The sequence below is a fragment of the Lissotriton vulgaris genome, chromosome 1_1 (genome assembly GCF_964263255.1).
Source record: "Lissotriton vulgaris chromosome 1_1, aLisVul1.2, whole genome shotgun sequence".
Lineage (NCBI taxonomy): Eukaryota > Metazoa > Chordata > Amphibia > Caudata > Salamandridae > Lissotriton > Lissotriton vulgaris.
Window position 1 is genome coordinate 1,829,143,011 of NC_141685.1, and position 144,179 is coordinate 1,829,287,189.

The 144,179-nt window shown below is 46.8% G+C and overlaps 1 protein-coding gene across 1 annotated transcript; it reads right to left on the reverse strand.

Annotated features, from left to right (window-relative positions):
- Positions 1-14,789: 14,789 nt before the first annotated feature.
- On the reverse strand, positions 14,790-117,753 carry UBE2N (ubiquitin conjugating enzyme E2 N). Its single transcript, XM_086919284.1, has 4 exons — positions 117,692-117,753; positions 34,414-34,660; positions 34,100-34,240; positions 14,790-15,563 (listed from the first exon to the last, which is right to left on the reverse strand). Exons 1-4 carry the CDS (start codon positions 117,719-117,721, stop codon positions 15,523-15,525), a joined length of 459 nt encoding a protein of 152 aa, XP_086775410.1. The 5' UTR covers positions 117,722-117,753; the 3' UTR covers positions 14,790-15,522.
- Between the last annotated feature and the right edge of the window lie 26,426 nt (positions 117,754-144,179).

A 144,179-nucleotide genomic window follows, 5' to 3' on the forward strand; every position in this document is an offset into this window, starting at 1 on the left:
CTGCGCATCGGATAACCATGCTATTTTTACATCCGCCAGATATGCAAAAATTTCCTCTGTAGTTACGGAATGCTGTGTGATATATAAGTTGCCGTATGTAGTCATAAATTCCTGCAGTATTTCCTGCGTGTCATGTTTTAGGTTACCGTTCACGTCCCTAATCGCTTTCACTAGCTGAGGTGCATGTCCAGAACAGATTTTGTTAGCCAGTGCTTTACCTGGCCTCCCACCTTCCCCATAGGATTGTGCTATCTGTCTTTTCGTTATATATCCAAGCTAGTCATCAGCATATGTTTGGTATTCCGTCAGGAGAGCTCTTATATCTCCTAGTATCTTAGTAGAGCCTGTACGCCTATAGTCTAGTTCCAACACACGCAAGTTTTCTTCTCGTTGTGCTAGTTGTCTACAAATATATTAGTATACCTGCAGCCGTGCTTATACATGTACCTCTAATTATGGCCTTTAATGCTTCCCACAAAAGCCGAGGGTCCTCTGTGCTTGGCTGGTTGAACTCAAAGTAGTTTGTTATAGCCTGTTGTCTATGTTTTATATACTGGATCTAGCAGTGCCTTTGCGTTAAACCGCCAACTGTATGGTGGCAGCGTATAGTGTGATAATGTGATATTCAGCATGACCGGAGGTTTGCGAGGGATTCTGGGCAAGAAAACGCTGGGGATCCCATACAAGCCACACTGCCAGACAAGAGTCAGAACACTCACACCACCATCCACGCACACCGCCAGCCAAACAGGGCCAGACTAACAGCAACCAGCCCTGGCAGACTGCTGCTCAACCGGCCCCAGGGGTGAGGGGTGCTAGTAAAAAGCCCTGCTCACGCTTTTGTTACTGGGGCCAGATATTGCAGCACTGCTGCAAAACCGGACCCCAGTGACAAAACTGCCCCCATGGCCAAAAAACTGGCCCACCGGGGAAGTGCCCCATGCCTACTATGGCCGGTCCGGCCCTGCAGCCAAGCACCATCCATGCACACCACCAGGCAAGCTCCAATCTACACACACCATTATCAAGTGAGAGTCCACCCACACCATTAGCCAAGTGCGGGGCAACACACCACCAGCAAAATGACAGCCAAACGACAGTACATGCAGGCCGTCAGTGCAGATGAGAATAAAAATATCACTGAAACAGCCAAAATGTGCACAAAAAAAAAAAAAAAGCGACCCTTGCCTATAGGGCTTTTTACCCTCCCCAATACCCCACCCAACCCCACCGGAGCGGATTAGAGACTATTACCCCTGGTGAGGCAGGAAGGCTGTAGCAATTTGTGGGGTGGGATGGAGGCATTGGCATGCCTATAATGGGCAGCCCCCAATCAAATCCCTGGTCCCTAGTGGACTTCCTGCCCCCAAGGGCAGATCAGGGGCTATTGCCCACATTGGTCTCTTGAATGGGGGCAAAAAGTGTGGGAATTTCGGGAGGGTGCATTTGCATGCCTATTTTGGGCAGCCCCCACCCTCAAATATAAAAAACCCAAACAATCCCAGGTGCCTAGTGGGCTTTCTGCTCTTCCCCCCAGGAGCAGATCAGGGGCTATTGCCCCACCCGCCTCCAGGAGGTCAGAAAGACTGGATTTTTTTTGTGGTGCGGGCATTGGCATGTTCATTTTGGGCAGCCTCCACTGCTAAAAACTACAAAATCCCTGGCAGATAGTGGGCTTGCTGCCCCCCCCACTCCTCGTGGAGGGGGAGGGGGGGGGGATGATGAACAGGAGTTACTGCCCCTATGTGCCTCTGGCGGGGCAGAAAACTGAAATATTGGGGGTGGGGGCATTGGCATGCCCAGCTCAGACAGCCTCCACCCCTTAATCCAAATTAAAGATTCCTGGCATCTTGTGGGCTGCCTCCCCAGGGAGGCAGATTGGGAGCCAATGCCCCCATCTGCCCCCCAGGAGGGACAGAAAGCCTGATTTTCCACAAATAATTTTGGGGTGAGCCAAAGGAGCCTCTCCCCCCACCTCCTCCCTGGTGGCTAGTGAATGAATCCCTGCCACAGGAGGGCGATCCCCAAGAAAAGATCCACTTGAGATTCTCCCCTTTCCAATGATATCTCTCCTGACTTTCTACGTGCTCAGAGCTTAGACCCCTGAGCATGTAGAAAGTGAAACTGAAATGAGCCCATCAGCCCATTTCAGTTTCTGTGCAAGGACATCAGCGCGACATGCACGCTGATCGTCATTGCACAGAAACCAAACGCACAGCCTCCGTAGCTGGAGAAGCTCTTCCCAGCTCCCGAGCTATGGGGGGGGCGGGGGTGGAAATCCTTCTGTTGCCCGCACTAGAGTGATTCCCTGTGCCATATGATTAGACAGCCGGGGGTCATCTGACGCACTGGTGCGTCGGATGGTTCCTGGCCGTTCGAAGCACTGAAGGGGTTAAACACAGACTGTTGACATATTTAAAAAAGTGAAAAAGATAACTGACAAAAGTTACATGTGTATTTGTAGAGGAACAGGTTGACTTGTCTTTAAGGCAAGGTATATGTAAGTAGTGTTACAATAAATTAGAAGATGACAAAATGAAAAACACAGATATAAGATACCCATTTTGAAAGATAATAAAATACCTCGTCATGTAGAAAACTATGAAGGGCCAAAAATAAAAAAAATGAATCATACTATTCTTTGCAAAGTGCCGTTATGGACTGCTCTCCAACACTCACTACAACTTCACAATCAATGCAGTATGATGCTATTGGGGAAAACTGTAGAGTCAAATCTTGAAGACGAAATTGGTCTTTTGAATGGACTCTGCTTCGGTGGGGTTGTGCTGCTATTGAAGTCGAGGGCTCTCCAGCTTTTCTTTGCCTTCTTCCAGCTCCCTATGAACTTGTCTTATGAAATGTGCGAAAAAAAATAAAAGGGGAAAAGAATTACCATGTAACATTTGTCAGCATTGCGAATAGCTGTAACACCCTGCTCACCAGCTCTTCTAACAACACTACTGTCCATGCAATAAGTGGCCATTCTTGAAAACTCTGGAGCCATATCTGTTGTAGTAGTCTGTACCTCTGAAGGGACTTTCTGGTAAGGAATTGTTGCTGCTGCCACTGATTTAGATGGTCCTCCAGCTTCCTTCTGCTTAATCAGAGGGTGAGACGTTTTAAGATGATATAACATGAACGTCGTTCCACATGAGTCCAAAAAAAAGTCTCCATCCAAAATCTACCACCTACTCACAATAAACTTCTGGAAAAGAAGATTCAAGGAGGAGTGGGTGTATACTTCCGATTCATTTTATTGAAAAGTATATCATCCAATGATATTCCTTACTTTCCTGGTCATGGGATATTCGCAGATTGTGCACTGCAATAATTTTGTAGCAGTTTTTAATTCCCCATGAGTTGTGGTAAAAAATGGGTAGTTTGACGGGTTGGTAGTTATGTTCTATTTGTGAGTTCAGATGTGGAGCTCTTTTTTAAAACTGTTCTTTATTTTATAAATGTGTTAATATAAAGTTAAACCAATATGTTACTACAAAGATAGACTCAAACCTTGTGTAAAATAAGTCTATATCTGTTTTTCACGTTTCCATTTGTTGATGTGAAGGAAAATGTATTTATGATTTAGTTATTTGGACAAATGAATACAAAGGGGAAAAGTAAAATTAGTATCTTACTAAATAGCTACACTGAAACCTTATGTAAAATATGTCTATATATGCATTTTACACTTTGTTAAAAACAGGCATTCACAATGGCAATGGAACTCAGAATCATACATGCACTGCATATGCAACCGTCCACGATGTTCTTTCTCCATCTCTCTGCAAACGAGCCTCCTGGCATAGTACTAGTTGGGGGATGAAGTCACGTTGTCTATTGAGGCTATTTGGGGGCCAAGTATCCCTCTCGCTACCTGCAGCATATGCCAAAGTCAGTTTGCTACCAGGTCTTCGGAGGCCACACTCCCTTTCTGCACCTCTCTGCAAACATCTGGCACACTACTGGTTGGAGAATACAGTTGTTTTGGATGCTAAAGGATCTTGGGAAACTAGAAGTCCTCCTCAGCGGGATTTGAGAGCTGGTCAGAAGCCCCCCTCCTCTTTCCACCTCATTCTGTAAAGACCATTGCTACTTAAAAAAAAACATGTAAATTCAGTAAAAAAAAAAAACAAAACAAAGGAGCAGTTATAGTTAGCTGAGCTAACAATAACTCGCGCCCCCGCGATGCACTGCTTAAGACCTCACATATTACATCACTCATGACATGGTCAGTTACATTAATGAGAAAATCTCAAATGGCATCACTGAAAACATCATCCACAGAAGTGGACGTAACCACTCATACCCCAATATAACCTTTCATACACCCACTCCAGCTTCCACAATAGCATTCTCAAATCCAGACACAACCGTACCCGTACTTACACACCCACTCACTGATTCATAGGACTACACACACATCCACTAAGTCAGCAACACATACATCAACTCGCTCACTAATGCAACCACTGATATATCCACTCATACACCCAGTCTCTCAGATCTACTCACCAGTAAAATCAATCACAGCCACTTACTCACCTATACAGTTATTCACACACACCCTCACCCATACGGCTACTCTTGAAATCACTCAGTCACACATACAATCACTTATACACTCCAACCCTCACCAATACTGCCTTTCACATATGCAGTTATTCACCCATTTACCACAGACACATCCACTCACTCAGACATAGCTCACCCTTGGAGCCTCTCAGACACACTCATGAACCCATTCGGCTAATGATTCCACCACTCACTTATTCTTGCAGGAAAGCTCACAGCCCCCCTCACCCACTCATACAGACACTCATATACCCATACAGGTAATCAATAACCCACATACCCACTCATGTACCTACTCATCAACCCATGCAGCCACTAACAGAAATTCACACAAATTAATCACACAACCAAACATTGACCTAGACATATATAATCACTCAATTATCCTTCAGACACGCACCTACTAAATCATCCATACAGGCACTACTACACCCACTGATTAATCAATGCACCTTAGTCTATATATATTTAACACTCAGACTTTTTACAAACACTCAGTCACCGTACGATGTCATGAGTGATGTAATATGTGAGTTCATAAGCAATGCATTGCAGGCGCAAGCTATAGTACGCTCAGCTAACTAAACTACTGAATTTGCCTGGTTTTGTACAAGTGAAATATCTGCCTAACTAGAAGGTCCCTGTAACCTTTGGTTTATTCAGTGAATATCAAAGGTTATTTAAAAAAAATTCTAATTCCAAACTATAACAGCCTTGCAACCTTTGGTTTTTTCAGTGACTATATAGAACTTCTCTCTCTGTGTTGGTTCCTCTTAGTGGATGACGCGCTGATAATGGGCGGTGCATAACGCTTCTGGCTGAATCATGCCAGTTACCAATTTCCAATCTGTGCGAAAGTACCACAAAAACGAGCACACCCCCAGGAAGTTTGACTTTGCAAAATTTATTTTCCAGTGTTTGTGCTGGAAAATAAATTTTGCAAAGTCAAAATTCCAGGAAGTGCGCTCGGGTTTGTTGTGCTTGCACACAGATTGGGAATATATATATATATATATATATATATATATATATCCATGCTATATAAGCTCCATCCCTACACTTGGGTGTGCTTGCCAAATATCTTTTTCATGAAACGTAATGTGGATTAGAACCAGTCCCTCATGTTCAGTGATTTCATTGAATTTTTCTTTCCCAGTTTATGCCCCCCATTATCATCTTCCTTCAGGTTGCGGCGTGGGGAGGGCGGTTTATAGCACATGGTTCCAGTTTTAAGCTCTAGGCCTCCTGACATTTGGCAACTGACCAACATACCTTTTTGTTTAGGCCACAGCTAGTCAGTGCACAAATACGCATTCAAATCTGTGGTCAATGCAAGGTCACTCTAAAATCACCTAGCATGCATGCAGAACTAGGGGGGGCCAACCCATGAAAAGTGACTGTATTTAATTACTGGGAAGAAGAGTCCAGAGGTAAATTCCGGGTCTTGGATACAAGGTATTTTACTGTGTGGCTGTCTGCCAGTAAGGTAATGAGGCATTTGAATAACCTAAAGACCTTATACACCAAGGTCATCTTGAGCGGCCTTACAAGTAAAGTAGATTTACAAAAGGGGGTGGTGATGAACAGAGTGTCTGAATTGAGCAGACCACTCTTACCCAGTCCAAAGATCAGGGCTTGATCCATCACCGTTATTTATCTCACTGCCCCATCCCAGCTCAGAACCTGGCTATATGCAAATCAGTCTGTCCCTGGCCCAGTGCATCATGGGAACAGGGCAGACTAAACTACCAAGCCAATTCTTTACCAGAAAGGAGCCAAGCTACCGGGGACCGGTTTCTGGCATTTCAGCCTCTTCGGCCCGGCTTGCTTGAATCCTGATGGAGCAGTGAGAAAGGGACTCATGTCTGAGTATACCCTGCCACACCTATAGTGGCCAAAATCGATTTACAAAAGGGGGTGGTGATGAACAGAGTGTCTGAATTGAGCAGACCACTCTTACCCAGTCCAAAGATCAGGGCTTGATCCATCACCGTTATTTATCTCACTGCCCCATCCCAGCTCAGAACCTGGCTATATGCAAATCAGTCTGTCCCTGGCCCAGTGCATCATGGGAACAGGGCAGACTAAACTACCAAGCCAGGAACAGACTAATTTGCATACAGCCAGGTTCTGAAACTGGGATGGTGCAGTGAGCTAAAAAACGGTGTTGGATCTAGCCCTGATCTCTTGACTGGGTGAGAGTATTCTGTTTAATTCAGAGACTCTGTCCCTCACCACCCCTTGTTGTAAATATTTTTGTCCACCCTAAGCGTGGAAGGGTATACTCAGATGTGAGTCCCTTGCTCATTGCACCATCAGGATTCAAGCAAGCCGGGCCGAAGAGGCTGAAATGCCAGAAACCGGTCCCCGGTAGCTTGTTTCCTTCCCAGTGTAAGAATTGGCTTTTGTAGTTTGGTTTGCCCTGTTCCCATCATGCACTGGGACAGGAACAGACTAATTTGCATACAGCCAGGTTCTGAAACTGGGATGGTGCAGTGAGCTAAAAAACGGTGTTGGATCTAGCCCTGATCTCTTGACTGGGTGAGAGTATTCTGTTTAATTCAGAGACTCTGTCCCTCACCACCCCTTGTTGTAAATATTTTTGTCCACCCTAAGCGTGGAAGGGTATACTCAGATGTGAGTCCCTTGCTCATTGCACCATCAGGATTCAAGCAAGCCGGGCCGAAGAGGCTGAAATGCCAGAAACCGGTCCCCGGTAGCTTGTTTCCTTCCCAGTGTAAGAATTGGCTTTTGTAGTTTGGTTTGCCCTGTTCCCATCATGCACTGGGACAGGAACAGACTAATTTGCATACAGCCAGGTTCTGAAACTGGGATGGTGCAGTGAGCTAAAAAACGGTGTTGGATCTAGCCCTGATCTCTTGACTGGGTGAGAGTATTCTGTTTAATTCAGAGACTCTGTCCCTCACCACCCCTTGTTGTAAATATTTTTGTCCACCCTAAGCGTGGAAGGGTATACTCAGATGTGAGTCCCTTGCTCATTGCACCATCAGGATTCAAGCAAGCCGGGCCGAAGAGGCTGAAATGCCAGAAACCGGTCCCCGGTAGCTTGTTTCCTTCCCAGTGTAAGAATTGGCTTTTGTAGTTTGGTTTGCCCTGTTCCCATCATGCACTGGGACAGGAACAGACTAATTTGCATACAGCCAGGTTCTGAAACTGGGATGGTGCAGTGAGCTAAAAAACGGTGTTGGATCTAGCCCTGATCTCTTGACTGGGTGAGAGTATTCTGTTTAATTCAGAGACTCTGTCCCTCACCACCCCTTGTTGTAAATATTTTTGTCCACCCTAAGCGTGGAAGGGTATACTCAGATGTGAGTCCCTTGCTCATTGCACCATCAGGATTCAAGCAAGCCGGGCCGAAGAGGCTGAAATGCCAGAAACCGGTCCCCGGTAGCTTGTTTCCTTCCCAGTGTAAGAATTGGCTTTTGTAGTTTGGTTTGCCCTGTTCCCATCATGCACTGGGACAGGAACAGACTAATTTGCATACAGCCAGGTTCTGAAACTGGGATGGTGCAGTGAGCTAAAAAACGGTGTTGGATCTAGCCCTGATCTCTTGACTGGGTGAGAGTATTCTGTTTAATTCAGAGACTCTGTCCCTCACCACCCCTTGTTGTAAATATTACAAGTAAAGTAGGTAAACTCAAGGGTGGTGAAGTATCTGGTTCCAGGCCTTTTTCCAGCCTTAAAACCAGAAAACTGTACTTATGTACACCATCTCTAAACCTAGTCTGAAGTGCTTTGGAGGCAAGGGCCCTTCGGGGAAGAATATCCACACCCGCTTCATAAACTCTAGAGCCTAATTAATTACCTCTGTGGTCATGGAGGCCTCATGTCACAATTTCACTGAAGGTTCCAACAGTCTCCTTTTTATATGCAATTTGCAATAAGAAGTGAAATCATCCTTCCTTTAATGAAAGGTTAGGTGAGTAAGTCTCAGTTCACTTCTGTAACTCGAGTCTTGCACTAAGACGTTTAGCCCAGTTAGTTCGATGGGTGGCCTCTGTCTCAGTCCAGACTGGTCAGGTAGCTCAATCATCCAACTCTCATCTCAGAGCCCGGAACACCTAGAAAGCTTTCATTAGCTGAATCAAAGCTTGAGGTTTCAGCTCTGCTGCTTTGATAGCATTCAGTGATTTTGTCACAACCAGCTCTGTACTGTTGGACAACCTCAACACTCAAGTAAATTAACAAGTTAAATTATTCCTGGGTCACTGGCATCAGGACTTAAGCCACCACTGCCGGGGCATGGCCACACCAAAGATAAGGGTTCTAGTGGTTTTATTGAGGTCACTAGTTATTAACCGGCCATCTTGGGCATAATCTACTTGCACTGGATAAGAATGGGAGACACAGGATCAGTGAAGGGTTCAGTACCTTATGATAGAGCTACTCTTTGGGCAAAATGTCTAATTAACATGATATGGTGTCTGTGTGTTTATTAGCTGGAAAGTGGGGTGGAGGGGTACAGCTAGAGGAGATAGTCCACCTTGAGATGAGTCCTTAAAAGACCAACCGATGGCACTAGAACATGCTCCCAAAGCTCTTATAGCTGCACCAGGAAAGATAATGCCAATTCATGCTTCTTCAGGAAATGTACAGACAGAAAATATAGCAGCTACATACTCCTTGATGCAGTTTGTCTACAGCGCAAGGAGAACTCCCCAATGCCTCCCTGCTGTATTTAGGAAAGGAAAGATTTAGAGGTCTGCCTCACATGCACCAAGGCACTGTGTTCACCAACTGTGTAGCACTTCCCTCTCACGTGCAACATGCTGGAATCTACGCAGTTGTAAACTTACTATTAAATTATAGTTTGTGAACACTCAAAAAGAGTTAACTTACAGAAATGTGTGAGTTTAATTTGTGAATCAGGCCGTCAATGTGGTTTTGGAAATCATGGGGCGTTATACTGTTAAGCTGTTTTATTTTTGGACTTTGGAGAAACATTGGTATGATTTGTGGAACGTTTCAAGATGGCTGATGTGCTATTGCTACCAGTGTGTCGAGTGATGGGTGGATTCGCTTCTTTTTCATCAAAAATCAATATGGTCTAGATACAGTAGCGAGATGGTATGACAATTATATTACAGCTATATAATGCTGCAGTTATGTATTTATGGGGTTTCAGTAGGGCTTCAAGTTTCTGTTTTAGTTGGACTTTGACAAAGGACCAGCATAATCTGTAGACCATTCAAATATGACCAACATCCTATCGCTGCCAGCATGTGGATTGATGAATAGAACTCTTTGACCATATTAATCATTTTAGAGGCACGTTATGGAAATGGTTTGGTTGCCTTACATAAATGAGCAATCCAATATGGCACCTTACCAGCAAGTTATTATGCTGCAATGACATCCTGAGACAATTTGAAAGGCAGGTATGACCATTATTAAGTTCCCTTGGTTGTACTTCATTGTTTCTTCCCAATATTATTACATGGTCTATGCCAACCTTTCTTTAATCTTGGAATTGAGACCATTTGTCATATGCGGTTCTGAAGGACTCCAATACTTTTCCAAGATGGCCGGTGCCACATGAATGGTGCAAGGATAGTGTACTGTAATGAGAGGAAGGTGTCTAGTTGCAAATTGAAATGCAGTTAGATATGATCAGTTTGTTTCATCTTTCTTGGTGATACTTTATTTTTTACGGTCTATTACTCTGATGTTTTTGGTTGAACACTGTGTGCTAAGTTGGATTGTTTGTGTTCTGGAATTGGAGATCTTTGACTTACAAATTGACCACATGTTTTTCTAAAGAAAGCTTCTGCATGGCTAATCATCCGATTGCATATTTACAATATTCTGGTTGTTGTGATTACTTTTTCTGCTTAAAGTGCCACTTGCCTTAAGGACGACTTAAGTGGTATTTTAAAAAGTTTGATTGAGAAAAAGCAGATATCTGGATTTTGATTACACAACGTTTTTAAATGGGGCTGGAGTGTTGAAGCCATGCCAGTATAAGATGTCATTGAGTATTAATGTATTATGAAATACTTTTTTAACATTTTTTGGAGTCTCATTCATTTCAATGAGAGCATTAAACTTCATCTATGACTAAATTGTTTTAGTAGACTAGCCTGTATTTTTTTAAGTAGCAAAACTAAATATTCATGTACCAGGACTTAATGCAAGGCTATATCATCTATTTACAGGAGATTAATGCAATAGTCAAGGACTCTGCTTGTGCATAAAAACAAGTAATAAAGAAATTAATAAGTGACACGGTATACATAAAGTAAGCTTAGAATGGATGCTATCTTAGGAAAAGAATGTATTTAAGACTTAAGAAAAGATTGAGAATTAATTTTCAGATGTTACTCTTGAAAACTTGGGTAGGGATGTGTCACACTTTAGTAAAGATTAGGATTTAACTAGGAACTAATGGCGAGGGTTCTTGGTTTTTACAGAAGCATGGGAAGTGTTACATGGTCTTTATGAAAAGCGCTCCATACGTTTCAAGGAATCTTACTAGGTGTAAAATTGGAAAAAGAGTTTGATATGGTTGAACTAAATTGACTTTGCTCTTGAAATACAACTTTGTTTATTGTCTAGAAGGGATTTACTTTATCATCTTTTTATTTACAAGAAAATAATAAGGTCCATAGGTCTTGGAATGTCTATAAAATGTTTAGAAATTATACTATGCATGGTATATGCCAATTATTTGACGGTATTCAGGATAGGTAGATCTGGAGCCCATATTTTGTTTGAAATTATTTTTATTTATTTTAACTGTCTATTTAATCATTGATTGTTTAATGAACGTGTATTTTTCATTAATTATGGTCCGGAATCTGTGTTGTAGATGGGACGAAACTCATTGGCTCTATATTAACCCCTTCCATGCGCCCCTCAGCCAACGACCGCCGAAAGCACTACCTTCGTAATGCTGCGCACGTCGTCCACCTAATCAAACCGCCGCACTGCAGCGGAATTGCCACTGCGATTAAACTGATGTTCCGAAGATGAAATTATGATTATCTTTTACTAAGTAAGCAGCCTTTGAATGATACAAGTGTATAATTTTATGCATCTGGACCTGCTTTTGAATCTTGGATTGTAAAGTCTTTTGCTTTATAAATTAAGAAGAGATGAATACTTACATGGTCCGGTGTGCCTCTCCTAATTCATGTAATATTGTTTTAACATATATGGTGCTGGAATGGTTAACCCATTGAGGTGGGCCCCAAGGAATTGGAATAACATTGAGTGTGGCAATACATATAACTGTTCAAGCTTATGCTATTTGGAATTTTAGAATGTAGTTTATTGGCAAACAAGAACATTATCAAACGTACAAAAAGGAAACAATACAGATGCAGACTAGAATACATTTAAGAACAAGGAAAATGAAATTTAGAAACCAGAGGAGAATGGCATAGAAACATTTTAGCTACTGATTGTTTCAATGCAATATTAGCCCAAATACTGTAAGAACATAATTATAATTATGCATGCAAAGTTAACAAGGAGTAATTGCTAATTATTTAAGTGTCCCACATGTGTCAATATTCTGGCAGCACAATTTTTTAGTTTTTTGTATTAAATGAAGATCGCAATCAGAATGCAGGCACTGCTCCATTTCTGGCAGATAAATTAATTAGCTTAGGTGTACAGTGCCACACAAGAAGCCAGGGCATCAGAGTGGAAAAAAAGGCTGCATAAAAGAAACCAGAAGGCAAGCCTTCTCACTATATTTCCCCATTTGTATTGTACCTCAGCAACATCAGATCAGCCAAAACCCTCCTACAATTCAGAGTGGAACTGGGGAGCCACTTCTTATAGAGCACAACATATTCCCATAGGATATGATTCACAGCTACAAACATGATTCTTCAATGTAAGCAATCTCGAATTGTAATTTAGGGGTTGCTCCCTTTGTTCAGCGCACCAATGCTACCTAGCTGGGCTTGTGTTCTATAAATATCTATATATGTATACAAATAATCATTAAAAAAAAAAAAAGTAAACCGGTTTAGCAGCCGGATGCTTATATTGCAATGCAAAAAGTTTACCACCGAGTGTGAGCTAGTATGGAGAAAACATGCAGGGAAATTATTTACTGCACGGTCTAGTGGCAAATCCGATTTTTATGCTGTTACTGCGAATTGTCACATTCTCAATTCATGCATCAATAATTTGCTGGGTGAGTAGTCAGACAATAAGTATGGCGAGAGTGCTCAAGAGAGAACAACGTCACTTTCGCATTGAACACATGCGCAAGGGCTATGGATAACAAAGCGAGAGTGAGGAGTTGAAATAAACACTAAATACTAGCGTGCCAGAAACCATTGAATTTGCATATAATAAATACACAATACATTTACACCAGATTTATCGGCAAACAAATGACGCTATGATATTTGTGTTCATGTTATATAAGATGCTAAATTAGCCAAAACAAAATGTGGTTTGAAATGGAGGTATAGGCATCATGCTCTGTTTTACAGTAAGGTGTGTTACTCTTGAACGTTGGATGTCGCCCAAAATACACTAAGACTTTTACTAGATAGTCAGGTTTGTTTAGCAAATCAATGTACAGGTTTAGAGACAAACACAATACAGGTTTGATAATTCTACAAGATTAGAAACCATAAGTATACATGTTCACTAACTGAACTTTAATGAAAACCTAAATACCTATAAAGGTTGTTAGTTTGTTTTTTACAAGGAAATTACATGAAAAGTTCCAGACATCTTCTTAAAAATTATAGGAATACTAAGTACTTTATTTAAGCAGAGCAGGTAAATGGCTCAACTAACGGAACAATGTGTGTTCTACAGACCGTGTAACACCTTTTGCTGCAATTAATGAACACACTGCCAAATAAATGCAAGGTGAAAATTTACTAATCAACTCAAACTTTCCAACTGTTGCATTTACTTCAGTTTAATAATGTTCCAATTAACAAGAACAATTCCCTTAACTCTCGATCAGTTAAATAAATCTTACTACTCTGAAACGGTAAGCCACCACAAGGTTCACTTCATCACAACCAAAACAGACCATCAGTAGGTCTAGTGTTCTAAATCACAGCTCACAGTTTGAATGAGGAATGGTGAGACAATTGGAAATTTTATAAAAATACACTGCTAGTGTGAGGCAAAAATATGTATCCACCAGAGAAGTCAGCGTATTTAATGACGTTATCTAGTTCTCAAAAAGCACTAAGTGAAACAAGTAAAAAATATTTAAAATTAAGTGAAGCATTGTTCTACAGTGCAAACGTAGACACTTATCTAACCCCAAAATCAGCCTAGCTATAGAGTGATATATATATATATATATATTAATTAAAATAAAAAAAAGGTTCATTACCTGACTCACTCTGGCAAATTTCTAATGCAAGGTGGAACCCTGAAGATTACGTCCTCATTGTAGTATATGCAAATTGAACCTTACCTAAAGTAGGTTACGAATGTAATTCCTTGTTGGAGTCAGATTTAGTGCACTTCAATCAAAACTGAGCTTTAGGTATTTTCTGGGAATCCCGGTAAAGAACCATAACTTAAATACATTTGACAAATTCAGCCACAGCACTCATTTTTGAAACTATAAAGCAAAGAGACTGAACTTTAATATTCTGCTGATCAGACGTGGTCTAGCTAATGGTGGATAAAAGGGAGGTTCAAAACATGCAGCAGCAAATTTCACTTTCACTGGAGAAAATCAGGAAAACGCTGGGTTTGTCAAAGGGGTTAATGAGGTTGCGGTGATTTAATGGTAGAACAACATCATAGGAATTCTTTTTTTTTTTAAAGTTTTTTTACTGTGTATACATTTAATTCCAAACACTTGTGGGTGGGGACAAACTACTTTAGGCTCATTTGTTAAAAGTTTGTCTATGGTAAAACACAAAACACGAAAATATATTCTGCCAGGCCACAGCATTACTATTGGACATCTAGGCTATGTATGAGGCACCTCTAATTCAAATTGCGTATTCAGTACAAGAAAACAAGTTAATCTTTTTTTCTTCTTTCAATACCACATGTGGGTGCAGACCTAGAACACCCAAAGCATACATACATTTCCTGGCTAATTATGCCAGATCATGAACACTTACATGATAAAGGAAATGGGCACGCTAGTATCAACAAGACAATGATTAACTTGTGGGTGAAGTGCAGAAGGCGGTGAAGAGGAAAAACATTGACATCGTCGAATCTTATTTTAATGTTTAAATACTAAACATGTTTCAATCTTGCTTTAATGTTTAAATACAACTGTCACAAAGACATAATGAAATAAACACAGCAAAATAAACTGTACAAAGGCAAAGTAGAATAACAAAAAATATTTTACTAAAACATTGGATTTTCCAGACAAGCCATACAAAAAATGATCAAGCTTTTCTGAGGGAGAAATCTGCACTTGATAAAGAGTCAGTATTATTAGTGAATGTGATGTTTCTTTTAAAATGTTCCCACTTCTGTTCGAACAAGCAAGCTTGTTCATCTATAGCATCTAAGTTACAGACTTGCCAAAGGGCACACCCTAAGTGCTGGTTAGCTGCATGAAATAATGCAATTATCATCACCATAATGAGGGGGGGCTGTGAAAGAAGGAACCCACAAAACTAAAACAAAAGTATATTTCCTGCAGCTAACACAAGCTACATTCATTCACAGTGCTTATACTCAAACCATGATGGGAGAGACAAATGAAAGCAGAGACAGGATACGATCCTTAACACATTAATAAGCCAGATGATATACTCAGCCTCTGCTCATGCTTTACAACAGTGAATCAGGACAATACAGATTTGCTTATGTGCATTTAATCACAAAATGACTGATGATGTCTGGGCTTCTTTCTTATTCTGTAATGTTGTCTAAGACTGTGTCCATTAAATGCAAACGAAAAAAAGGAAGAGGTCTTGGCAGAACAGGAAAAGTGATGCACACTTGATGTTCATGTTGAAATTATAGGTTATTCGTGGCATATAGCCTAGTCCACGCTCTGGCTGTTAGAAAAAAAATAAAGCTAAAATCACACACTTGTACAGTCACAATTAAAGTACAAATCACATTTTTAATATAAGAATAGCCCTTTTCAAAGTAGCATTTTGGCATATGAATTACTGCTTAAGTGATTTAATTAGAATATACATCTGTAGAAATCCACACACTCCATTTCTGTTTGAAGCACACAAAAAGCAGACACGTATGGCCATGCACAGTACAATTTTGCTGAATATCTTTGAGACTTCTTGCTCGCTTAGCACACTACAAATAAAAAGATTATAAAACGCATAACAGTACCTCAAATTCCCAATTTCCTTTCTTTTTTAATCAAACTTAAAAACGTCATGGAAAAATGCAACCAGACTTCTGCTAAAATAGTAGAATCACAATGTTTATTTTGCATTAATATCAATATGGCTATAAAGATGTGAATTCTAATAATGAACCTAAGAAAACCAAAAGCTTGATGAATTAGGAATTCACAAACAGTTAGCCCTATAATAGCAAATTACTTAACCAAAGCCAGTTCATATGCCATTTAAAAGTTCCCTGGTGTCAAGGTAGAAATAATATTAAGATATGGTGCAACAGTCATTTTATAGCACGATAAAACGAAAGGCTTTTTTAAGTCTCAAGTCTAGTCTAACACAGCGCATACGCTGCCTGTTGTAAGATATAGTACTAGCTCAGTCGCTTAGAGCCAGTCCATTGCCTACCATTTGCTTGCTTCTTATTCGTCAGCTTCAGTTTGCTTTCCTACCTCTTAGGGTTTTTAACCCTCCCCTCAGGCATGGACCCATTACTTGTTTCCTTAGGGTGCTACTTTTTTCTTTTTAGGTAGAGCCTAGCGGCAGCCCACGTGCTCTGCGAGGCATGCTGTATTCAAGTATGCACTGGAAGCCTCACCCACTCTCCGTCCATATATGCCATTGGCTTGTGTCATAGTCCTTCGTAAATGCTGGCTTCTGATTCGTAAATAGGCTTGTTAGTCCTTCCTTGGTACCGCCTTGTCTGCATGTGTTACCTCCCATAACGACTGGACCTTTTACTTGGCTCGTTACAGTCTGCTTTATCTAGTGGGTGAGCACCATTTTGCTTATTGACACTTATTGGGACAATGGCGGCTGCTTTTTGTATTTGCTTTCATGTTCAGAGCGGCACCTGCTTCAGGGACACTGCGACCTGTTTTTTTCCTTTTGAAATGAATGAATGAAATGAAAATAAATTTATAACGCGCAGAACTCAGCCCAATGGGCATCAAGGCGCCTAACATAATATATTACCAGGTCCTAAGAGCTCTCTTAAAGAGGGGCAAGGATGAAAGAGCCTTGAGCTCGCAGGGGAGAGCATTCCATAGTCGAGGGGCCACTGATGCAAAAGCTCTACCTCCCCATCTTGTCTTTTTAGTGCGGGGGATAAGAAGGAGATTCAGTTGAGATGATCCGAGACATCTGCTGGGTACATAATTAGAAAGCAGAGATCCCAGTCCATCGGTCGGTCCTGCTGTAAGGGCCTTATGGACTAGGCAAGTAATTTTAAAAGAAATGCGTTGCTCAATGGGTAACCAATGAAGATTCTTCCTGGCTAACGTGGCGGAGGCGGAGCAAGGGAGGTCCAGAACAAATCTCGCTGCTGCATTCTGTGTTACTTGCAGGCGATGTACCAGTCCCTTGTTAATCTCAGTGTATAGCGCATTACAATAATCTAAGCGAGATCCAACCAATGCTACCACTGTTTGTTTTCTTGCCTGCGGGGATAAGTAGTGAGCTATTCTGCGAAGGATTTTTAGAACTCCCCAGCAGGTAGCTAAAGTTCTATTGATATGTATGTTCATGGCCCGCTCAATACCAAAGATGACCCCCTGGTTTCTTGCCGACTGTGAAGGGGTCGGGCAGGTTCCCAGTGATGACGGCCACCATTCACTCAACCAGGCGTCCCTGTCCTTTCCGAATATCAACACCTCGGTCTTGTCGCCATTCAGCTTCAAGGAATTGAGCGTCATCCAATCGGCAACTGATTGCATGCAACTCCTGAAGCTGAACGCTGTGGTGCTGACAGACCGTGACAGAGACACCATGATCTGAGTGTCGTCTGCATACGACTCTAGCTCCATCCCCTGAGATCTTACTAGTCTAGCAAGTGGGGCCACATAGATGTTGAATAGGGTCGGACTTAAAGCCGACCCTTGTGACACCCCACATTGCAAAGACTTTACAGGGGAGAGGTATTTACCCATGTGGACCCTCTGCTCCCTAAACTCCAGGAAGGAGGATAGAAGATTAAGGGCGGGCCCCTCCACCCCCAACTCCCTCAGTCGAGATGTTAAGACTGAGGGAGAAAGGGTGTCGAAAGCCGCGGTCAGATCCTATAAGACCAACATCGTGGTCTGTCCTTTGTCTACATTCATCCTGATGTTGTTGGTCACTACAGTGAGTGCAGACTCAGTGCTGTGTAGTTTTCTAAACCCATGTTGAGTCTGATCAAGGAATCCAGAGGAGTCCAGGAAGGTGGACAGATGATGGTTCAGGTGCATCTCGAGCATTTTGGCTGGGGCAGGTAGTAGAGAAATAGGTCTAAAGTTTTTTAGCACTGCAGGATCCAAAGAGGGTTTCTTAAGTAATGGCCTGACGATGGCCCTCTTCCAAGCCGAGGGGAATACCCAGTGCTCTAAAGCACTATTCATGACCTCCAAGATATGGGGAAGGAAGGTGTCCCTGCATTCCTTCAAAGTTTTAAGCGGACATGGATCCAAGGGAGAGGAGGACTTCGTCTTATTCAGCAGGAGGTTAAGATTTTCAAGAGTGACAGGAGGGAAATTGGTAAGGGTCTTATCAGGATCCTTTGACCATATTTCTAAAATTGACAAATCAGTGGCTATATGTGTTCCCAGATGCTTCCTCTGTACTTCCAATTGCATGGAAATGTCTACAATTTTCGTATGAAAGAAGCTTGAGATGTTGTCACAAAGCTCCTGAGAGCCTATTATAGGATCAGGTGCCTGTAATGAACAGAGGGAATCTACGATTTTGAAGAGTTCCCTAGATGATGTCAAGGATGTAGTAATGTTGGAGAAGTGGTCTTGTTTAGTTTTAATAACTGAGGCCTTATATATCTTTAGTGAATTTTTGTATAGCTCTCTATCCTTAGTGTCCCATGTCCTCCTCCACTTTCTTTCCTGTCTTCTACATCATTGTCTCATCAACCTAAGTTGCTCTCCAAACCACGGGGCAGAGGGTTTACGCCTCGCAGCATACCTAGGGATGGCAGAAGCTAAAATATCCACAGCCCCAGAGATGCAGTTCGCTAGTTCCGAAGCTGCCTTCTCTGGGTCTGGAGTCAGGGAGAGGGTTCCGAAAAACGGGGCAAGGGAGTCATTGGAGATATTTTTATAATTTCGCTTACATTCTCTTGTACAATACTCTTTCATAGAAAGCTCTGTACTGGCGGTGGTAAGTACAATAGGTACTGCTAGATGGTCAGTCCACACTAGCTGTTCCGGTGGCCCTGTCATGATCCGGGAGTCATTAGAGAAAATTGCTTCAAGCGTGAGGCATGCTCTATGTGTGGGTTCCCTGACCAGCTGTGTGAAACCGCAAGCATCTAGAGGATCAATCAAAGATATAGTATCTTTGGAAGTGTTGTCATCTAGATGAAAGTTAAGGTCCCCTAGTATGGTAAAATGCGATTTGCCTGCATAAGGTTCTAATAGTCTAAACAGGTCGCTGCTGAACTGTGATCTCAGCCCTGGGGGCCTATACATCAGAATCCCTGAGAATGACGAGGAAGGTGATGATGAAATACAGAAGTGAAGGGCTTCAAAGGGGTCTGATAGTTTTGACAAAGCATTAGTTCTGCAGGTGATATGAGACCGGTGAAGGATAGCTAGGCCCCCACCTCTACGCTTAACTCTGTCTAATCTCTGTAAGGCTTAGTTCTCTGGGATGGCTAGGAGGAGGTCATGTCCCGATGTGTCTGTGGCCCAAGTCTCCGTAATAAACACCCATGCTGGATTCCTAGCGGTCACGAAATCGTGAAAGCAGATGTTATTTTTGATGATGGAACGGGCGTTGATTAAATAGCCTTTCTCAGCAGTGGCCTCATTACGCAGTTGGCGAGGAGACTGAGCAAAGTTATTAAAATCGGGGGTAGTGGATAAGTTAAACCTACATGTACCACATGAATATCCTTCTCGTAGAGCTTAACTTTAATACTGAGCGCACCGCCCGCTTCACAGACACCATGCTCTAATGTCTCACATTGCTGACCGTATGCTTTCGGTTCTGTAGAGCATTTGCAATGCAATAGGTCTTGCATATACGAGAGTTTGAGCTATTGGCATTGTAAACTACAATGACTTAATTTTATTTTTTAAAACAAATAAAAGACATTGTTATTTACAATGCCAATAGTTTAAACTCGCATAAATACGAGACCTGTTGCATTGCAAATGCTTGTTGGTTAAGTGGTCTATGAATGTGCATTCATTTTCCAGCTTTCTTCCTTGTGTACTTCATATTCCTTCTTCGTGCTCATATTTGTAATCCCCTTGCCATCCCTCCATTCCCACTCCTAGTTCTTAGAAGGCAGCCCACCTTTCAATTGCCACATTTTCTTCCTCACCCCCTTCTGCTTATGTGCTTCTCCATTTCCCAAGAGACCTCATAGGAGAGACCTATTCGCTATGTCAACTCATGTTTCTAGTCGCCAGCAACTAGATAACAAAAGGAGGCTTCTCACACCTCAAAATTGGCGGAGGCCTTAGAATAGGGAAAGGTTTCACATTCAAACCTATAAAGGACACCCAATGCTGGAAAACCAGAGATGCAGGAAAGTAACATTACGCGTTACCTAATATGAATGAAACCGAGAACATGCTAGTAGGTTCTTAGGTCTGTAGATCAATGGATTTATTGGAAGATTCCATCTCTTTTACTACATTGTGACATTTAGTTTCAAGAGAATGCCATTAGTACTATCCTAAGTAGCTTTCATCTTTTTCCAGGGCAATGTACCATATCTTTAGATATGTACATCATTCTGCAAAATATTTGATAGTTTTATCAGATAAAAGGTATCACAAGAAACGTATGGAATAACTTTGCAAAAGGTACAAAAGCATGGTTTGATGTCTGAAGAAAATTGTAAGCTTTTTCCAACAATAAGATTAACATTTGGTCATAAAACTTCTGGAGGGGGCAAGAATTAACGGATGGAAGCCATCAGGAATATTTCGTTGTCTGGCTCCAAGGATAGCTTATTTTTTTTTGTGTATAATTATATTAATTTTCTTTAGGTAAAAGGTTGAGGAAAGATTCAAATTTTGAATGGGGACAGGGGCATCACATTAAGATATACCTCATTAATGTGTCTACATTTGTCAGATCTTTTAGTCAGGATATGAGTGAACTAGAGGTTCTTTACATTTGATAAATGTGTGTCGCCAAAGTGTTAACAGGTCCATTCTAGAATGTGTCAGTGAAAGACATTGTGGAATGACTTGCACATAAATATTAAAAAAATTTTGGTGTCAAGGTCTTGATGCAGGCGCCAATGATGCATAAGTAACCATACAGAGGGTAAGAGTGCAGTAATAAATTTCATTACAAGACAGGAGGCTACATTATGCATTAATCTTTTAATGCAGTCATAAGCAGCCGCACTTACATCATAAGCAAAACAGTTCTAGAATGTAGTGACAACAACTAATAAAAGGCATGAGCAACAATAGAGCTGCCTCTTTTAAATGCAGCTCGCAAGCAGATAAGTTACTTTACCTTGCTTTCTTCTTATACTCCTTTACCTTTATTTATTATGTTAAATGCTTTTACCCGACATGTTTATTATTGATTACTAATGAATACTGATTCTTACTTATACTTATTGTTATTTATTGTGCTTTACGATCCCTCTCTGTTTATACTGAATTTCCGGTTTTCCTGATAAACCCTTCCCTCCCCGGACTTCCAATTTACGGTCATCGAGTCCCGATACCACCTCCCCCCCTCTTTCTTCCTCACTGAAGTGCTTTTGGGAGGACCCGCACTCCTCACTCACTCTTGCCAGCAATCCCCCTTCAAGAGCGCCTCCTCCTCCTTTCCCGTTTCTCCCTTAGGGTATAATTTTTTCTTTATTTGACCCACTTTTTAGTTTTGGCTTTACCGCTCTTACGTTCGTAAGACGCGCTCACTCAGTGTTCGCGAGCGCGTCTTTCCCCTTCATAACAAGGAATGGCCCCGGGCAACGGTGTCATCGCATCCCCCGCTTGCCTACGACCTTTCCTTTAATCCTCCGGCAGCAGCTGGCTTGAGCGCGTCATTTACATAGCGCACCCCAGCTGCTGCCGGAGATTTTATCAATACCGTTTCTCTTCGCGTATTTAGGGATCTTTACTGTTAAAGCTTAAACAAATAAAAAAAAGAAAAAAGGGGGAAAAGCAACAACAAACCTTATTGGAAGACAGCTTTTACTGAAACTCATTTTATTAACCCTTACTGGTGCTGACTTTTAAATCATTAATATACACCCAGCACATGTCCGCTTATATCCCCTACTAAAAAGCTTAAAAATATATATTAAAAAAAATAGCTCCATCGCCACTTATATTTTCTGTTAATCTAACCCTTACTTACCTGTTGTTCATAAGTCCATATCCAACAACAGCATTTTTCTCTTCTAAGTACCTGTTATGTCTGACATGGAATCAGACGATGCCATTGCCAGTAACCCTTATCACACAAGTGACTCTTTTAAAAACTTCCTACAAAAGAAATGAGGTCCTGCAAGATGGACACGCTAAAGGAGGTAAAGTCATCTAAGAGACCCTTTCTTCCTGAACATGATGACACCTCTCCTCGTGATCCTCAATTCTTACACACCAAGAGCAGGAAGAAGTCCAAACACTGCGAAGGCACTATGGGAGGTCGTGGAACCTCAATTGACTTGGGAGGTCTCAGCACCCTAAACTTGTTGGGAGGCCCTCGCGCCTCAAAAAATTCAGGTGTCCCTCGTGACACAAATCGGATGGGTGCCTGTAGCGGTACAAACTTGATGGGTGTCCCTAGCGACACGAATTATAATAGTGCCCACGATGATGCGGGTACCGACTTTGATGAGGAAGAAGTCCTCCATAATCCCTATGAAGAGTTTGTCCTTGAACTGGATGACGAAGACCTCGACTTCACTAATCAATTCAAGCTTGACTCCTCCCCTCCGCTAAAGATGCTATCCTTGACCCCCTGGGTGGAGAAATGTTCTCTCCTCTCAACAACTCCCACCCCAATAGTTCCAAATGGTTTCCCCAAGATCATGTTTCAAAATGTATCACCAGAAGGCTCAGAAACTCTTGAGAGGGAAACGCGTATCACTCTTAAGTCAGAATGTCCGAGGCCCTCCATTCAAGACAAGGTCCGTCAGACTCCGAACCTTGACCCTGATTTGATATACTTTTTATTCAAACTAGGTAAAGACCCTAGGAAAAGCCCTCAAGAACTGCCAAGATAGTCTCCTTGACGTTCTCGGACCCCTCACCAAGATTTTGGATTTAGCCAAAGATTCCTATATCTCCAACTCCCCTGTCGACATCAACCTCATCAGAGGGTGGAGCCAAAGGGCCATTGTTCTGCTTGGTAACGCCAACTCAAGCCTCAACATTGAAAGGAGGAAGACCATCCTTAATAAAATCAATTCCAAAACTGGGTGATTTAGCTGAAAAAGAACCCTCACAAAAACCCAAAGGTCTCCTTTTTGGTGAGGACATGATTAAATCTATAGGAAAATACGTTTCCACCTTTACTGCCCTAGACAAGGTCCAGAGCAATATGCGGAGTGTCTTTAACAGTAATGTTTTTGGACAGGCTGGAAGAAGGGGCCTTTCTTCCGGCCAAGGCAACTACCGACCCTTCTCATCCTTCAGAGGCAGAGGATTCTGCCCTTATAACCGCCAGTTCTACCTGCAAAGAGGCAGAGGCTCTCGAAACAGAGGTTACTCCTCCCGTAGAGAGCCCAACAGCAACCCTCCAAGTAAGTCTTCCTCTTCTTTCCCTCCCAAGGTCGGGGGCAGACTCAAATACTTTTATCACACTTGGAAATCTTTAACTCAAGATATGTGGGTTCTGGAGACTGTTCAAGGTTTCAAAATAGACTTTATAGACCATCCTTCATAAACACACACGCCCAAACCTTTGATTTTTTCGGTAGAACATCAAGAGATTGTCAAGGAGGAAATCTCCAAGCTTCAAAAAGGAGCTATTGTAAAATTGCCATGGTCTCTAAGGAGATTCGTCAGCACCCTTTTCCTGGTTCAAAAAAAGAAAAAAGGCTGTAGACCGGTTATAAACCTACGACAGGTAAATAAGTATCTTGTCTACAGACACTTTAAAATGGAGGGTATTCACCTCTTAAGAGACCTCCTTCTACAAGGAGACTAATTGGTCAAGTTAGATCTAAAGGACGCTTACTTTACCATCTCTATGGCTGAAGAACACCAGCCCTTTCGTCAATTCATCTGGGACAATCATATTTTTCAATTTCAGGACCCCTCATTCGGGCTCTCATCCGCCCCTTGGTGCTTCACCAAGATCATGAGAACTATCTTCTCTCTCCTGAGAGAAAGAGGCATTCGATTAATTATCTTTCTAGACGATATCCTTATGTCCCAACTCCACTCAGCTTTTGCAAGACCTCAAGACTACCATGAAGCTTATAGAGAGTCTTGGCTTCATTATAAATCGGGAAAAATGTATTCTTATCCCCTCAAAATCTCTAGAATTCCTCAGGTTCACCGTACGTACCTCGAAGTGCCTTCTTCCCAACAAGAAGAATGCCAAGATTCGCAAAGAGATCAGATTTGCCCTAAAACAACAATATCTAACTCTTCGGGAATTAGCCAGGCTTCTGGGCTTACTTTCTTCCTCTATTCAAGCCATCTTTCCGGGGCCATTGAGTTACCGTGCTCTCCAGAGAATACAAGCCCAAGCCCTCAGGTCTAGTGGCGAACACCCATTACAAACGATGAGACAACATCGTGGGTGCATTACAACGCACATTTTACATCACGACAACCTGTACAATGCATGCTTTTACATTGCGCATGTTACATCCCATCACGGGTTTCCACAACACAACACATAGCGGGTTTCCACAACGCATTTGAACAGTGTTTTGCATGCATGCTTTTTCCACAACGCATTGTTTCCACAACGCATTTGTGTCAGTGAACGTTTCTTAATTGATTACAAAGGCGCATTTAAGGGTCAGTGAGCGCATTGGGGTTCTGCGCGCCAGGGTACAGGGTTGTCACATTGCTGACCCTATATTAAGATGGAATTGTTTGCCAACACTTGTGTGGCACCTGCTCCTGAGGAGTGAATCATTGTTTACGTTGAAGTATACATTAAAGCTCTGTGACTCAGATCGCGACCACCCATAGCTGCTTGAAGGTCTGCATATTATTATCGGGGAAGGCTTACTATTCCTCCCTCCCCACCGCCCCCCCCCCCCCCCTTCTTGTTCTCACCTGTGTGAAAGGCCCCTCGCTTATCTTGGACCCTTAACCGGAGCAACCAACATGCTTTTTGCACTGTGGGAGCTCTTCTATGCACTGGAAGGGCAGAGAACGCTGCACATCAGAATTGAGGTGCACTGATAGAGCTGGTTGCAGTCTCGCAGTAACAGAATTGCATGGCACATTTCAAGTGAACGTTTAGAAATTGATTACAAGGGTGCATTTAAGTGTCAGTGAGCGTATTTCAGTGGTAGTGAATGTTGATTAATTCACTGAACGTTTATTAATCGATTACAAAGGCGCATTTAAGCCGTATGATTTTTTTTTGCTTCGTTCCATTTAAAAGAGGCAGCTCTGATGTTGCTCATGCCTTTTATTAGTTGTGGTCACTGCATTCTAGAACTATTTTGCTTATAATGTAAGCGTGGCTGTTTGTGACTGCTTTAAGAAATTAATGCATAATGTTAGCCTCTGTGTCCTTAATGAAATCCAGATTCTCTGGTCATGTTAATAGGAGAATCGCTATTGTTCAGAACAATGCCAGAGCCACTTATTGGCCAATTGGCCACTTTTGTCAGAGTATAGCATGTGACATTTTTCGAACTTTTAATAGATTACCATGTGACCCTAGGTTTGCTTTAGTTTTGGTAGACACATTCCAAAAGGCGAATAGTAACCTTTTTAAGTCTAGTAACTGCATAAGTTGTGAATGAATTTCTTGTGGATATATTTACTATGGAAGAATATTCAGAAACTCATCACTGATAAAGGTTTTGAATTAACTGTTATGAATGAAGGGAGTGTATAAACATATCACCAGAGCATTAGATCAATTCAAAAAGCAAGGTGAATGATTAAATAGTCATTAAAGAGAATAATACAAAGGCATGGGCTTGGACTGGAAGGTGTTTTAACTTGTAGGTGTATAGAATTAGTCCTCACACCAAACTGAAGGGTGTATTTTATTTACTGAAAGGAAAAGAACCTGTGCGCATGTTATGCCCATGGTAGTTAAAAAAAAAACAAATTAAAAAAGAAGGAAAGAGCATAGTAGAGCAAACCAAGGATAGTTGAACATGTTGCACTTAAGTAATGAAAATTCTGACACCAAATGATGGTACTAAAATGGTTGCCTATGTTCGGAAAGTGGATCAGAATTGTTAAAGTTCTTTTCCATAGTATGGCGAGTTATGATTGTGTGTGGAATGTCAGATGTGTAGCCAACAGAGATTCTGCCGGATAAAAGGAAATATATTATTTCTATACTCTGATGATAGTAGAGGTTAAGGTCATGTCTGATGCTATGTCTGGAAACATTACTGACATGTCAGAGTTGTTCTGAGGATACAGAAACCAATGAGGTGGCAGAAACTATGTGGACTCCGTGGCTTCGGGGGTGAAATATTTTTGAGTCAGAACCCTAATACAGATATATGAAGATTAATTGCTTTAGAGCTGAATAAAAACAACATTTTAGAAGCTTAAAGATTTGGTGTATTTCTTGATTTTTTTTTGAGCAAATACGTTATATATAGCCTTCTTGTACATTGTGTCCATCTGCTGTTTTCTCTGTCCTGGTCATTTACCTGTTTCTGGGAAACCATTACTATTGCATTAAGTAAATAGAATGATTTAAAGGTCCTCTACTAAGCACTGGAAGTTATTGAGCTGTGCTTCTCTTGGATACAACTAAATTACTAGACAACGACTACCAATTACAACTTGTAAATAGTTGCCCCTTTAGTCTGAGAAAAGCTATTTAATAAGCTGTGCGATTTTAGGACAGGCTTAATGATCAAACCAATGACATTATTCGTTCTCCTCATGGCCCTACATCTGCAGCTTGTTAACCTGGTCCCCAAAATCACCACAAGGTTAGGCAAAACGCCATCAAATGAGTCACTAGCTTCACTAGGCTTCATCTCAATTTACTCTGTGTTCAAGCACTCCTTCAAATTTAGTCTTGGAAAGAGAAAATTGCAATAGCTCTCAAAACAGTTTGGAATAACCCACACTTCATTCCACATGTTCTAAGACATCAAGATCCCATTGTGTACCCTATTCTGAAATCCTTTCTAATATAATAAATAATTTATCTAGGTTAGGGGAAAATGTTTCTCACCAATACGAAAATATCCAATAATAGTATTTTCCAAGTAACATCAACATTACTTCTACTTTGCCTCAACAATATCTAAAAAGGGGGCTCCCTTGAAGTAACTTAAAAATAGTCTTGCGACTAATACCAGTCAATCAAAAGCCACGACATAACATTTCCATATTTGTTCATGTATACCATTATATTCTACATCAAAGTTGAGCATTTTTTTATCAAGTTAACAAACGAACCACAGAACAGGCACTCAATGAAGCAATCTAAACTTAAAATACATAAATAAATCCACATAAAGCAAACAGTATTTGTAAATCCAGTAGCCTGTCACACAAAGATTATGAGGAGAGGGCAGAATGTTCAAGTGTTCTGAAGCCATACAAGATATGAGCAAACAATAGAATGCAAATGCAGGTATACTTTTGGTGGTGCTCATCAAGGATAAATAGCATAATGCCGTACCTTTCCATTTGTCATTACTTGTGAGTTTATTGGGGGTGGGTAGACAATATAAACCTAAAGGAATGTTGTCAAAGTTTACACCCCTACTGCAGCAATTTGTTGGAGGAGTCATAAGGTAATGGATCCAAGAGCATTGTACTGAAACACCCTATTAAAAAACAGAAAAAGATCCTAGAATTGTACTCCAAAACTAACAATCAATATGGCAGGCAAGGTGAAGAAACTCAAAATTATGGGTGTCAATAACTCATTAGCCTGTATTATATTGGCCTCAAGACATGGCAAAATGGAATCCAGAAAACATCACTAGGTGAATGGATAAAGACAGAGGAAATCCAATATGGTGAGCAAATTGGCCCACCTACTAGAAAAGGCAAATTGAAACTACTTCTCATAAGAGTCTGCTCTGACTGAAAAATTGGGACACATACATTATTAACTGCACAACTGACTGAGCAGTGTTCAGAGTTTTGCACATGCACACCTTAATGTATTATATTTTTTGTTTAGATTCCTAGTATTTGTGTTATTCTGTATGTTCTTCTCCAGAGCCAGGTTATACCCACCAGTCTAGACTTGAGCCTTTGAGCCCACTGGGTTCATTGAGTTCTTCCCTGAAGAGTCTTTGAGCGACGTACATTTGAAAGAGCGTTAGTGATTATGATAAAGTGAACTGTATCTTATTGAACCTGAGAAAGAGAATAATTCAGATAATCCTAAAACTCGTGTATCTATTCAAATCAGTGAGCATCCTGTCAAAAAGAATTCCAGCTGATCAGTCATAATAACAAATTAGTCAGTAAAGGTTTTGTTCTAGGAGACTACAGTCCGTTGATAAAAATTTCAAAAACAACTATTCTAGGTTTTCAGTACAGAGTAGCTAGGCTTTAGGACAGAAAGTTAGGTGAAAATACATAATAGTAATTAGCAGATAGTATCAATAGCAATCACAAATAGGTCATGTCAGATAATCCATAAACAGGTTAAAAATATAACTTATTAGAGCTTTCCGGCATGCATTAGAAATCAAGCATCCACAGAGTGATATAGAGAAGACAGACAGCAAGAGAAGAACAAAGAGCAAGAGTAGGCAGTAAGACAATGTGGAAGAAGTCCCGAGGCAGTCTATTTCCCATTTCCCTTATCCCTGTTCTACATGAACCATGAGGCCCGGGAGAAGATGGGGAATTGGGAGCAATCTGCTTCTCAGAAAACTGGCAATCACAGACAAGTTAGAGTTTGAGCATATCAGATCTTAACAAAGGAGTGGAAGAGATCACTTCATGTAAATGAAAGTGCATCAAGAGTGACAAGAAAGCTGCTAAACTAGCTTGACTAACGAAAACTCAAAAGGGCCAGAAAAAGTCTCCATGAGAAAAAGAAAAGGTGGAACAGGATCACCAAAATGCAGGAAAAGTGTGTAAATTTAAGGCAGAATGCAAAGGTGCAACCGATGTTCTCACCCAGAAGAAATTATTGTACCAAAATGCTTTTTGGTACAGTAAACTAAGAAAGACAAGACAACAAAATGAGCAAATTAAGCAACTGAAATCATTTAAAATTAGATAGGAGACAAACGTCCTCGGATCATTGTGATGCTGAACATGTAAGAATCGGTGGGAACTTAGGTATCAAGTATCAAATGTAAAGAACAAGCAGCAGTGACATTTGCAGTGCAAGTATAAAATATGGTATGTAACTGCCCCACATACACAGCAAACCAGAGGAAACCAATGAGGAGAATGAAACTAATCAGTAACTCGGAACAGAATTCATAGCTCTGTTTCTCCCAATACACATGGACCCAAAATCTCAGGCCATTGAAGAAGAGCATTCATAATGGCAGCACCAAGGTGGCGTGCAGCAATACAGGGAATGGTAAATACCCACTAAACTATAAGAACGAGGCAAAAGCTACTTCCAGGAAAAACTAGGTTAATAATGTTTGTCTCAATGAGGAAATGTTCTCAAATGCTACAATCTCCTCTGGGGGGCAAGGGGGGGGGGGGAGGGGGCGGACGTACCTCCACTGCATCATAAAAGTCATGAAATTAATTTATCAAAAATATCAATTAAGTTTGATCTTGCAAGAAAATCTAGAAAGTTCAATTTGGACAAAGAAGACGTCTTGTCTCTCTGGAGTGACAATTAGGCATGTACTGCGATTTCAGATGGTGTACATATGAGATGAGTAAAGACAGGTTAAGAAATTTGAGCCAAGCCTTGCACTCCTCCTCTCCTAGCTACCTGGCGAATAAACTGAAACTCTCTGGTGGCTCTAGACCATCACGTAATGCGGAAAATATACTGCTTGAACCTCCCACTTTCAAGAAGGATATATCGATGGCCCAATCCTTTTCAGGCAACGCGGTGAGAATCTGGAACTCACTTCCGCCTCAGCTCCGGACCACCACCTCCTCCCAGGCCTTCAAAACGGACCTCAAAATTCTCCTCCTTCAAAGACACTTTCAAATATAATGCTCGCCCTCTCTATTATCTGAAGGAGGACCTGCCATTATAGGAATTTCTATTCTCCATGACTATGGAAGTGCCTTCCCAGTGTGTTCTTGTGGTGTTGAGTGGTCTGCCATTTATTGAAGTATTATCCTTCTACCTGTGTCTGGTACGCTTTTGTAACATGCACACGTCACTTTTCTCTTGTAACACACTGTTTGCTACCTCTTACATTTTGTTAGCTTTAGATACTTGCACAAGTGCCATCATTGCCTAGGTAACGTTTGTTCTTGTGCTTGAGTGTCTACCATTTATTGCAGCTTCCGGTCTACCTACTCTGGGGGTCTCGCTTCATCAGATGTCCTCTTCTACTATCAAGCCTCGCATCTGCTGATCCTCAATGAGTGGTGGTATGGGGACAGGGGGGACCTGGCATATGCGGTTGAGCGGCAGCTTATGGGACGCCATTCCCTACATACGCTATTATACTCTGCACCGCTTCGGAGGTCTTTGCCGTCGGCCACGAAGGTAGTATTCTTCATCTGGAGGCAGGCTTTACTCAGGATCGGGTGGTGGAATACCTTGACCCGTGAGACCCTCTTTTGGGGCAACGGGCGCCTATCTCAGCTAGCAGTACTACAGGGCTTTCGGGGATGGGATGCAATAGGCATCTCGGTTCTGGGGGATGTTATGAAGGATCTGACACTCAAATCATTTCAGGACCTGCAGGAATAATATGCGATGCCACGATCCCAGTTCTACCGCTATCTAAACTTTAGATGCGCCCTCGTCCCTAGCCTGGAGGGCCTGGAGTCTCTCCCCGACTTTAGCCCCATAGAAGCGAAGGTCTTCATGGGGGGAGGGTGGGGGGGGGGGGGGGGGGGAGGAGATCTCCTGGACCTCAAGATCTCCCGCACATACCAGACGTTGGTCATTCACTGTCCCCCAGTCTGCAGCGGCTTAAGAATGCATGGGAGGTGGATGTGGGTGAACTGGAGGAGGACTGGGCTGAGGCGCTAGCGGGCTCGCGAGGGTAGGCACTAGCAATGCGCCTGCGGCTAGTGCAATTTAAATACTTACACAGAGTGTACTTCACTAGAGAGTGCCTGTGGAGGGCGGGAATGATTGCATCTCCCGAGTCCCTCCGTTTTCAATGGGAGGAGGGTACGCTCCTACATACGGTCTGGAGCTGCCTCTCACTACATGGCTTCTGGAGGGGGATATACTCCTACCTTTCTGAGGTGTTGGGTTCGGAGCTCCCCTGCATGCCACGTTTGGCCCTGCTGGATGTTATGGAGGGAGTGGGGGGCAATCTTTACAAACGTCACCTTCTACTATTAGGCCTCACGCTATCGAAAAGGGATATCGCCAGGGACTGAAGGCGCCCAGGGTTCCATCGGTTGCCGCATGGAAAAATTGGCTCGATTTCTGTATGGGGCTCAAACAACCTGTTCATTACCAGGGGTTGCCCGCGCAAAGATATGAAAGAGGTGGGCGGACTACCGGGGTCTAAAATTGGACCAGCCACGGGAGGTAGAGGTACACTTGCCGGACTGATTCATATGCAGTTTCCATGTTAAAAAGGTGGCAGGGCGGGAAGACCCGGAGGGACTGTGAAGTTACAAAATGGATAGACTTATGTGACATGGGCGCAATCCAGGAGGAGGAGGGAGTTGGGGGGAGGGGGTTGTTATAATGCGGTCTGCTATTATCCATAAAAGTCAAAGTCATTATTACTGTGTATTTGATGTGTGCAGTTGTCTCTGGAGTGCAGAGCCCTGCAATATATGTGAAACTAGACAAGTAAAAGTTATTTTAAAAAAAAAATATAGCAAGGTCTTGAGGAAATGGCGGAAAGCGGGAAGAAACTAGCAAAAAAAGGCAAACAGTACAGAAAAACTAGCAGAAAAGGTCAAACAAAGGGCAGAAAAACAAGCCGAAAAAAGTAAAACCAAAGGCAGAAAAAAAGAGCAGAGGAGGCACAAACAGAGGGCAGCAGGTAGACTGGCAACAGAGGGTAGTGGACTGTGGGCTAGCTGGAAAGGAGAACTGTTGCAGGGGCAGCTGGGATGAAGACCTGCTCAATTGGGTTGCGCTGCAACTTCCATTAAGCAGGTCCTGGGGAAGGTGTGAAACTGGATGGCAGGAGGAGGGGAAAAGGTGGGGGGAAGAAACAAGCAGAGAAAGGCAAAACGGGGCAGAACAATGAGGACTGGGATTAATGGGAGTGAGGAGGAGTGCACCTCTACCAGTTAGCAGGCCTCGAGAAAGCCACTCGCCCACTTGCAATGGCTAATCAGATTTCACCAAGGCAAGCTATTTTTAGAGCCTACTCGCCCATTCTAGCAAGCTGATAAATTACAGCAGTTCTGTTCACATAGAAGTGAATGAAAAATAAAGATTCCTTTACATCTTGTATTTATCTTGTCAAGTTTGCTCTGCATTCAGAGATGTAGGTCAAAAGACAGAGACACCTATTTTACAACTATCAAAGCATACTTAATACAATAGGCATTAAGTTAAGCAATAGGGGTGCAAAGTCAATAAATCTTTTAATCCCCTAAAAAATGCTTTCCATTATCTGCATGGCATAGCAGCTTTTTCTGTGAACCTGCCTCAAAATACATCTCCAATAAACAATGCTACTTGATACGTTTATCTAAATCAGTTAGTGTGCACAAATTTGACATTCTTCTCAACCAGAAATTGAATTGTACATTTTCTAGAACTGGTTGCCTTGGAGGAAATCCTAAGTGCCACAATCGTATACAAAAATAACCAGTTGTTCAAATAGCAGTAAATGTGTATGTATTTTTCCACAAAAAATTCAAACAATTCTGGATGAATTAAAACTGAAGACCGATCTCATCTCCAAACTCCACTAGCGTGTAATATTTCAATCCAGGTATCTTGTATGGCCTTAACCCACCTCCTCCCCACCACTTCCTCCCTTCACATCAGAAGGATAATCTGCTTGGCTTTTTATCTGGGTTCATGACTAAACACAGGAACACGGAACTGCTCAGCTCTAGCATGGTATTCTGGCCAGAACTCGATGCAATTACTTTTGTCGTAAATCGGACACTAATGCTGCAAATGGTGTCTTGCTCAAACTAGAGTAAAAATGCGGAGATTGGGTCCCATTAGATTTAGGATCTCGTGGTGCAGTGTGGGCATTTAAACGTCATCCGAATAGACACATTCTTGGTTTTTTTTTTGGGGGGGTGGGGGGGGGATCATCTTTCCAGTTGTTACAAATAATAACTGACAACTACAAGGAAGAGGTGATACAACATATGCATATGTGGATGGCAGTGAGAAATGTTTTTGCTAAAGGACTAAAGTTCTGAAATCTATACCTAGGTCTAATTTGGGACGTGTGGCCTCTGTTCGGTAGGAGGCATTAAGCATTTGTGTGATGTTAAGCCTCGCTGGGCGAGGGTAGGCTCTTCCATGGATAAACATTTTTTTCCAATTATAAAGGGCAGTACTGCAATGAATGGCCTTGTAAAGCACAAACTATTCCATAGAGCTTTTAAAAAACTGCCCAGCGTTCTAACTGCATCTCTTAAACAGCTGCTATCCAATTAACTTCTCTGCTCCTTTCTAAACAAATGTATGAAAAAACATATGGCAATGTGTTTGTCAGAGACTAAATACTACCAAGAGTATGTGGAGTTAAATAAATGTAAAATGCGTGGTGCATGCTATACCACAATTAACACTTGTATGTTTCGTATGCCGTTTAAACCAACCATTTTGATAGCAAATAGGGAGCATTTATCCTTAACAGCAACCTACAATTTTAAAGTAGGAGGAACAAATACAGTTGTACAAGGGACAGATATGACCTTAATTTTGAGAGTTCTTTAGACTACTACGTTTACAACAAACCTCAATCAAGCACAGTGATGAAAACAGTTCATTGAGAATCGTGAGTACTAACATGTTACATTTTTTTTTTTTTAAAGTTCTAAGCAGAGACGCTATAACGCATACAGTACCCGTTTCTATGGCTTGGGCTTCACAGGTCTTCCACTGCTCAGCTACATCGTTTGCTAATGGATCATCTGGATTGGGGGCACTTAACAAAGCCTGAATTGATAGCAGAACTGTGCGGATCTGCAGAGCAGGAGACCATTTATCTAGAAAAAAAACATTAAATCAAATAGGCAAGCGTTCATCAAATACGTTACTTCCTTAGTTAAGATATTTTAATTTAAGATTAACACAGATTTTATTTGTAAAGAGCATCGCTTCTAAATCACATCACAGACGGGAATAGTTTGGGAGGAAAGGAAGCAATGCCAAGACTTACCTTTTAAAATATCTAAACAGATTCTTCCCAATTTGTCTACATTAGGGTGATATATTTTGGTCATGAAACGTACTTTAGGGGCTGCCATTGGATATTCTTCTGGAAGGAATAATTCAAGCTTAAATGCCCCTCCTTCAAACGGGGAATCTTGTGGACCTGCAATGACCACATGAAAATACCGTGCATTGCATTCATCTGGTTCTGCCTTTATTCCAGGAACAGGCTCGGCCAGTAAGCGCTGGGTTTCCTGAAAGAAAAAAAAAAACCTTTGAGGACAACCTTGTTATGGGCATTGAGAGACAGGATTTTATCAAGAATGTCACAGAAATGGGAACACAAATGCTAAAAATGCATATTTCAACAGACTAGTCAGAATGCGTGACGCTACTTCCCGAATTTGATGCGAGAAAGGGTTCTAAATGCACCACTCTCGAATACAGGTTTAGGTGCATCAGTCTATCACCCTGACGTAGCAAAAACCTTCGAGGTTACTATGAAAAAAAAAGGTAGAGAATCCCCTCCCACAAAGTAGAGATCTTAACTACATGGAAACCCAATGTCTTTCTAATGGGTGAAATAACAATAACGTTATAAATCCGAATTCTATTCAACATTATCGGTGGCTTTACAATGGTACTAAAACACTTCAATATTTCACACTGGTGTGCAAGCAACAAGATTTAAAAATATAAGTAAATGATGTATCACAGAGTAGGAATCGTCGGAGAATGCCAAAGTATACGAGTAAAGAACAAGTTATGTACCATAAAATTAGTTTTACAGCTTGCCATGTATCACATTTTGCTCCTATGTATTATCTTTCTATCTGGGTGTCGAATCCAGTTCAATGGTTTGATTTATAAGAAAAGTACGAAAAATATTTGTCAAGAACATCGTGGGCATTCAGACTATTAAAGTGGTTTGCACGAACGTGAACAACAATCCTCATTCCCATAGAGATTGTTACCAAAACGTTCGACAAAGCATCCTTCATCATCAAGTAACGTCTGATTTAGTTTTAAGATGTACTAACTACATCCAGCTTTCATAAGGAGTAATGGGGGCTAGAAGGTTCTCTCTAGACTTTCAACAAAGCACGCATCGCAGTTTAACCATTCACTGTCTCTGAGTTTTCCCGGATGTAGTCAAAAATACCAAAATTAAGCTAGACCCTTAGCTGCAAAAATAGGACTATGTACTTCACATGAGATGGTGTATTGGAGATTTCTCTTTTAAGGAAATTATCAAGCCTTTGCTATTAACGGACACTGCGGCTCTGACAAAGGTTCCTAGATTACGCTGTTTGCTGGTTCATTATTTTGTTAAGCTCCGTGAACAATTTGCTTCATTGCCAGGCAAACACGTGAAGTTCCTCAAGGGGCACACTTGTGTTACTAACAGAGAGGAAGCTACTAATAGCAACTACTCTTTCAAAGAACGTCTCCGAATCTGGAGAATCCAAACAACCACCACCAAGTATCCCATATATTTCCAGCAAGCCATCTTCTGGGGAAGATAGTTATAAAGAATATATATATATACACTCCTCTTACAAACTAGTGGCTAATTTCTTGGCAGTTTTAACCATAGAATGGAAAATAATAAGTTCAAGCCTTCGCAATGGATATGATGAATAATTCTGTGGATAGGACAGGTGGGGGCACTTTTGTATTATTAGATTCGTCAATGTCCTTGGTCAGGATCAACCATAACATCCTGGCTCCTGGACTCAAGGCACAGGAATTAAGACTTCCCACGGGAGGCCATTAAATCATTTTTTTGCAATTAGAGCTTAAAGACAACCCATCAGTTGGAAATATGTAAAAAAAAAAAAAAAAAAAAAAAAAAAGGTATGCGTGATGACCACTGCCATTATTTAAATTTTTTACAATTAAAACCAAATGGTAAACTCATTAACCATGCGAGTCTCCTCGACTGCTTTATATTTAACTTCCATAGCGTTCAAGGAATAAGTATGCAGGTCAGATAGCATAACTGTATATATTTTTCAAAAATCTCAAAACTGAGCCTATCCAAAACAAATTCTAATAGCAGGAAGGAGGTAACATACTTCAGATTTGGCCATACGAGCTTGCATGCGTGTCCGGTTACAGTACCAGTATTGAGAAATGTTCGTATTTTCTTCTCCTTTAGTGAAGGATCACAACCTGGGCAACAATTGAATCAGAGTTGAAATTAATGAAATGAAATGAGGGTTTTATAAAGCGTGTGTATGCCAATGGAGTCTTAGCGCTGGACTGTCCGAAACACAGGGTACAAGGCAGAGGGGATGAAACAGAAATAGTGCAGCTAAATATTAAAAAAGCCAGGTTTTAAGATCCCGCCTAAGTTCTAAGATGTAGGGGCATGGAATTCCATAACTTAGGGCAGAGGTCTTCAAACTTTTGAAGGTTGAGCCCTCCCCAGTTGAATTTTTTTTAAATGTCGGACCCCCCCACCACCTGACAGAAATTTCTGGAATCTGGTACACTACATAATTGACTGCCACCCGCATATCCCGGGTCATATCTGGCAAATGTTCAAAACAATGAGCGTTTCCTCCTCCATGAATTCCCTCACTACCACTCACCAACAATGCACCTCATCTCTCTATAGCACCTTTCTGGCAAACATATACATTTTTTTATAGTGCTACTCATAGTTTCATCATACTCAGGGGCATATGTACAAGCCCCTATAGACACCACACCATCACCTTTTACAATGTTGTGGTGGCGATAGGGGCATTGCCATATTTACAAGGCAGAGTTAAGCCACTTAACTTGGCTTAACGCTGCCTTGTAAATAAGGCCCCCTTTCATGCTATGCTTAGCGTGAAAGGGTGGGCAGTGGGTGTTGCGGTGGGCGTTCCACTGCAACAGGCACTGATTTTGATGTTACGCCCGATTTACAAGGGCAGCGTAAAAGTGAGGCAGCGTTAAAATTAAGAACAGGGAAATCCTGGTCTTAAGCTGGCGAAAGTAGGAGAAATGCATTATTTCTCCGCATTTTTGCTTCATCCATGTGTGCTGCCTTGTGCAGCACACACGGAAAAAGCAAAATGCCTTGTATTTGTAATGTTTAAAAAAAAAATCCATTTTGTGATTTCTGTGTGTGCTGCATTAAGCAGCACACATGGAAGTGGGACAAATGGCATTAAAAGATTGTTTATCTACAGGAAGGTCCCCCTCCTGTACATAAACAATCTTTTCCCTGCACCCAGACACCCTTGCACTATGGTGCAATGGTGTCTACGTTGGCGCTACACTGCTAAGTGTAGCGCCAGCGCAGGGGAAACGCAAGGCTGCACCATATTATTGTAAATATGGTGCAGCCTTCTTTTTCTGAAGTGGCGGAGAGCGGCATTAACCAATGACTGCTAACGCCTCACTACGCAACTTCCTTGAACATATGCCCCTCAGTTCTTTGATCTGCATGGTACACCTTTGTAGCAGGCACATTAACCCTCTGGGCTGTGAGGGTGGCAGCAGTGCTCATGTGAGTGCACAGTGAGGTATGCGACAGTGTGAGAGTAGGGTAAGTGGAGTGACTGCAGGGTGAGGTGACCATATGAATTTGGGTGTGCATGTTTGTGCAGAGTGGGACTAATGAAGGCATGGTTAGTGATGGGATTGTTTAAGTGAGATTGCAGATTGAGCAGTGAGGGGGACAGGGGAGTTAAGTGTCACATGAGTTCAGGGTTGGTAGTGTGCTTGTGTGGCTGCAGGATGAGGTTCAGGGAAAACCGCGCAAGTGCATTGTGAGAGCAGAGTGATCACTGAGTGCAGGGTGAATGGTGTGAGTGCATGGGGGTCAGTGTGAGGGAATTGTGATCGCTATGTGTGCGCAGAGTGAGCATGAAAGTGAAGGGCGAGAATGAGGAGCAAGTTGTCTGAATGCAGGGTGCATTCCCAGACACTTGCAGTAACTCAGCACGCTATTGAAGGCAGCACAGGGTTTTAGATATGTTAAACTATTGCTATTGCAATTATGACATTAACCAGGGATCAAGGTTGGAGGAAATAAATACTGGGCTGATCTTGCAACAAAATTCCAGTTTTATGATTAGGGTTGCCAGCTAATTACTTTGATGTCCCACATGGTACAAAAAAAAGCAGTCACCTAAAGCTCTATTTTCAGCCTTTATCTGTGCATACTCTGAACAGCAAATATAAATAGAAAGCACTTTAAAATGTGTTTTAGGGCTGCTTGAATGATATGACTGATAATGAAAGGGAATAAAGACAGAAAAGTAACATAAATGAATACATACTTCTTTATAACTCACATTTAGTGTCAAGAGAAGCAATTTGCAGGCTGTTTAAACACCTGACTGGGATTTGTCGTTTGGCAACTTAAACCCTTTTAGCCCTGTGGTCATTGCTCCTGCTGGTTTAATTTAAAAAGCAACATGGTCACCTTTCTGGGAAGAGCTGTCCCTCCCTGGACGGGGTTAAATTCCTAGAGCTGAAATGCTTCAGCTGCAGTGGGAGGCAGGAAGCCTTCCCTGCTAAAACTGAAAGCAAGTAACAGACATTCATTTCATATGCAGTGTGAGGCAAAGAGTCTCCTCTGCTATGAAATCGTCGCTTTCAGTTTTACCAAAGGGGGCTCCTTGCCTCCCACTGCAACTAAAGCATTTCAGCTGTAGGAATTAACCAGGATAGCCCCCCCCCCCACACCCTAGTGTGTGGCAGCCTGATGAGACAGCTTCCTGGCGCGCACACAGCCCACCCGAGTATTTCAAAGGTCTTTAAAAGACCTTTTTCTTGTTAATGAGGCTTTGATGGATTTCACCCCTTCTTAGGGCCCCTGCAACTCCACTCTGCCATTTGTTCGAATCAGTAGAGGACAAAGATGAGGGTTTTAGTGTGGAGTGTGCGCCCCCCCCCCTGAGACGGTGTCACGACCCCCCATGGGGGCGCGCCCCACAGATTGAAGAACTCTGGTTTAGGGGCTAGATATTGGAAACTTCTGCCACCCCATTTCAGCGTTCTTATCCTAGGGACTTTTAACAAGGATGCAGAGGCGGAACGAAGATTTCTTGATGGGACATAGCACTCAACATATTGTCTGATTTGTCCTGGTCCATTACTGTGTAAAGCCTTGTGTAGAATACACATCGACTTAAATTTAATTCTAGCAGTAACCGGGAGCCAGTGAAGTTGCTCTCGAATCGCCAGGCTAATGGAGATGAATTTAGGTAGGTTCAACAGTAGGCGTGCAGCTGCATTCTGTAAAATCTGCAGTTTGTGTATAACACTTTTTTTGGCCCCAAGGTATAATGAGTTACAATAGTCGATTTTCGACAAGATCAATGCAGTGACTACTCTTTTCCTGAGAGACATCGGAATAAAGGGAAGAATTTTCCTAAGAATCTTTATCATATAGAAACAGGAAGTTGTAATACTGTTTACCTGGTCGGACAGGGAAAGCTGGTCATCTGCTATAATCCCCAGGTTCTTCACCTTTCCTACGGGACTAGGGGAGAGTCCTGCAGAGTCCAGCCACCAGGTTGTATTCCAGAGAGAGGAATCCCCTCCAAAGGTTAACACCCCCGTCTTTCCAGTGTTAAGCTTTAAACAATTGCTCTGCATCCAATTGATGATATGGGCCATGCAGGATTTAAAGCGAGCTGCTACATCAAGGAGATGACAATTTGTGTATCATCAAACTGTAGTATCCTGGTGCACTCAATGATTAGAACATGTATTACAATTGTAAACAAGTTTAGGGTAGGCGCCACATCCGACGCACGTAGTCAAGCCGTGCCTTCGATAATGGTCAACGTAGAGTGTGAAGGGGAACTTCTCACAAGGGTGTGCGCTCTAGTATACTGGAAACCATGTGGTTTCTTAACATTTCAACACCAAGTTCATGTAGAGTAATCAAATCGTAATCCGAAAGTCCTTCTGAAATGTATCTCAATGTTTCCATTCACATTGCCTTAAGATCAATAAGTGACTTTATCAATTAACGTAGTTTTCAAATATCCAATGCATTTCGGGTCTATAGCAAGGTCCCTTCATCAGGGGTCTGTGGAAAAAGCATACTACAGGACCAAAATAAATACTCACATAAAGTCTAATCAACAGTAATATCAGCATGTAACCAGCATAAAACAAAAAATGTGCAGCGAACTTCGAAGCAAATTAGTGCTGAAAACAAAAACGTGCTGGAATTGAAACAAAAACAAACAAAAAGTGACATTTTGGGAAGTGGACTACCTCGTGCCATGAACCCGAAAATGTGCAGAAGCGGAAGACAAGCTGAAAAGTCTCAAACGAAACCGAAAAAGACATGTATGGCACGAGGTAGTCCACTTCCCAAAATGTCACTTTTGTTTCAATTCTAGCACGTTTTTGTTTTCAGCAATAATTTGCTTCGAAGTTCGCTGCACATAAATAAAAGAAGAAAAGATAACATTTTCCAAGCGCTATTTTAAAATCTATTTCCTAATGTATCGGTTTCAAGATTCAGTGGAAATGTACGCCCATATGTGAACAGATGACGCTGTACGAGTGTGCAAAATAATATGAGAAACAAGCAAGAGGAAAGACAGATTTCACAAAGCGCAAAGGAATTCGAGGGGCGGAGGCAGGGAGCGAGCGAGAAAAAAGAGATGGCGCCGAAGGCTGGCAGGTCAAGCTCGCGTGAACGCAAGGCTGTAGCCAGCCAGCAGCACTTTGAAAACTCACCTACTAAAGTCTCTCTGGACAGCGCATGCGTGCTGACTCAGCGAGACCAAAAAACACTCTCCCTCTCCCTCTCTCTCCCCAAATACCCCCTTAGAGACATATCGGTTATCGGAGGCGATAGCATAATCAGACTCTTGCAGAATGGCAACTTGCATTGCATGTCGGGTAAGATATGCTAAAACCGGTGTCCCTTTTCATAGCTATAGTGAAGCATACAGGGGAGTGCCATCATGTAAACATGCATAGTGCAGACATTTGATGCACTTAACACACTGTGCATAACAACCAAAAACAACCCCTGCCCCCCCCCCCCCAATGGAAGCCACCATAAAAACAATGTTAACTGGTACGACAAAACATGTACAGCCAATATTCTGAGAAGTTAGCATAAAGAAGGAAAAGGATATTCGGCATACTAAACAGGGAATAAAAAGGGGCTAGACCCATAATAGCAGTTTTCTGAGCAGCTAGCTTTATCAATCTGCAGGGGAGGAACACTAGAAAAGGGCGGTCATTTCTTGCACGGAGAGGTAGCTTATGGAGCTTCCCAAAAGTCTTCTGCTTCGGAAGGGGAGTTGAAGATATCGGTCCTCCCGTTGGGCTGAAAGCGCAGGCGAGCCAGGTAGAGCATGGTGCATCTAACATTCGCTGCCATCAGGGCTCGCTTGGTATCCTGGAATTTCCGACAAGCCTTTTGAACAAGAGGGGTGAAATCGAGGAAAAAGGAAATTGACATGTCTTGATGCTTAATATCTCCTTTCTCCCAGGCCATGCGCAAATCAGTGTCCCAATCATGGTAGTTCAAGAGTTGAGCTATGATCAAGACATAGTGCTCTTGATGAGGAAAATGTCAAAAACGACCAGGTTGTGGGCAGATGATTGTATAAGTATAGTCCAACTGTTGTATAGGGAGATGGTTGCTTCTATTCTGTAGGTAAGTAAGGGGGCAACGGTAAGTCTAAGCCCATGAGGGGTCTTCTTGTATGAGAGGATTTGGAGAAGTTAGTAAAATGCCAAATTACAATTAGCACGCCTTTTTGTAATGAAAAGAAGAACACTTACTGTCGCATTTTTTTATGCAGAAGTAGGGATCCGAAATTAAAGTTTCTGGGTGCGCTCTTAAGGGGTCTATGTTTGAAGTTTTTGGAAGTATTTTTTTTATAGGTTCCGCAGGTATTTAATTGAATAAGCATTATAGCCAGAAGGCTCCCAATTCGTACGGATAGGTCTTAAGGCTTTTGGATCCATATCCGGGCTTCTGACAGTTGTTGAATGAGAAATCGTAGACGGATAGGTTTGTGGAACCAGGTGATCATGAGTGCAGAGCTCTTTGTGTTCCGTGAACCTGATATGGCGTCCTGGGATGGGGAATTCCTATAGTCCGACGCCCGGGACATATAGTTTGGGGTCAAGGGCAACAAGTTTCCATGTGTATTTGGGTGTGAAGACCCCCTTTGTAAACTCGTGTGTCTTTTTGAAAACAACTCTGAACAGAAGACTTGACATGAGTAAATACCCACACTGGTGGAGGCTGAGTCCAGTTTGGAAGGCAGAGTTACAATCCTTTTTGCGGAAGATGAGAGTTCTGCTTAGCCGATGCAGCAAAAGAAAGTAGTTCACTTCCTGATTGGGTTCTCGGTCTAGTTGTTCTGACTCGAGATTCCCAAGCAGGGACAATGCGCCTGCGCAAGCTACACGTGGCGCACTTCATCCGTTTTCAGTCAGGAGCAGCAGCGTTTCTTTAGTGCTTTCACTAAAATAATTTTCAGTGTTAGGTTCTGGATATTTTAAGCGACTGTTCCGCTTGTGTACTCCACAATGCTTCTTTACAGTATCACAAGCGTCAAGACAACCTTGGTGAAATATTTTTCTTCCCTCAGAATTGCAGCCAGCCTTCAAGAGTGGTCTTCAGCATTAGTCAAGGGCCCGTGAGAATCTTAGGACTCGAGTTTGGTGAGACAGCGCGCTTCAGTGAAGAGAAGTAATATCCCTTTTCAAGTAAGAATATTTAAACATTTTGAAGCACGCTTGTCAGTACTCAGTTAACACATCAGCGAGCAGCTCTGTTGAGACCTGTCAGCTGACCAACACCGCCTGTTTTCGAGCAGTTCTGGACTTTTCTATTTAAGAACCAAGACTTCAGAAAAGCCATTCATGGAGGGTTTTTCACATTCAGCGTTAACTCTAGAGAAGGATATTAAGACTCATCTGCCGCAAGCTTAAAGCTAGTATTGTTTGAGAAACTTTTCTATTGAGGAACCCACTTCTGGAGAATGCTTATGTTATCTTATGTTGAACTGCTGAAACCTTTTTATACTTTGCTTCTTACTGCGCAATTAAAATATATGACAGCAAATTAATTGCGCAGAGTGAGTTGACAGAAATTCTTCCAATCAATCTAAATACATCAATTCACTAGGAGAGAGGCTAACCCCTCAGTGTAAACAGGTAATTAGGGACAGAGACCTAAGTCATATATAGTTTCAAATGTAGTTTAGGGACAGCAATAATTGTCTGGGTTTAATTACAGGTACGAGAGCAGAATTACAGAAGACAAGTCATTACCGGAGGCAGTCTCCCTTGTTTGTCTTCCCATTCCCCTTTCCCCCCCGAGCTGGGTTTAGTAGCAGTTCTACCTTTCAGACTGTTGCTGACGACAGTTTGGGGGATTCGTGGATCAGTCATCTGCTTCTGAGGAGATCGCACATTCAGGTCTTTGACATTGGGACAAGTAGGCCCAACCCCCTACATCACAAACCCTTTGACTGCCAGTTTACAGTAGTACATTATGGATCAGGCAAAGGCTTTGCTTGCAGTTAAGGTACTATTTGTGTTCAGTGTTAATGCTGTTCAAACTTGTATCCATGGTTCATTATGGAAAACCTTTATTATTAGGGTGAGCGATCTAAGTACATGTTGTAAGTTCAGACTATACTACTGACTGTGGGTCCAGTATAATATTGTGTACACACGTTTTCAATATTTAGAAATATGATGCTATGCAGACTGCTCCCAGAAGGCTGTCTGATTAGATACAAATATATGCAGAAGCTTGAAAGCAAGATTGATTATTCTTTGCTTTCAAAATAAAATTCACAAAAAAATGCAAACACATTTCGCTAAACTACTGTAAAATTTTAGGTATCGTTTCCCTGCAGCATCTTTTAGTAATGTGTTGATGTATGCTAGTGTTTCCCAAAAATATTCATAATGGGAAATCAGTGTAACCAGTTTTAATAAGATTATGGGAAACAAAAATAACAAGCATTGGTAAAGCCAATAGGTCTGAAATTGTTGGTCAGCTTTTTGGATTTGTCAATGCGGGACCTGTTTGGTATGTTTTTTGTAAAACCTTATTAGTGTGGGAGCTGCTGGGCCCTCATCATTATAACAAACATTGGCAAAAGTAAAAATGGTTTTGGTCTCAAAAAGCACACATTGCCACAGTAGTTCTTGGCACTGAACAAAAAGACTTGATTATGCTCCTTTTGAAAGAACAGAATGCGGTCACTCACAGTGAAGCTAGCAGACAGACTGAATTTTAATAAACACAACATGTCATGAATAACGCCAGACCTAATCAGGGGCCAAATTATTAAATAAAGTCTAAAAAGTGCACTCATGTCCTTTTATTAAGTGCAGATTTACGACTTTCATGAAGGCTTTACAGAAGTAGGCCAAGAAATAGTACTCCTAGAAAGTATTGGAGGACTGCATTTTAGCATGAGCCAATATGCAGGTGTAGATTTGCTCCTGCGAAAATCTGAGTGTTTGCAAGTTCACTTTCTCTCCAATCATTTTTTCCCCAACCCTGAAAGAAGTTTTATGTCTGCCATTGTTAGGAGTAAATTTTCAACCTTTCTCAGTATGGGAAAAAATTAGAGAAGAGTTCGAGAAAACTTATGCAATAATAAAAATATGCAAATTTGTAGTAGGTTTGCACAGACTCAAAAGGGCATTCCAACCCTGAAACTGATGCTTACCTTCAGCGCTAGTATGTAGATCTGCTGAAACATGGCAACAAAGAAATTGCTAGTATTCAAACCCTTCTATGGAAGGAGCCCTGGCATAATCAAACCGGCTATTTCGGAGCTCTTTGTATAATGAGATTGCTGCCATAATTTACCACCGCATTATATGGCACAAAAAGGGAAAAGTGGATTTCGTTACAGGACAAGTAGAATTATGAAGCAAACTGCCCCAAGGACACGTAGATATTTTGTTAAATTCCTTACCCCTGCAGGCGTGCAAAAGTGTGGCGAGAACGTGGCGACTACGCAGGAGTATGATGGAGGAGGCTGTGTCCGCCAAGGGGTATTAAGGAAACCAGGCAATGATTCAGGGAAGTGGTAAGGGTCACAGAGGTAAACTCTGAGGCAATGTCCGCCTCTAAGCGTTCCGCAACCTCAATCACTTTCAACAATTGTGCTCACTCCAGTATGAGCTAATAGGATAGGCACCACTGCTAGAGAGCACGATATGAGATTAGCCAGAAGAAAGAAAGACAATGTGAGGAGAGTAATGTGTTCTAGTGGTTTACACCACTACTTTTTAACACTTTGTGTTCAACCTAAAGCAGGTTTTGTCAATAGATATGGCACGGTGTTCTCTCCACCAATGCCACAGTTTAGCGTAGGATTGAACTGTAATCGTTTTGTCTTTTCATGTGGTACATTTGATTTATGTTAAAGAAGAGTGTTTTTCCTTTTCATGACTTGTTAAAAGCACAATAATCATGTTCAATGAACTGTGAAATTAATACATAGGTCGAGTTTATTGAGTAACTTGACCTTGAGTAAGTGTTTTGAATCAATGTAGCCACCTTCCTTTTTAGGTCGAGCTAGAGTTGCGCATGCGTAGCATGCGGTCTAGCTCGACAACTATTGTTTTCAGTTTGGTGGGAATCTGAGACAGCGTTCGGCCACGCGCCTCTGCTGTCTCAGATTTGTCCTCGTGATCGCGCTTTTCCTGCTGGCTGCTTGCTGTGTGCGCGCTGTTTACAAAACAGTGTGGGTCAGAAAGTGGCGTCATGCTAGGCAGAGTCAAGTCAAGTTTGAATTTATATAGCGCCCTACTCACCCAGAGGGTCTCAAGGCGCTTGAGGAGGGGGGGGGGGGGGGGGGGGGGGGGGGAGAAAGCTTTACTTGTCAAATATCCAAGTTTTAAGTTGTTTTCTGAAGGAGAGGTGGTTCTGTGTGAGGCGGAGGTGGGTGGGGAGGGAATTCCAGGTCTTGGCCGCTAAGTAGGAGAAGGATCTTCCTCCCATGGTGAATCTTTTGGATGCGTGGAATTGCGGCAAGGGCTTGATTGGATAATCGGAGTTGGCGGGTGGGGGTGTAGAAGGACAGGCGCGTGTTGAGGTATTCGGGTCCTAGGCTTTGTGTGCGTGGGTGAGGAGGCGAAAAGTAATTCTCTTGTTGACGGGGAGTCAGTGGAGGTCTCAGGTGTCTAGGATTAGTCTGGCTGAGGCGTTGGAGTTTTTTCTGTAGTTTGGCTGTGGTTCCGGCGTAAAGGGTGTTTCCGTAGTCTAGTCGGCTTGTAACCAGTGCATGGGTGACTGTCTTTCTTGTTTCGGTGGGGATCCAACGGAAGATTTTGTTGAGCATTCGTAGGATATTGAAGCAGGATGATGAGACGGCGTTGACTTGTCTGGTCATCGAGAGGGAGGAGTCTAGGATGAAGCCCAGGTTACATGCGTGGTCTGTTGGTATGGGTGCGGTTCCCAGGGCCGGTGGCCACCATGAGTCGTCTCAGGCGGAGGGGGATGATCCTAAGATGAGGACTTCCGTTTTGTCTGAGTTAAGTTTTAGACGGCTGTTCTTCATCCACTCTGCTACTTCTTTCATCCCTTCGTGCAGGTTGGTTTTGGCGGTGTTTGGGTCTTTGGTGAGGGATAGGATCAGGTGAGTCGTCTGCGTAGGAGATAATGTTGAGGTTATGTTGGCGCGCGATGGATGCAAGGGGACTCATGTATATGTTGAAGAGGGTGGGACTGAGTGAGGATCGTTGGGGTACGCCGCAGATGACTTCGGTGGCCTCTGATCTGAAAGGGGGGAAGCAAACACTCTGGGTTCTTCCGGCGAGGAACGAGATTATCCAGTCTAATGCTTTCCCTTGTATTACGACGTTGCTGAGGCGCTGTATGAGGGTGCTATGACAGACCGTGTCGAAGGCTGCGGAGAGGTTGAGTAGGAGGAGGGCAGCTGTTTCTCCATTGTCCAGTAGAGTTCGAATGTCGTCTGTTTCTGCGATGAGGGCGGTCTCGGTGCTGTGTTTGGCTCGGAAGTCGGACTGTGAAGGGTCGAGGGATTTGTTGGATTAGAGGAAGGCGGCGAGTTGACTGTTGACTGCTTTCTCAATGACTTTGGCAGGGAAAGAGAGGAGCGAAATGGAGCGGTCGTTTTTAAGTTCGGTGGGGTCCGCTGTAGGTTTCTTCAAGAGGGCGCCGAGTTCGGCGTGTTTCCAGCTTTTCGGGAAGGTGGCGGAGTCAAGGGAGCAGTTGATGACGTCTCGGAGATGGGGTGCGATAATGGAGTCTGCTTTGTTGAAAATGTGGTGGGGACATGGGTCGGTTGGCGATCCTGAGTGAATGGTGTTCAGGCGGATGGTGTCTTCAGTGGTGATTGGGTTCCAGGCGTAAAGGTTGTTAGAGGGGGGTTTTGGTTCGGAGATTGGTGGGGTGGGTTGTTCTCCCAAGCTGTTATGTATGTTGGCGATTTTGTCGTGGCAGAACGAGGCAAGAGAGTCGCAGAGGTCTTGGGATGGAGTGATGTTGTTGGTGCCGGCGGAGGGGTTGGTAAACTCTTTGACGATGTTGAATAGTTCTTTGCTGTTGTGGGCGTTGTTGTCGAGTCGATTCTTGAATGCTGATTTCTTGGTGGATCGGATCAGTTGGTGGTGTTTGCGGGTGGCGTTCTTGAAGGTGGCCAGGTTGTCAGGCTTTCTCGAGGGTGCAACAGATCTTCTTGGATTTCTTAAGGGCATCATTGAACCAGGGGGCTTTTTTGCTGCCTTGTTTGATTTGATGGTTTATCAGGGGTGCTAATTAGTCAGCGCTGTGGGTGATCCATTGTGTGAGGTTGGTGGCTGCTTGGTTTGGGTTTGATGATTTTGCAGGAGGGTTTTGGTGAAGCGAAGTGAAGAGCTGTTCGGTGGTAATTTTATTCCAGTTTCTCCGGGGAATAAGTTGTGGGTGGTTTTGGGACGTGGTCTTTTTGGAGTTGAAGTGAACGCAGCTGTGGTCCGTCCAATGGAGAGCTGTGGTGTGATTAAAGGAGATGTGCTTGCTGGAGGTGAAGATTGGGTTGAGCGTGTGCCCAGCAAGGTGGGTGGGGGTGTCGACAAGTTGTTTGAGTCCGAGATTGGCGAGGTTGTCTAGAAGTGTGGTGCTGTTGCTGTTTTTTTCCAGGTGGAAGTTGAGGTCACCCAGTAAGATGTAGTCCTCGGAGGGAAGGGCGTGAGGGGTGATGAAGTCAGTGATGTCTTCGCTGAATTGTGTGCGGGGTCCGGGTGGTCTATAAATGAGGGTGCCTCGGAGTGTGGTCATAGGGTCGGTGTGAATCTGGAAGTGAAGGTGTTTGGCGGTTGTGAGGTTGTCATCGGAACTGGTCGTGATGCGGATGGTGTTCTTATGGACGATGGCGATGCCTCCTCCTGTTTGGTTGATGCGGTCCTTTCGGATGATCTTGTAACCGTCCGGGGTGGCTATGGCGATGTCGGGCGCTGAAGAGGCGTTCATCCAGGTTTCTGTAGGAAAGGCGACGTCCGGCGATGTGGTGTCGAGTAGTTTCTAGAGTTCAATGGCGTGTCTGTGGACCGAGCGGGTGTTGAGTAGGATGCACTTCAGGTGGTTAGTGTCGGGGCTCTGTTTGGAGTCTTTGGGTTTGGTGTGGGTCCTGATGCAGTCGAACTTGCAGTAGTGGCAGGTGAAGGGTCCATGGGTGTGTCCTGGGGCGGCTTGGTAGCAGTTTGGGAGTCGGCCGGGGTTAAGTGCTGAGAGGGTAGCGGAGTCATACGTAATGCGGGTGGAGAGGTGTTTGCGGGGGCCAGGGGGTCAGGTGCTGGGCGCGGTCCAGGCGCGGACGGGCGTAGACTGGCTTACCTTTGGCACACCTTCGGCGCGCGTTGGCTGCGCGTGAACGCTTCGCGCGAATGCGCCTGTCATAAGTGGAGGGGGCGGAGCAAGGGAGGAGCAGCTGGGAGGCGGGAGCGGGGTGGTGAGCCGGGCAGGGAGGCACAACAACAAACAACGAAATGGCAGCAAGCCAAAAGCCTAACAGGACGAGATTGGGGCAAAACTTTGATAATGGCTACGAAATGGCCAGTGGCACCGGCAGAATCAGGTACAAATGAACAACTCAGGCAAAGGCAGCAAAGCACAACCGAATGTCTATGAATGCGCACCTCAGCAACACAGCGCTACGATATAAATGCAATCAGCGTTACGATATAAATGCAATCAGGCACAATTATATGTAGGATGCGCTATGGCTTTAAATTGCAAAGAGTGGTCTGGGAGTATAGCGCTACGATACCAATCAGAGCCTGGAGCAGCGCGAGGAGCGACCGCTTCTGATGAGCTCAGGACGGTCATGACAGACACTCGCGTACACCCCCTCCCCGCCCCCCAACCAACCAGTCATCGGGCTCTTTTAACACACACACACACACACACACACACACACACACACACACACACACACACACACACACACACACACACACACACACACACACACACACACACACACACACACACACACACACACACACACACACACACACACACACACACACACACACACACACACACACACACACACACACACACACACACACACACACACACACACACACACACACACACACACACACACACACACACACACACACACACACACACACACACACACACACACACACACACACACACACACACACACACACACACACACACACACACACACACACACACACACACACACACACACACACCCCCTCACACCCCACTCACCTGGTTCTTCTTGCATGTCCCTCGGCAGCCAGCGGGTCATTCTCGTTAACAGGCGGGGGCCGCGGGGCTCTCCATGAGCACGGGAGCCCCGCTAGCTAAGACAAATCTTCCGACGGGCACAGGAGCGCCTGCTTCCTGTATTTGTCCGGCCCCGCCCCCGTCCCAACAAAGGTTGCCTGGCTTCCTGTTGAAGCCGGGCTGCGGCGGTGAGTTCGCTTGTTTGTTGTTGTTGGTGGTGGTCCTTTTATTGTAAGGGGAAGGGTGGTGTAGTGGTTAGTGTACATCACATGGGGATCGCGCAATGTTAATTGAATTATTTACGTGCATGCTGCGCGTGTATTGTCTTGTGTACCTTGTTATGTTTTAATTGGACACTTATGCTGCTTTCCGCAAAAGTGCAGAAATGCAGGCTTCAAGGTCCTCAAATTAAATGTTAAAAATTCCTGTAACGATTGCTGGCTTCGTTTCAAACTTATATTAGCAGCAACCTTACAATAAAATATGCTGTAATGCTGTGCACCTTTCTGGTGGCTTGACAGTTGAAAATCTAAGTGCCAATTGCATTGTCAGGCGGGTTCTATAATGAACAGTTGCTAATGTGATTTTAGACGCTGCGGCGTGGCATAAATGCCGTGCTTTACACTTTCAGCCAATGAGCTTTGGGTGGAACTCGTCACGTTTACACGCCTATTTGCAAATCTACAAGTCATGTACTTACCTCAAAGATGAACCGTTTTTCATTTTCATTCTAAAGTCTGAAAAATGAAGCCACCAGATGAGTGAATATTATCCAGTTAAGTTATCATTAGCATGCGAGTTCAACCAGCCTTGCTGCACCGTTATCACTGGAGGTGAGACTCTCCATGTATTCACTATAAAGAGACTGTGGTTTGATTTCTGTTCATTTGAGAGCAAAGCACTGAATACATATTCATGTTTCAATTGTTAATGCATTTATACAAGAATTCTCCATCAACCCTAGCGCCGTTTCCCCCTGATGGCCTTTTGAGAACAATGGTCAGTTTGAAGATTACAAGCATCTCAGTGGCATACAAAACTACATCAAGGCGTTCAGCTATAAGAGAATGCAAATCTCTCAGCCATATGCAAAACACGTGACATGAGTGCAACTAAGAAACGTCTGTGACACGCTTTGACAGAGCTTGGTGAGGATTAAAATTCCGAGCAGGTTGTCCACCTCCTACTAGATGTGTGGGAGCCAGGTTCACCATATTATCGGGTAGGCATATACCGGGTCATGTGAGCTCCATCCAGATCAGTTGCCTCGCTGTTGCAAGATGCCCTCACCAATGGGCCCAAGTTCCAACAGAAAAGATTTGGGATAGTCAACACTTCCTCAACCATGAATAAACCCCCAACTTATTATTTTATGTAGAATTAATCAACCAACGCTGGGAACCCATAGTGACCTACGTTGAACCCATACAGCAGAAAACAAGTCCTAAAACAAGCATTGGCAAAGCAAATAGGCCTTGCCTTGTTAGATTTATTGGCTTGGCAAATGTTTAGCTATCTGTGCAATGGTAACAAAAGAACCAAAAATGCATTCCTGACTGCTTGTTTCTTTTGCTTCCATCCTCCTTGGGTTGAGATTGCCTGTTTTTTATAGGTTAATTTGCCCTGTAGGTTGGGCGGGCGGCTGCAAACTCACAAAGCACCTGGGAATAAGTTTCTGTATCTGGGGGGAGCTGCCCTTGGGGTAAAGGTTGGTTTCATTTTAGGGTGCCAATATTTTGCCTTCACTTTGTTCCCCCTTGGATATAGATCTGCCATTTTTGACTCCCACATAATTATACTGCACTCAATGCAACATACACACCAAATACCACTCAGTGCCACATAATTACACACCACATAAATACACTGCAATCAATGCAACATACACTCCAAATACCACTTAGTGCCACATAGTTACACGCATATCTATCCATCGCATCAGCACAGCATCACTCTGCACCACCACAGCATCATTCAGGGGCACCACAACATCACTATGCACTACCACAGCATCACTGAACGCCACAGCATCACTCGTCGCCACCACAACATCACTCAGCACCACCACAGCATCAGTCAGTACAACCATTCAACAACTGGTTCAAATAGGTTCTCTAAATGTTTCAAGCTTTACAATGTCACAAAAAGATTAATATTTCTCTTCTGTTCTTGGATTTTCGACAATAAAATACACTGAACATAATCTTCACAAAAATTATTCACAAAACTTTAAGCTATTGCAATTATAAATTACAATAACTTTTATTTAAGTATTAATTATTACAAAACATTAAAAGCAATTGTTATTTGTAATATCAATACATCTAAGTCACGTAAATACAACACATATTGCATTACAAATGCTATAGGTGTCACATTTGCAAAAGTTAAAAGTATTGGCATTGTAAATGGCAAAGCTATTAATTTAGCTATTTTCAAAACACAAATCAAAAAATTGTCATTTACAATACCAATAGCTCAAAATGTCCTAATGTAAGACCTATTGCATTGCAAATGATTGCTGTTTTTGTACTTTGTTAGAGGCCCACGGAGGTTGTTGTTAATGGCCCAACCGCCCCATTGTTTCACATTTTAGAAAGCTGGCATTTTCTTACTTTAGCAGTTTGGTGCCTGCTGCCTGTCTCTGATCATGTCTGGGGTGAGTGACAGCTGGGCTTTGTGTATTCCCCTAGACAGCACCACACAACGCGAGCTTAGGTGTGACTTGATGGGCCATCCTGGCGGGATGGGAGAGAGGAGCTGGACCCAGCTACACTTCCACTCGACTAGGCTGTGTCCTGTCCCCACATGAAGGGCTGCATAGCCCCCTGTATTGAGTCTAGAACCAGGGCAGAAAGGGAGGACCTCAGTGCACTTCAGGCACGTCTCAGAAGTCTCCCCGACTTCAAAGCCACAATTGGGTAGAAGTATTGAGCATCTGACACCACCAGTTCAGTACACATCTGGATCTGTGAAGACTTTGCCAGGAAGGACTGCTGTGCTGCTGAAGGGACTACCGCTCTGCAGGACTGTTTTGTTGGACTCCTGCTTTCCTGTACTGGCCTGCTGCCCTCCGGTCTGGGTGAGGCTGGACCTGCATCACCTGAACCTCAGAGTGAGTTCAAGGGCTAGTTTGAAGGTCTCCTGATCTTCAGTCTTGGGGTCATAAGATATTCAACCAACTTGCTTCTGCACCTAGACTCATCCATCTGTGTCAGAATTTAATTACGCAGACGACCTGCAACTGCTCTTTACGATCGACAACTCCACAATCTCCATTTCTCATTTCCAGTCCACCATGCAGTTCATCCGAACTTGGATGACCCAAAATCACTTAAATTAAACCCTGGAAAAACTGAGCTGGTGCTTACAGGGGACAGTGCCAAATTCTGGGGCCCTCACTACTGGCCATCCGATATAGGCAAAGCCCCTACCCCTGCTGCAAAGACACTTGGAGTGACCCTGAACAGTGACCTCTCCTTAAAAACTCAAGTGGGCCAAGTGGTCTCCAAGTGTTTTTTCCAGCTCAGGAAAATCCGGAAGGTGCAACGTTTCTTCACTCCTGCAGCTATGACCCAGGTGGGGATTACCACAGTTTTGTCCCACCTGGATTATGCAAATTCCATATACCTAGGCCTACCCCTTTATCTCTTAAAGCGCCTCCAGATGGTCCAGAATTATGCAGCCAGGTTAATCACTGCACAACCCAGATGGCACTCAGCCTCTCCGCTGCTTAGGGACCTCCACTGGCTCCCCATGGCCCAACGTTGCTCTTTTAAAACTGGTTGCATGATCTTTAAAACGCTCCATTGCAAAAGCCCTAAATTTATAGACCCCTCCCGCAATCTGCGCACCAAGCTCTCCTCCAGACACCTGCCTTCAAACGCAAATGCACTGGTGGCTGCAGATTTGCGGTTCTTGCATCTCGCCTTTGGAACACCTTCCCCTTTGAGTTCAGATCATGCCCAGACCTCTTGTCTTTTAGGAAAGCCTTAAAAACATGGCTTTTTATGCAAGCGTATCACTGATCACCTCCCTTTCCCGCTCTCCTCGGGATCCGTTCTCTGTCTACTCTAGCACCAGGAAACCAACCGGTGGCAGCGCGCTCAATAAATACTTTTAAACATTAACATTCACATAACATCTGTGCGTCTGCCCTGCCAAGTGGAGCCACCCAGAGTCTTGGACCCTTGGATGAGGGCCTAAAGTGTATCTACAGGGGAATCGACATTCTCTGCTCAGTGGCACATCTTCATCCAGGACGGACGCATGGACGCGGTTGCGTGGATAGGACCGGGTGCAAAAGACTCACATCACTAAAGCCTCCCACCTCCGAGACCAGAGCATCGCCTTCAGAACTGCTGCTGCATGGTGCTTTACTTGCTGCAAGCTCCTCGCATCCATAGACAGCAGCTTTGACGACTAATCTCTGCATCGCAGCTTCACCGCTCATTGGAACAGACACATCAACCCTGCTGCGCCTTGCATCCTTAACAACGGACTTCGCATTGCAAGCCTCGTTGACAGGATACTCAATGTTGAAGCACACGGACTTTTTACCGCAACCTCGCTACCCTTTGGAACCAACGCATCGCCTCCTCTACACAATTTCTCTTTGACACAGATCCACGCTAGCGCTCTGCAAACAGCATTAAGGAACATTTGTTCAGCGAGCCTAAAATGGGTCCCTGTAGCTAGCTGGCGCTCCATCATGGTCAACCTGAACTTTTGACTTTGTCCTGGCCAGGTGGGTTCAGATTTCCCAAATAGCCCTTTTTGCCTCCATAAACTTTAAAATTCAATACCCCAAGTTCTACTGGTTTGATTTTTGTTTAGTTCCCGTTTTAATTATTAAATTGAGCTCTATTTTTCTAACCTGATGTGTAATCTTTGTGTGGTGTTTTCACTGTTGTACTACTTGAAGTGTTGCACAAATACTTTACACATTGCCTTTAAGTTAAGCCTGACAGCCCTGTGCCAAGATACTGGACGGTGAGCACACGTTAACTCAGCGTTTGTTTGCTTATTACCCAGACTAGGATTGTGGTTGCAGTTTGACAAGGGCTCATACCAAAGTCAACCCACAACCCAATTTCTAACAGAAGGTATGAAGTAAAAACAGTAGGAAAGATAGAGCTGAATAGGTAGGTAAGAAGTAAAAGTAAGGAGAGGCAAAAGCAGGAGAGGGAGAGGCAAAGAAGTATAGAACTGGTTTGATATGCTACACTGCGACGGTAGAGAACTAATGAAGACAGGTCAAAATAATGTTATTTAAACCTTTTCCAAAAATTTAACAGTCTGGGTTTGCAAGATTAATTCTTGGTCTTTTCAGAAGAATTTTGGCCTGCAATTTAGCTCACGCTATAAAGCCTAGATTCTCCAGTTACTAAAATCTTCATTGGTGTATAAGCTATTGGCCATTGTGTCATTCATGTTACTTTCTGAAGATTTTGTTTTTAAAGACGAGTTATTGTTAAATTATCAATATTAGTGGCAATGGATACCCTAGTTTGCCTCTAAGATAATGAATGGTAAGCATAGGTCATTATACTTCAAATAACTAGCATCCGACATGGTCACCTTATGTTAAATTATGCCTGCTTGATCAGGAAATATTAACGGGAGGCAACAATCTATCCCCATTAGCCAACATTTCCCAAAAACTCATTCTATTTTATTTAAAGAGATGTATATTGTTGAAAATTTGCGTACTTGAACACAAGAACAGTACTGTAAACCTTGCCAACCCCTTATATAAGTGGAGATGAGAATACAAGTTTAGGGAAGCATTGATTGGGAGGGGGGGGGGGATGTTTTTGTTAATAAAATTCTACTTTAAGCCCAAATAGGCCCAGCGCTTTTCCAGATTTTTAATTCTTTGAATTTCATAATTATTTTAGTGTGTCAGAGAGGTATAACCATTTTCATTTAGGGGGTCTTAAAATAAGTATCTTATTGCACAGGAATCTACTGCATTGAATCTTGTAAGCACATTTGTGATCTCAGACTTTAAAGTAGCCATTATTATCTTTAAGCATAGGATTTTGTATCTTCTTGAGTAAGTGGCCAGTAATTTTCCAGAGAAGTTATATGTCCAAATTAAGATACTAGTACTGTACACGATAAGGCAGTACATTTAAAAAGGGCAAACAATACATTTTGCCAGTTCCATTTCTCCCTGAATTCATGGTCTACTAATCTTTCCTAAAACCACAACATTGAAGAGATGCCTGAATGATCTAAAGATGATCCAGAAATAGCTGTGGTTGAAGACTAGGGAAAAATGCCTATACTCACCACTTGTTCATACATACACACTCATTAACAAAGGCAAGTTACAGGCTAGGATAAGATTTCCCTTTAGTGTCAATTTTTGAAACTTACAAAAATTCCTCTAAAATCAGCCGAACTACGAATTCCGATTTTCTCACCTGTTATCAGGAGAGACCTCAGTGCTGCACATTTGAGCTCAGCACTGATCCTGAAAAGTAATTTTCCAAAACCAAGTTTATTGAGCATAGGAGTATCAAGAATGTGGTATCTCCACACACCAAGATCACCACAACAATATCAATGCATCTATGACATATATAAGAAAGGATGAAGTAAATACAAAATAAGCTCAGTTTAGAAATGCCCCAGCAACCTACTCTAACCCCCAACTACACCTCCCCCCGTACCAACACTCCCCCCCCAACCCCCCCACCACACGTGTACAAAAAGGCAACAGAAAAGGAAATATACAAAGAATAGGCAGGTATAGCGCCGCCAGGGCTTTGCCGCTGCAGGCCAGAAGTGTCACTGTGTTCAAATGTCCTCCTCCTGCTCCGCCGGGGGGTCCAAGGACAGGCCACGGTAGTCGGCCCACCGCTTCCAGATCTTGAAATGTTTGCGCGGGCAGCCCCGCACCTCAAAGATCGGCTTCTCCAGGCCCATGAAATAATCTAACCTAGCCTTCCATGCAGACAGGGGGGGGGGGGGGGCCCTCACAGACTTCCATGCCCGAGCCAGGTCTCGTTTGGCCACCACCAGCCCCAGGAGCAACAGGCGACGCTTATATATGTTGCCCCCCATCCCCTTCCATAATATGCAGCAGGCCCAGCCGGTGGGTACGAGGAAGATCCCAACCCAGGACCTCAGCCAGGCAACTCCACACGCCCCTCCAGAATCCAGTCAGGCGACCACACGACCACACCGTATGCATTAGGGAGCCAGGCACCGCCCCACACCGCAGGCATTCCGGGGACGCAATCAAGCCAGCCTTCCACAGACGTTCACGCGTATAATAAGCACGGTGCAAGTACTTGAATTGAATCAGGCGGAGCCGGACCGCAATGGCGGTGCCGCGCGGGGACTCCAGCGCCTCCCTCCAATCGTCCTCGTCCAGGGCGCCCACGTCCACCTCCCACGCCTCCCGAAGGGAGCGGAGAGTGGAGGAGCAGTGGATAACAAGCGTCTGATAAATCCTAGAGACCTTCCTGTCTCCCAAGTCTCCCATAAACACTTTTGCCTCAATCGGGCTGAACTCCGGCAGGGAGTCGAGGCCGGTAATGCTCGAGGCGAGGGCATGCCGCAGCTGGAGGTAGCGGAAGAATTGGGACTGAGGCATCTGGAACTCCGCGCGGAGTTCCTCGAAGGACTTGAGAGTGGTGCCGGACATGACCTGGCCCAGTTGTGTAACTCCAATGGCCTCCCAGCCCTCAAACCCGGTCAGGGCCGCCAGTTCCGGAAGCAGGCCATTGTGCCATAGCGGCGTTTCAGCTGTTAATTTGCCCCACCAGCCCATGCGGCGTAGGGATTGCCGCCACACCGCAAATACTACTTTAGTGACCGACGGCAAGCCACGGCGTATGCGAGCCGAATAAAGAATGGTGTGAAGCGTGCGATCACCCATGAGCAGTCGCTCCAGGGCATAGGCCGGATCACCCCTGTCCCCATACCACCATTCATTAAGGACAAGTAGGTGAGACGCTTGGTAATAGGAGAGGAGGTCCGAGGTGGCCAAGCCACCACAGTACGTGGATAGAAAGCACGTCTTCAAGGCCACCCTGGCTGCACCACCATCCCACAGGAAGCGGCCCAGCACAGAGTTAACCTGACGGAACCACTCCATTCCAATGGGGTGTGGGAAGTTTTGGAGTTGGTATAGAAGCCTCGGCAGCGCCACCATCTTGAAGATGGCCGACCTCCCAAAAATGGTGAGCGGCATTCTGGACCAAGTTTTAACATCAGTCTGGACCCGTTCCCACACCGGCAAGACACCACGTGCCCAGGCCACGGCCCGCGAGTCCGAGAGAAAAACGCCCAGATATTTCAGGCCATCTGCCGCCACACACAACTCGGCGGCCCATGGGTCGGCGACCTCTCCGCCACCCAAAATCCACAGGGTCGATTTGTTCAAATTAAGATGGAGACCTGAGACCTCGCCAAACACCCGCATGATCTCTAAAACCCGGGGACCCGAGCGCCGCAGATCAGTGAGGAATAGAAGGACATCATCTGCGTACAGTGCAATCCTATCCGTCAGGTCATCGTTCCAGACAAAGCCACGCAGCTGGGCATCTGTCCGTATCCGCGACGCCAGGGGTTCCATGGCTAGGGCAAACAGGTAGGGGGATAGTGGGCAACCCTGTCGAGTACTGCGACCGATGCGGAAGCGCCCAGAGACAGCACCGGCCACGCGGACCGAGGCCGTAACATTAGTGTAGAGGAGACGAATATATGACAGGAAGACAGGCCCCAGGTTAAGGCGGGTTAACAAGGTGAACAGATATGTCCAACTCACCGAATCAAAGGCTCGGTCCATGTCCGCCAGAAGGAGTGCCGCCTGTTCATCTCTAGCACCCATGGCGTCTACCGCCGCCTGCGCCAGTCGGATATTATGCCGGGTGGCCCTGTGCGGCATGAATCCGGCCTGGTCGGGGTGGACCAGGTCAGCAATGTGAGGCAAAAGGCGGTTCGCCAAGGCCTTCGCCAAAATCGGCCTGTAAGAGTCGTGCCGGTCCGGCGCCCTGCCCGGCTTCAAGAATACCACTATTTCGGCATGACGCCAGTCCGGTGGCAACTCACCCTGAGCCCGCGCCGCCTCCAGTACGCTGCGAAAGTGGGGTCCCAGCTGGACGTGAAACTTTATAAAATTCACTAGGATAGCCGCTCGGTCCGGGCGCCTTGCCAGTATTTAATTGACCAAGGGCCTCCCCGAGTTCTTCGGACGTAAGCGGGGCTTCCAAGGCGGTTCTGGTCTCGTCAGGGACTGCCTGCGGGAGCAGGTCATCTAGGTATGACGCGATCTCGTCCGCCATCAAAGGATTACGAGGAGCGTATTGCGCCTCGTAATAACGGGCAAAGCTAGCCGCCAGCAAGTCTGGATCGGTCATGACCGAGCCGTCGTCCGCAGTAAGGCCCGGCAACACTAGGGGCTGGAAAGTCGCCTGGCATAGCCTATGGAGCATGGTGCAGGACTTGTCGCCCCACTGGTATACCCTGCTGCGCGTGGCGAGCCACGCCTGTCGGGCCTCCTCGTACAGGACTGAGGCATACATCTGTTGGGCCTGCAGGAGCTGTCTCACGACCCCCTCATCACCACGGAGCCGACCACGCTGCTCCAGTTCCTCAACACGAGCCGCGGCGGCCACAATGGCCTCCCGATGTTTTCGCCGAGCTGCCACACACCAAGCTATATCAACGCCCCGGAGTGTAGGCTTCAGCGCTTCCCATACAACCAGCGCGTCCACATCCCCCACCAAATTCTCGCGCCAGAAGTGGTCAATCGCCTCGCGTAAATGGCTCACATACTCAGGCCGTTGCAGCTGCCAGGAGGACATACGCCAGCGAAAAGGTTGACGTTTCGAAGGGAGGGTCACGGTAGCCAGGACAGGGGAGTGATCCGAGAGGCCTCTGGGGAGTATCGCGGCATCCCGGACGCAACTCAGGCAGGCACCCGGCACAAACAGATAATCTATTCTCGAGAAGGACCCATGCACCGCCGACACATACGTGAATGCACGCACCGCAGGGTGAAAGTGCCGCCATACATCAATCCAGCCTAGACCACTCACAGTCGCACGCAACCTGGTGGGAGCAGCCGCGGGGGAGGTGATCCAGGCCCACATCCATAACCTCGTTCCAATCACCCCCCACCATGGTCAGTACCTCCGGGATCTCGTCCCACAGCGCGAACAGCCGCTCAGACAAAAACCACTGCAGGGGGTGGAGGGGCGTACACACTACCAAAAACCACTGGCTCGGAACCCAGCAGGCCCTTGATAAAGACATACCGGCCCTGAGGATCAATCCATTGTTTCTCATGTACATAAGCCACCCTACGGTGTACCAAGATGGCCACCCCCCGCGACCCCCTTGTGAAGCCCGCATGATAAACCTGTTGATATCCAAACCTCTGGAGGCTAAGGGCCTTAGAGCCCAGCATGTGAGTCTCCTGGAGCAGGAGCACGTCCACCATCTCCCTCTTCCCCCATCGCAGCACAGCCCCACGCTTGATTTTATCCAGGATACCCCTCACATTCCATGTCACAACCCGCAGGGTCTTTTGGGGAGGCATAGTCACAGTATCAGCCATTATCGTCACAAAGTTTAAAATCCGGCCCTCCGTCCCACCCTGGCACAACCCACAATTCAACAAAAACCAAGACCGTAGACACGTGTGGTCCCACCCCCCCAACCCAAACACTCAGCAACCCCCCCCAATCCAGATCCCCCCCAACATTAGCAACAAAAGAACCTCCCCCCACACCCACCACCCCAATACCTCAGAGAACTTTGAAGTATCTGTCGCGGCATGGAGAGACCCGGGTCCAAAACAGAGAACCCAGGGCCCGCCATACCAATGGATCCCAACAACCCAACCATGACACACTCACCACCCCCCCAACCACACTCACATCTGTGAGGGTCTGAGGCCCACAAAAGGTACCCCCCGAGCCCCACTGCGTCCCCATGAAAACCAACAGGAGTCCTCACATGGGAACCGACTGGTATACGAAAGACACAAAAGAACAGTCTCACCAGCCAACGTAGGGCAACTCAGTGTCCAGCAAAAAAGTCCAGTCCCAGCAATGTTCAGCTGCCGGCATCGGAGTGCTCCGAGTCCCTGGTACCACCCGACTGCGATGCACTGGCGGAGGCCGACCTCTTCTTAGAGCGAAACCTCCGATGGCGACCCTTCCTGTTCGGGCGATCCGTCCGCTCCGGCGACGATCCCTGGGACCTGCCCGGGTCCAGTCCCGGCTGGGGGTGCGGTCTGAGTCGCACCGCCTCATCGGTCCAGCGGAACACCTCCTCAGGTGAATCAAAGAAATGGGTCCGGGACTGATACACCACTCGCAGGCGGGCTGGATACAGGAGAGAGTATTGGAGCTTGAGGCCCCTCAGCTTGGCCTTAGCAGCCACGAAGGATTGTCTCTGCTGCTGCACCATCTTCGTGTAGTCCGGGAAAATCATGATGGTATGATTTTCGAAGGCGAGCGAGCCCTTGTTCCTCGCCTCCCGCAAGATAACATCACGGTCATGGTAGTTTAGCAGCCGAGCGATGACTGGCCGCGGGCGCTCACCCTCCGGCGGCCGCTGGGTCAGAGCCCTGTGAGCCCTCTCAATCACGAAGCACGCTGACAGTGCCCCTTCGGGGAGCCAGCTCTCCAGCCACTGGGTCAAGAACCGCTCCATGTCGTCCTTATCGCACCGCTCCGGAAAGCAGACGAAGCGGAGGTTGTTCCTTCGCGCGCGCCCTTCGGCATCCTCCACGCGGGCCGCCAGTGTCTTTTGGACTCCCTCCACCTCCGCCAATCGTTTCTTCAGGGCGCCAATGTCAGCCTCGGTCACTGTGATGCGGGACTCAGCCCCGGTGATCCGCTCCACCGTGTTGCGGAGGTCTTGGCGCAGCAGCGTGACATCCGCCCCGACCGCCCCAATTTTGGCATCAAGCATGTCCCGGGACTGGGTGATGGCGGCCAGTATAGCTGCATTGTCCGGCCCAGGGCCACCGCCGGCCGCCCCAGAGCCGCCAATCGGTCCAGTGAATTTGTCGATAGGGCCATGTTTAGGCGGGCCACCTCCCCTATCCCTGGTCATGGCACACGCTGGGCAGGGTGGACACCACCCTCGACAAGGCTTAGGGACCCTTGGGTACTGTCACAAGTCCTGAATGGAACGGCAGCAATGAAGTCCCAAATGAGAAAGCGGGCCGGTCGGCACAGATCCGGTGTCGCGAAAATCGAGGTCCCGGCCTCACCCAAGCGGAACAGGCCTCACCCACACTCGTCGTCACGAGCGGCCGTCCAAGGCTCAGAAATAAGCTGCGGCTCCGTGATTCGTGGGCGGCCGTAGCCCGGGAGCCGGGCCAAGAGCGGTGGAGCGGATGCCACCACCGTCCGCCAGTCCGCCACCGGTCGCCTCGAAACACAAAGACCCCGGTCTCCAGCCGGTCACGAGGCCCCGCAGTGTCGTCGCCTCTTTTCGGTCACACAGGGGAAGAGCCGTCCTCCCAAGGAGTAGGAGCAGGTGGCGCCGTCCTGATCTGCAGGCGACTGCAGCTGTAGAGTTGAGCCAAAGGCGGCGCAGCGGATGCCACCCGCACCCGCCAGACCGCAACTGCCACCAGGCGTCTCGAAACTCGAGGACCCCGGTCTCCGGCCGGTCACCAGGCCGCACGTCGCCGTCGCCTCCCTCCGATCACAGGAAGGGGAGAAATGCAGGAGCGACACACCAAAGCAGACAGGAGACTTCGCCAGATCGATGCCAACCACTGGGTATCAACAGCGGGCTCGGGGGCCAGGATAAATGATCGGATGAAGTCCGGGCCGGCGGGAGCTCTACAAGGCTGCGACCGCCATCTTCCCTGAAAAGTAATTTTAACTGGGCTCATAGGTGCAGCACTGATGTCTCTCCTGATAACAGGTGAGAAAATCGAAATTCGTAGTTCAGCTGATTTTAGAGGAATTTTTGAAAGTTTCAAAAATCGACACTTTTTTCTGCAAAAACAGGCAATGATATCCTATAGAGAAAATTCAAAGGTGAAAGAGCTGAGGAGGATCCTGAAAAAGCTGTGGTTGGAGACTAGGAAAAAAAGCCTATACTCGCCATTTGTTCAGAAATACACACTCATTAACAAAGGCAAGTTACAGGATAGGAAACGATTTCCCTTTAGTGTAAATTTTTTAAAACTCACAAAAATTCCTCTAAAATCAGCCGAACTACGAAATCCGTTTTTCACACCGGTTATCAGGAGAGACCTCAGTGCTGCACCTTTGAGCCCAGTACTGATCCTGAAAAGTAATTTTAATTGTACTTACCAGTAACTTGAATTTCCTCCATAGGATATCATTGCCTGAAATCAAGAAGACCTTAGAAAACACAATTCAATAAGCATCGGATGTCATGACCCCGTCCCTATTAAGCAACTCATTAGGAAAAGAACATCTAACTCTGCCTACAATAGACCCATCTCCAACACTCAATTCCTGGGCAACTAATAGACGGAAAGAATGATGTTCTCCCAGACCAGACCTCCAACTTGATCCAAGAGTAGATTGTACTCAAACAACGTGAGTTTTGTAACGTATGGAGTCAGCATCGATATCCATCAAGCGTATCCTAAAATGGACAGTGGAGAAACATGGAATGGTAGCACTACTACTTTAAGAACTAACAGAAGTCTTTGACAGTTTCCATCATCAAATGCTAGAACAGAAACTAGAAAAGATTGGTGTGAAGAACATAACCCTAAAATGGTTCTGTTCCTCTCTCAGAGAGGGACAAAGCCAGGTACCAATGCCCCCATTTACCTCACCCCCTCAAACTCCACATTTAGGTGACCAACCAGATTTCTCCACTCCTCTCGAATCTGTACCTCACTCAGTTAACGGATGTAATCAAATCATTCAACCTCACAAGTTACAACTACACAGATTGTTTTAAGACTGAAAAATCCTAAAGCTACACACGCACTTAAGACTTTACTATTGATTAATGGATGTTCAACAGTGTTCTACTCAACTATGTAAAACAAAACAAAAACAAGCATTATGATCTGTGGGCAATGGAAGCATAAACTTACGAAATGGTACAACAGAACAGAGGTTCCACCAGCAACATCATAGGTGTTGAGAAACTTCATTGAGTTCATGAATTCAAGCTTAACTCGGAACTCCACATTAAAAAAAATATATACACAGACTACTTTATATATAAAGCAGACACAAAGACCAATTTCCCCTCAACTGGTGTACCCTCCGAAACTGCAAGACATTCTGACCCTCTAATACCATGAGGAATTATGCAACTGGCTTGCATCTGGTAGCCTCCAGCTTCCTACTATGAAAAACACAGACAATTCAAAACACTGCAGCAAAGACTGCTTCTTCACATCCACCCAAGACAACAAAAGACACTGGTGCTCCAAGTACTGGATGCGGATAGCCAGTAGGTCTACTTGAGGTGATTTGCACCATCCACGGAGAACCTCTACTCAAAGATCCTCCCCATAAGAAAAATAAAAAGATAAAACAGCATTTTCACTATGTTGTGTGTGTGGTGGGTGGGGAATCTTTGGAACTCATTGGCCAGATATGAAATATACAAATGTACTGAAATTTCAGAAAGAGCAGAAACTGGTCACTTTTGGAAGTGATGTAGTATAACAAGGACCCCCTGGTTAGGATACAATTCCTGGGTCAGGGAAAGTAGCTCAATGCAAAGGTATAAGCCCAGGCAGAAATACAAAACAAGAACTGGCTATTAAAAAAAACTAAGATATACACAAACAGAAACACAATGGACTGTACTGATATATAACAATTTAATTATATTGATAACAAAGGATTAAACACATATGATCCCATATACATGATATGTTTGATACAATAAAATATTCTGATTATTATCTGTGACAGACAACAGCCCCCCTCATACAATCTGGGATGACTATATTGTTCCTCTAGTATTATTATCAGAACAAATGTATTTTTTAAAATAATAATCAGAATATTTTATTGTATCAAACATATCATGTATATGGGATCATATTTGTTTAATCCCTTTTTTTATCAATATAATTAAATTTTTATATATCAGTACAGTCCATTGTGTTTCTGTTTGTGTATATCTTGTTTTTGGTTGGTTGATTGCTTTATTTCGATATGCATATATCATAAAAGCAGTACAAAAGATAAAAACAGCATGTCGAAAAAAGTATGACTGTACATTAGATAAAAGAGTAAAACACATTTGATCAGCATAAATTAGTTAAAAAAAGGATTAAATTGATATGGACAGTCTTCTAAGTCTAATCAACCAAGCCCATTTTAAAAACTTGGCAACAGCACAAACAATAGGAGGGGCTGTATTGGTTAAAAGAATCCGAAGGGCGACAGAGAACTGGCGGGTACCCAATTCTCTGCAGATAGGTCCAAGCCAACGTGATCTGGGGCGACCATAGTCCGGGCACTCGAAAAGAAAGTGTGGCACCGTCTCTGGTTTATCGGGACAAAGAGCACAATAGCGTGATGAGGGCTGGGATTTATTCCACCTGGAGCAGAGGTCGGCCAAGGGTAGAGTTCCTAGCCGGAATTTGATGTACAGGGACCGGTCCATGGCGATTGTTATTATGTCCATGTACGGCTCGTAGGCGACGACATCTTTTATCAGCAGAAAAGCTGCGGTGGTTTTGCAGTGCTGCTGATTACTGATGCGCTTCACACGGACCCACTCCCCAAAAAGTTTTTTTTAAGGTCTCCTTCGGGGGAGCGGAGTGGCTATGCCAGCAGGAGTCCAGGCCTAGGTCCCCTAAAAGATGTTTAATGTCCTTCAGCCATTTAATGCTGTGCCAACCGTCGGAGTGCATCACCTCAGCTAGGCCATCGGCATAAGGTTTTAGCTCCGGTACCCTCCACAGGCGAGTCCAGAGCAAGAGGGGTCGAAGACGGGCCTGTTCCCCTATTGCTTTACAGCCAGCATCCATGAGCACTGGGATAGTCGGACTACTCGATGGAATGGCAAGGAGATCTTTAATGAATTTGTTTTCAGCCTTGCTCAGTAAATCCACTTTGCCCAGGCACCACAGTTCGGCTCCATAAAGTGACGCAGGGACTGCACGTGCTTTATATATATCCAGTAGGGGGGCAACACAATGTTTTGTTGAGTTGTTGAACTCCTTAAGGAGGGCCCCCCCCACCCTTTTGTGGGCCATTGTCATTTTATTGATGTGGGCAGTCCAGCTCATCGCGTCGTTAAGTCGGATTCCCAAGTAGTCGAATTCTGCCACTCTTTCAAGGGGTGTAGAGTTCAGAATGGGAGGGCGGCCAAGTTTGCGGGGTGGGTGCATAACTAGGTACTTGGTTTTTTCCACATTGATGACAAGTCCCCTGGTGGTGCAAAAGTCCTGGGAGCGATTCAGTAGTGTCTGGAGACCTTGGGGGGTTTTAGAGATGAGGAGGGTGTCGTCGGCGAACAGCAAAGTTGGAATTTTTACGCCTCCCAGAGTGGGAGCGTCTGCTGGTTCGCCGAGTAGATGATCTACCACCCCATTGATATAGAGGGAGAATAGGGTGGGGGCCAGGACACAGCCCTGCCTTACTCCCCTCTCGACCCTGATCTTGTCGGTCTTTTCCCCATTCAACCCCCATCTGACCTGGGCATAGGTGTTGTTATGCAGTTTGATAAGGAGGTTTAGTATATACGGGGGCATCCCTAAACCATGTAGCACCCTCCAAAGTTCCTCCCTAGGAACCAGGTCAAAGGCAGTCTTTAGGTCAATGAAGGCCAAGTAGAGACTGCCTTTGCCTAGCTCCACGACCTTCCAGTGTAGTAGCAGGAGCCTAAAGACCTGTTCGATAGTTCCGGTGCCTGAACGGAACCCGGCTTGCATATCGGACAGGATGTGGTTTTCGTCCACCCATTGTGAGATCCTCCCCAAAATGGCTTTCCCCGCCAGTTTCTGGCTCGAGTCTATTAGGCTTATGGGCCTGTAGTTCCCAGGTAGATCCCGGCTGCCCTTTTTGTAGATGGGGACTACCTCAGCACCTCTCCAGGAATCTGGCACAGGGCCTCCCACAGTGATTGCATTGAGGAGTGCAGAAATTAGCACCCCCCATTCTTCCGGATATGCTCGGAGGATGTCGCCTGGTAGGCCATCCGGACCAGCTGCTTTTAATGGTACCAAGGTTTTAATCTGCTTTGTAACATCCAAAACAGAAAAGAGTTCTAGGTCTTGAACTAGGGTAAAGGGCGGGAGGTAAAAAGGGTCGTTTAGTGGGCCTTCAGCGGCAGAATAAAGTTTTTGGAAGTGGGAGAACCATGTCTGGGCATTGATGGTACAGGTCCTCAGAGTGTCGTCGAGACGGTTCCTGTTGCCCACCAAATCCCAAAAACCTTTGGCATCTTTCCCACGACTGGCGGCCAAGAGGTCCTGCCAGAAGTTATCCTCCCACTCCATCTTGGCGTTTTTTAGGCAGAGTGCATAGTGCCTCCTGGCCACCCTAGTCCTGGATGGTAATTTGGACTTGACTGCTTCAATGAGAAGTGACTTCGCCTCCCTGCACTTCTGATTGTACCAGCCCTGTCTAGCTCGTGAGCTTGGTTTCCTTCTGTTCGTGTTAGCTGGGACTATAAAGAGGTCACTGATAGCCTGGGTTATGGTGCAGAACCTTGAGGCCACCTCCAGCAACCCATCCTCTTGGGGGTCAAGATTGGCTAGGGCTGAGGCAAGAAGCTGCCTAATGGCAGAGGTTTTCTCCTCTAAAAGTGCCAACTTCGCCCACTTTAGCCGCCGTCCACAGTTGGCGACTACTGACAGGTCCGGGGCAGGGTTACTAGAAGTTCTGGTCACAGTGCTAGTTAACCACCTGTGAGACAAGGTGAGAGAGAGGAGGTTGTGGTCACTCTCGACAGATGGTATAATCACCATGTCTTCCACCAAACTCCACAGGTGTACGTCAAGGAGGAAGTAATCGATCCGTGACGTGTGCCCTGGTCTGTTGTAGGTGTGGGCCCCTGCTTTGTCGGACCTAGTCCTGCCATTGGCAGCCCTCAGACCAAACTCCATAGCTATTGAGTTGATCTGGAGGGCCACTTCTGTCCACTTTTTAATGGGACTGAGTTCAAGGGACGGAATCCCCCACCTAGTGTCGTGTTCCTCTTGGTCAGTTAGGATTTCGAGGTCCAGGGGCTCAAAGGTACAATTGAGATCGCCCGCCACCAAGGTACAAGACCTGTGAGGTGACGAGCGAAGCAGGGCTTCTAGACAAGATATTACTGGGGATTCTCTACCCCCCTTTGTGCCTCTGGCGTAAATGTTAAAAATATTTAGGATGACTCGGCCCTGGGGGTTTTTCAACAATATGTTAAGGAGATCCGGGCATTTGGTATCCCGCTCCACCACCCTACAGTTGAGTTCTGAAGCCACCCAAATTAAGAGGCCACCCGAAGGGCGGCCCCTACCAGTTACGCTATGGACTGCTGGCAAAAAATGGGTGGAGTATCCTGCCTTATGCAGGGGCACCCCGCTCCAGGTTTCCTGGAACAGGCATATGGAGTGTTGCTCCACTAGCGAGTTCCAGTCCGGCAGCGCTAGCTTCCTCTCGAGGCCCGCCACATTCCAGCTGAAAACCCTAAACGAGGGGTCCGTCACAGCCGCAATGCTACAGTTCTCGACAGGAGGTAGCGTGTCCACAACACCCACAACAGGGAGGCTAACCAGTGAGTCAGAAGATGCCCTGGTCTCCCCTTGCTCTTTTGCAAGCTCGGCAGTAGCCTGGCTTTGTGGTGTAGTCGAGGGGTTACGGGTTTTAAGGAAGGGGGTAGGCTCGGCAGCAGGACTCAAAACCACAGGGGCCTCCCCGGGAGCGTCACCAACCCCAGGAACCCCAATTCTGCATCACTGGAGCTGGGTATAGCTGCTGTGGGAAGATTCCCGGGGAAGGATGACCATGAACGATATTTTGGGGAGGGGGCCCGACAGGGCAGAGCGGGGTGGTCAGGTCCGGCCTCGGGTAGAAAAAAGTTAGGTCGACAGCATCCACCCCCATGCCGGCCGTTCGGCCTTGGGAGCATATTGAGTAGGCGGCTCTTATATCTTGAAAATTGACCACCACGCAATCTCCCTCAAAAGGTTTCTTCCCGTGGCCAATCCAACCCACCCTACGCACCCCAAGGATCAGGCCATCTACACCCAATGGAAGTGGTCTATTGGTTTTCATCCAGTGGATGACTTTGTTTTTTAGCGCCTGATGTGTTTCCTGCTGTGATTCTTTTAGGGTGAGGACAACAACATACGGGTGGCATTCGGGAGGGAGATTTACCGGGGGGCACTTGCGTGGCGGAATCTGCTGAGTGGCCACTGGGGAAGGATTTTTTGGCAAGGAGGGATTTTTAGACAGAGGGGGGGTTTTTAGGCAAAGAGGTGGAATGGGAAACCCTAGAGATTGGTGCTGCTCCGTTGGTTTTAGCAGGCGCAGCGGAAGCCGAATGCACATTTGGACCAGCCCCTTTCTTCTGAGAGGTCTTTTGAGCAGGGTTCGGCGCAAGAGCCGTCGCTGCTGTGGGGGCAGTGCCGTGCACCTGAACTACGTGAGTGGAATCACTCGGCATTGCCTGCTTCGCACTGGCTAGAGGGACTGGGGTAGGAGCTTTCCCTGTAGCCAGTGTTTTGGCCGGCAGTGACGACTGGACTCTGGTTGTTTGGCCTACTGGGACCTCTTTAGCAACATTCCTATCTGGGTTGATCTCACTAGGTTTAGGTTGCACTTTCAGGAGGGTTTTCAGGGAGAAAAAGTTGTCCCTAGTGGCCTGTTCAAAATTGTCCAGTCTGACCCCCAGGCTCTTAACTTGGTCAAGTAGTGGATTAAACAGAGACTTTACCAGTTTCTCGAGAGACTCGAGAGAGGTGCCCTGTTTTGTAAGGGCCGGTGTTACTGGAGGCGGGGGGGACGGTGTCTGGGACGGTGTCTGGGACTCAGCTGCGTGCTGGGGGGAGCTAGAAATCCTGAGGAGTTCCAGCTCTCCAGCGTCTGGGTGTGAGGTGCCCCTATAGAGCTGTGTCCTAGAACGCTTGTAGAGCATGGAGTGATTTCCCCTCCGAATGTTAATCCCCCTTTTCCTTTTCCTATGTACCCGTGAAGGTCTAATCTGGGGAATTGGTTGTGGGTCGGGTGAGGGGACAATAGGATCCGAATGAGACCTGTTGTCGGGAAAGCTGGCTAAGGAGTGAGATGGTCCAGAAGCAATAGCCTCAGTACAGCGACTGCCTGGGGAAGGCAGTAATATGAGGCTTTCTATCCTATCTAGTCCTGCCTCTAGCGCTACAATGTGTTGCTCGTCAGATGGGGGCCCAGGCGGAGGTAGGTTGGCGATGGAAGTAGGTGGCGACAAGGCATATGCCGCAGCTCCCAAGGATGAGCGCTTGGATGGAAGGAGGTCAAGTGAGAGGCGGCGTTCCGTCATTGCGATCTCCTTTTCAATGACGTTAGCCACCCGGGTGATAAATCTGTCCATTGTGCCGATCATCGTAGAGCCCCCTAGAGCACTTGCTCCACCGCCCCTCAGGGCTTTACCGGATCTGGTAGACATGATGGATTCAAGAGCTACAGTTGGGCTCAGAGGGATTGGATCCGTAGAAGTCGATGGAAGGGGGGTGGCCCAGCCCAGCCTCTGCCGGCCCCGGACGGCCACAGACGGCCCACCCTCTGCCCGGGCTCCGCCCGGCGCCGTCCGCGCGCATCCGCTACGCGGAGTGAGTTCTCTCCTTTTCTGCGCCTCCGGTCGCGATCCGCCGGAAGTGGGCGTGGTTCTGCCTCAGGGCAGGCTGGGAGCTGTAGTTCTTCCCTGTCCGCGGCCGAGTGATGGAAACTACTCGGCGGCGGGTGAACAGACAGCCTCAGGGACCCAGCGCTGCCAGGGAACACAGGTGTGCCAGCAAACCTCTCCGCAAACCTTCAAGTGTTGGTAAGCCTCCCCAATAGCCAGTTCTTGTTTTGTATTTCTGCCTGGGCTTATACCTTTGCATCGCACTTTTGGAAGTGATGCAGAAAAATCAGGTCTTCTGACGCAGAACAACGTTCAAGGTCAGAAAAGAACACACTGCTCATGAGTGCCCAAGAGTCACAGGAACATTACAAGAAGATCGCTGCAATTAATGAATGCTGGACAACAGCAATGCGCCAACTGTCACAAATTCACCAAAGCACAACTATGCCATGACCATCTGTACTCAGTTTACCCTCTAGTCTGCTGGCTATTACAAAATATGTCTATATTGTCAGAAAGCCACCATACATCAACTTAAACCAAGATACTCAATACAAAAATAGCACTGGCAAAACCAAAAGGTCTTGCCTATGCAAAAGCTTTTGGCTTTAGTGTTTTAGCCATGTTGTACACCACTGTGTATGCTATTCAGCATGGTCTAAGTTAGTGGTGTATCAGAGAGTGGCATGGAGTGTTGTAGAGTAGAATGGCAAAGAGTGGAGTAGAGTGTTGTATATTGGAGTGGCATAGGGTGGAGTTGCGTAGAGTGGCATACACTGGAGTGCGATAGAGTAGAATGCCATACATTGGTGTAGAGTGCATTGGTGAAGGTGTTGCAGAGTATAGTGTCATTAATTTCATAGGCGTACAATGCAGCACCGTATATTAGTGGTGCATAGTATAGTGCAGCGCAGAGGCTCAGAGCGCAGTAGCGCAGAGGCACAGCAGAGCGCAGTGTGGAGTGATGCAGAGGGCAGTTGCGCAGAGTGCGGTGACATAGAAGACAGTGGTGTGAACTTAAGTGGCATAGAGTGCAGTGGTGCAGAGTAGGGAAGCATACAGTGGTACAGAGACGAGCATAGTGGTGGAGAGTGTAGTATCAGGGTAGAGTGTAGATCCGTAGAGTGGCATAGTGCGTAATGGCGTAGAACGTGATGCAGAGTGCAGTGGCATAGAGTGCAGTGGTGCAGAGTAGGAGGGATGTGAAATTCCCATAGCCCGACGCCCAGGACATATTGTTTGGGGTCAAGGGCAACAAGTTTTAATATGTATTTTGTCCTTGGGACAAGTAGGCCCAACCCCCTGCAGCACAAACCCTTTGGCTGCCAGTTTACAGTACCACATTGTAGCTCAGGGAAGGTTCTCTCTACAATTAAGGTAAAGTGTGTGTTATATGGAATATGTGGGTTAATGCTGTTCAAACTTGTATATATGCTTCATTAACGCAAATACTTTATTATTAGGGTGAGCACTAAATGTAAATGTTTTAAACTCAGCCTGCACTATTGACAGTGGTTCCAGTATAAAAGTGTACACACGTTTTCAAAGTTTAATAATATGAGGCTCTGTATAATGCACCCAGAATGCTCTGATTATATGCAAATATTTGCAGAAGCTTGAAAGCAAGAGTGATGATTCTTTGCTTTCAAAATAAAATGTTCACAAAAAAAATGCATGTAAGAAAAAAAATCATTTAACAAAACTACTGTAAGATTGTAGGTACAGCATCATTTAGTAACATGTTGATGTATGTTAGTATTTCCCAAAAATATTTAGAATGGAATATCAGTGTAACCAGTTTAAATAAGAATATGGAAAACAAGAATAAACAAGCATTGGCAAAGCTAGGAGGTCTGAAATTGGTGGTTAGCCTTTTGGTTTTGTCAAGGAGTGACTTGTTTAGGCATGGTTTTTGTAAAACCGTAACAGTGTAGGAGCTGCTGGGTGCTCACCATTCTAACAAGCATTGGCAAAAGCAAAACAAAAAATGTTGGTCTCAGCACACATTGCCACAGCGATTCTTGGCACTGAACAAAACTACTTTGTGTGCCAATATGCTTCTTCTAAAAGAGCAAAATACTATCACTTACAGGGACGCCACCTGATAGACTGAGACAGAATAAAAAACAAAACAAAAGGTCATGTTGACGCCAGGCCTAATTAGAGGCCCAATTATTAAAGAAAGTCTCAAAAGAGCATCCATGGTATATATCCTTGCATTTAGTGCTTATGTGCAGTTTCCATGAATTCACAAGAATTTACAGAAGTATGCCAAGAAATAGTACTCCCACAAATATTTGTGAACAACATTTTAGCATGAGTAAATATGCAGGTGTAGATTTGCTTATGTGAAAATCTGAATGTTTTCAAGTTCACTTTTCCTTCAACCACTTTTTTCCCAACCCTGGAAGAAGTTTTAAATCTGCCACTGTCAGTAGTACATTTCCAACAGTTCTCAGTATGGAAAATGATTAGAGAAGAATTGGTGAAAACCCTTAAACATGCACGTCAGTAGGTTGGCACAGACTAAAAAGGGCATTCCAACCCTGGAACTATTGCTTACCACTACCTTCAGCCCCCGTATGTAGACCAGCAGAAACAAAGCAGCATAAGGGAATTGCTAGTATTGAAACACTACTATGGTATGAACCCTGGCATAATCAGAGGCTATATCAGAACTCTTATATAATGAGATTGTTGCGTAATTTGTTGCCACATTACTTGGCACAAAGGGAACACGTGGATTTTGTTACAGGACCAGTAGATTTATTAAGCAGCCTGCCCCATGGACAAGTAGATATTTGATTAAATTCCACACCCCTGTGAGTAGACTAGAGTGGCATACAGTGGATTGGCGTAGGGTGCAGGGGCATAGAGTTGAGTGTTACAGAGTAAAGTACAGTGGCGTAGAGTGTTGCAGAGTGGCATAAAGAGGAGATGTACAGAGCAGAGAGGTGTGGCCTAGACTGGAGTGGTGTGGTGTGGGGGGCAGTGGAAAAGAGTGTAGTGCTGTAGAGTGCATTGGCACAGAGTGGAGTGGCACAGTGTAGAGAGGATTGGAGAGGAATGGAGCGGAGCAGAGTGCAGTGGTGTGGAGTCGAGTATGCATGGTGTGGTAGCACACTGCCATTACACATAACACAGGTTCAATTAAATGGTCATGAAATTTGCAGACTTACAGTTTTACTAATAAAGATTTACACACCAGTTTACAGAAAGGGAGCACACAGAAGGATACTGTAAACAAGCATTTGCAATGCAATAGGTCTTGCATTAGGAAAGTTTGAGCTATTGGTCTTGTAAAAGACAATTTTTTTATTTATGTGTTGGTTTTGAAAATAGCTAAATTAATAGCTTTGTCATTTACAATGCCAATAGTTATAACTTTCGCAAAAATGACACCTATAACCTGGGGTTGCGCCGAGTGATGCTGTGGTGGTGCTGTGGTGGTGGTGCCGAGTGAGTGATGCTGGGGTGGCGCCACCCCAGCATCCCAGGACGGAGAGGGGGCTGTGAAGGACGGAGAGGGGCCTGTGAAGGACGGAGAGGGGCCTGTGAAGGACGGAGAGGGGCCTGTGAAGGACGGAGAGGGGCCTGTGAAGGACGGAGAGGGGCCTGTGAAGGACGGAGAGGGGCCTGTGAAGGACGGAGATGGGCCTGTGAAGGACGGAGATGGGCCTGTGAAGGACGGAGATGGGCCTGTGAAGGACGGAGATGCGACAGGCAGAGGCCACGCGCGGCGGACATCAAAGGAAGGGTGGTGGTGGTGGTGGTGGTGGTGGGGGTGGGGGGGAAACGCATTAGGTAGCGAGAAAAGCCAGAAACACCAGGAGGGGCAGGGAAGCAGATTGCCTTCAAGCTTTCAAGCCTTTGAAGACAAATGCCAGCGGGTCGCACACCTCATGCACTGTCGCAAGCAAGCCCCTTTTACAAAAGCTCTCGCGTTTGACGTGGCCGGACCAGATTCGCGGGCGTTCCCGCGATTTCTTCCCTCTCCGATCGTCATCGCAGCAGTGGGCGGAGTTTCGTTTTTTTTTAATGTGTTTTCGCCATTTTGCGGCCGACCGCCACCGGAAGTCCAGGTGAGTGCCTTCCTTGCAGTTTCCTCCCCCTCCCGCTGTCCGTGTGCCAGACTGCCCCCCTCCCGCTGTCCGTGTGCCTGCCCGCCCCCCTCCCGCTGTCCCTGTGCCTGCCCGCCCTCCTAGTTTTGTTGTTGTGTAGAATATAAAGTGTTGGTAGATTTGTCCGTTATCGGTGCTTTAAGAGATTTTATCTAATAGTTTATCTGTTTTTGAAATGCCACAGGTTAGTATTTAATGCTAACAGACTATGGTTCTCCCGTATTTGTCACTGGTCTGTCCATAACGGATGGCGTGTTTTGGTGCATTATCTTTGGCTTTTTGCGTGCGTTAAAATAGCCTAGTGCACGCTTCAAAGTTAATATCGGAGTAGATGCCCCTCTGAAGCACGCTTTGCTATACCAGACTCTTTCAGTGGCTCCTGCTCCTCCCAAGCCCGTCTTTGGGGTGCCCATGCTTTGGCACTTTTTGGACAGTGCAGGTTGATGACTTAGTCGGAGTTGCGCTGAGGAGTCGCCCGTAGTGGAAGGCTTTGCGGGGAGCACTCAAGGGGAGATCCGAGATGGCCAGAGCGGGTCCCGAGGGCCCGCGAACACAAATAAGGAGCCCCGGAGAGGGAGTCCAGAGAGGGGAATCCGGGCCATGCAGCGACCCTGCCTGAACAGGAGCAGCGCGGGGCCCTTGTGAGTACGGGTTGGGGGTGGCGGGCATTCCCCGGTGGTAGGGTCAGGGGCTAGAGCAGAGCAGGGACATTAGGGGGTGCGCCCCAGAACCATAACTGCAGTTAGACATTGGATGTGCACACCATGGGAACGCTCCTAACCCCAGGGAAAGGAGAAGGAGGGCGTTGGATGAGGCCTGGGGAGGAGGGAGAGGGAGGGACGTTCCAACACCCCTCTCCCCCCCCGCCCCCGGGAAAAAGGAGTGTAGTTCAAGGACAGTGATACTCGCCCCATCTTCTAATGCAGACAGGAACCAACAATAAACTGCGGGCCCTTAGTCCCTAGCATCTTCAGGGATGACGGCAGACTATATAATAAAATATATCCAATGCCGAATATGTTCATACTGCAGAGGACCACGGACGCGCTTCGGTACAAGCGATTACTATTCCCAGTCACGTTTTACACATAATTCAAAGAAGTTAGAAAACACCATTTGTCAAAAGCAATACCAAAAGCTCAAACTTAAACAAAGGCGAAACCATTGCATTGTAAATGCTTGTTTGCCCATGTAAATGACATGCTGTATGCTCATATTCTCAGGTGAACCCTTACCATCACACACAGTTTAATTACAAACAATTCAACAACTGTCAACACGCCATATTTAGCTACACATCTGTAATTATACACCCTCTCATCGTGTGCCAACAAACTGCTTCTGGTAACTTTGGGTTTACTAAACTTATACCTTTCATTCTTTATAAAGCTTTCAGTAGGAGTAACCAGAAAAATCACAATTTTCAAACATATTTCAGTGAACTTAGCTCCATTTCACTTCAGCAACTTTCACTTTATTTGCTACTTCAAGCCTTTGTTTTTATCACCAAGGTCCTTCCTTTTCAAAAACTAAGAGCAAACATCGGACTCAAATACATCCCTTCAAAATTTCTATATATGCTTATCCTCTCCTGATACTGCAAACTCGCCCTTCCGCCTTTCTCCCCCCTTTTTCTGCTTTTCAGTACAGGTTTGCTGTTGGGCTATTATATTTTAAGTAAGTGACATCGAATACTAGAAACATGTGGTCCTTTGATTTACAAATGAGAATGGACAGTAGTGACCTATTAGACAATAATGGGTTTGAGTCGTTACTTTCTGTGATTTACCAAAATGTGTTGTTGTGTAAGGATGTAGTGTACCTATGTTGTGTTCCACTCTGTACCTGACTTCTGATCTTGTGTCTCTACTGATTGTATACCAGGAATGTGTTTTGTTTATAAATGTATTATTTAATGTTTTATGTATATATGTTTGGTTTTCATCCTTAAGGAAGCTCCCTGCCAGGGAGAGAAACGCGTTGGCTGATCCTTTTGTGAATGAAACCATGAACTTTTCTACAAATTTTAACAAATTTAGTTAGTTACTTAGTTAAAAAGCATTTGTTGAGCGCACTAACACCAAGCGGTTTCATGGCGCTATGACTTGACTTAGGGAGGAAAGGGGTGAAAATAGAGGAGAGGAGCGGACAGTTATTGTAAAGGAAAAGCTAAAGAAAAGATGTTTTAAGAGCTTTACGGAAATCCATATAGGTAGGCAGGGACCGGATGGAAAAAGGAAGGGCGCTCCAGAAGGTGGGGGCAAGAATGGAGAAGCGTAGGCCACGCTGATTTTTCGTCTTAAAGCGAGGGACCACCAAAAGAGCTTGGGTGGAAGAGCGAAGGATCCTATTGGGAAGGTAGGCCCGAATTTTAGAATTTACAAACCCTGGAGCAGTGCCTGCATGGGCCATGAAGGTAAGGCAGCCCAGCTTAAAAAGGGAGCGCTGGGAGATGGGGAGCCAGTGGAGGGGATTAAGTAGAGGGGTTACACGGTGATACTTAGGGAGCTTATAGATGAGGCATGCCGCCTGGTTCTGGATGAGTTGGAGGCGCCGGAGCTCGTACGCCGGGATCCCTACATAAAGGCTATTGCCATAGTCCAGGCGGGAGACAATCATGGCCATGATAATGAGCTTGAGGGCATCAGCAGAAAAAAAACGGGAAATTTTACGGATGATGTGGAGGGAGAAAAAACAGGACGAGACAACGGCGCTAATCTGAGGGCGCATTGTTAAGTCTTGGCTGATCAGAATACCCAGGGTTTTTGCTTTAACGGAAGGGGAGGGAGGAGGACCAAGGGCAGGGGGCCAAAAAGCGTGAGAGAGAAGAACCCTGGGGGACCCCACAAGTGACCGGACAGGGAGGGGCAGAGAAGCCATCCAGGTGGACGGCTTGTGTCCGATCTCCTAGGAAGGAGGTAAGCCAGGCCAGCGCGGTCCCCTGGATGCCGGCGCCTCCGACACGGTCAAGAAGAATGGAATGGTCGACCATGTCGAAGGCGGCGGACAGGTCAAGGAGAACTAAGGCCTGGGAGGAGTTGGCGTCCGCGCACTGCCTAAGCTCGTCCAGGACCGAGGACACCACGGATTCCGTCGAATGAACTGGACGGAAGCCGGCCTGATGAGAAGCCAGGAGATGGTTGTCCTCAATGAAGGTCGAAAGGTAGGAGGTAATGTAGCTCTCAAGAGTCTTTCCCAAGAACGGGAGTAAGGAGATGGGGTGGATATTGGAAAGGGAGGACGGTTCAGTCCCAGGCTTTTTCAGGATGGGGGTGATGAAAGCAGCCGGGACAGTACCCGGTAGGATGGATGAGTTGAGGAGGGTGAGCGGGGGTTCCGGACAGTAGTAGAGGACCTCCTTCAGTATGCGGGCAGGGCAGTAGTCCAAGGGGGACACTGATTTAACTTTCTTCAGTAGGGCGAGGAAAGTCTCCTTAGAGATTAAAGGAAACATGTCAAGAAAAACGGATGGAGGGGGAAGTGAAAAGGGAAGGAAGGGGGAGCCAAGGGTATGTTGTGCCTGATGGCAGCTATCTTCTCAATGAAGTAGGTGTTGAGGGAGTTGCAGAGAGATTGAGAGGGAACCGGTTTGGGTAAAACTATCTGCGGCTGCTAAATTGTGGACAATGGAGAAAATCTCCTTGGGCTTATTGCTAGCTAGGAGGATTTTGGCCGAGAAGTGCTCAGTTTTGGCCAGCAGAATAGCTGTTTTATATTCACGATGGAGGGCGGAGTATTGAGACTTAAGAATGGAACAGTACCTGCGCCTCCAATGGCGTTCGGCTTGTCTTAAAGAGAGCCTGAGGGTTTTAAGATCATCAGTTAACCATCTATTGGCCTCGTGTGAGCGGCAGGACCTGACTAACCTGGGGGGGGGGCAGCTGAGTCACAAGATGCCGAAAGCCAGTAGTTAACAGTGGCTACCTGTGAATCCAGGGAGAAGTCCACCAGGTGAGGGGGTGAGGCCGCGAGGGATGAGCACAAGGCGGGGATGTCCACACAGTTCCAATTGCGAAGCCACATATTTTTATTGGGGGGGGGGGGGGGGGGATAATTTGACAACCCCAAGGTTGAGGAAAAAGGAAATAAGCGAGTGGTCAGACCAGATACAGGGGGAAATGGACAGAGACGAGGTGGAGATGTTAGCCGACCAAATCTGGTCCAGAATGTGGCCACCTGAGTGGGTAGGGAGGTGGATCAAGGAGGTCAAGTTAAGACAACCAAGAGATTCGGTGAAATCTTTGGACAGGAGGTCTTCCCGGGGGTCATGGGGCCAGAAGTTAAAGTCTCCCAGGGTTAACACAGAGGAATTGTTTACCACAAGGGTTTGCCAGCAGTTCCTGAATAAAGAAGGAATATTTTTCATACAAATTCTATTCGTGTTGGACTTAGTAATTGTGCGCTCCCACTAAATCTAAAAAACATCCCTTCAATAACTGGTGATGGAATGCTCTCTGCATGGCATAAGGACATGTAACCCCACCCTTAATGACTGAACTGCATGTGAAACTGGTACCCCAACTTTTTTTTCTTGGTCTAAGTGAGAATGCTAATCTGGTGTGTTAAGAAGCCTAGACCGGTCCATGGTAAAGCCAAGGGTCCACAACTTGTTCTGTGACTTAGCGAGGTACACACCATTCCTTATTTAATGACATGGGGCTACAGAAGGATTTGAAAGCCTAAGTAGGTTTTTTTTCTAGGAACAAGTGTGACCTTCCGGCCATACGCATACATGCATACAAAAAATCAGCTTCACAAGAACACCCAGGGTCTTGCAAAGGCATTCCATTTGAGTGAGCATGTACCCAATATAGGAGCAGCTCATAAATCACAGTGGCACTGTGTGCGCTTTGAGCACGTTTGCTGGGACCAGTGGTATCCATTTTGGATGGACCCTCATTTAGTATGGCACAAGATGAAGAATGGACATAGCTTCCCAAAATAGAGGAACTATACTACTTACAATCCTGTGTTAGGAGGGTGGAAACCCACAATACAAAGAGGAAAAATGGAGACTACAAGGACAAATTCACAAAGGTTACAACTAGGTTTAACTGAGTACTTCCATTTTGTGGGTGGGAGGGGAAAGGGGCGAGTCAGCATATTTTGTTGTTAAAATTAGGAAGTTTCTAGGCAGGGCAAGTAGTTTTGTCATCCCCCACCGACCCAGATTGCTAAATCAGGAAGGTTGATGATACTCAGGTGCAGAGTTTCAGTTAAAAAAAAAACCTTCTGCCCATGTTTTTGATACTACTGTCTTAGAACCAGCATAATAAATAGATTGAGAGTCCCCACCTTGCACAAAAGGCTGCATCTACGCTAAAGCCAGATAATGACATCTGAAATGCAACAATGTCCAACTTGCTCCATGACAGTGCACCCAAACTACACAACTGCAAAAGAAAAAATATAAAAGTAGGACCTAAACCCTTACACTTTGTTCCTGCCCAGTGTTGCTTCAGTAGCCAAGAAAGGGAGCGCTGCACAGAGAACCTGAAGCACTCTGTGAAACCAGGTCTAGTTACTGCAATTCAGCAAGTCTACCAGAATTTGAGCTCTGTGCAACTTGCTGGAGAAGCGGAGGGTCTACCTAGTAGCCCATCTCCCTGCTCAGCGAAGAAAGAGGTGTATCTGGCCCTGCAGGAGGAAAGACTGTACAGGAGGAGAAACCCAGTTGTGTACCAGGTCTACTATCAAGAGCCAAATTGGCATTGCCCAAAACTTAAGCGGTCCCAAAGTCTTCAGAATTGGTTTACGAGCCGATCCTTGGGAGGAAAACTTGCTGCACTAAAACGCCATGTGACAGCCTAACTGCAGTGCAGGAGGGACAAAAGGTGTATCAGCTCACTACACAACATGCCGAAGTCATCACAGAAGCAAGGAGACTACCTCTACAGCCAGGAGGCCACAACTGCCCAGGACATGGTACCCGATAACCAGGCCAGCTGATTTGTGGACAACAGTGCCACTAGAGAGGCTGCATCACTGTCATGCACAACCTCAGAGGGTGCCGCTGGAACGTAACAGACAGGCGTGTTAACTGAATCAGCTACAGCCTAGTTCACAGCACTCTGCTAACATGGGCTTCAAAGAAAGAGAAACTATCTTAAACTGTAAAGACCCACCTGCCTTAGAAGGATAGCAGTAATAACATGTACTCATTTTAGCTCAAGATCACATGAGCAACTCTACAGGATGACACTTGTTGCTCACTTAGTGAATATGCACCTGTGCTATTACTACCTAGACTAAGTCATTCCCTTGAGATATTCCAGACGTAGTAGAGCCAGATAGAAATGGGGAAGCAGACACCGAGAGGTGAAGTATCTAGTGATAACTTGTAGTCCGATGTACTGAACACGGTATTTCCTTCTTTACCATGTGTAGTATTTCGTTTTACTGTGTCACAGAAGTATTCCTCTTTTCTTAAAGTCAAGCACAGGGTTAACAATGAATTACTGTGGCTGTTGGTGGATTGTTGATTACCGAGTCTTTACTCCCCACACAAACGCCCTGAGAAGTCAGGCTGCTTGCACTCCGTAATCTGAGAGCCAAGTCTTCAAAGTATGTACTTGGCACAGAGTGCACAGTCATAAAAGGACGGACCCCAGGACACCAGACGAAAATGACAATAACCACTATAGTTGTGGACCACTAGCCTATTGTGTGGCTGCCCAAGAACGGGGTCCGACAACTGGCTGGAAGTAGCATAGGCTAACAAAAAAAGAGAATTCCTTTCTGTGTTACTCACTTTCTATTTGTGACCCAAAAGCCTACACACTAATTTCACTTTTAGTGTTCAGTAGTGACACGGATAATTATATCTGCACAAAACTGGGGTTGCTTTTGTCTCTCAAAATGTATTTTTGATTATATTAAAAACATATCTATTCATTTATTCCATAACATTTTCTTAAAACATATCCTCAAAGAATAATTATCTAGTACATACAATAATCACTATAGTAGTTCCAACTCAAATTACAAATAATCAATACAGAATGATATTTACACATTAAAAATTCAGATCATGACATCAAATATAAAAAGACAGAAGAAAGTCCTTTGTCGACGCATTTCGGTGCTTTGAGCTGTTTTAACACCTTCAGGAGACTTTTACTTAAAAACCATAGTTCTTCATTCTAAAAACAAATACATACAATTTAGAATCATGTATTTGGGTGAGAGCAAAGTGCATTACACTAATGTGCATGGTTACCCACTTGTCACTATGTCAAGGAAGGGAGACAATCTTACTTGATTTGTATTATCATGGATTTTGTACCTTTTAAGATTCCGCACCCTTGAGGATTAAAAGCTATTTGCCTTTACACTTACTTAAAACAACTTAATAACTTTGATCCTAATTTCTATAATCACACCACATATTGTTCTATGAAACACATAACAATGCGATTCGAAATACCTAAAAATAACTAGAACTGACTTTGGTATTTCCAGTGGTCTCATTATGCAACGAGGGCATTTTTAAGACAATTAGTTATAGCATCAGTAACCAAACAAGAAAGCTTTGCTTCTCTGACACCAGGAGATGCAGAGCCATGATTAATAGGGAGACAGCCAAACTGTCTTGTACTACTTTAGAGGCAAGGCTGGAACACATGAAAAAGCGAGACGAAACTAAGGAAAGCCAAGGAATCTGAAGCAAAGCTTACAGTTTAGTAGTCCATCGAGCAAGAACTTGCTGCCATTGATTTTAGGATTGAAGCACCTCCACAACAGACAGCGGGGCCATCAAAAAAAGAAAGGATTCTGGATGTGAAGATTATTTTTAAACTTGATCCCTCCGCCCCATAAACTAATATCATTGAGAATGAAACACAATCAATTTGAGAGGGTGTTTAAGCTACAGCCAAGTAGTCCGATACAAATAGAGACTGTTCAAGAAGAAAGGATTGGTATCCGTGAAGATCACTATCCTATCAAATCCAACTTAGGTATAAGAAAATACGGACACTGGCAGGGTTAAAATACAGCACATCCTGTAACAAATTGAGGCCTCATAAGTTTGTCGTGGAGGGTGTGAATTGTTGATATGAGTGTTCCTTCAGGTCAGAAACATTGATGCCCAAATTTGGTCTTCCATTACAGTGTAACTGAAATTAGCAAGAATATGACCAAGAAGTTCAAAAACTTAAAACGGGAAATAAACACTTCTGAATCGCAGTGGGATTGGCAGTACAGCTGAAAATCCTCTCTCCATGAACACATCTTATCCCATCACAACATCTCAGATACCTACTGTAAAAAGAAAAAAAAATCTCCAGCGCTCATCTTTTAATCTACACCAGTTGGGGGAGGTCATGATCCCCAGTTATGTAATGTCATGTTATTTACTTGCACAGTGCTTACTCCTCCATAAAACCACTTCGAAACATTAACTGGAATAAGTAAGAAAAAGAAGGAAAAATAGGAAATTAAGTGAGGAAAATAAGTCACTTAAGAGCGCCATAGAGGAACAGGATAGGTTTGGATCACATGAACACTGCACAAAGGCAGCATGGGAGGTGAAAGGGAAACGGCACAAACAGAGGCATTACTGAGACACTGAATGATCAAGATGCAGTGGTCTCGCCTTCAGTCTTGAAGAAATCCTGAATGCCAGGCTGGCTAGAACGGTCTGGAAATAACAGATCTTGCAATTCCTCTGTCCAACAACGCAAAATCAAAATTACCAAAGCTATTTTGCCAATGTTTCATGTGGGCACAGAGCTGTAATAGAGTCTTAAATGCAGCAGACGTCCAGGAAATTCTGAGCTAAGATTAGAAAGCAAAGTCCTCCAAGTCTCAAGGTACTCATCAAAACCCCATAAACGGGAAAAAAGGAATAAGAGGTCAGTGCATGCTCTTAAACTCTACAGAGATGTTACAGATACATGCAAGAATACTACTATAAAAAAAGTGAACCAAGAGGAAATGCTTACTGGATGCAAGAGTCCGAGAATAGCCGGTGGATTGGGGTGGGGAGGGCGGCGACTGATATAGCCATAAATGTACCTAGGATTCCAATTTGTTATTCCAAATACGAGCAGAAGATCCTGGCTTCTAACTCCAAGATGGTCAATCCATGGGTTATGGGGAAGGCAATTGACAGATGAACTTCTTCCCTTTAAGACTCTACATTTTATTTAGCACCTGCCTTCAAATACACCAGTTATGCTTATAGGACACTTTCTGTCTCAAAGCAAATATTATAATATCCCTGGAAATTATGGCAAGTACACCATAGACTACAGAAAGGACCCAACTGCATCTCTGTGTTATTATGCTGTTGAATAAAACCGAATAGGAGTAAATGGACAAAGCATGGAAATCAGCTGAATTAGGAGTCTAACAGTCAACCATACTACGCTCCGTTTTGCTACATGCAACAAAATATAATACCTGTAAATGAACCGTATGCATTGAGCAGTTAGGAAAGCAAAAACGAAGCACATTTATTTTGTAATTCAGAAGTGTGCTGGAAACAGATTTTAAAAGGACTAAAATCAAGACTACCTGTTGATGAACAAATCAAAAAATTACAGATACTCCTTTTTACACACATCATGCTTAATAGATCTCTCAGTAAAACCATGTCTGTGCAAATTTGGTGACCATTTCATTGGAAAATGTGCGGTGTGTAAATGACATGCGCTGCAACATGATGCTTTAGGTAAATAAAAAAATAAAATAGCCCACCTCATGCCCATTAAAGGTAGGCGGGTCGCGAAAGTTTGGTGGTTTTAAAAATTCGGTCCTGGTTCTAAAACGTTTCGGGAGTACTGTTGTAGAAAGTAAGTTAAAGTATTCCACTCAGCCCAGCAAAAAGGAATTGGGAGCACAAACCACAGAGGGGAACAACATTTCAAATGGAAATAACAAAACAGTAAATGGTTACTATCGCTCTTTGGAGCCTGCGTCTGCCCAGCATAAGCTGCTACTAAACCTACAACAGGAATAAGGCTCATTTAACCCAGGTTTAAATAAAAGACCAGCTCTGCACACCAGTTTACAGGACAGAGCCCTCATGTTGCATATCATCTTGCCTGTCATTTTTACAACCTCCTGAATTAGTCCCTTTTCGTCAATGTGTTGGGGCAGTTCACCCGGGTGCCATACGGTTTGCTATCTTGTCAGTACTGGCCTCGTGATCATATCACCCAGATCGGACAGACCTGCCATGCTAGGAGTTACACTGGAAAATCTCCTCGCCCCTAAGAAAACAAGCATTTGCAATGCAATGGGTCTTGCATTCACGCAGGTTTGAGCTATTGGCATTGTAAATGACAATGCCTTTTATTTATGGTTTGGGTTTTAAAACATTAAAGGCATTGTCATTTACAATACTAACAGCTTAAACTCTCCCGAATGCGAGACCTATAGCATTGCAATAAAGGGCCTTCTCGACCACTTGTTAGAATGTAAATCAGAAGAAGACAAAAGCCTACACCTACAAAGTCTTCAAAGTATAGATAAATAGTGCAGTGAAAATGTGTTAGTGTTGTAAATTACACAGACACACCCTGTGAAGTGAGTTACATATGATCCGAGCTATAAACACTAACAAAGCACTCCAACACCTTTCGCTCTGTCGCGGCTCTGGAGGAAGAGCGGGAGGGGTGGGCTAGTTCCTGCCCTCTCCGTGATGCGAGTGTGCAGTGTGGCATTGCGTCATGTCATTGCTATCTTTGTCCAAATAAAAAACTTCAGCTGTAGTAGGGCCCTGGCTTCACCTCCTGTCGCAGGGCGGGCTGTGCTTTATGGCAGGCATGGAGGAAGGGAGGGATGGTCTCTGCTTCAGCTCCTACCTCGTACAGTGCTCCTGCTGTTACTTGTGAACGAGATGCGCAGAGGTGGTGGTATTGGTAGTGGTGGTATTGGTCGTATTGGATTGGTGATGGTGGTGGTGCTATAGGTCAAATCAAATCAGGTGTTTGTTAAGCGCAACTACTCACCCGTAAGGGTCTCAAGGCGCTGGGGGGGTGTGGGGGTTCGCAGATTCCAATCCATCAAGGAGGGGGGTCTGTCGAAGAGCCAGGTTTTGAGGTTTCTTGCGAAGATGGAGAGCGATGTTGTCGGAGGTGGAGCGGAAGGTCATTCCAGGTTCTGGCTGCGCGGAAGGAGCGGCCTCCCGATCTGGTCTTTCTGGTACGGGGGTCCACGGTGTAGGACAGCTGGGCTGATCGTAGGGTCCTTTGGGGTGCGTGGAATTTGAACCGGCTGTTCAGGTATGCAGGTCCGGTTTCGTGGAGGGCCTTGTGAGCGTGGGTTAGCATCTTGAAGGTGGCTCTAGCTTCGATGGGGAGCCAGTGGAGTGTGTGCAGGTGCTGGGAGATGTGGCAGTGTCTTGGCAGGTTGAGGACCAGTCTTGCGGTGGCGTTTTGGATGTTCAGTAGCTTGCAGGTGAGGTTTTTGTTTATTCCGGCATAGAGTGCGTTGCCGTAGTCGAGCCTGCTGGTGACCAGGGCGTGAGGGACGGTCTTTCTTGGTTCGAGGAGGATCCATTTGAAGGTCTTATGTAGGAGTCGGAGGGTGTGGAAGCAGGACGACTAGACAGTTGATCTGGCGGTCCATTTTGAGCTTGGAGTCCATGATGAGTCCCAGGTTGCGTGCCTGGTCAGTGGGGGTGGACGGGCTTCTGAGGGCAGGGGGCCACCAGGTGTTTTTCAGGCATCTGGGTTTGGGCCCATAATGAGTACTTCCGTTTTGTTGGCGTTTAGTTGTAGGCAGCTGTTTTTCATCCATTTGGCGACGGCTTCCATGCAGTCTCGAAAGTGATGCCTGGCGGTGTTGGGTTTGTTGGATAGGGAGAGTATGAGTTGGGTGTCGTTTGCGTATGACACAATGTTGAGTCCGTAGGTTCTGACGATGGGGGCGAGCGGAGCCATGTAGACATTGAAGAGTGTAGGGCTGAGGGAGGACCCTTGGGGGGCTCCGCGGGTGGTAGATGTAGGGTTTGAGAGGAAAGTGGGGAGTCTGACCTGCTGTGATCTGCCGAAGAGAAAGGAGCGGATCAGTCGAGGGCCTTGTCTTGGATCCCTGCGTCGTGAAGTCTGCGTATTAGGACGCGGTGAGAGACTGTCGAACGCCACTGAGAGGTCGAGGAAGATGAGGGCTGCAGTTTCTCCTTTGTCCAGTAAGGTACGGTTGTCGTCTGTTGCGGCGAGGAGGGCGGTTTCTGTACTGTGGATTTTTCTGAAGCCAGAGTGGGAGGAGTCGAGGATGTTATGCTCTTCGATGAATGTGGAGAGTTGGCTGTTTATGGCTTTCACTGGGAACAGGAGCAGGGAGATGGGTCTGTAGTTTTTGAAGTCGGTGGGGTCCGCCGAGGGTTTCTTCAGGAGGGAGTTGATCTCAGCGTGTTTCCAGTCATCAGGGAATGAGGCGGTTGCCAGGAAGCAGTTGATGGTGTGGCAGAGCATGGGTGCGATGGTGTCAGCAGCTCTGTTGAAAATGTGGTGGGGGCAGGGGTCCGTGGAGGCCCTGGAGTGGATTGACTTACTTGGATTGACTTCATAGTCTTCAGTGTGTCTTGGGTGGTGAGGGCTGTTCAGTTGTCGATCCCTGGCTTCTGGGTGTCGGGTGGTTGGTGAGGGTTCAGTGTGTTGGTTGTCTTCGTTGAAGTTGTTGTAGATGCCCTTGATTTTGTGGTGGAAAAAGGTGCTGAGTTTGTCTCAGAGGTCTTGTGAGGGAGGGATGTCAGTGGACTCGCTGGTGGGTTGAGTGAACTCCTTGATGTTGAAGAGTTCTTTGCTGTTGTGTGCATGAGTGGAGATTCTGTCTTCAATTGCTTTTTTCCTCGTTTTATCTGATGAGGTGGTGGTGGGCGTTGGTGGCGGCTCTGAAGTTGTTGTGGGCTTCTGTGGATTTGGTATTCTTCCAGGCCTTTTCGAGACGGCGGCAAGTGCGTCTGGACTCTCGAAGTTCGGTGGTGAACCATCTAGCTTTCTTGGCCTGGGTGTTGTGGTTTTTATTGAGGGGGGCTATGGTGTTGGCGCTGTTGAAGATCCATCTGTGCAGGGTTCGGGCTGCGGTGTTGGCGTCATCGTTTTCTGCGATGGTTGGTTTGAGTTGCTGAGTGATGAGGGTAGCTGGTCGTCTGTGATTTAAGTCCAGTTTCTTCATGGGAGCAGGGGCTGGTGTCTGTGGATGCTGAGTGTTCTGAAGTGGACGCCTCAATGGTTAGTCCATGGGAGTTTGGTGGTGTGGCTGAAGGTGATAGAGTGTCCTGTTGTGAAGAGGTGGTCGAGGTTGTGTCCTGCTGTGTGTGTGGGTTTGGTCACGATCTCGCAGAATCCAAAGTCGTAGAGGTTGTTCAGGAGGGATGAGGTGTTGGGGTCCAATTGGTTGAAGTGGAAGTGGAGGTCCCCCAGTAGGGTGTAGTTGGTGGACGCATTGGCATGTGGGGAGATGATGTCCGTGATGGAATTGGCGAAAGGTCTGTGGGGTCCAAGGAGTCGGTAGATGAAGGTTCCTTGGAGGGTGGAGTTAGGGCTGGCCAGTATCTTGAAGTGAAGGTGTTCCATCAGGTCTGTGGGCTTGTCGGGGAGTGTGCTCAGGCGGAGGGTGGATTTGTGGACGATGGAGATTCCTCCTCCCGGGCGGGTGGGGCGGTTCTTCCTGGAGATCTTGTATCCTTTGGGAATGGCGATGTCCGGTCGCGAGGTTGTGTTGGTCCAGGTTTCGGTAAATAATGCTATGTCCGGGGTAGTGCTGTCAAGGAGGTCCCAGATTTCGGTGGCATGTTTGTGTAGGGATTGGATGTTGAAGAAGATGCATTGCAGGGTCTTCGGTTCGGTTGTGTTCTTGTGGGCGGATTGCGCTGGGTCAGTGGTCTTGGCGGTGCTGCAGGTGTGCTGGCAGCGGTGACAGCTGAAGGGTCCCTGGGTGTCGACTGGTGATGCTAGCTTGCAGTTGTTGTTGCGACCTGGGTTGAGAGCGTAGAATGCCGCTAGGTCGTAGCGTTGGCGGTGCAGAGATCCAGGGTTCCTGGCGCTGGTCGAAGTTGGGTCGCGGATGGGCGCAGACGGGCTTGCATTTGGCGTCCCATTAAGTGGGGGTGGGCTGGACAGCTGGGAGAGATGCTGCATTGGGCTGGTCGTGCTGGGGGGGGGGGGGGGAGGCCGCGGGGAAAACGGGCTGCAAAAGGCAAAAAGAGAAAAGTGCAAACACAGGAGAGAGAAAGGGGGAGATTGAGATGAGGGTAAAAACGAGTGAAAAACGGAGGAACGACACAGAAGGAGAGTGAAGGGAGGAGATAAAAGTGAGGGGAAAAACAAGTGAAAAAGGAGTGAAAAGTGGAGCAAGAGAATGGAGACAGAGGTCCACTGGACCACCAGGGATGAGGCGCAGGAACACCAACTCTCAAGAGTGCAGGGGATCAGGGGAAGGCCTCACTTAATGGTGGAGCTGCTAGTGAGGAAGACCAATTTCACTGACAATGAGTCAGTGGTCTTGCTATAGGTGGTGGAGCTATAGGTGCTGGGTGGTGATATTGGTGGTGGGTGGTGATATAGGTGGTGGTATTATTGGTGGTGGTGATATTGGTGGCATTGGCTGTGGTATTGGCTTTAGCTGTGGTATTTTTATTGGTGGTGGTGGTATTGGTAGTGGGGTATTGGTGGTTTTGGTAGTGGCGGTATTGGCATTGATGGTGGTATTGGTTTTGGTGGTGGTACTGGTATTGGGGTCGTGGTGGTATTGGGGGTACTGGTGGGGCTATTGGTGGTGGTGTAGGGAGGGTTTGAAACAGACAAGATAATGCTGGGTTAAACTGATTTAAAGCAGGCGCCCGGGATACCAGTGCAGCCGTGCTGCTTAAAAGAAAAAACAAGCGGTTTCAGCTGAAGCAGCGCATGTCCAGCCTTCAGTAGGAGAAACTCAATAAAGTAATTCGTGCTTACAGACCAACAGGTTCCGTGTAACAACCGAAGTAAACGGGCCAGTCGCCACTGGAGGGTACAAATGAAGACAAGGCCATATTAACAAGCCTATTATCGAATCCGAAGGCAGCATTTATGAAAGAAAATGACACAAGCCAATCAAAATTATGGGAGGAGAGTGGGCGCTGCTTCTCTCCCATATTCTTCTACAGCATTATCTCGGAGCGAGCAGTGCATGCGCGCTGCCGCTAGGCTTGAAGTAAAAATGAATGTGTCCTTGTGTAATGCAACTGGTGCTAACGTAAAGCGCTCTGATACCAGATACCGTCTGGTAAAGTTCGCACTATATAAAAAACTCCAGGAAAAAAACAGGTGCAAATTAAAATCTCTAAGGTAACAGGCAGCCACTGAATTTTGACAAAATTCTGTAATGCAATACTACAGAGCTGGAGGCAATGATCACATGAGAATTCTAAAAAAAACATTATATCCACAAAAGAACAGACTGGGGAACGGTGGTTTCAAAACCAATATTCCAAACATATAAACGTATTCTGCGTATTGAAATCAATCCTATAAAATAGGCATGTCATTCAATGGGGAGGCAAGCACCAGTCCAATTTTCTTCAATGTAGCTAGTTAAGAATCAATCTACAAAGCTTCACTACTGCCCTCTGTTTAATCTGTACCCCCTTCCTGAAAACCACACAAACCCTCAACATTATCTTTGCAAGCTGGACCCATTGAACCTTACAGAGTGTAGCTTTCAAAAATCTCCACCTTCAACTGACTATGTGCTTAACAAAGCAAAGTATGTTTTTTTCTTTCTTTTTCAATTAAGAATTGCATTTCTTTCATTTGAATGTTCTTGAACGAACATTTCCCACTTTGAAAAAAAAAATCAAACTGGATCAAAAGATGCATACAGACAAGTATTGGCTAAGCAAGAGGTCTCGTCATTTTGGACTATTGGCTTTGCAATAATTTTCTGCTAATGCTGGGAGGATTGCCAGAAAGAAAATAAGCATGATATGATAGGCTCGCGAAAGCCATCAATTATATGGCAGCCTGGTATGATGACATATGCACACAAATTAATCATCATGCATGCGAACATACAGCTTAAATTGAGGGTAATAAACTATTAAGAACCGAGAAAGGAAGTGTGTGTGTGTGTGTGTGGGGGGGGGGGGGGGGGGGGGGAAGAATGGGGAAGAAGTCAATGAGTGACAGGAGAAGAAACGGAGAAACTGGAGGTAGGGCAGAACAAAATAAATACATCAAGGCAAAAAAAGACATGGTGGGCGGAAGCAGAAGCAGCACTCTTGCCCCAAGTTTCTACGCTTAGTTTTTTCACATTTTCTGCTACTCGCGTTATAATAGAGGAGGATTGTTTGCTACATGTTATCGAGACATCTACCTGCAGATTAACCATGTGCAGGTTTTGAGCTGATGGAATCCAAAAGCCACAACTCAGCAGCTTCCATATGTTTACTAATAAGCTAAATTGTATGGTATTCTGTCCAGTGCAACAAATTTAAGATCGGAGTGAAAAAGCCCCATTGCTCTGTAGACCTTCATGAATTAAAAGGATATAGAAGACTCTAAGGCAAGGGCAGGGCTGGTAGACTGACTGGCTACTGGGGAGACTTGCTGAACATCAGGGCTCCAATTTGCGGCCTACTAACAAACAGGTACATAATAAAGTATTTAACCAAAAGGTGAAATTGGCTTTCAAACTGCTTTCATGGGGGGCGTGGCCAAGATGGCGGGGTGAGCGGACGCTTCTTCCCGCAGCTCCTCCGGCCAGACTAGGCCCGAGCCCTTTTTCGACAGCTTTTCTCCCCCCGCTGGAGTTCAGCGGCCGTGGGAAGGGTGGCGGAGACCTTGGGGCGCACATCGGTGCACAACTTTGGCCCCGAAAGCTTCGGCGGAGGCACGCTCAGGGGCCGATAAGCTAGCTGCGGAGCGCCACCGGAGTGGAGCGGAGCGCCGGCCGGGAGGCCTGAGTGGACCCTGGCGCCAGTGTCTGGTGGCCTGGCACGGAGTTCGCTTGCATACTCGCATCGGACTGTGCCCTGTCTGGTACGCCGGATGGGTAGCTACCACGAGGTGCAGAGAAGAGGGATGCCTATTGTCTGACCGTGGAGGCGCTTGGATCTGCGGCGGTAGCTTGATACACTGCGTGAGCCCCGGCCCCGTCGCCAGTTTGGGACAGTGCTCAGGAGTGGGGGCCAGGTCATTTGACCCTTCTTCGTCTCAGCAAGCCCAGAGGGGGCTCATTTCTGGGGCACTGACTCTTTGCACAGCCTTGGCGGCGCCATCAGGCTCGGAGGGTCTGCCCGGCTACGCCCAGCCGCCATCTTATCTTCACGGCAACGGTGACGAGGACCTCCTACAGTGCCGTCTGGGGACAGCTCCTACACCCCTGGCCCTGCACAGAACTTTCATCCTAGGGGATGCTGCGGTCTGGGTCGCCCTTGTAGTGGTCAGCGACTTGAACTTTCGTTGGAGTGCGAGTCGACCTCCGCGGCGGAGCTGGCCCGCCATTTTGTCCTCAGTGGTGCAGGACACGTAGTGGCCCTACTGCAATGGACTCTCCCCTCGGTGGTGCTCTGCCAGTCGTTGGGGACTCAACGACGCCGGGACCTGCTGCCAGTGGCTCGGGATCGCATATCTGATAGAGTAGAGTGCGGCAGTCTATAGTGCACGAATGTCGGGGAACGAAGAAGGGGGACCGCACCCTGCCGGACATGCTTAGCAGAGCCCAGCAACAACGCAACAGGGCGCAACCGTCCCCAAGCTCTTCCAGAACCGCAGCGGAACCGGCCGGGGGTGAGCCCCCCCCGTCACAAGATCCTTCATGGAAGATCTGTTCAGCTCGCTTAAGGCTGACTTTCAGACACTAAAGCAGGAGGTGGCCAGCGAAGTGCGAGAGGTCCGCAGGGAGGTGGAGGGCCTGGGTGAGCGGATGGAGACGGTAGAGGCAGCGGCTCAACGGAGGGACGAGGAGATTGTCCATTTACAGCAAGACGTTCTCCGTCTCAGGGAGCAGCATGTCGAACTTCAGGCACACAATGAAGACCTGGAGAACAGGTCGAGAAGAAATAACATTCGAGTCCGAGGTGTACCGTCCGCAGAAGAGGGAACTGATTTGACGGGCTACCTGAAGGACATGTTCAGGGAGATCCTGGGTGAGCCCGCGGACTTCCCGATCAGAATCGACAGGGCCCATAGGGTCGGCCGACAGCGGCAGTCGACGGCACCTCCACCGGACATTTTGGCCTACCTCCCGGATTTCCCAGTGAAGGAACGCATAATGGCTGAGGCCCGCAAGAAACAGCCGCTGACCTTCCGCGAACGGCCTGTGGCATTGTTTCAGGACCTGTCTGCCATCACGCTACAGAAGTGCAGGTCCTTCAAAATCGCGACAGATTTCCTGAGAGAGAATGAGACACCGTACTCTTGGGGACATCCCTTTCGCCTAATATTCCGCTGGAATGGCGTGCTGCACCAACTGCGTTCCTTGCAAGATGTCTGTGGTGTCCTGGGCCTCACGGCCACGGAAGAGAGTGAAGCGACACCTGATCGAGGAGGACGACGGCGATCGGCGAGGCGGAGATCGACGGCTAGTGCTGGAAGGCCGGACTCACCCACCATCAGGGCAGAAATGGCCAACGCCCTGAGAGAAGCGGCCAGGGACTCGGCCGCCACGAACGGAGTCGCCATGACGGCGTAGATTCACTCCGGGGGGAGATGGACATAGCTTCTGCAACGACAGGTTTGGGGGTTGGAAGGGGGGGGGTCGGGGGAGAGGCGGGAAGAACGAGTGGCCGGACGTCCACTTTTTGTACTTTCCACGGACGTGTCAGTTTTGGGACATGGCTGGGACAATGGGTTGTTTGGGCATGGGTGGGGAGTTGGCTAGTTGCCACGGGTTTGTTTTGGAGGGGGTTGGGGGTTGTGTAGGGGTAGAGGGGGTACCGTCCAGTATCTTCAATGTCATTGCTTTGTCTTATTTTGCTTGTCCTGCGCTGCTGTCCCATGCCCCTCCCCCGCTGATTGACTGCCCGCGGCCTGGCACTTACAGTCACTTGGGGATATGTCGACACTGAAAGTAGTGACCCTTAATGTTAAGGGTCTGAACAACCCAGTAAAGCGAAGGGCAATCTTATCTTTGCTGGAGGGGACACAGGCGGATATATGCCTCCTGCAGGAGACCCATTTACACGGGATTGTCACAGGATGCGCTCTAACAAGTTTCCAACTCTGTTTTCCTCCTCTGCTGCATCTAAGACCGCGGGAGTGGCCATTTTGATAGCGAGTTCCTTCAGGGGGGAGGTGCTGTACAAAGTTGCAGAACAGAAGGGGAGGCTATTAGCGTACCGCCTCAGGCTGGGGGACACAACGTTGACTATTGGCTCTTTATATAGCCCGAATGACCACCAGGAGCGCTTTCTAGACTCGGCGCTGGTGGACGTGACTGCCTCCCCTGATAGACATATCATTTTAGGGGGTGATTTGAATATAGTTTTTGACTCCACACTCGACAGGTCCGCGCAGCGATACCCGCAGACTGGGGAACTCTCACAGGCTGGGAAGGCTCGAATCACTGATATGGACCTGCATGATCTTTGGCGCACCCTCCACCCCACGAGTAGGGACTATTCTTATTATTCACATGCACACCGGACTTATGCACGGCTGGACCACTTATTGGTCAGCGGACCGATGTGTGCCGCCGCTACAGCGGCGGACATTGGGGTCCTGTCGTTGTCTGATCATGCGCCGGTCGTAGTCACATTTGCGCTTCCGACGGCCTCCCCCTCTCGTGGGATGTGGCGTCTTAGAGACACCCTCCTGCATAAAAAAACGGTTGTGAAGCACATTGAGGAAGCGATCCGGGAATACCAGGCACACAACGATAACTCGGACACCTCGCTAGCGACGCAGTGGGCGGCATTGAAGGCGGTTCTAAGGGGGGAGTTCATTTCCATCTCCTCAGCAGAAAACAGGGAGAGACAGCGTAAGAGGGAGGAGCTGACTTCCCAGGTCCGAGAATTGGAACAGGGCCATCGCCGTACTGGAGCTCCTAGGGTGTGGAAACAGTTAAAAGCTGCCAGGAAGCTCCTGTCGGCGTTGGACATGGACAGGGCGGAATACGCGGCGCTGCGTCTAAAACACGCGTTTTACACGGGTGGGGATAGGGGTGGCAAACTCTTGGCGAATAGGCTTCGAATCGCGCATCAGCGTAACGTGGTGAAGAGGGGGCGTGGCTTGAGCGCCGAAGGGAATGGCGGCGTGAGCCCGGAGCTCCGCGCCTCTTCCCCCGCAAGACTCCTGATCCAGGGCCCGTGGAGCCCGTGTGTACCCCGGCGCCAGATGGTGGCCCGGCGGTGACCACCTGGGCGTGATTTGGGCAGCCGGCGACTCCGCGAACCCGAGAACGACCGCCGATCGCGGCGGCCTCTGGAGCGGCTGAGGGACTAGCGCCGAGCAAGATGGCGGCCGCAGCGACACCCTGGAGAGCGGCGGCTCGCTGAGGCTCGCACTGCCGGCGTGCAGGGTGAGGGCGCGAAAGCTGAGGGTACCGTGCACCGCACAGAAAGGATTGTTTCCTCGGCAATCGGCCGCGGCGAGCAGCGCCACCGGTGGAAAGCGAGGTGGGCGTGGCCTCCTGGTGGCCCCGTACGGCAGAGATCTGGCGGCCCGACCCGGACTTAGGCATCGGCCGGCCCGGTGAGCGAGTGAGGACCTCCTGGGGAGCAGGGGAACTGAGGGAGACGGTGGGCGCTGCAGCGCACTCGGGGCCCCCCCCCCTCCCCCACGGCAGTGACACACGCGTCTCGTGGAGGCGCTGGGTGATCCCACGGAGGCTGCAACGGGCGGTGAAAGGGCCCCTGGCATACGGCCAGTTACACCGCCTCGGTAACGAAGTGCACGCTACCCCACAGCACCTGGGGGCTGGGCACAGCGACGAACGCACGAACTGCGACGCCCATCCCGGGGCGCAGTGGCCGTCCAACGAAGCCCCGAGGAGCAAAGGGGCGACGCACGACGCCGGAGCCAGTGGGCAGTCGGGGTGAACGAGAGCAGCGGGCCGGCCACGATGGGAAAGCCGAGGACTAAGGCGGAGGAGGCGGCAGCATCAAAGGCAGGAGAAGGGGGCCCTGCGGAACAGACGGACCTACAGCGGCTGCAGGACCGAATATTGGACGCCATAACGGCCACCAGGGATGCGCTCCACAATGACATAGCGCAGGTGGCGTCGGGGCTGGGCCTACTCCGGGCTGACCATGATAAACTGAAAGACAGAGTTAAGGAGGCGGAGGTGGCGATCGGGGACATGGCGCCAGCTCACAAGGCGATGGAGAGTAAGCTGACGGAGGCCCTGGACCGCATAAGCACCCTGGAGAGACGGGCGGAGGACGCCGAAAATAGAAACCGACGCAGCAACGTTCGAGTCGTAGGTGTGCCGGAAACGGAGGGGTCGGGAGACATGATTGCCTACATGGAGGAATGGCTGAAGACGGTGGTGGCGCCAGAAGGACTATCGCCATTCTTCACTCTGGAGCGGGCCCATAGGGTCCCCTCAGGACCACCCAAACCTGGACTCCCACCCAGACCGATCATTGCCAAGCTGCTACATCACAAGGACAGGGATCTGCTCTTGCGCAGGGCCCGTGAGGACGGCCCCTTCCAGATTGCGAACAGTAGAGTCACCCTCTTTCCGGATTTCACCTTTGAGACGCAGAAACAGCGTGCCTCCTTCCTCACGATCAAGAGGGAATTGCGGACCGAGGGCATCCCCTACTCCTTGCTCTTCCCAACCAGACTACGAGTGGTGGTGGACGACAGGGCGCTTTTCTTCACGACATCGGCGGACGCTTGGGACTGGTGGGAGACGTACAAGGCCGGGACTGATGGAGCCAGAATAAGAGAAGAGCGGGAGAAAGAGCGGGAACGCTCGCCCAAGCGGCAGCGGAAATCGAAAAGACTCTGGAAAAGAGGCCAGGGGCAGCTGGGCCCAACGGCCTCACAAACGGAGGCGGAGAGGAAGGCGGCGCTGTTGGAGGTGGGAAAGCTCGGCCGAGCAGAGGGCTCCGAGTCCAGAGGGGCCTCAGACTCGGACACTCATGTTTCGGCCTCTGGCTCGGAATCGGACTTGTCGGGACTACATCGCATGGAGGGACCGCTGGTGACACCGCAAACGGCTGATGAGGTCCACAATATATGAACTACTGTCGATGCTGATCGGGTAAAGTTGGGGTTGTACGGGAGAGGGGGTAGCTGTCCTCGCACACAATGGGGGCCGGGGTGCACGGCGGGACTCGGGGCAGTTGATCCATGAGGAACTGGGGGGGGGGACGGAGTTGGGCGACGCGGCCTCCCTTTGGACAAGGCCGCACTCCGTAGGCCCTTAAGGCACCCACAGCTGCGGCTGTGTAGTCGAGACCTGGGCCACCAGGTGCGGGAGTTTGGATGGGGACTGGTATTTCGATATTGGGGCCTGTTCTGGGGGAGGGGGGGGGGTTCCACAGTTGGGGATTGTTGGTTTGTTTGTTTGACACTGCTGACCCTGGGTACACCATTGACAGGGCTGTTGGGGAGTTTTGTTTTTCACACAGGGGGCACCATCACCGCCGGCGGGCTAGACCTGGGAGGAGGGTTTCGACCGGATCACTGGGATAATGGCTAATGCAAATGTTTTGACTTGTATGACCTGGAATGTCCGGGGCCTTCACACTATGCAACGCAGACACAAAGTGCATGCCTTCTTAGTACGGAGGGGAGTACACATCGCGCTGCTGCAGGAGACGCACCTCACACAACGGGAGGGGGAGGCCTTACAAAGGAGATGGCGGGGCCAGGTTTACCACACCAACTATTCAGCTTATGCGCGAGGGGTGCTCATATGGATCAGGGCGGGCACACCTTTCCAACTCTCACGACATTGGATTGACCAGGAAGGGAGGTATGTGGTGGTGGAGGGGAAACTCGAAGGTAGGGATGTAGTGTTGGCTAGCGTCTATGCCCCGAACACGGACCAATTGGCTTTCTTAGCTGCACTGTCGGGAACGCTGGCCCACCCCCTTGCGGGCCCGGTCCTGCTGGGGGGTGACTTTAACTCCATTGCCGACCCCCTGCTGGACAGGTCTCACCCCCCCCTTCGTGACTCCCCGGTACACAGACTCTCTAAGGGAAGGAGGGACTGGCAGGAGAACTGGGGACTCGTAGATGTCTGGAGAGGGCAGCACCCGACTGATCGGGATTACTCGTTTTTCTCAGGGCTCCATGACCTGCACGTCCGACTAGACGCCATACTCTGCTCCCGGGAGGTGCTGCCGTGCGTCACCAGCTCGGAATACTTAACGAGGACAATCTCAGACCATAACCCGCTCTTGGTCCGACTGGCGTGGGTTGTGGGGAAGCCCAGGGTTCCGCTCTGGAAACTGAGGCCTGAGACACTGGAGGACCCCCTCTTCGGGGAGGCCCTTGCGGAGGGCGTGACCTCGTATTTCGCGGAGAACGCAGGGACGGCAACCTCAAGGGCGATGGAGTGGGATGCCTTTAAGGTAGTGGTAAGGGGCATCTGCATCCGAGACTATGTGGGTGTGCGGAAGGTACTGCTGAGGGATTTGACGAAGGTAGACGAGGACCTGAGGGAGACGGAGAGGAGGAGGCCTGGGAGGCCGGAACTCCAGGACTCCCTATGCTCGGCCAAGGAGGCGGTAGCCGTTGAGGTGGAAAGGCTTCGAGCTTTTGACCACAAGCGGTACGTGCTACGCTCCCATGTAGAAGGTGATAAGGTTGGCACCCTACTGGCATGGCTGTCGAACCCCTCCAGAAGATGCGCTCCCATACTCCAGCTGCGGGATGCGACGGGAGTGGTACAGCAGACCCAACTGGGCATAGTCAACGTGTTCCAGCAATACTATGAGGGCCTGTACAAGAGTGACCCGGGCGGCAGGACGGAACTGGTGGGTCCCTTCCTGGCTGACTTGCCCCTAGGTCAGCTAGAGGCGGAGCAGGCGAAGGCCTTGGGGACGGACATTGACGCGGGTGAGATACGACTAGCGGTGAGGCGGATGGCGAGGAACAAATCGCCGGGGATAGACGGACTCCCCATAGAGTTTTACGCCAAAAACCTGGACATACTGGCCCCCCGTCTCCAGACTGTTTACAAGGAGGCAAAGGCAACGGGTCGACTACCGCAATCGATGAGGGAGGCGCTGGTGGTCCCGCTGCTGAAGCCCGGCAGAGAGAGCACTGACCCCACGTCATATAGGCCCCTATCTATGCTCACCGCAGATTATAAAATCCTGAGCTCCATTTTGGCGGCGAGACTCCTACCGCACATGACGGGGCTGGTGCATGACGACCAAAACGGTTTTATACCGACCCGCAACACCACGGCTAATATCAGGCGGCTCATCCGCATCATGGACGGGCTCACCGAGAGGACAGGGACGGAGCTGGTCCTGTCGGTTGATATTGAAAAGGCCTTCGACAGCCTCGAGTGGGACTACCTCTACGCTGTCATGGAGCGCTTCGGCCTGGGAACTGGCTATATCCACTGGACTAAGGTCCTTTACGCGGAAGCGATTGCGAGAGTGAGGGTAGGTCCGGCGGTATCCCTGCGGTACCCGGTGGAGCGGGGCACTCGACAGGGCTGCTCCCTATCACCGCTCCTTTTTGCGCTGGCCATTGAACCGCTGGCGGCCGCGGCCCGGACGGGGCGGCACTTCCACGGAGTGCAGACCCGTGACGGACATCATTTCATTTCGCTGTATGCTGACGACTTATTGCTTTTCCTCCGCGACGGAGGGGAGGACCTGAGGAAGGCGGAAGCTCTACTTGAGAGATTCGGAGAGATGTCGGGCCTGCGGGTCAATTGGCCCAAGACAAGCTTGTTCCCGCTGCTGGAGGGCACTGCCCAGCCGCAGCACCAGTCGGAGGCGACCTGGAACCCTACCTGCATGAAATACCTGGGGGTTCATATCTACCACAAGCCGGAAGACTTACTCGAGGGCAACCTGGGACGGTGCGTGCGCGGACTGAAGGGCTGTATGTCCTTCTGGTCCACATTACCGCTATCAGTAGCGGGCCGGATTTCCCTGCTAAAGATGGTAGCCCTGCCGAGATTACTGTACTATTTCCGGACGCTCCCAATTTGGATACCTGGTTCCTTTTTTAAGCTCCTCAAATCTCAGATCACGTCGTTCATCTGGGGAGCGGGACGATGCAGAGTAGCGCTGGCCACGCTCTCTCGCCCGAAGGATGAGGGGGGGCTGGCGGTGCCGGACTTCGAGCTCTATTACCTAGCGGCCCAATTGCAGATATTCACGCAGGAGGTTGCGAGGGTTTTCCGGGGCCCAGAGGAGGAAAACTTGAGGGGAACGCCCAGGCACGTCCTAGCGTACATAACCCTCCAGCAGCGGCTGGACAGTCGGGACTTGTCGCTGGAACAGCGCACATACCGGCAATGCTGGAATCGGACCCAGAGGAGAGCGGGCTCCCGACGCCCCTATGCGCCTGAGATACCACTGGCCATGCTGACGGCGCTGCCACATGGCGGCGATTGGTCGTGCCTGCAGGAGTGGGAAGAAGCGGGAATTCAGGTGGTTGGGGACCTCTTTGAGAGTGGAACACTGATCCCGTTCCGGGAGCTAGCAGACCGCTTCGATATTTCGAGAGGGGGATTCCTGCTGCACGCAGCGGTGACCCGGGCGATGCACGCCCATTGGGGCACGGGACTTGGAGAGCCCGAGACGGCAGCGGCTTGCCAATACGCCATGATGGCGGCGGGCACGGTTAAGGCAGTTACATGCCTGTATAACCGAATGGTTAGGGAGAATATCCCTCCTCTCGCATCCCTGAAAGCCAAATGGGAGGCGGATCTGCACAAGGACATTCCGGACACGACCTGGGCGCAACTTGTCCGCAGGGCCCGTAACAGCACAAGGAACGCCAGGTTCCAGCTGATACACTACTATGTGTTGCACAGGGCATATATGACACCAGGTAGAATACGGCGGTATTTTGGAGACGACACAGCAGCCTGCCCCCGGTGCCCGGAAGAAGGTGCTGAGTTAGTACACATGCTATGGGCGTGCCCGCTCCTGCAGGACTTCTGGCAAGAAGTGGGGGAAGTACTGAATGAGGTGACGGAACGATCGCTAGAGTATGGACCGGCCGAATGCCTGTTGCACTGGTTCCCCCACACTCCCAAAAACAAGCTCACGAGTAAGTTCATCGACATGGGGTTGATGATAGCGAAGAGAGAGATTACCAGGAATTGGAAGGCGCGGCTGGGGCCTACTCCACGGAGGTGGCGGCAGGAGTTTCTGAAATGGGCCTCGGCTGACAGCACGCATAGATACCAGGTAGCGCGCAGGACCCCTAGCCAGACAGCAGCTGACACCGCGACGGCATGGGAAGTAATGGTGCAGGCGCTCAGGGACAGCGAGGCTGACGCACAGGAGGAAACTCCCGGAGGGGAGGGCATAGAGGGAGAGAGTTGAGGCCCCAGGAACAGCAGGAACACGGGGAACTTGAGGCTAGCTTCCCAGAGGTAGTTTTAATGAAGCCTTAGGCGGGGGATGGTGTGCGGGTTGGGGTGAGAGGGGGGGGGGTGTTTAGGGGCTAGCGCGGGGGAGGGGGGAGTTGGGGTTCAGCGCGTAGTTTGGTAGGGTACTAAAAGTAGGCATACACTTAATCCGGATTAACCACTCCTCTCTACGGAACGTCAGGCATGGCAGTGCAGATACTTTACCGCCGCCCGACCCCCGGGTTGTGGGCCGGAAGGCTGTGTAATGATTAACGAAATGTACTGTATATCTGCTGACATTTAGATTGCTGCTGTTATCCGTTTATTGGCCTGTACAGGTGTGTCTACAATAAAAATTATTTAAAAAAAAAAAAAAAATCAGCGTAACGTGGTGAAGGAACTGCTTGGTTCTGATGGGGTGGCGGTCTCTGATGAAGCGGCTGTGGCAGAAACGTTCTGTAGTTTTTATGAGGCGCTTTACACAGGGGAACCCCCCTCGTCGCACAATGCAACGGATTTTTGGGAGTCAGTGGCCCTTCCGGCGCTGGACTCAGCGCAGGCGGAATACCTCGAGCGAAGCATTCAGGTGGAAGAGGTGATATCCGCGATAGCCAGGCTCAAACATGGGAAAGCCCCGGGCCCGGACGGTTACACGTCCCTGTTTTATAAAACCTTTTGCCCGGTTGTAGCCCCTATTCTTACCCGCCTGTTTAACTCCTTTTCCGAGCCGGGTGCCATACCGCCGGACCTGTTAAGGGCAACGGTCTCAGTGATCCCGAAACCTGGGAAGGACCGGGCCCTCTGCGGCTCGTACAGGCCTATCTCCCTCCTGAAGGTTGACCTTAAATTATACACAGGGATTCTGGCATCTAGACTGGCCCTGCATCTACCGGGCCTGGTTGAGGCTGATCAAGCTGGTTTTGTCCCCGGCAGACAAACCGTCGATAATACCAAGAGAGTGGCGCACATCTTGGAGAAAGCCTCGCGGATCCCAGGTGAGAGGATGCTGCTAGCGGTAGATGCCGAGAAGGCATTCGATCGCGTTCATTGGCCTTATCTCGAGCAGGTGCTCCGGAAAATGGGTATTGGAGACAAATTCTGCTCAATGGTCTTCAATTGCTACAAATCCCCTTCGGCGACAGTGAGAGTTAATGGGTGCAGCTCCCGCAGCTTTGGGATCAAATGGGGTACCAGGCAGGGATGCCCGCTTTCCCCCCTCTTCTTTGCTCTCTATATGGAGCCGTTTACCCAGAGAATTCGCCAAAACCCAGACGCAATTGGGATCAAGATGGGGCAGTATGTCCATACGATCAGTCTCTATGCGGACGATGTCCTCTTGACCCTGGACGCTCCAAGACGGGCCCTCCTGGCGTGTATTCAGGAACTAGACGCTTTTTCGAAGGTGGCGGGTTTTAAGATGGGCAAGTCGGTGGCTCTGGAAGTGTCCCTGGCCGCGGATACCAGACAAGATCTGCAGCGGCTCTTCCCCATGCAGTGGTCATCATCCCTGGGGCCATATCTGGGGATTCTGCTAGCGCCAACGTTGCCAGCGATGGTAACGGCCAATTATGCCTCCCTTAGTAGGAAAATCAAGGAAGAGCTGGGCCGCTGGAGTAAAGGCCTGCTGTCCTGGCTCGGCAGGATTGCGGCGGTCAAGATGACGGTCCTGCCCCAGATCTTGTACCTCTTTCGAGCTTTGCCGCTCCAGCCACCTACGGGCTGGATTAGACAGACACAAGCCGACATTGCACGCTTCGTCTGGCAGGGCCGCAAGCCGAGAATGAAGAGGGCTCTCTCCACGCTGGCCCCCGAGGCGGGGGGGGGGGCCTTGGTATCCCGGACCTCCGGAAATACTTCCAGACGGCGCAGCTGCGCTACCTGGTGGAGTGGAGTAGGTGGGAATCCGACAAGCACTGGCTCTTTCAGGACCAGGCAGTGGCGGGGCGCCCCCTTCAGGAGGTTCCATTCTTGCGACGGATTCATCGCCCCCCCCCCCCCCAACCTATATGCTTCCTTCGTCACGCGAGTCCCCTTGAGGGTGTGGGATACGGTCAATGAAGTTCGTGAACTCACCACATTCCCTTCGCCTTTCACGCCGATAGTGGATAACTCCGATTTCTCCCCCGGTATGGAACCAGGCGCCTTCTCACACTGGAGGGCAGCGGGTTGCCAAGCGCTCTTCCAGATATATGGATCTGAGGGAGTGGTCCCTTTTCAGCAATTGAAGCAGGAGTTCCAACTACCTGAGACGGATAGATTGCGATACATGCAGGTTAGGCACTGGGCGCTTCAATCTCAGGTGCGGGGCACTGCTGATCGCCAGATAACGCCATACGAGCGGTGGTTGGTGACCCGCACCTATGATGCTAAGCTAATCACAGACCTTTACAAATTCCTGCAACCCCCTCCGTTTCATTTCTATAACCCGGGTAGGGAGCGCTGGAATAGGGAACTGGGAAGGACGCTTAGTCATAAGGAATGGGATCAAATTGCGCATCGGGCGAGACACTCTGCATATCATACAGGTCTCACAGAAACACTCACCAAGGTGTCCACGTATTGGTATTATACCCCGGAGAGGCTACACGAAATGAATAGGCATATTGAGAAGGAGTGCTGGAGGGGATGTGGTCGGGTGGGGACTCTTACACATGTACTTTGGGACTGCCCCTTGTTAGAGGAATACTGGAAGGAGATTCTTGATGAGATAGATGTTCATTTTGAGACTGAATTGCCACGCTTCCCGGCGTATGTATTGCTGGGCCTCCCGAATGGCCTGATGTACCCGCTGAAGTCCCGCAGGGGCAGGCAAATTGCGATAGCGCTGGGTTCAGCGATTCAGAACATCTTGATTCATTGGCGTACCACCACGGTCCCCTCCATCACAGGCTGGCTACACAGGCTCTGGCATGTACTAGGCATGGAGAAATTATCGCTTATGGTGGCGGGGGACGTGGAACAATTTGACGAGTTATGGCAACTCTTTCATGCGCTTTTAACCACAGAATTTAGAGAACTCACCTGTCCGAGGTACCTCAGACTCCTGAGACTAACGCCACCAGTGATCCCAACTGACTAGGAGGACATAGGCTCTTGGCTCACGGGGTGGGGGACGTGGCGGGAGGGCAGGATGCGTTATGGCCGAGTACTGGACGGGGGTGGGGGGGTGGGAGGGTGTTGGGGTGAGTTGGGGAGTTTGGAGGGAGGGGTTCCGGGGGATGGTGGGGTTGGTTTCTTGCATCATTGCCTTTCATTTTCTGATCTGCTTGATGGTGGCAACCGTACTTAGCCCTTATCATTTTACTAATTGATTTCTTTTTCTGCAGCAGCCTTGTCCACCATCGCGCTCTTAGAGATATACTTAGCTATTTTCACCTGAATGCATGTAACCCTACCCCTCATGTTCCCTTAGCTCCTATGTTTTTGCCTTAATAAAATGCTTTAAACCTAAACTGCTTTCATTTTTGATTTCGGAGATGTTTATTATTATGAGGATAAGATGTTGAAAACACTTTTTTTTAAAAAAAATTCAGTTTCAAAATAAAATTATCATACAATTATCTGCTTTTTCTTTTCAGTTTTCCTGAAGTACTTTTTGACAGGTTGTGGAAATGCTTTTACTCTATCAACATTACCTCCTACCCAATAGTTCTCCCCAACTCAAACATCGTTTTAAGGTATACTCTCCATGCATCCCATATTTTATTAAAACCTTTGAGTCTCCTCTACCATTGCATATTACACGTTCGACACCCATGCAAATATCTTTGACTTTTGGTCATTTCTCTTTAGTAGCTACAATTTGGACTCCCAAATGTTACGTAATTTTCCTCTTAGCCATCATAATATCCAGCAAGAAAAAGGTAGCTTTTGTATTTAGTTAGTTGGATTTTCTTCCTGGGTTTCTAGTATGGCCTTTTGGTGTATTCAGTGTACTTTCTCCCTAACCACCCTTGATAGTTCATCACCTATAACTTCCCAGAAGAGTATCATTTGCTTACTCTCCCAAAATTCATGCACCAGGATATATACTTCTGTGTTATATTTAAGACACATTTGTGAGAGACGAACCAACCTAATGTAGACTGCTTCTATGGTAGTATGCTGTGTGTATTCTCCTTTGCTTAAAATTGAATCAGATTGACACTTCTCTTGGGTATCTTAGTGCTTCATCCCAATCCTCACTATCTTAGCAAGTGTTCACATGGAACTCATGTTTAGAAACAGGTATTAGATCACAGAGTTTTCTGTACAGAATCAATATATTAGATAACATTTTGATAATTTCATCAATACTACTCATGAATAGAGTAAGTCAGAGAAAAGAAAGAATCAGTGCAGCCAGTATTTTTAAACAACTGTAGTTCAGCCTACCCAAATTTGAGGAAGCAATAATAGTTTGGACATTTAGATGTGACTTTAAGGAAAGTAGGGAGAGTGAGTGTACCCGAGGTAACAAGACAAACCAAAACCGATTTTGAAGACGAGAATGTAAGGGGCAAATGTAAACATATACGGTATATTAAGTGCTTTATATTGAAAGGCAGGAGTTTTTCTGTTGAATAAAATTCGAGACATAGAATAACCCCTGGCCCCGCGGATGCCAAAACACCAGACTCCGCTACGACGCCAGCACCCTCTACACACTTAACGCTGGCCAAAACCACACCTGCTTCCAGGCCGCCCCAAAACTTGCTCACAGACCTTTCTCCTGCCACACCTGCAGCTTCACCTGCGACTGAGCCACCAAACCTCCAAGGACTGGACCCAACCACCTCCGCTGCATACTCCTCAACACCCCCTCCGCACGCAAACACGCCATCGAGCTCTGGGATCTGCTCGATACCTCCGCCCCAGACGTGGCCTTCCTGACCGAGACCTGGTGGAACGACTCCTCGACACCAGACATAGCCATCCCGGACGGCTACAAGATCACCCGCAGGGATCGCGCCACCGGAATTGGAGGAGGAATAGCCATCGTCCACAAGTCTACCCTCAAGGTCCCCCACCCACGCAGACACCCTCAACACTGCCGAACACCTGCACTTCTGGATCCACACCAACCCAAACACCACCCTCAGAGGAACACTCATCTACAGACCCCCAGACCCAGAGCTCAGTTCAGCGACTCCATTGCCGACCTCCCCAGCACCCATGCACTCGCCTCCACGACTACATCCTCCTCAGGGACCTGAACTTCCACCTCGAGAACATCAACAACGCCAACTCCGCCACCCTGATAGACAACCTCGGCCTCAGACAACTCGTCACCACACCCACCCATGCCGCCGGCCACACGCTGGACCCAGTCTTCTCCACAGGCACCCACGTCGCCTTCAACCACAACACTGAACTCCACTGGACCGACCACCGCTGCATCCATTTCACCTTCAAGAAACCAACCATCCACCACCGCAGCAAACAGCTACCTCGCCGCTGCTGGAGCAAAGTCACCGAAGACCATCTGATCACCACCTCGCCCAGAACCCACCCACTGACCCCACCAACCCAGAAACCTCAGCCCGCAACCTCAGACAGTGGATCGACGACTGCGCCAACACCCTCGCCCCGCTGAAGAAACCCTCCAACAACCACGCCAGCAAGAGAGCCACCTGGTTCACAGACGAGCTTCAGCCCTCCAAACACGCATGCCGGAAACTGGAGAAGATATGGCTCTGTGAACGCACACCAGACAACCATGCAGCCCACAAAGACGCCACCCGCGGACATCACCACCTCATTAGATTAGCCAAGAGATCCTTCTTCAAAGACCACCTGGATAACAATGCACACGACAGCAAAGAGCTCATCCGCATCATAAAGGAATTCTCCAACCCCAGCTCCTACAATAACGACATACCGCCCTCACAAGAACTGTGCGACTCACTAGCTATCTTCTTCCACCACAAGATCGCTGACATCCATGACAGCTTCAACACCACGACCGCCCAGACTACGCCAGACCCCACCTCCCCTGTGAACACCACCAACCGCCTGACCTTCTGGTCCAACGTCGGCGACAACGAGGCACGTAAGGTCATGAAATCCATCCACTCAGGATCTCCATCAGACCCATGCCCACACCACGTATTCAACAAAGCAGACACAGCCATCGCACCCCAACTACGGAAGGTCATCAACATCTCCTTCGAAACATCGACATTCCCGGAAAGCTGGAAGCACGCCGAAATCAACGCCCTCCTCAAGAAGCCCAAGGACCTCAAGAACTTCTGGCCCATCTTCTGCTCACGTTCCTGGCGAAGGTCATCGAGAAAATAGTCAACATGCAACTGGCCCGCCACCTGGAAAACAACATCTTGGACCCGTCCCAGTCCAGGTTCAGACGAAACCACAGCACCGTGACAGCCCTCATCGCCGCCACAGACGACAGCAGGCGCCAACTTAACAACGGCAAAACATGAGCCCTCCTCCTCCTGGACCCGTCAGCTGCCTACAACACGGTCTGCCATCGCACTCTAAAGACATGCCTCCTAGAAGCCGGAATCCAAGAGAAGGCCCTTGACTGGACCACGTCCTTCCTCTGCGGCAGAACCCAGAGCGTCCGCCTCCCGCCCTTCTGATCCGAGGCCACCGACATCTGCGGCATCCCCAGGGCTCATCCCTCAGTCCATGGCCCCCCCTCGCACAAGTGGCCCGCCAACACTACCTCAACATCATCTCCTATGCAGACGACACCCAGCTCATCCTCTCACTCACCAAGGACCCGCACACCGCCAAAAGTAACATCCACGAGGGAATGAAGGCCGCCGCCGACTGGGTGAGGAACAGCCGTCTGAAGCTAAACTCCGTCAAGACGGAGGTACTTATCCTCGGACCCACCCCCTCAGCCTGGGACGACTCCTGGTGGCAGACCACACTGGGACCGACCATGCACGCAACCTAGGACTCATCCTCGACTCCTCCCTCTCCATGTCTAAACAGGTCAACGCCGTCTTCTCTTCCTGCTACAACACCCTACGCATGCTCCGCAGGATCTACAAGTGGATCCCGACCGAAACAAGAAGAACGGTGACACAGGCCCTCATCAGCAGCAGACTGGACTACAGCAACGCACTCTACGCAGGAATCCCAGCCAAACACCTACAACGACTACAACGCATTCAAAACGCCTCCGCCCGTCTGATCGTCAACGTCCCTCGACGCAGCCACATCACCCCCAACCTGAGAGCCCTACACTGGCTCCCCGTCTTCAACACCTCAGCCTCGTTCTTTTACTGTTTCAGATGATTATCATTTGAGTAGGGTCCAGAGCCTTGAATGTGACAAGTTTAACAGAGCCTCCCTACCTTGGTAGAGTAGGAAAGAAAGACCACACAGTTTTATACAGGGGTTTCAGAGCCCTGCATGATCACATATTTCCTTTAGGATGGAGCTGAAGGGAGTATGCATTTCTTAAGATGCTCAAGTTAATATAAAGATAAGACCAACTGTCTAATCAAATCAGTATTAGGATTGATTAAGGAGGCTTAATCTACCATGCTCACTATGGAACAGAAGCAGGAACCAGAAAGTGCAACACCTTGTAAGGGAAATTGGATGCGGTTGGTACTTTAATGGGAGGTTAAGCAACTGGTCCAGACATTATAGAAAGAATTGGTTGAAGCATTGTGCATCCTCTTTTTAATACAATATTGGCAGGGGAAAGACCATGGGCTTGAGGTATAAATTGTCACTCCAAAATTGAAGACATATAGGAGACCTGTGAGTGAGAGACAAATTTGCTCATGTATTTTCAGGAACTTTAGCCAGGAGATTGAATAGGTGTATATATCGTAGAGTGTATGAATGCCATAAGAGGTTCATTACAAGTAGGCACCTTTATGACTCATACACGATGAATGACCTGATCAAATGGACAGTTGCAAATGAGGGACCCATCAGCAATGTGCACATTAAATGACAAAGCTTTCATCCTGCCCTCATGATCCTTTCTAGCAAATAATACAATGTGCTACATTTGCAGTAAAATATCTGTCAGCAGCTCAGAGTGATTCAACAACCGCTAAGGTTAGGGGCACCCAGCAGGAGTACCCTTTCAGTGGTATTGATCAACTGAGTTGCGGCATTTGAGGTGGGACACTAGAATCATAACTACTCTAGTGCAGGTATAGTGGATACCATAACAAAATATCCCTCTACACAAACTATTTCACAGTACAATCAGTTCTGACAGGAACCCTTGCATAGATGAGGTTCTCAAATAGGTTGGGGCAATATCTTGGTATATTGTTAGTGAAACCAAGACTGACGTTATGGGCTAGAACTCTTATTCCTCTCCTCAGCTATACAAGTTAAGATATTTCAGCACACTAACTACAAAAGGATATTATGAAAATGATAACCCACAACTTTAAGACTACCAATAGAGTAGACGTGCTACTATAAACTTCAATGCCCTCAGGAACAAACCATGCTTTGGGAGCATCAAGCGGAAACCACACCATAAAATGCCCTGTTGTTCCATTGTTAGTTCTTGCCTAGCGTTTGAGCGTGCATGCGCTCCTCGCTCTGCGAGATGTCTTGAAATCTATAAAATGTGTGTCGTGGGTTTAAAGCCACGCCCATCTTTTTGATTGGCTGGTGTCATCGTTTATGCAAAACACTGGCCTCCCATTGAAAATGAGGCTTCTCTGTTACCACCCTGTCTCCTTTTGGCCACGCCCACCCGGACTGGATCTTTTACTTGCGGTGTGACACGGTGTCTCAATTAGCCGCTAAGCACTTTTTCTTGTATTAGCACAATGGCAACGCCCTACAGAGGAGCCCTCCGTTGTGAGATCTTATGTCAGCTGTGTTACATTGTGTTGTGCACTTTTACATAATATCAACCAGGGAATACTATAAAAAAATTTAACAAGTGCAACGTTGTGCACTTTCACATAATTTCGGCTCGTTATTTTGATTACCCGCGGACGCCGTGCTGCCAGGACCCCACTACAAACTCCTTGAGGGGGCAACAGCTGTGGTACCGGAGCACGTACACCCAGGGTCAGTCTGGGCCGCTTTAGAGCAGGAATTCTCGGAGGAGTCCGGTTAGATGCATACAGGATGCCAGCTACTGAGCTCTGGTTTATTTACCTCTGCCAGGCTGTGCCCGTGCACCGTGTAAAGTAAGCACGGCTTCTGTTGAGTCCCACCCGGCTAGAGGTGCTCCCTCGGCCTCCTGTGTGCTTCATCGCTCGCCCAGCCCCAGAGGCGCTCCTCAGGTGGCCCTGCTACAAATTGCCCCTAAAGATAAAGTGCTGGCTTTTTGCTTCAAATTATCCCTACGTGTGGAGGCTTCCATGCATGCCGGGGAGGGGTCACTCATTAGCACTGTAGCCAGCATTGTCCCTCTCCAACACCCTCATCTTCATTTGTCTTCTGGACAGAGCGCCCCCTGCATGGGACAGGGCAGACCAGTTAGCTGATTCAGTGCATTTCAGTAAAGTTGTGCTCGCAGCAGAGCTGGTGCGCTCCCTCGCCTACTTTCACCACTGAAACCTTGGGGATGGAGCCATTGTGAAGCTGTGCACGCTCGCGCAGTCCAGCACTGCTTGCATGGTCCCCAGACTGCATTTCCATGACAGGCATTTGCAATGCAATAGGTCTCACAGTTACGCAAGTTTAAGCTATTGGCATTGTAAATGAAATTGCCTTTTATTTATATTTTAAAAACAAAAATAAAAAGGCATTATTTGCAAAGTCAATAGCTCAAACTCGTGTAAATGTGAGACCTATTGCATTGCAAATGCTTGTTTAAAAAAAGTCACGGGTCTCCTTTGCCCCTAAAAAGTAACATGGGATAAGTATTGAAATGCTCATGTTATTTTGTGGTCTCAGAAAAGCATCCCCTCCCTCCTTTACTGTGGAGGAAAATGCATTCTGTGGCATCATTTCTGCATGAATGGCATTACAACACAAAATCAGCACATTGTCAGGTTTCCGGCACAGATTTCTCTGTTTCTTAACAATCATATACTGCGATTGGGACCCACTTCTGATATTGATGCAGGTGTGAAAACGGTGTGCTTGCCAGAAGGAAGAAGGGTAGATAATGGAGTTGTAGAGAGTGCAGCTTAATGTCCATTACCCCTAGTAGTATACGAGGAGGCATGGTAAAGCACAGGTCAGGATGTGTCTCCTCATCCTATGACACATGGTATGTCTAGCCCACTCCCAAGGTTACTTTCTACAGAAAAGCATTTAAAACACATTCACTACACAGAAGAGATTAGGTAAGTTATAAAAACATACATATCCTTACATAACTTTGTGAAGTCCCTCAAGGATCGTCGCTCAGCCCAACACTCTTCAAAGTCTACATGACACCACTCATGTACATCGTCTGAGCACACGGAATCAACATAGTACCCTACGCCGATAAACACACAGCTAATCCTCTCCCTTACTGACTCAATCAGCACTGCTAAGGCAAACTTAACACACCTCATGCGCAACGTCACTGCTTGGATCAAAAACAACTGCCTCCAACTCACAGACAACTGGAACCCCAATCTTCAGCAATAACCACTCCCTTGAGATGCCTCACGTGGAACTCTGAACTTGGCCCACCCCTGAAGACCATGCCAAGAACCTCGGAATCACACAGGACGCAAACATCTCCATGAGCAAACAGATCAATGCTGTCTCTGCATCATGCGTCCACATCCTGCGAATGCTATGCAAGACTTTCATGTGGATCCCACAGAACACAAGACAAACTGCCAACCAGGCTCTTATCACAAGCAGACTGGATTACAGAAATGCCCCCTACATCGGTAATTCCAGCGCATGTGATTGATTGTTGTGTCTTGTAAAGCGCACTGCTACCCGGAGGCCTCGTAGCGCTATAGACCGCTGGGGAACCCGTCCTGGTTTTCCCTGTGAGATAGTCCCTCCTGGGGGTCTCCAAGGTGAAACCAGGCATCCCCGGCGTTTGTGTGGGGCCGTTGTGGAGATGAGGCAAGCTAATGCCCAGAGTTGCCGAGTGTGATCCCTGGTCGGAGTAGGCACCGATGCGAGAATTATCAGTCCGCTGATCCTGGTCCAAGACCCTGCCGCGTCGGGAATCGAACCCTGGTCCCGGGCCGTTCTCTGCACTCGGGTCTGCCGCCTCTAACCAGTGAGCCACACCTCTCCACCTGTCCTATGCTGACCCCAAACCACCCACAATGCCACTGATAGACTAGTCCTAAACATCCCGCAAAAATACCTACTTCTATTCACACTTCAAAAATCTCCACTGGCTCCCAGTCCGGGAAAGATGCAAGTTCAAGGTAATCACCCACACCTACAAAGCTCTCCACAACACCGGTCCAGCGTACCTCAACCACCGCCTCAAATTCTACCACCCAACCAGAAACCTTTGATCTGCATCCCTGGCAAGAGCATACCTCCCTTGCATCAAGTAGCCCAGAAGTGGAGGACACTCCTTCTCACAGCCAAGACCAGGAACGACATCCCAAAACACCTCAGAAATTCCCAATCCCTCATGGACTTCCGAAGGAACCTCTAGACATGGCAATTCCATATGAAACCGCATAATCTCCTGCCACATCAGGTCTGCCCTTCTCAGCACCTAGATATCCTCAAGGGTGATTAGCCACACTCTACAAATTCACATAACATTGTACAACCGCCTCCTGGAGCCTGATGTCTAGCAATGTGAACCTGTCTCTCAAAAATGTCCACGCATGGATTTAAAGATACATTATTGCCTCAATAGTATGCACCCTGCCTCCACTGGCACTCCTATAGAAACCCTAGGGCAGCTACCCCCTTGCGACTCTCCCCCCAGACCCTCAAGGCTGACCCTGGTGGAAAGTGTCCTATTTCGAGGATAGATCCCCTCAAGATTCTGAACACTGAAAAAGACAATCTTGTCATGATAGCTTTGAACCCAAATCTTTCTTTTTTAGGTCACCTGCACTAACTTGGGAGACTTATTTGCCAAGGAACTGCTGTAAAGAATATTTCGACAGACGAGAGATCAGCCACTTACCCACAGGAACTGCATACAGACGATTGCTTACAAAGGGCATGTCCTGATAATTAACATGCAGTAAAAAGTTCAATGTAGTTAAAACTGGGACAGCCTTTGGAATTCAGTTTAGACAACCCTAGGACTATCTGATTTATTTTGTTAATCATAGTTTTCAACAGTGCAAATATATTTTTAGCTCAGGCAGAATATTAACTTTTATGTAGTGCTATTTCGTGGTGTTACAACACCTATAGGCTCCTCATCTATAATAAGCAACTAGATCAAAACTTTACTGTCCAGTCTCACCACCTCCAAATCAATCAAGACACACATAGGATGTTTTAACACTTAAAACACTGCATCATTTTTCAGGGCATTGAACAACAGTGATAAAACTGCTGTTATTCAATTAAGAATTGCCAAGTAACCCCTGAATCATCACGAAAAAAAAAACAAGTGAGTAATGAGAGGTTATTATAAAGACAGTGAGTGTTGATCTCAACAAAAACAGTAAAGGACCATCTCAGAATCACTATTCCTGGATCTCTTAGTTCTTTGGCGACGGATAGTGGGTAGTTAGATTCCTATTTCATGCTTGGGCAAAGTCTGCGTCAGACCAATGGACTCTTTAGGGAGTAGAGCAACATGACTCAAACCTGCCCGCCTCCAAGTTCAGGGGGTACATTTTAGGTTGTTTTCCAAGACTATTGTGGCAATTTTAACTGGTTTACATTTTCTTCTGATAAAGGAGGAGATCTTACAAGTACCCACAAGGGATAAAAGCTTGAGTGTTTATCTGGAGAAAGAATGTGCCCAAAAGATCACTCAAGTCATGTATACACCCTCCCAAAAATATCTGCCAAGTCCAGAAAATCAAAAGGCACACAATTGATGGACGGAATGCAGAACAAATCAAAACATTCACCCCCAGTCAAGAGATCTGGGTTAAATCCATCAATCTTTTGCTCACCATGTCACCCCAGTTTAGACCTGGCCATATGCAAATCAGTCTTTACCCTGTGCCTCATGGGAACAGTCCAGCCTGAACTGCCAAGCCAGGTCCTCCCTGGACCGGAAACAAGCATCCTAGGACCAGTTTGGGGGTTTCACCCCTCTTCAGCCAGGATGGCTTGATTCCAGTGGCACAGTGAGCCCAGGGCCCACCTCCACGTGCAGGGGGTACATTTTATGTTATTTTCCAAGAATATTGTGGTAATTTTAACTGGTATACATGTTCTTCTGATAAAGGAGGAGATTTTACACGTCCCCACAAGGGATAAAAGCTTGAGTGTTTATCTGGAGAAAGAATGTGTCCAAAAGATCACTCAAGCCATGTATACACCATCCCAAAAATATCTGCCAAGTACAGAAAATCAACCAAACTGGTCATCATATAAAAAGTCATCGGGCTTGACGTATTGGAATATTAGTCTATGGCAGGGGTCTTCAAACTGTGGGGCGTGACCCCCCAGGGGGGCCGTGGAGTGATAGGAAGGGGGTCGCGCATTCCCTTCACACTTCTGCCCAGGTCCATAGCTTCAGCCCCCCTCCATCCCCGTAGTGTCTCAGCCCGGGCTGCTGCAGTGCAGCTCGCTCGGCTGGGAGGTGTCTGGAGTCTTATCTCCGGCCACCTGAGCTTTTCACAGGTCTTTAAAGACCATTTGCATATTTACATGCCTTTGTTAACTGGTTACCTTTTTAATGGTTCCAGTACCCCCTGGGTCCTACTCTGCCTATTCCTTACCTTTGTATTTTTACACTTACTGCTGTAGTGTGAGAATGCATTTAATGAAAAGAAATATAAAGTTGGGTAGCCAAAAGAAAAAGGCCTGCCGTGTGTTGTTTAAAGAGCCCGCAGAGACCTGCTCTTCACACTCAATAGAGTTATAAATAAAAAAGTATGTATTAATTAGCTATGCGACTTTTCTGTCTTTGTTCTCTTTAATTATTAGTCATGGATCATTGAGGCAGCCCTAGAACACAATTAAAAGTGCTTTCTATTTATATTTGCTGTTCTAAGTATTCACAGATAAGTGCTAAACATACAGCTTTAGGTGACTGCTTATTTCTGGGCCATCAAAATAATGAGCTGTATCGGCACATTATTTATTTCCTCCACCCTCGATCCCTGATTAATGCCAGTATAGCAATAGTTTAACTTATATCTGAAACCCTACACTTCAAGTTTCTGGGAATGCACCCTGCATTCAAACAACTCACTCCTCATTCTCGCCTTCACTTTTGCGATCACCCTGCACTCACACCGATCACCCTGCACTCACACCGATCACCCTGCACTCACACCGATCACCCTGCACTCATACTGATCACCATGCACTCACAACATTCACCCGCTCACCCTGCACTCACAGTGATCACCCTGCACTTACAATGCGCTTGCGTTGTTCACCCTGTACCTCACCCTGCAGTCACATGAGCACACTACTCACCCTGCACTCATGTGACACTTCACTCACCTGCCTCCCCCCCCCCCCCCCCCCCACTGCTCAATTTGTAGCTCACTCAAACAAGGCCATCACTAACTATGCATTAATTTGTCCCACTCTGCACTTACAGCCGAACCCAAATTCATATGGTCACCTCACTCACCCTGCAGTCACTCCTTTTACCCTACTCTCACACTGTTGCATCGCTCACCGTGCAGTCACTTGGGTACTCTGTCTCGTCATCCAAAAGTTTGAAGACCTCTGGTCTATGGTCTTCCAAATGTCTGGTCTATTTCATTAGACTGTGAAGGTGAAACGCAGGACGCGGTTAGCAGTTGCATCAGGAGTCGGTCCAGTTATAGCTGCCTTTAAAGACAGTTACTCAAGCACGCCCAAGTTTTGTGAAGTGCTTAATGTAAACGTTTGGTCGGAGACTAAATAGATCGCCGCAAAAAAAGTATCCTTGGCTTAGCAGCAGCAACACATAGCAGTGGTACGTGCAAACATAGGAAAAGACTTCAGATAATCGGTTCACAAAATTCAAGAAAGGAGGACAGGGAAATGTAAAGGCCACTGTTCAAAAGGAGACATTGAGAGTCTGAAAACCATGTGTTCGCGTTATATTCGTTCATTTTTTTAGTAACTGGGGTTGACAAATGGTTGTCCTCTGGCCTACACAGTTACCATCTTCATGAAAAGTAACAGACCGGCCTACCAATAACGATAATATCCTAACTAGTAAAAATGACACAAAAGGCAACAAAGTTTCAACGCGCAAGGCCGTTACCGTGAGTGCGAAATACGATAGTGGCACTTGGAGGTCTGGAACATAAGCTGTCTCACATTACCTAAAGACGGAGGCACGTGGAAGATGATCCACGCAAAAACGAGTGGCGCCTGCAGAATGTACGTATAGTTCGCCATCCGAGTATATCTCGGAACACTTTCGGTAGTTAGGAATTTCCGGTATCGAGTAGCAGTGTGTTCCGGTCTTCACTGTCACTGTTAGGCCTCGAAGGAAGAAGCTCTGCATGCGATAAGTCCAGCAAGCACACTCGTTTCCGGATGCACCAAACATCAGGTTCGATAAAGATGCACCTGCGAAACAGTCTTATAACAAGAGTGTTGCTCGCCCTATAAGTCAGCGCCGACACCCTTGAAACGGACTCGGTGGCCCATCAAGACCGGTGCTTCCCCATGTGTGGGTGCTACATCTGAGAAACTACTAGGTCGACCCCTGCTGTAATGTATATGCGAACACTGTGGAAGCACCCCGCCCTTTCGCCCAGTGCGCGTTCCTCGGAGATGTCACTGTCAAAATGGCCTCGGAATGCCAAGCAGCGACAGGGCTATGTAGCACCGGCTTGCACAGCCCTTTCTCCCTCGCAGAACTGTAACATCTTAAACAAGAGTTCTGCACCCCGGCCTCACTCTCTCCTGCATTTGGACTACTTCACTTTCGCCGTCCAAGTGTGGAACTCCGTTGGCCCAACAGTGAGCAGGTCCCATCCTGCCCCTCACGAGCCTCCCCAACGCGGACACCAGAGCAAACAAAAGGCCCATTCTGGTTTCAGATCCCGACCTATGACCTCTTTCTCCCCTCATTCCCTAGCCCGGTTTCTCCGCCATGCTGCATTGGGGGTGGGGTATAACTCACCCAGTGCCCCCCTCCTTCTTCCTTCTACTGGCCCTTCATAGGCGCTAGCAGCGGCCTAGAACTAACCCCCTGCAATGCTACGACTGAGACAGTGCCAGGCCAATACACCCCCAACATGTTCCCTTAGTGCCCGTATGCCGCGCCTCACCTTGATGATCCTGCGGGGCAGCCCTGCCATCTTGTCTCAATACAGAACTCCGGCTCTGACTCTCTGCGCTGGCGCGCATAAGTGGAAGCTCAGCTTTGCCACTTCCGCTGAACGTCATCACTGACACCCATTGGTCGTGATATGCTGGGAAATGGAGTTCTGGGTATTCTGCTGTATTTCATAAACAAAGGCAGACCTTCACCGGCTATCAGTTAAGAAAGTGAGTCACTACGAGAGACAATTTACAGTTTAGGCTGAGCAGAGTATTACAAGAATATAAACATTAACACATGGCTGTTAAGTCTAGCTGAGGTTTTTGCCTGACTCCAAAATGGCCGCCACAGTTTTTTCTATAACACATAGAACTCCACGGTTTCCACGCATCGTGCAAGAGTCGGCGACAGGCAAAAGCGCTTGTTTAGTAATTTTGCTGGACTGTGAGTGTGTGTGTTAAAGCAATATCCATGCACAAATATATTAATACAATTCCCTCGCCATACCAGATACTTTTAGGCTACACCGTATACCACAGCCGGTGAATGCGAAACAGCTGAGCTGCCTTGTCTAAGATTTGTTATGGTATTTAATGAAAAAATTGAATTTTAAAATTTAAAAGCGGAAAGTGGGACATTTAAAAAAAAAGAATCGGGAAAATGTATTTCCCCCATTGAATTCTGTTGAAGCAGCAACTTCGGATGGAAGACAGCCAAAACATAGCCATATTTGGCTTCAGGAATCGGGAGACTCCTGCCTGAATCGGACCTATTGGCATCTATGTTAGGGTGACCAGAATTCAAAATTTGCAAACATACGTGACAAGAATTTTCAATTCTATTAAGGACAAGGAGGCGAGGATTATGCTTTTCTCATTTCTTTATAGGAAATGCTCAGCAGCCAATAAACAGTAACCAAAAAACTACAGTACCCATGACCACCAAGGTAACAACCATAGAGTACACAGTATAAACCAGGGTTCTCCAACAGGTCGATCGCGAGCTACCGGTAGCTCGCCGTGACCCTGTGAGTAGCTCGTGCAGCTTGCATTACAATTTAGTAGCCCTTTGGTGTTGTTTGGGCTATTCAGGCTTTTTTTTGTCTCTGTTGCCTCCCCTCACCCAAATCAGCTGATCTGATTGGTTTTGAGCTTAACTGGGCCGGGGCAGAGAGGATGACGTTCCTCTCCTCTCCTTCGTCTACATCTCGTGTCCCTGCTTTTCCCACTTCGGCACCGCGCTTTTCTTTGTGCACGAGTGCCAGTATGGAGCAGCAGGCGTGGCAGGGTGAAGCCATTGCAGAGCAGCAGGTGTGTCAAGGACTGTGGTACAAGCAGTATAGAACTGCCCGTACCCAGGCATCTGCCTTTTTAGTGCCTACAGCACAGCCTGCCACCTTTACATTTGACCACTGCAGGAAGTAAGAGAAACGATCTCCTTGAATAAGGCCCTTCGGTCCCGCGCACTATTGAAGAAATGGCATACTTCCAATTGCATAACTTTCCTGCGGCTCGTAGTTCCCCGTACTTCGGTAAAAATACATGCAGTAGCACACCCCAGCCCTGCCTTAATCCCAGGACCGGAAATAGAACATTACTCAGGCCCTCATCTCCTCTTTAATCTAGCTGCCCCTTCGTGTACTTTCAAACCAGGGAAACGGCTAATGGTGATCTTTGCCCGACCTCCATTAAAACAGTGCAATATCCATTGCACCTATATTGCTAGATAACTGCTAGCATGGGCGGAGCAGGTCGCCTCCGTAGTGCTATGGGTGCCTCAAGATTATTTGTAGATCCAATCTCCAAAGGCACACAGACCCGTCCTATCCACTGCATCCGCCATCATTTAGGCTTTTTTTTTGCTCCATTGCCCGCCCTCACCCAAAGCAGCTGCTCAGATTCGTTTGAGCTTAGCTGGGGTGGGGGTGGGTCGAAGAGGATGATGCTCCTCTTCTACACGCACATCTTGTGCCTGCGCCTCCTGCCTTCCCCACCCTGGCACAGCGCTCATCATTGTGTGCGAAGAGTGCCAGTACAGAGCAGTTTCGCAGATTGCGTGAGTAGTATTGAATTGGCCAGGTCCACAGCCATCTGCCTTTTTAGCCTACCACCTTATATATCAGAGAATCAGATGCAGGAGAGGGCAGGGTCATGTTAAACAGCAGCCCTGCTGATTATGTGCAGCGTGGGCATGAATGGTGTTTCTATGTGTCTTGTGTGCGGTCCGCCCTCAAGCATTCCATATTTCTCTGCATAAGAGGGATCTCTGTGCAGCAAGCATCACGAAGTCTTGTGTGTTTTTCAAGGCAGGTGGCCTGATTGTCCCAGGCTTCGCTGTGTTATTGCTTCATTGATTTAAAAAGCAAGCATTTTGCTCAGCTTACTTCACAGAGTGGTCACAGCTAGTCATGTGTGCTTCGTTTCACTAACAGAGACTTCCAGAATCAGACAGTCTTGGTTTCTGAGCCCACAACACAATGCATGCTGGAGCTTATAGTTTCACACTGTCCACTAAAGGTCAGGCTTCGTAAGAGGTAATGTTAATGAAAAAGGAGTGCAAAAAAAGTCACAGTTGCACTCTGGATAAGACATGTTCTGTCAGCAAGCAGCTAATTTCTTGAACAAGTTTATAAATATAAATGGTGGATTTATGATCATATGCGCAACAGCTGGTTTCCACAATCAGCCCCTTACTGTAACTAACTTTTCATTCCAGCTCACTAACAACACTGCCAGGAGCAAGCAAAGTATGTCTGTTTGTAATACACACTTTGTATTGGGCCACAATTGTGAAATATTATTGAGTGTCTTTGTACGGGGTGATGCTCTTCTATGGGACCGCACTCGAGAGGCCAGTGGGGTGGGAATGCCGACAGGTGATGCAGACCATGCCCTTAGGGCTGGCCTGACAGAACAGTGCCTTGGTTGGTTTTGTGGGTTGATTTTATTGGCTGGTGGGCTGTGCCAATTCTTGTCTGTGTTTTTTGGGCTATTTGAGGCCCGATTTTTTTGGCTGGTGGGCCAAAAAGTCCAAAGTTTCAGTGTTTCTAGGGAACTCCAGTATTTTGTTCAAACCACAGTATGGGTTCTGATGAAATGAGGCTTATAGTCAATGAAACTGGGCAAAGGAGGTTTGCTCGGAAAAATGCGCGAGTTCATTGGGTTTAGTAGCTCACGACGATTTTCACTGACCAGAAGTAGCTCAGACTACACAAAAGGTTGGAGACCCCTGGTATAAACGGTCCTAATGATAGTCTTTCTTCCTCTTTCTTTGTCGAGGAAACAGTTCAGATCAAACAGGAAAACAAAGGTAGACCATCAGGAACGGAAGTTACAAACGCCGCAGATGTCCAAACGGACTGGATGCAGGCAGCTGAAGAACATTGGATCCTAAAGCCAAGAAAGGGAAACGAAGGCAGTTGGCACTGGCAAAAGCTCTACTTCGGGTTAGAACCTGAAAAGAGACATACAGCCGTAATACACATATGGTGCAGGAACTCAGTAATCCAAATAAGGGGGGGGGGGAAGAAAACAAGGGATGTGAAGAAATCCAACATCAACAATAAAGGTCAAAGCAATATAACTATGCAAATCAAGAGTAATGGGTGGGATAATGCTCGCCTCCTTGTCCTTAACAGAATTGAAAATTCTTGTCACGTATGTTTGCAAATTTTGAATTCTATGTCAGGACAGGAGGCTCCGATTATGCTTGTTCAAAGCTGATCCACCACTTCAGAGGCAATATGATCAATTGGCTTATAGTAAAATGTTTTGAAAACAGAATCAGAAGACCAATTTGCAGCCTTCATAATGTCAAAAAGAGTGACACCCATGGAGAAAGCTTTAGAAGCCATCGCCCCACGTGCTGAATGTGCACCAAAAACAGAAACATCAATGCCAGCCTCAGACATGAGCCATCGCACCCAGCGCGCTAATGTAGCAGGTGTTACAGGGCAAAAGGGTTTCTACAAAGCAATTAACAATTGACCATGCATATCTGAACGTAAAGGAGCAGTACTTACTTCGTAATCCTTGACACATTGCTCAACGCAAAGGTTGGGATGAGTGGGAAAGGATGGATAGGTAATAGAAGTAGTATTAGATCTAGTACGTCTGGAAAGGAGAAATGTAACTCCCTTCGGCGTAAAGCTGCGACCCGCCAGGTCCAATGCCCGAACAACAGACACTTTTTTGCAAGAAACAAGGCACAACAACAGTTAACTTTGCCAACAGTTTTTTGCGGGACAGCAAAGAATTAGGAGGCCAAGCCTCTAGAAACCGCAGGGCGATGGAAACATCCCATAAAGCAGAGGTCTTCAAACTTTTTGATGCCAGGACCCCCTTGTAAAACCTTTTTAGGCGTAAGGACCCCCTTCCGACAAAAGATTTTAAAAACTGGTTCTCCTCATCATCAACAACTATCTACAACCATAAATGCGCCTGTTAGACCTCATCACATCCATCCATCCATCCATCCATCCATCCATCATTCATCCATCATTCATCCACCCACACTTCCACATATACATCCATCCTTCACCCATCCACCCTTTCATCCTTCCTTCCTTCCATCCATCCATACATCTATCATCCATACATCCTTTCATCCTTCCATCCATGCATCCATCCTTTACCTATCCACCCGTCCATCCATCCACCCATTATTCATCCACCCGCCTTTTCACACATCCATCCATCATTCATCCATGCAACCTTTTATCCATCCATACATCCATCCACCCTTTCATCCTTCCATCCATACATCCATCCTTTACCTATCCACCCGTCCATCCATCCACCCACCTTTTCACACATCCATCCATCATTCATCCATGCAACCTTTTATCCATCCTTCATCCATCCACCCTTTTATCCATCCTTCATCCATCCACCCTTTCATCCTTCCATCCATACATCATTCATCCATTCTTTCATTATTCCATCCATACATCCATCCACCCTTTCATCCATACATCCATCCTTCATCCATCCACCCTTTCATCCATCCATCCATCCATCCTCCATACACCTTTTCACACATCCATCCATCCTTCATCCATCCATCCACCCTTTCATCTTTACATCCATCCACTCATCTTTACATCCATCCATTCATCATTCATCCATCCACTCATCATTCTTCCACCCACCTTTTCACACATCCATCCTTTCATCCTTACATCCATCCATCCTTCCTTCATCCTTCCTTGCTTCCATCCATACATCCATCTACCCTTTCATCCTTCCATCCATCCTTCATCCATCCACCCTTTCATCCATCCATCCTTCATCCATCCACCCTTTCATCTTTACATCCATCCACTCATCATTCATCCACCCACCTTTTCACACATCCATCCATCCTTTCATCCTTCCATCCATCCATCCTTCATTCCATCCATACATCCATCCACCCACCCTTTCATCCTTCAATCCTTACATACATTCATCCTTCATCCATCCACCCTTTCATCCATCCATCCACTCACCATTCATCCCCCACCTTTTCACACATCCATCCATGCAACCTTTTATCCATCCATCCTTCATCCAGCCACCCTTTCATCCATCCATATTCATCCTCCACCCACCCACCTTTTCACACATCTATCCATATATATATATATATATATATATATATATATATATATATATATACATACATACATACATACATACACACACATGTACACACACACACACACACACATGTATGCATGTGAACAACCCGAATGACAGAGTGCGGGCAGCTAATGTGCGTGTTTATTTAACACTTTTTTATGCACAAAATGCATCTTCCTGTCTAAAGCTACAAACATCATCAAATGCCAGTTTTGAATTCCGAACACAATTGCTGAAATTTCGCATAATTGTGCAAAGGAAGTTAAGCAGACTTTGAACACCCCCAGTTATAATGCGGAGAGGCTTGCAAAAGGACCACACATGTTTCACTCACCACTTTTGCAGGTAATTTCATGCAACAGACAATCCAAAGGATGATTGAAAGGTTTTCTCCATGTCTGTTTGTTTCAAACGAGTGTTGTCATTCTCACACAGAAATCCCAATTATCATGCGGCGGGGGGGGGGGGGCAAAAAATAACGGACAGCGGAGTGCTGGCAGGGGGAGGGTGGTGCGAAATCCATCCAAGGACAGCAGAATGCGGGCAGGGTGTGCGAAAATGCACAGACAACGGAGTGCGAGGGGGGGTGGGACCCAGGAGAGGTGGCAGAAAGCAGGCAAGACCAGCAGCCACCATTCCACTGGCACACTAAGATACCTACAGGGTAAACTAGCGCTATATAAAACGTTACAAATTAAAATAAACTCCACAGCGAAGTCCATTGAACTCAAAGGGCTACAGCCTCCTCCCCCAGCCCCCCCAGCTCGTGTATGTGAGCCCTGCTGAAACAGCCTCAGGGACATATACAAAGGCACACCAGAGTACTTCACAGGTCTTCAAAAGACCTTTACTTGTTAATGAGGCTTTAATGTTTTTCACACCTTGGTGTGAATAAGGCCTCCGCCGTGAGCACCCTCAATCAGCCCGACGCCAGGAACTGCACTCTGACAGAATCGGTGACCCCCTTCCCAGGACTCCACGGCCCCCCTGGGGGTCGCGCCCCACAGATTGAAGACCTCTGCCATAAAGAGACATACTTAGGACACAGTGGTTTCGTTAGACGGATCCCCCTAAGCAATTTGGTAATTAAAGGATGCTCACCTGCAGGCTTACCATCTACCTGGATATGCCCTGCCGAAATGGCAGAACGAAAATTGTTGACCGCCCTATAAGCCAGACCAGAAGAGGCAAGAGAAGCCAGAAAGTTAATGATCAAGGAGACATCCGCCGAAGTGGGATCAACTTCCCATTGAACACACCAGTCACACCAACGCTTCCAAGATCCCTTGTATCGTTTGTGAGTATTGGGAGACCAAGCTTCACTAATGAATCTGGAAGCGTCTCGAGAAATGCCTGGGATCGATCAGCGATCCCCGAAATTCGCCACGCCAGCAGCTGGAGATTGCCGGACAGAATCAGGGGATGCGGACCTTCGAGAGGATCCAGCAAGAGATTCCACTTCTGGGGAAGAAGGATTGGCACAGCGCAACACATCTCCAGGAGAACCGGGAACCACGCTTGAGCCCTCCAGAGCGTAGCAATCAGAATCAGTTCTGATTGATAATGTTTTGCGTAAGCCAGGATTCTGGGAATCATCATGAACGGGGGAAATGCATAGCACAGACCCGTCGGCCAAGCCTGAAGAGAGGCATCTGTGGCCAGGGCTTTCGGATCCGGCCTCCAACTGGGTATTGAGGCGAGAGGCAAACAGGTCGACACTGGCCCCAGCTCCGAAGGAGAGAACGAAAAACACGAGGGTGAAGCCTCCAGTCGCTGAAATCCTGAAGATGTCTCGAATGCCAATCCGCAATCTGATTGTTTCGGCCGGGAAGATACTCTGCAATAACAGTGATCTTCTGTTGCAGGCAATAGTGCCAAAAATCCTTGGCTATCTCCGCCAGAATTTTGGACCGAGTCCCGCCCAGCTTGTTGACTTAGCGAACTGCTGATACGTTGTCCATCCGGAGAAGTATGCAGCAATTGGACTGATGGGGGGTAAAACATCTGATCGCGAAGGATCCCGCCAGGAGTTCCAGGCAATTGATGTGGAGAGACAACTCCTGAGGAGACCAACGACCCCCCGTCGAGACAGGGCCGCATTGGGGCTCCCCATCCCCAGCGACTGGTATCGGACTCTATCACTAGTTCCGGTGACACACCGAACAGGGCTCGACCATTCCAAGCCTCCATGTGATCCAGCCACCATTGCATTTCCCACCCCACCTCCTCCGACAGAGGAATCAGATCTGAATATCTGAGGCCTTTCTGGAGATGACGGATCTTCAAACGTTGCATTGCTCTGTAATGCAGAGGACCCGGGAAGATCGCCTGTATGGAGGATGCCAACAGACCTACGACACGTGCTAACGATCTCAATGACGATCTCAATGACACAGTCTGTGTGGAAATAACGGAAGTTAACTCCCTCTTGATATATCGAATCTTCTGGTTGGGTAACAGAAGCTGGCAAGCAATGGAATCGATCTGGAAGTCCAGGAAATCTATCGTTTGTGTCGGAGTCAAAACGGATTTCTGTACGTCGACCAGAAAACCCAGAGACTGTAATAAGTAAATGGACCACCCCAGATGAGTCAGGAGTTTGAGCGGACAATCTGCCAAAATCAGAATGTCGTCCAAGTAAATAATGAGACGCACACCCCGAGCTCGGAGATGCTCTATGACTGGCCTCAGAAGCTTCGTGAAGCACCAGGGTGCTGACGAGAGGCCGAATGGGAGAACGTGATATTCGTACCAAATTCTTTTCTAAAGGAATTGGAGGAACCGACGATGAGGACCGAAGACTGGAATCAACAGATATGCGTCTTTGAGGTCCAGACGAACCATCCAATCCCCTTCTTGAAGAAGATTTCTCAACAGATGGATGCCCTCCATCTTGAAATGTCTGTAAACGACCCCTCTGTTGAAGTCTTTCAGGTTGAGAACAAGGCGCGATCCGCCCCCTTTTTTCTGAACCAGAAACACTGTGCTGACAAACCCCTTGGGATGACGGACAGTGGGAAGAATCGCCCCTTTTTTGAGTAGAACGTCTATTTCCTGTGAAATGAAGTCCAGATCCCAAAGGGAAAAACTTAGGGGAGTGGGAGGGTGGGCCTGATGCTAGGGCTGGTAAAACTTTATTTTGAAACCTTGAACAGTTTCCAGCACCCATGCATCGCTGGAGATCATACGCCAATTGTGGAGAAAAAAGCGCACTCTGCCCCCCAAAACCACATTGCAAGCAGGAATCAGGCTCACCTGAAGTGTTGGAGTCCTGGTAATGGGCCTGCTGACCTCCGGAACGTCCTTTTCCGTAGTGTCCTCTCCCCTTGCGAGAGGGGTAGAAATTTGATCTGGAGGAATACCCGGAGTCCTGACCTCCTCCTCGCTGAGATTGAGGACCTCTGTGGGACTGTTGCTGAGAACCTCGGCCGAACGAGCGTCCTCTATGTCGTCTGGCCTTGGCAAAAAACAGACGCATGGCTCGTCGCAACGAAGCCTGCGCTTTGTCTAATCCACTGAATGCGCCAACAAACTTCGTTAATTCTTTCAAAAAAGGTTGGCCAAACAGTAGGCCCTGTGCCTCTGGACCCGATTCTGATGTAGAGAGCTCAGCCAATTTTGGATCTAGTTTTAAGAGGATAGAACGGCGTCTCTCGCAGGACACTGCACAATTGACGTTACCCAATTGGCAGATCGCCCTCTGCGCCCACTCAATCAATTCATGGGATCCACAAGAGCCGAAGACTCCTTGGCCAGGAACCCAAGATCCAGTATTTTGGTCAGTGGACCCAGCAAATCAAGTAATTTGTCTTGACAGGAGCGCCAAGATCTGTCAAGCCACTTTTTTGGGTCCTTGGCGTATTTTTTCAAATCGGTGACCATCGCCGGGTCAACTTTAGGTGTCTCAGCCAAATGGTCTGCAGGATCCGGCCTAGGGCATTCCGAACGAAGCCTGGCTCGAACATCCTTGTCGAAAGGCTGACGTATGTGTGCCTGGACATACGCAGCGACAGCAGGAGAAGGTAACCAAGACGAAGAATGAGGGTGAATAATGTCTGAAGGTTCAAAGGTCATGACAGGGGGATACGTAGGAGCATCAACAAAATGTTCTTTGCACACCTTCTTTCTAGGTGGAGGATCATCGTGATCCGAAGAAGCAGAGGAGTGAGTGCCATTGGTGTCAGTATGTTGAGGCGGAGGACATACTCACAGAAGACTTGGAAGCCTCTGCCACCAACATTTTAGCCAACTTGAAAATCTGACCTGTGGGGGTTTACAGGAGACTTGGAGGACTTTCTGGAAGCAGGCAACCAACCTTGTTGCTGCGCATATTTGTTTAAATGGCGCATCAGCAGGTTGATGGCATGCACCAGTGCCTTATTGACTGAATGTTGGACACCTTTGTCCAATTCTTCGACCAAATCCTGCTCCAATGAGCCAGAGTCATCCTCTCCATAATAATAGTCATCATCCTCATAGTAATATTCTTCCATGTTACACAAAGTGTAAAGTAATGCCCACAAGATGACTAATATATTTCTAGAATGCCAAAGGTACAATGCAGGGGGAGTGTGAAGAACCCCACAGCAAGCCAACAGCGCAGGAAGAAACCTGGCCACAAGTTATTCAAATGTGGAGGAAGAGAGCCTGCTGCAACGACAGAAACCACACTCTAGGCAATGCCTATGCACAAAGTTAATGCACAAGCTCTCTGCGAGCAAAGGCGTCACACGGGGTTAATATTCTGATAGGCTGTGGGCTTCGACGTCAAAGACGACCTGCATTCAACCGGCGTAGTGAAAACACTCTGAAAAGCCGGAAATAGCTGGCAAGCGTGCGCGACACGGCTGCCGTCAGAATAAACTCAGAAGCGCTCGTTCTCTCTGCGCGAGTCACCCAAAACCCCAAACTCCCGTTCCACTGCAATTAATAAGACCCGGGCAGCAAGCGCCCGGTCTATGGGAGGTGAGCACACGCTCCCCGTAAGGCGCGCATGGAAGGAAATCTGCAGGGATGACAAAAAACGGCTACAGGACAATAAATAGACAACCGGAGCCGGAGCGCGTTACCGAGACGCGACACACAGCGCAATGGAAGCGCCAAGCACAAAGCAACAATAGAGCACAACAATGCATCAAAGTCAAGCAAATACAGGTAAGAGCAAATAAGCACTTAACTGGCTGCGGAGCAGCAAAGAAAGAGGAAGAAAGACTATCATTAGGACCTTTTATACTGTGTACTCTATGGTTGTTACCCTGGTGGTCATGGGAACTGTAGTTTTTTGGTTACTGTTTATTGGCTGCTGAGCATTTACTATAAAGAAATGAGAAAAGCATTATCGGAGCCTCCTGTCCTGACATAGAATTTGAATGCCAAAAACCGGGACATTTCACGAAAATAGAAAAAGGACTACCGTTTTATTTCAAGGGAGTGCACAGAATGACAGCGCTCCTCAGCAGAGAATTACAGAACAGGCACCTAGAATATGAATAAAATGCAACTCAGAAGCTTGCCTGTTAATTAGATTTCTTTCTCCAAACAACTGCTAGCTATTCCTGCTCTGCCAAACATGAAAAAAACATCTCCTGCCTTTTTCAGTAGACCCTCTCTAAAAACTGGGACAGGAGCTACATTTCCTGAAATTTGCCCGGACAGCTGGTGAAAAACAGGGACCATCCGGGCAAATCCGGGACTCCTGGTCACCCTAATCTATGTGTAGAGGTGGGCGAGTCAACAAATGAACTTGGAGCACCCAGCTAAGGGTGTCTGTCTCTGGGCTCTAAGAGTGGGCACAAGTGGAGCCCTGAAAAGAGCTGGCTTTGATCCAGTGCGGCTCTCCAACAACCCTCAATATTTATCTCACTTAATCCAGGAGCGATCGCTTTACTTATCAGTGGGGCCCATAACACTGCGAGTTATACACTCTCTCACAAACATATTTTTTACTCCTGAATCAGTGACAAAGAAGGCGAGCTGCTGGTTAGCGGGGTACCTAGGCTCATATTATATACATTTATAGATTACTTGGATAACCCTGCACCAAGGTACTCCACTATTTGGTCAATAGATCATATAGTAGAAATTAGTTGATGGAGACTAAGACCAGCTTAATCATAGTAATCCTGTAACCTTAGCATTTTAATCTATCATAACATTTTAATAAAATAAGACCACAACTCAAGTTTAAAATTTCAAAATTTGAATGTATCTACTTTATTTAAGACAGAGGTCTTCAAACTTTTTTGCTCTGAGCCCCCCCCCTAGAAATTTTTTGATGTTGGGGCCCCCCTCCAAAACTTTATGGCAAGGATTGGGGGAGCAGGAGGGAGATGGTTGCAACAAGTGGCTGGTCTTATGAGTTGATTTCCGGAGTACTTTTCCTATAGTTTATAAACTGCACTAAATATAAGACTTTTAAAACAGCAAATGCATCAAACAAAAACATGCATTACCCCAAACATACATATGCCCATAATTGGGGTGGTGTGAGCCTCTAACAATCTTGGACCCCAATGCAACTACACCTGTTGCGCTAATGATAACTGTGTTACTGAGTAGCAGGCTACTCCTCTGCATATTTTACCTCTTCCCCGCCATGACAGACCATCACCTCGGTCCTAATGCTAGAAAGGAAAATAAGCTCTCATGCCCCTTTTTTAAAGGTAGACAGTTATAATTGTGATGCAGTGGGCCCCTCAAACCCCTGGGCCCCAGCCGTGCTGCATCTGCTTCCTTAATGATAATCAGCAGTGGTTTCTTACAATCCTGGCAGCAGCGCCAGCTTCACTAATGAATGAACCTTTGAAAAAACAATTAAAAAGCACTTACATTGTCCCCTTCTTTGGGGTATCTCTACGAAAAAGCTGCATCTGGCCATTTGTAAACATAAAAATTAGTCCCCGTACAGTGCACCCTATTCTGGACCTTCTCTTTGACAATATCTATCAATCTCGCTCCTTTCATCTGTCTCTTAAAAAATTACTGTGAGGCCCCAGGGATCGAGAGGATTAGGGCTCTGTATCTGAATGTAATCCTGCTGGCCATCTACCTGCCAACTCATGGACTCAGCTTTCACAAAAAACTGCCCCTGAATGGTTAATGCTGACTTTGAGGTGCCTCTGCCAGAAAGCGAAGGGTGTGGACATATTGCAGAAAGTTAAAAAAGAAACCAGCCGTTGATTGATTGAGTTGCTTAAAGCCAGGACCACTGGAATTATGAGTTTCTGCAGCAGCAGCGTTAACCACATAATTGAGTTTACCACGTTTGCTACATAATCCACAATCTGAAGATTCCAACAAAAGAAACTTGATTCTAGCTCACACAGAACATAATTTACTTAAAAAGTGGCAAATTGTTCCAGAGAATTGGAAGGCCCTTTGCAAAGATTGACTGGAAATCATGTAGTTGCTTACTGCTGTCTTTAGGTGTTTTATAGATTTTACACATAATCCATCATATGCCACATCATCTGCGGATGTGACCAAAAACAAAAAAATGGTTCTAGGTCAAACGGTTCCAAAGTTAGTAAAAATGCTATGACACATGGTGCTGGACAGTGGAAGGCACTTTGTAAAGCAGGCCTGGTCTTCTTTCTGTTGCTTATAGTTATACTTCGGTATTAAACTGGTCCTAATGAGGTGCAATCAATGCCCTGACAGTGTTACCAAGTTTTAAAATGAAAAAATAATGAAGCAATGGTATTAAAAAAACGTGCTGCATAATTTGCTCAACTCTGTCTCATAATTTGTCCCTCTTCTGCCGCATAATTCCAGTGGCCTTGCTTATACCCTGGACCTCAAGCTAAGCATTCTAGGTTTGTGTGAGGTACAGGCGCTCACCAAGTCTAGAGCTAGGCCCAGTAGCTCTCAGGCACCTATGACATGCCTACCGAATGTTAGAACTACCCACTCTTTGATGTGCACATTTTAAATGTTAACGTTTTTGAAACAAAAAATTATTAACTCTTCATCCCATAATATAATATGACATCCGTGAATCGAGCAAATGAAAGCAGCAATCCCTTCGCGTGCTCAAAACCAAGACACTGACCAGCAAGGCTCGTCCTCGTGAAAGACAACCAAAAGCATAAAAAAATAAATGAGGGAAAACGCAAAGTACAAAAGTTGCATTTAGTACTGCCCAGTTAAAACGCACATTCAAACAACCTCTCAAACAAATATAGTTTTCACTAGGACAAACACACCACAAACTCATTTCACATTAATAATTTGTGCAGCCTTTACTTATTGAAACATAGAGAAAATACATGTTTCAGGCTAAATAAGTCTGACCATTCATAATTACACAAATTGCAAACACCGCAAAATTGGTCCCTCTATTTTTGTTGAGGGTCTTTCATTGACCATAGCTTTTTTTGATAATATGTCTATAACTCATTATATATCAATATAATTTACTCTTGTGCAAAAACCTTCACGTAACATGGACTTATCAATGCCTCTTCATCTATGCAGCATTAGTTGAGCTGAAAGATTAGCAATGGTGAAGGTAGATTTGACGTGTTTCTGCACCAGTGAAATGTTCTGTGTCCCAGCCCTTGTTGGGTATCCTTTGTGTTGTGCTTAATACAATGCTATTCCAATTTGGGACATTTATGCGTGCCCTAGAGGAGTTCTACTACATCTGTTTAATAAAACATTTGCATTGTTTCAAGGGATTTTCAAAGTCTGTTCAGGAACGGTCTTTAAAGGCTAATTGTGAAAAGTAAGCTCTGAAACGCCCAGGCTTCCTGGCGACACCTTCCTTTGCAGCATAAATCACTGCCCCCCCAACCAAGTATCTGTATATTTAAATAAACCTTAATTGAAATTAGTGGCATGAATAATATATGAAATCTAAATGTGAAGAAAGAACGAGCATTTGCAATGAAACAAGTCTCGCATTTATGCGAGTTTGAGCTGTTGGCATTGACATAGCTATTTACAATACCAGTAGCTTAAATTCCGGCAAATGCAAGACCTATTGTTCCAAATGCTTGTCAGTAATCTCTTTGACCTTGCCTGCCACACTCAGTGACCCCTGCCCCAGGGCACTCAAATCACGCTCGGAATAAATGAAGACAGCCTGGAAATGCAGCAAGTAAACAAAGCTCGCACTTCCAGGCCATCTTCATTTACATATACTTGGAGAGGCATCTGCGACTCCCTGGGAACCCATCCACGCCCCCCCCAGGGGGGCGCGCCCCACAGTTTGAAGACCTCTGATTTAAGGAAACAGAACTTTAGTTTATTTAGACAAGCAAGAATTAAGCATTTTATTTAGTACATGGTAAAAGAAAATGAAATTTAGAAATCATATTACCAAGTTCTGTAACAAGAAAATAACAGAGTCTCAATCTGCGTCTCGATTCTCCTCAACGCCTCTTTCCCAAAACAAAATCTCTGCATTCCATCATCTTCATTGCTCCAAAAATTAAAGTCCAAAAATATTTCAAAGTCTCTAGCACCATAAAATAGTTCAAACCAACAGCATGTTGTGGTGCAAAATAAATCCAAGCTTTTTTCACCTTTTCGAAGAAGCTCTTTTATACCCTTTTTCTCTAACTATCTAACTTAAAATTGAAACTTTTAAGGTTCACAGTTCATTCTGATTGGTCCATTAGAGGGGTAGCTATGATCACCTCATCTCTTCCTCGCCCAAACCAGTTTTTCCAAAATGCGTAGTCATCCTTAACAGGTTCTTATGGTAGTCATCTCCGTTTATGCTTGTCATTCACTTTTTGTTACATGATTAGCAATTTGTCTTCCATTCAGTGGTTCTGTTCCCACAGTCTTAGATGCAAACATCCTTTGGCACATTTCCATGCCCTAAGCCAAGCTGACCTTGACATCACTTTGTTCTGTGTACCAGTCATTCTGCTTACTCAGCTTTTTATTTATGCGCAAGCGTAGAGGCTCTTTCTCTTGGGCCAATGTCAAAGCCGCAGTCAGCAGCCATTTTCAACAACCAGGCCGCATAGGCCTCAATGAGAACTAGTGCGAAAACAAACACAACAGACATTAGATTTAGAATTATAGTTTTTCTGTTAACCTCCCACCATTCTAATATCTCTTATTAGTAATTACCTAGCAAAACCGTGACTTATAGCTTCATTTTACTTACAAAGTGCATTTATTTTTCTCTTGCCAAATACATACTCTCTAATGAAGCAAAAACATACATGCTTTTTCCTTATTATAGCACTATATTAATATGACTCGTTCACAATTGTTAGTATATTATTTTTGCAAATGGCATTTAGTTTTCCCACGTGTAATAAAAATGTCTAAGTCCCTTTTTCTTGATTAATTTTCATGCATCACGCCATTAATTCAGTTATTGTTATACAAAAGTAATTTCACAGGGTGTACACAAACATTTTTGTCTCTCCCCTGCTCCATCAATTCCCCCTTTGGTGATTTGATCACCACACAATCATCCCACTAAGTTTTCTTCAAGAACATGTTTCAGGCTCTTTCAGTTTTAGACCTTAGTATCTTTCATAATTTGTCCTCTTGAATTTTCAATCATTTTATCTTTTAACTCTTCAAGCTCAATTTCACCCATTTCACGTTCTCTTTGTTTTCTCTTTTCTATATTCTTTCTCAACTTTCTTTCAGCTCTTTTTCATCTAATACAGATACATCCTAATCTTATCATCAATATTATTGTTGCTGGTATTAGTATTTTTCCAATTAATGAACTACCTATTTCAGAAAACCAATTCTTTACATTAGAAAAACTCTTACCAAGTTTCTCTTAGACACCAGCAACTTCCAGTGGGATAATTTCTTTATGCAATTCGGTAATATTTTTAATATACTTTTGTATATTCTGACTTTTGTCAGGAATGTAAGTACAACAATGTTGCACTTTCAATATTCCGCAGACTCCTCCTTCTTTTGCCAATAAAATATCAAGAGCAAGTCTATTTTGCATTACCATAGCACTCATGGCAACCATTTGTGTGTTTACCATTAAAATTCCGCCAGCTGTGCTGTTAGGAAGCGGAGACTTGGGCTTACTCGAAGGCCTTGGCATGCGTGTTTGTCCTGGAATCTCCTTCTTTCTTTACACCTGATCCCTACCAGCTTAGGCTCTACATCAGAGAGACTTTACAGACCCTCCCTGGCGCGCGTAAAGAGGCGCGTTGGAACATAGCCGTTGCTTGGCTTACTGTTCCGGTACCACGCCCCCTTCCTACTTCCTGATTCCGAGAAGCGCGTTGCCTCAGCACTCGCTGATCCTTCCTGGCGTCTCTCTGCATTTTCTGCTCCTGGAAACTTGCTTATGGAACTCTCCTCTTGGCCCTGACTTCACCCTTGCCCCTCTTCGGTCAGGACCCGCTTTTACCGGTGATTCCTTCGCTGTCCCGGTCGGGCTCTGGCGTTCCACCCTACCATTCCCCACGCATTTAGTGGGCGTTCTGCTCAGCCCGGGTTTGGTTCTAAAGCCCCAGGACTGGCGAACGAAATTACCCCTTTTTAAATCTCTGGTCTTGTTCCTATTGAGAGAGAGCGCTCCGCCCAGATTCGCCCTCCGGGCTGGGTGTCTCTCCTCCTGGGTGTGTCACTGCTCCGCTATCTTTGCTCCCTGGAAAGCCGGTCAGTGCACCTCATTCCTTCCCCTTTTTCTTTACCTTCTTGTATGTATGAGGTGTGTGAGTCCTTTTTGAGTTCTGCCCTTCCTGGCCTAGTATCCTGGTCTAGAGGTCATTTCCTATCTGCTAAGAACTCAACTTTAAAGCTATCACGGACTTCATTGGGGTAAGATTTTCTTTGCGGCACAACAAGGCATGTCAATGTTTTGAGTGGTTACATTTATATCTAGTGTGTATTGTATAGTAGAGTACCTCCTGTTCTTTTTCCTAGCCTGGACCACCACCTGAAGTACTCCTTCCTGTATGCTGACCCAACGTATGAGGAGAGTGGTGGACACTCGTTGGGTTTTTCTTTCATACTTTTAGGGGACAGTTGGCAGGAGTGTGTTCCCTATCACATTCTTGTTTCTGTGTCCTGGAGGTATTGGAATTCTTCTTCGTTCCCGTGGAAACTGGCTAGAATCTGCTAACAGAAAGCCAAGCCCATGAATACTTATTTCCCCTGAGCGAAGATGAATTCCGACCTGATTCATGGTTCTCCTGATCTTAACCTCCAGGTCCCTACCGTTGAGGAATTGGCAGCCGCCCTAGTAAACCTTCAGTCAGAGGTAGGGAGATTAAGTGTTGAAAATCAGAGGCTGCAAACAGAGATAATTCAGTTAAGGACAGCTGAGACTATGGCACATAGAGAAACAGGGACTATCCCTAAAACACGCAAAAATTACATACAACCTGCTAGATTCACTATGGCATCCTCAGCTACTGAAACAGGGGCTAGCGGAGAGACTAATCCATCTCCCGTACAAGTTACGGTTCATCATCCTAGTCCGGTTCCCCTAGCAATGCTGGAAAGGTGTTCAGGCGATAGCTCTAAATACAACATATTCATGAATCAATGCCAGCTACAGTTCTTATGTAAAGCCGTGGCGTTTCCCGATGATTCAGCAAAAGTGGCCTTCATTATCTCTTACCTCGCAGGGAATGTAGCTGAATGGGCTGTACCGCTAGTACAAAACAACGACCCTTTGTTGTATGACCTCTCAATGTTCCAAGAGAAAATGAGAAGTTTGTTTCCCCAAACACACATACATGCAAGCCAGCGATAATGCCCTGCTAAACCTTAAACAGGATCCAAAGACCTCATTACATATATAACTAGTTTTAATCGTTTGGTTTCGGAAATGCATTGGCCAGAAGACAAAAGAACCTCTTTGTTTTACCGCGGCTTGTGCGACAAATTAAAAGATGTACTTTTCCAAATTGTAAATGCCCCCGAAGACTGTTCCTCTTTTATTGATTTAGCAGTAAAGTTGGATAACCGAATGCATGAGAGAAAAGGGGAAAAGAGTAGAACCAGTGTTCCCAGATACGTCATGACACGTCCTGAGAAACCAATCATAAAAGACACTTCAGAGCCTATGCAAATAGGGGGATTAAGAGGGCCTTTATCAGCGGAAGAAAAGGACAAGAGAAGAAAGAACAATTTATGCTTATACTGCGGAAAAGGGGGACATTATGCTAAGGAATGTCCAGTTTGTACCAAAAATCCAAAAGCAGCAGCTAGCAGTATTTTCAGTTCGGAACACTAGAATGCTTGGAGAACAGAGAGATCAATTCTTCAAGCGGAATCCCCCCAACAGATCTCCTTAAACAAACTTGTCGCGCAAAACCCACTAAAACACTTCACCCTACCCATCACACTAATATATACTGATCAAGGGCAGTATAACATGTCTATCTTATTAGATTCCGGGGCTACGGGAAACTTCTTTGACCTACAGCTTGCTAAGAAACTTGGACTCTCCTTTGTCACTAAGGAACATACGGAACCTATTCGAGCAGTGGACAATTCTGAATTATCCTCTGGGTTGATACCCTATCAAACTCCTCCTATGATTATTGTATTTAGCAATGGACACTCTGAGACCATTACTTTTGATTTAATAGATGCCCCAAATTTTGGTGCCATTTTGGGGGTCCTGTGGTTACAGGTACACAACCCGCAAATAGACTGGACCAAGAGGACAGCCACTTTGAAGTCCCCGTATTGTTTGTTCCACTGTTACCAGGATGCCAGAGAACAAGAACACCCTTTATGTTGTGCTGTCCAAACTGGTGCTGAAGGGGGAGTCCCTGAAGAATACGCCGAGTTTCAGGGAGTGTTCAGTGAAAAAGAAGCTACTAAGTTACCTCGTCACAGGAGCTATGACTGTCGCATCGACTTAATACCCGGTGCTGAACTGCCTTGCAGTCGCATTTATGCCTTGACACCTTCAGAGACTGATTATCTAAAGAATTATTTGGACGACATGCTTCAAAAAGGCTTTATTCGACCCTCTACCTCTCCGGTGTCCTCCCCTTTATTTTTTATCGATAAGAAGGAAGGTGGGCTCAGAGCATGCCTGGACTACAGGGCTTTAAATAAAATCACCATTAAGAACAAATACCCGCTTCCTCTCATTCCTGTCCTTCTTGATCAAATCAAAGGTGCAAAGATTTTCACGAAAATAGATCTAAGGGGTGCATACCATCTTATACGTATCAAACAAGGGGACGAATGGAAAACAGCTTTTCGAACTAAATTTGGACTCTATGAATATTGCGTCATGCCTTTCGGCTTGTGTAATGCACCTGCTGCGTTTCAATATTTTATCAACGACATCTTAAGGAAATATATTGACATATTCGTGATAGTTTACATCGACGATATCTTCATATTTTCTCAGAACGAACAGGACCATGTGGAGCACGTCAGAAAAATCCTGAACAAACTACAAGAAAATCACTTGGTTGCCAAGTTGGAGAAAAGCATCTTCCACACCACAGAAGTTGACTTCTTAGGATTTATAATCAAGCCGGACGGCATTCAAATGGATCCCAAGAAAGTGAAAGCCTTGGTTCAGTGGTCTAGCCCTACTTCAATCAAAGAAATCCAGTCTTTTTTAGGCTTCGCCAATTTTTATCGGCGATTTATCGATCATTTTTCTGAGTCTGTCTCTCCGATTACGAAACTTTTGAAAAAAGGGGTGCCTTTTGCATGGTCTGAAGAAGCAGAACAGGCCTTCTGTTCACTAAAGAACAAGTTCACCACAGCGCCCATCCTCCTCCACGCTGATAACACACAACCGTTCTTTGTAGAAGCAGATGCTTCCCAGTATGCTGTAGGTGGAATCCTTTCACAGAGAGACAAAGGGCCCGATGTAGGTAAAAGTCATTTACCGATTTTAAAATACCGATTTTTACCGAATCGGTATTCTGAAATCGGAAAATGAGATGTAGAGAAAATAAATCGGTAAAATACTGATTCGGAAACAATCGGTATCGTGTTTCGATACTTACCGATTCGGTATTCACCGAATCGGTAGACACCGAATCGGTAATGGCAATACAACCCTATGGGCCAAAAGGCCCATAGGAATGCATTCTAAATACCGAATCGGTAATTACCGATTCGGTAAATACCGATTCGGTAAATACCGAATCGGTAAATACCGAATCGGTAAATACCGAATCGGTAAATACAGAATCGGCAAGCAAGTAAAAGTGAAACTAATGAAAACAGCCAATGAGGTGGAACCACCCTCCCCCACCCTAGCAGGGAGTGGCTACCCAGGCAGGTGCCACTCATTAGAACTTTCTGGAGAGGCAGCCAGAGCTGAGCAGTCAGAGTGACCAGCAGAGAGAGTGGTAGCTGATTTGTGAACTCAGTGGAAATGGCAAGCAGCTCTGAGAGCCAGAAGGCTGAGAGAAAGCGCAAGGTCAAGTTCAGCAGCATGGAGCTGTAAGTATTGGTGGAGGAGGTGGTGAGGGTCCACAGGCAGCTGTTTGGGAGGCTGTCCCTAAGAGGAAACTGTGGAGTGCCATCAGTGAGAGGGTCAATGCAGTTGGTGTGACCCCCAGGAGCCTGGAGGACCTCAAGAAGAGGTTTTATGATATTCGGAGCCTCACCAAGAGGAAATTGGCAGAGCTCCACAAGCAGGCAGGTCTGACCGGTGGAGGCCGGAACCCCGCGCCCCCCCCTCACTGAACTGGAGGAACTGGTGTCCACAACGATCGAGACCGAGAGTGTGGTGGGAAATGGGGACATGGACAGCTCAGCCAGAGCTACAGCAAAAGGTAAGAAGCATGCGCAGCATGACACACCCTACCAGACACCTCCCCTTTAGCCTCAATGTACAGCCAAACCCCAGTCCAGTACTGCTAGCAACATACATGAGCAATGCATCATGGGAAATGTAGTCAGCTAATGTAGGAACAAATGTCAGTGCACATTAAACTGCAATGCACTTAAAAAGAGATTCATAGTAATGAAAATGACATGTGCAATGCTTTTATTGTAGTGACTGTAAGATATTTGCACTCAGTTCACAAATGCTTCTTTATACCTAGGGGCGCCATCAGGCAGTGGAGCAGCAGCTCCGCAAGCGACAGCTCCAGCAACAGCGGACAGTGCGGTGGCAGGGCCAAGCAGCATGGTTCCTTCGCAGGAGGAGGAGGAGGACAGCAGTGCCATGGCCAATGAGGATGACCCAGGACATGCCCTCTCATTTCCCCACTCCCCCCTACTGTCACAATCTCCCCCATTGCAGTTCTCACCAGAGAACTCACCCACACGGTCCCAGCCAGCACCTGCCACATCTCCTGCCAGGAGGATTATTGTGGCCCCATTGACCATCATGGAGGGAGCTGCGGGTCAGGCACCAGCACCCACACCTGCGACACCTGTGGCACAGCAGGCCACCCAGCAGGGCAGCACCAATCGCCGCCGCCCACGCACTTCCAGCAGTGCTTTTCCAGCACGGGAGGGCACCGTCTTCCAAGGGCTTGAGGGGAGCATGGTGCGAATCCAGCGGATGCAGGCCTAGTCCATCCTGGCTTGCCAGCGCCAATTGCGGGAACACAACCTGCAGATGGTGGAAATGTCAAAGGGATTTGTTGATTTTGTGGCAAGTAACAGGGAAATTGCAACAGGACTGGGTCGCATGACAACTGCCATAACACAGCTGTGTGCCAAGATGGAAGAGAATAAGCACACTAGGCGCAGGGATGCCCGTGTACAAAACCGGGCAATCAACCAGCTTGCCGCAGCAACGGCCCTGCTATGCCGCCGAGGGGCAAATATGGAAGACTGCCTCACTCAAAACACTGCGGAGGTGACCAGGGGCACGGCCCGCATCACCACTGCCATGGAGGCCCTCATCATTTCCAACACAGTGGTGAATCCTGCCCTGGACGTGGCCGAGGCTGGGGACAGAAGCAGCCGCAGCAGCCCGGCCAGCGCTGTGTCCGAGCCGCACCGGAGCACCAGGCACTCCGTTGAGGCAGCCGGCCATGCAGATGGGGGGGAGCCACATCCCAGTGGTTCAGCAAAGCGCAGCAGGAAATGACACTGCCAGTGTGGGTGAGGCAACCCGGCCCATTTCCATTCGCCACCTTTTCTGTAATTATTTCATTTGTTGCACATCAGTGCTGTAACGTTGTGCCAACATTATAAAAAAAAAATTTCACATCCATAACCTGTCTGTGCATCTGTACTCACTCAGAAATAGTTTTCTGTTATCTCCTCACGTCTGTATCTGCCATCACTTGGTGTAGACACCCCAGCAGGTTGTGTTTGTGGCACAGCAACGTCGTCATCATGGTCCTCGTAGTCTGACAACTCCACCTCAGTGCCCTTCTTCACCGCAAGGTTGTGCAACATTGCACAGACAGCTATGATCTTGCAGCAGGTGATGGGGGTATACTGCCTTGCACCTCCACTCTTGTGCAAGCATCTGAACCTGCTTTTCCAGATGCCAAAGGTCCGTTTGACTACATTCCTTGTGCTTTTGTGGGCCCGGTTATACCTCCTTTGGCTGGGTGTAGAGGGGTTGAGGTAGGGGGTGAGTATGAATGAGCGGAGGGCATATGCACTGTCGCCTAGAAGGAAAAGGGGTAACATTACTCACATGCATACATGTACTTCACAGTGCTACATTTTGTTATGGGGGTCTGATGATGTGTCTCACCTAGGAGGTATCCTTCACCAAATTCCCCAGCCGTCAGCCGTGCATAGATGCCGCTGTTTTGGAAAATGTAGGAGTCGTGGGTACTCCCTGGGAATTTTGCTACCAGGTCTGTGATGGTGCACTTAGCATTGCAAATCACCTGCACAATGATGGTGTGCATAGACGTCCTATTGCGGTATATGTATTCTGTGTCAGCAGGGGGGCAAATCGGAATGTGCGTGCCATCAATGCAGCCGATGATGTGGGGAAATCGTGCCATCTGGTAAAAGTCTGCTTTTGTTTGTACCAGTTCCGCATGGGTTGCAGGAAAAGAAATGTATTGGTCCATCCTCTGTATCATGGCGTCAAGGAATTTGTTGAAAAACCTTGACAGGCTGCTCTGGGTCACCCCTCCTACCGCAGCAACTGCACATTGATAGCTGCCAGACGCAAGCAGGTGTAGGCTGCATAGCACCTGCACGTGCGTTGGGATGGCGTGTGCCCTTGGGGTGGGGTGGTCCAACAGTGTTTTTAGGTCCCTGATGAGCTCCAGAATGGTGTCTGAGTCCAGCAGTACCTCTGTAGGATCTCTGCCTCTGTGAGCATGAACAGGGTGATCCTCTGTCTGTAGACCTGCTCCTCTCTTTGCCATTCCCTCTCTCCTTCCTGCTGTAGCCGTAGCCGCCTTGCAATGACATAAAATGCCGCCATCCTGCAAGTTGCATTGCATTTTGGGTCTCATTTTATAGGTTGCAGTTGGTTACCACCTGATTCCAATCCATGGTAAATACCGATTTTGAAATACCGTTTTTGAGGCAAAATCGGTATTTCGGTGCTTCCCTACATCTCTATCAGAGTTTTGGCCTGTCCGATTCGGTAATTTACCGATTCGGTAACTCTACCGAATCGGTAGATGGTCCGATTCGGACTATTTACCGATTCGGTAACTCTACCGATTCGGTAAATGGTCCGATTCGGTATATTTACCGATTCGGTATGTTAGCGATTCATTCATTTACCGATTCGGTGTATTTCCGATTCGGTTTTTTATTGATTCGGTATCTATACCGATTCGGTAAAAATACCGATTCGGACGGATTTCAGGCTCTTACATCCCGATGGCTGGATACCGCTCGGTAAGGGCCGAAAATCGGTATTTTCGGCCGTCACCGATCGGTATTGGGCCACCTACATCGGGCCCTAAGAAACAGGTCACATGCATCCTATAGCGTATTTTTCAAAAACCTTGTTGCCAGCTGAGAAGAACTACACTATAGGTGAAAGAGAACTGCTATCAATCAAATTATCTTTTCAGGAGTGGAGACATCATTTACTAGGGTCCCCACATGTAGTCACCATTTATTCAGATCACAAAAGTCTCCAGTTCTTCAAGTCAGCAAGACCACTCACACCAAGACAAATGAGGTGGTTAACCTTCTTTAGCGAATATGATTTCATTATCACCTATCGACCAGGGCCGCAGCAGGGGAAGGCCGATGCCTTGTCACGGTTAGGACATTTTGTAGATACAGATACAGACAAAGAACAACCCTTCCCTATTATTCCCGATAACAAAATACATGGGGTGGGAGATAAGGACACCACGCTCCTTGAGGACATAAAAGATCACCTCCTCTCCTTGACACCGGAAGAATGGGTACAAAATCCCTTAAACACCATCAGAGAAGGGTTGTATTACCATGACCATAAACTGTACTTACCTACTCTTCAACAAAAAATCATAGAGTGGTGTCATAGCAGCACCTTAGCAGGGCATCCTGGCAGTCGTAAAACAAATGAACTATGCCACAGGTGGTTCTGGTGGGAATCTATGTCCAAAGATATTCCCTCATTCGTTCAATCCTGCTCTACGTGTGCGCGACAAAAGGCTTTGCATTGTGCCCCTACGGGGCTACTGAGAACTCTAGCCACTCCACTGTCACCCTGGCACACCATAAGCATGGATTTCATTACTGACCTTTCCTCATGCCAGGGGTACAACACTATTTATGTAGTAGAGGATCTCCTGTCAAAGATGGCCCATTTCATCCCATTAAAAAAGCTACCTTCCTCTAAAGACCTAGCTTATATCTTCTTGGACCACATAGTAAAACTACATGGGTTACCCTCTGTCATTATATCGGATAGAGGTCCCCAATTTATTTCCAAATTTTGGCAAGGGTTGTGTTCCATTTTGGGCATCGATCACCGACTTTCTACCTCTTACCACCCCCAAACTGATGGACAAACTGAAAGAACCAATCAGACCCTAGAGCAGTTTCTTCGTTGTTTATTGACTTCCATCTCCTCCACTTGGGTTCAAGCTCTTCCCTTAGCAGAATTTGCCTACAACAATTCTTGTCACTCAGCTACAGGCATTTCCCCTTTCTTTTTTCTGTACGCTCAACACCCCAGAATGATACCTATTGTGCTAGAGCAGAAAGATACAGTCGTGCCTGCGCTCGAAGAACACCATACACACATCCAAGAAGTATGGGAAGCAGCTAAGGAAGAACTAGGCAAAGCCAAGATAGCCATGAAGACACAGGCAGATAAACATAGAAAAACAGAACCCATGTACACTTTAGGAGAGAAAGTATGGCTATCCACCAGAAACCTTAGGATGGAAGGGTCTAGAAAATTCCTACCCAGATTCATAGGACCCTTTCCTATTGAAAAAATCATATCTCCTGTCACTTTGAAGCTGCAGCTACCCCATCATATGAAAATTAATCCGGAATTCCATAGTTCATTGGTTATAAAATACCTACCCTCAGTTGTTCCTGAAGTTCCACCCCCACCCTTACAAATCAATGGAGAAGAAGAATATGAAGTGCGCAAAATCCTAGATTCCCGAAGACATAGAGGCATCCTCCAATACCTCATAGATTGAGTAGGATACCCCCCTGAGGAAAGGTCCTGGGAGCCTGCAGAGAACATCCATGCAGCTAGATTAGTCAGACATTTCCACAGACTGCACCCCTCCAAGCCTGGTCCTGTGAATCGGCCTTTAGGGAGGGGTACTGTTAGGAAGCGGAGACTTGGGCTTACTCGAAGGCCTTGACATGCGTGTTTGTCCTGGAATCCCCTTCTTTCTTTATACCTTATCCCTACCAGCTTAGGCTCTACACCAGAGAGACTTTACAGACCCTCCCTGGCGCGCGTAAAGAGGCGCGTTGGAACCTAGCCGTTGCTTGGCTTACTGTTCCGGTACCACGCCCCCTTCCTACTTCCTGATTCTGAGAAGCGCGTTGCCTCAGCGCTCGCTGATCCTTCCTGGCGTATCT

What these genes read in the sequence shown, in the direction of transcription:
- UBE2N (XM_086919284.1), bottom strand. Translation starts at nt 117,721, where the DNA reads ATGGCAGGGCTGCCCCGCAGGATCATCAAG. An exon ending in TGCCCCGCAGGATCATCAAG is followed by an intron (nt 34,661 to 117,691) that starts GTGAGGCGCGGC and finishes TTTTTCTTTCAG; the next exon opens with GAAACCCAGCGCTTACTGGC. An exon ending in CTGTTTAGATATTTTAAAAG is followed by an intron (nt 34,241 to 34,413) that starts GTAAGTCTTGGC and finishes TTTTTTTTCTAG; the next exon opens with ATAAATGGTCTCCTGCTCTG.